We start from the raw sequence: 143,792 nt of genomic DNA, 5'->3' as shown, positions 1-143,792 counted from the left end.
TGCTTATTTGTTAAGTAAGATGTGTGGGATAACGTTAGCACTTCATTTGAATTTAAAAAAGAACAAAATAATAATGAAAATATATTTAATTTAATTTGACTTGAACTTATTTTTTGTTATATGTTGTTATAAAAGTTATCATCGTGGTGGTAACGTTAAATATTAAATAATACGTGACTTACAAGTCCCAAAAGGCTGTGCGACTTGCGAGGGGATTTTGGTAGTTGTAGTTCCAAGAGGAGGTTCGCTTCCGTTTAGCCTAGGTGGAGGAATCTGCTCACTAAAGACTAACACATGTGGATTTATTGATCAGGTAAGGCAAACAGCTTCTTATCGTGGCTCTCGACAATTGAACTTTTCGATAATATTACAAACACTAATTTGTCTATTTTGGATGTTCCTTATTTGTCTGTTATTCTAATAGCTGTAACAAGGCTGTAAAACCAGCGCTTACATGGCGATGCATTTCCTTTTGTTCGGCTAGCCTATGTGTAGAAATGCAAAAGGCAATATTTCTGGAATGTTTCTCGTCTTGAAGTAAACTGCGACGGAATTGATTTCTCGACGTCAGCCACCTAACTTGTTCGTTTTTTACACATAGTGTGGCTTTATACATTTTTATTTATGTATATTTTTCGACGGCAGTGAACCCGCTAGTGTTTACAGGTCTGGCTTTGGTTAAGTTACACATTTATTAGCCATATAGTTAGCTGTATAAATATGTAACCTGTAGTCGTATTAGCACTGAGCTAACTTCGTTAGCATTATCGCTCGCCACAATGAGCTTGTTGTTTACATCCGGTAATGAGGGTTTGTTAGCTAGTTTGTATGGTTGTGGTTGATTTAGCTGAGGGCAGCAGATCAGAAGTGTTACATGCTTAACTGCTCTTTACCAACCATTGTTTTAATTACTCAGAATGGATGTGTCTCATGAGTAACACTGTATCGTGTTTCCTCTGTACTAACTGACCTGACCTGTATTGTGTTTCGCAGGGTTGTGTGAATTTATGGAAGCATGTCAAAGAAACGGGGCAGGTAGGCCCAGACATATTTTTAAACTTTTTTTTTCTTCTTTTTAACAACTAAATCCAGTGTCTTTAAATGTCTAAAGGATACATTTATTTTCTAGAAAAGCTAAAAATAAAAATAAAGAGGTGGCACTAAGCTGAATGTGAATTGTGCATATCCGCTGAGAGCTTCTAACTAAGTTATTGGTGGTTTCAGTTCTCTTGTGTTTGCAACATTTTGTCAGTCATCACTGCACCGTTGATGATTCATGCTTATGTTATTACAGGAAGCGTAGTAGTGGAGAGCTGAGTGAAAGCTCAGCATCAACCCTGAGCCCGGACCCTGACAACCTTCTGGGCCGTAGGATTCAGCATACCTGGAGGGAGAAGGGTAACGTGACCAAGTGGAAGGGCACTGTCCTGGAGCGTTTAACTGTCAACAGTTCCCTCTACATGGTCAAATATGACGGCTTTGATTGTGTCTATGGCATCGAGCTATTCAAAGATAGTCGGGTGTCCAACCTGCAGGTTTTGGCAGAGAAAGTTGGTGAGTGTGATGACATTGTGGAAATTTATTTATTTATTTGGTCTGCATGTTATAAACAGCAAAGTGTTAAAAGTGCTTATTTTCATCATTTTCATGGACAAGATTATGCTTTAAGTATGTTAATCTGCACTTCAAATTGACAACAAACATTCACGTGCCATGGTTGTTTATAGCATTTCCTCATGAGTAGACCACCTGCAGATTTACATTATGTGAAATGACTATAAAAATGCGTTGCATGTAATGGCAAAGATGACAAAGGTGATTTAAATGTTTGACTCATTTTTGCAGTCCTGTAATGGGGATGAAGTAAGATACAATTTAGGAAAAAGTAAAAAGCTAAATATATGTATACATTTAATATAACGTGTAATTTCCAGGGATGTAACAGTATGCAAAAATCACGGTTTGGTACGTACCTACAGTTTGGTTCTTTTCAGTACAGTAAGGGCACAAATGAAAACATAAAACTGTTTAACTGTGGTGTAAATAGGAACATGTTTAACAACATTTAAAATTGAAACTAAAAACAATAAAGAAAACTTCTTGCAGTAAATTCTACAATAAATAATTCTTGGAAAAAATAAAGATAATTAACGTAAACTTGTACAAATATTAAATTAATTTCCAAGATGGTAGGGCGGGCACACACAGCGGCTCCAGGATCTCGGCTATTTACGTTTGTTTTATTGTTTTTGTTCGTGTTTTCACTTGCATTTTTACTACTGGAAGTCTTAATCAGGTACGGAAGGGCTGACCTGCTGGGGCTGAGGAAAAACTACAGTTTTTCTGCATCTCCAAAGCCAGATTTTACTCTGCCTGAACTGCAGTGGATCACAGAGCCCCTCACTGTCTCCCCCTCTGTGACCCAGGAGATGGAGGAGAGAACATAAACAAAAGCTGGGCAAGCAGAGCAGGTTGCGTGCTAGGGTACAAGCTAACCCACACCGACCGGCTCTGCCCAGTCTCCTCCTCGCCAACGCCAGAGCTCTCACCAACAAACTGGAAAAAATTCACCAATAGGCCCCAGGTGGAGAGGATAGGGAAGTCAACATCTTCACCACTGATCCTCTACATTGGAACACCGCAGGGTTGTGTGCCCTCTTCACACAGAACTGCTCTACCATCCACCCACACACGTGGTTGTGAAGTTTGCGGACCATACCACAGTGGTGGGTCTCATATCTAACAATGATGAGACCCACTACAGAGAAGAGGTCCAGAGTCTTACTAAATGGTGTTCCAAGAACAAACTGGTTCTTAACATCAACAAGACAATGGAGGTCATAGTAGATTACAGGAGGTCCAGGAAAACTGAGCACGCTCCTCTCTGCATACATGTAGAGGCAGTGGAGCATGTAGACAGCATTAAGTTCCTGGACATCCACATTTCCTCTGACCTCTCCTGGACTGCAGCCAACCCCACCTACCCTGGCAATACACCGCTACCATCAGGAAAGCAGTACAGGAACCATAAAACCACCACAAAAAGACTCAGAAACAGCTTTTTCCACAGAGCTGTAAAAGCAGAGTTAATCCAGAACAAGTTTTCAGCGAGAGCATGCTTCCATTCACATGTGGAGGGGGCGGGGCTACAGAGAGGAATAGATTTTAAGCACGGCTCGACACAAGGACAGCAGACTGCTTTTTCTTATCCACTTGTCTTTGTCCTTTTACATACTTTACTTGGAAGCCTAAATGCTCCCAAACAGGAGATTTTAACAATGGAAGAGGGTCTTCAAGCTCTGGTTTCTCCTAAAAACTGTTGCTAGCTGTAATGTCTGCTAACATAGTGCAAGGCGGTTAAGGCTTGGTTATACTCATGCGGCGTCTGCGTCACATTGGTTGCGCTGTCACTGTTGTAGGCTCTGCGTGGGTCCACAGAGGCTCAACGCGTCCTTCTCCCAACCAGATGTGCAATCCGGTTACGCGGACACGGTAGTTATCCATTGTTATTAAGTGTTTCCAAATTTTTGGGTCTTTTTGCTGAACGACTGCAGAAACCACCATTTTTAAAAAGAACTCACAATGGACCAGAGAGATGAGCATAAAATCTTCAAAAGATGGAAAATTTCTTCATTTGCTTCCACAATCTCTCCAAGACACTGCACGATGTTGGTCGCTAATGTTGTTCTAAAACAGGAAATACTTGCTGGAACTGAAGCGAAGCATAGAAGCAACTTCGCCCTGTGGATTTACCAGCCGATACCAGCTTTACTGCCACCTGCAGATCCAGAAATGAAACTGTAACATGACGCTGTTACCCTACACTCGAGTATATACGCATTATTCATCTGCATCAGCCAAGCAGACTTAACCTGACAGACGAGTATAACTCCAGCTTTACTCTTCCGTGTAGGAACTCGACACGCCTCTGTTCCGAACCGAACGTTTCGTACTGAAAAATCCGAATACGAATAAATGTACCATTACATATAATATAAAACATCTATTCTCATAAAACATACTAGACCGTTGATGTGTCTTTTTCTTTCTGCAGTAAACAATAAGATCAAGGTGCCTCCCGGAGCTGAGGAGCTGGTGGGTCGAGCTGTGGAGCATTTATTTGAGAAAGAGGATGGGGAGAAAAACGAGTGGCGAGGCATGGTGCTGTCCCGAGCCCCCATTATGACCCACTGGTATTACATTACCTATGAGAAGGACCCCGTGTTGTATATGTACCAGCTGTGGGACGACTATAAAGATGGGGACCTACGTGTCCTGCCTGAATCAGGTACAGTACAGTAATGAGATCTTTGGTGTCAGTATGCAATAAACAGCCAATGTCTTATTTTTCAGATAAAAGAACAGGACAAATTTACATAGTCAGCATTGCCAAACACTCCCGTGTCGCAGCCTTGCTCTTTTTTTCTTTAACATTTTGTGCAGAATTTCTATTTGGATGAATAATAGGAGAATATGCTCTGTTATGTCATCTATGTCCTGTCATTAAAAGACAGCATGTTCTCAAAGGTTTTGAAGGGGGCAGTTTACAACACATAAACAAAGTGAAGCAAGCATGTTTGGAGGTGATAAAAGTTCACCTTGAAACTGCAGATAATTTAGCTTAAATGTGAAGTTTGTTGCAAAAATGTAATTAAAGCTGTTGAAAATCTTTGTTTCTGTTACACTGTCTTTATCTTGTTATTTGGTTTCTGTTGATTATGCAGAGAACAAACATCTGCTGCCAGCAGACAGGAAGCCAGGCGAGGAGCCAGAGAGTCTTGTGGGTAAACAGGTAGAGTACGTCACAGATAACGGCCTGAAGAGGACGGGCTTGGTCATCTACCAGGTCCCTGCAAAGCCCACCGTATACTACATAAAATACGATGACGATGTCCACATTCACGTCTACGATCTGGTGAAGACAACTTAGTATTGACTGTCCAGTTTCAACTTCAGCTGATGGCCTATATTTGGTCTGACCAGTCGTTACCTGTTAAGTGTTGTTAATTTTCCTCCAGTGGGAGGTAACATTCCCACCACCATGAGCCCTGGGTTTTATTCTAATCATTTTGGTTTGTTTTATCTTCTTGCCTCCAATGACCTCCGTCACTCTGGCATTACAAGACATCTCCGTTTTTGATTCTCAATTTTAAGTTGAACTTAATAAGTGACTATAAAATCCCATTCAGTGTAAATAAAGCAGGTCTGAGACTAGCTGTATAGCCCAGCAGATGAAATGGAGCTAGACATTTGCTTTGGTTAAATCACACATTTATAGTGCACCTTTCAAATTCCAAATTCACACATATCAAATTAAAGTCGTTTTCGCACATGTACAACAGATTTTCAGTAGAAAGTCCGGACAGTTTGGGCCGGTTTTTTTCTGCAGTTGCTGTTCGCAAATGTTTCACAGCAGGAGGCTTTCTGCTGGAGATGCGCTCTCCCGGATGGAAATCAGGAGGAGGAGGTGTGGGGAAACAGTTGTCTGGAGCACACAGGAGGAAGCATGTGATGCAGAAATTGTGCTGTGGAAATCGCTGTTTTCTAGTAGATGAGGTTCATTGTGTTGATTTGAGTACTGCATGTATCTCAAATCCACAGTATTACAGAGCGAATGGAGAGCAGCATACAGATCAGCAGACCAAACAAATTCTTGCCAGTGAACACACGTTCATGCACACAGTAGCTGCAAATGGTCCACAGTAACATTTAACATTATGTTTATGCATTGTCACCCACTGATGGTCAAGAGATTTGACCACAGGTCTGTGTGGATAATTAGGACTACAGTGCATGGGTAAAAACGGCATAAGAGCTTTTTTTTTTTCTTTTGTTGCTTCTATGTGGTTTTCTCTTAATTTCGTTTGTCTATTTATTTCATCTGGAGTATATAGCTGTGCTGCTGAAAAGAAAACAAATTATCTGCTGTGCTTTATGTCTGTCTCTGAGGAGGCCACAGTTTGTTGACTATAGAAATAACATTGATTAGTGTGCTGATTGTCCCATCACAGTGAACTCCGTTTCAGTTAAAGTGTAAAGGCATTCATGAGACAGTGTCTCACATTGTGGATAGAAAACAGAGAAAAACCTTAAAAATCATGTTATAGCTCTATTCTGTTCCATCATGTAAGCTGTAAGTTTTCTACATTATGATAATGTATCAGAAATATCGGTGTTCACGTCAGGTTCTTTCAAACAGTGTTTGTGCTACACACTATTTATGTGGTTGAAATTGGCTACCAACATTGTTTAGTATTTTCAACTGACTTCTTTATTATTTGCCAAAAAAAAAGAATGAAATATTGTTCATTGTAACCCTAAATATGTTTTGTTATGTAAATATGACACATTTTTATGAACATAAAACAAAGCTGCTTGAACATGTTTTCCAGCCCAGTCATTGTTACACGCAGTGGATGTTAGGTTATTTTATGTATGTGTGTTTCATTGTATATGTAAGCTTGGTAAACGTCCCGATAAAACAGCCATCAAATTTAAAGCTGTTCTAGTATGTCTAAAATAGAATTAAGCTCTATTCTAAAAAGCCCTTTTCATGTGGTCTGTGATCCTCTAAATTTCCAGTTTCAGCTGAATATTGCTGATACAGGAGAACAAAATTTAACATTAGAAATTGAACATTTTTTTTACTAATGCAGACTCACTTGCATATTAGCTTAACAAAACGTAAAACTCCTCTCTTTTTACATTAGATGATCTCTCCTTGACTTTCATTGAGGACTTAAAGAAATTGAATCAATCACAGAAATTTTGCTTCTATTTAAACTATTTATTGAAAAAGACCAAATTTAATTTTTCCTCTGAAGTTGTAAGATAAGTTGAATACTTTTATATAATATTGTTTAGAATTCAACAGATTCTGTCACCAATCTCCCACATTCCTGTTTGGTTATATATAATGTACAGCTGCCCATAAAAGAGAGAGAAAATAGTTGAGGAGAAATAATTTTTCTTAGTTGACTTAAATTGATCTAAGGCACAGGACAAAGAGGGAAAGGCCCTTAAGCGGAACAAAAACATGTAATTGTTTGGAAATAGCTAATTTAGCTGGCCTCTGCAAATATAAGGAAAATGGAAGCTAGAGAGGAGCAAACTTCAAGGATGTATCATCTATATTTTATATTGTACTATATTCTGCAGATCTGCACTGTGTCAGAATTGTGGCTAAGCCGTTTTCTGTCATGGCATATATATATATATATATATATATATATACATACACACACATATATATGCATGCATTTCTACCATGACTTCCACTTGAGGGCGCTGTCATTACTTTGCATGCAACCTTTGTGTGTTAGTTAAGGGAAAGTTTATCATGTCATTAAATAGAGTATTAGATAAAAAGATTACTGTTAATGTCAATATTTTGAGAAACGCTTGATTTTCCAACAAGCACACTAGAATTCACTAGAAACCCTGACAAAAGACCTTGTGGTAGTTCCAGTGTTCTGTCTGAGTCAGTGGTTGACTTAGAATTACTTCTTTTTATCTCAGCATCCAACCAGAACCAGCTCCTTTCCAGAAAACGGCTGCTAGAGTTACATCAACTCTTGGCTGGTATAGAACAAAAAACCACATATCAAGGGAAGGAGGCATGATTATGGTGACTAACTGGACATAATTGTTAGTTTTTGGTGTTCAAGTTTTCTTAAAACTAGAATCTATTTTGCTTAATCTGAAGAAAAACACTTAAAAACTCATTTTAAAAATGGAGATACCTTTTTAATGCTTATATTAATCACCTAATTAACTTCTGCATTTAACAGCCAGTGAAATCAGAGAATTGCCAGTTCATTGTACAGCTGTTGACACTGTAGAAGCAAAATATATTCTTAATCCATAGTTGTAACCCACAAGGTGAACAATTCCAATGGCAGCAGCTATTGATCTTCCTGTTTGTCTCTAGTCTATTTAATAATTATAATCAATTACAAGAGCATATGAAATAGTTATGACTGTTTAAAATTTCTTACTGAAATTTAATCTAATATTTATCACTAACATGACCTCACTCAGATATTTATTTAATGCTGTGCAGTCTGTCATTAAGTAGAGCTTGTGTTTGTTAACAGTGTTGTTCCGTGCCTCCTGATCAAATGTCAGTGCTGCTTTAATGTCGACATGTTCTCGCCTGATTCCTGATCTTCCAGATCACACATGTAGCCACATGCTGACTGCTGACTGCCTATCCCACCCCCGGAGTCTCTCTGAGGTGCCAGGGCTGTGGTGACGGGTGCCAGTACAGACATCGGGGAACAGTTGACATACCATCAGGCATGGCTGGGTGCCCAGATAGTAATAACAGCTAGAAGAGCGTGCATGCATCACACAAGGTCTACACTCTCGAGAATGTGTCCGAGGCAATTTTGTCACCTGTTGTGCACTTTCTTTTAAACATCCATCAAAATGTTCCACTGTTGTCTTTCTTTGTGACACCATCTGCCTGAGCTCTTGGCAACAGCTTTTATTACTCAGACATCATAATTACACACTGAAGTATCTTTGACTGTGGCTCTGCCTTCTGTCTCTTTTAGTATGAAAACTAAACAGGACAAAGGAATAAACATATGTAGCTGGTTATGACTGTGATGTGTGACTCAACTCTTTGGGTGTAAAAGAGAGGACACAGAAAGTCATTTAAAAAAAAAAACTGGGGTTTTATTGACCCAAAATTCCAAAAATGAATACAAAAAGAAAAAAGAATAAATAAAATCAGCTGTCCTATAAAACCAGAGTGGAGATGTTTGCTCATCAAACACACTGTGATGTGGAGAAAACCAAACACAGTACATCAGCACAAAAAGTGGTGAGGGCGGATGATTTGGAATTGTTTTGCAGCACAGGATCCGGGCGAGAGCGTCGGTCTGACAGCCAAAGCTTGACCCAAACCGGGTCATGCAACAGGACAATGATTCCAAGCACAGGAGCAAATTCCCATCAGAATGACTGAAAAGAAAAGAATCAAGACACTACAATGACCCAATCAGAGTCCAGACTTCAGCTTGATTGAAATGCTGTAGTTTAAGTGAGCTATGCATAAAAAATGCTTGCAAACCGCAATACACTAAAGCAACATTGTAATGAAGAATGGGCTGAAATTCTTTCAAAATGAAATAAGAGGCTTATTAAATCATAACGAAAAGGACGAATCATGAGGTGTATTTAGGTTTTCTGCATTTTGTCTTAGTTTTTGCTAAATAAATAGTACAGTGTAAAATGTTTTGTTGACATCTGAAGTTGTATTTGGCTAATTTGAAGATATGTTAAGGACCAGATTCCTAAAATCCTGGCAATGTGACACCCTAAACTATAAGAGACTGTTCTTTCTCTTTTACATCCTTGTACATGAAATCTGCTCATGAGAGATTTATCTTCATTTTTTTTATGTTATCATTATTACAGGACCTTCCTCAAAAACCTTGAAACTTTGTCTGCATTCTTATTGGGCAATAAACAAATGCACTTGACTCTTTTGTGTTGCTTAGCAACACAAGCCAGTCCCTGGGTTTTATATATGAAAAACCAGGATGCTGCCAATCTGGAGACTTACAGAGTGCAGTGTGAAGGAGATGCAGCCACGATGCATTTTTGAATTAAAACCTTTTAAAAGCTTTTATGAGCAAAAAAAGGGCAGAGAGAACTAACTGTGGCAAATATTACCAAGAGCCTGATTTTAGCCTTTAGTGTTAGTGGTGATGATAAGCACTCCTCCTTCCAATTTTAACCTGCTTGTTGGTTTCGTGTCAGTTTTGAACTTAAATAAAATAATCATTACTTTACAATGATTTCATTTGATATAAATACACAACCTTTTGTCATCAGAGTTGGGCTTGGTGCCATGTTCATTATGCATAACAAAGATGGGGCTACTGTCAGGTAAATCATGCATGTATCCTGGTAACAAGAACAAAGGTAAGCTTATGTGGTATGTTTTCAAATTATTGTGTGCAGCTTCAAGCATTATTATATATAATGATTTCTCATAACTAAATGTTGCTGTGCTGCCCTCTTTCTGCTTTCCCTCAGCAACTGTTGCTTTAAGATAGAATTTTTTAAAATGCAGTTTAGTAATATTTCCTACTGTATTTTCCTTTTAATCAATAAATTTATTGCTTATTATAAACATGACAATAGGTGCAATACTAAGTTGTGCAGTATACAAGCAAGCAGGAATTGTGTCTTGCTATGGATATAAGCCCACCCCTCAGTCTTCTTAGTGACAGTAGATATCTTCTATTTACTCAGGTCTGTTTGCTAACATTAATCAAGGCTTAGAATAGACTGTTGACCTCAAACGCAGACCTGCCCGAGTAATGTACTGCAGGCTAAAAATTGTACAAAAATACATGGTTCCATTACTATTTCTAAGAAAACCATACCATTGCTTGTAAAATCATGTTTAATCATTTAAATCAGCCTCCCAAAACCTTTTAACTTTTAAAGCATGATTGCCCACACACGCTGGCTTGCACATGTATGTGTGTGTGTGTTCGCCTGGTGGTTGCACTTCTGCTTGCCAAATCTGTGGAAAGTGGCTCCCTTTATACCTGGCTGCTCACTACTCTGATAGCCTCTGCAGAAACTACAGGAGGCAGTTGACTGAGGGTGTGTATTCACCTTAGAGGGAAAAAGAGCCCCCGTATTGATTGTTGATTCATAGTTATTCTTCTAAGTGTGGCAGAAGTGAAGCTTTGAGCAAAATCTTCTTGCAGGGAGCCATCCCATGATACCACAGAATGTAAAACATAACTATTTTTTCTTTTCTTTTAGTGGGATCGCTTCTTATTTCAGTGCTTCGACCTCGTCATGATCGTCACTGATGTACAACAATGTGAAAATACACGACATTTAGGTTTTAGTTTTATTAAAATAATATCAACAACATACATTTCAATACAGATTGATTCATAATTAAGAAAAAATTGACAAACAATATCCAGCCTACCTGCATGTAAAATCTAAAAAGAGACTAAAAATGACTATACAAGGCTGTTTCAGCCTGTTTTTGCACAGAGCACTTCATGGCATAATTACAGTGTTTTCCAGAGCAGCATGATTCAGTACCTTGCTTAAATTATGCTTTTGATTGCAATTTTGTCTGTAATTAACATGACTGAACACTCATTCATACAGGGACTGAATCAAAACATTTAAGTGTTTATTTTTTTCTTTTTTTTAAAGGGCAGGTTTCATATGGGTGGTTCTGAATAAATCAGAAACCTCACTATTAATGGCAACATTGTTGAGCTGTGGAGGTTAAAGCTGGTGTGTACAGAAGGATACTGCTTGTGCTGAGAGGTAGACTGGGACTTGTTGTTCTTTGATCAGCATCACAACAAAATCACTAGTCTTCCACTCAGCACTACCAACACATTCCCCTCATCTCCAGTTGCATCCATATCCTCTGCTTCAGTCTGTGATAAAAGAAAAAGAAACAGGATTGTAACACTTTTGTCTGAGCCATCCCTTCAGTGTGCTAGTGCACAACATTATGTATTGATTCTGCAGCAGTATCAATGTGGACTTCAGAATGAGAGGTGATGGTAGCAGAATAGGGGCTAGTAGTGCGTTGATAAGTTGTGAACTTTTGTCTGAGATAGAAACAGTACATGCAGTCCCCATCTCTCTGTTTCCCTCAGCCCATTTCTCTCTGAAGCCTGTTGACATTCCATCCTTCCTTTGTTGTTGTAATGCCAACCTTTCAGCTTCTCTCAAAAGAGAGAGACAGGAGGGGTGGTGGTGGCGGGGGGACGGTAGAGACAGCACAACACTTACACAAAACATATGCAGTAGACCAGAAACCTCAAACAGTGATTGAGTAAACTGAAAATCCTGACTAAATTGCAAGGTGAACCATCAGCTCATCAAGTGATTCAGTTTTCTGTTCAATAAGTCACATTTGAAATAAAATGGAGAGGGTCGAGAGAAAAGACATAAGGTTTGTCCTGCATCCCCAGTATGTGTTTGAGCTGGTAGCTATGCAACAAGACTGGGAGTCAGTGGAAGAGGGGGATGGGAAGAAGGGGACAGTTTGTGAGGAAAAAGAGAACGTGTGTGTGTGTGTGTGTGTGTGTGTGTGTGTGTGTGTGTGTGTGTGTTTGTCAATGTGTATCAATAATTTTCACCAAACTTAGGTAAGCAAATTTAGGTTACCTTCTTTGCCATGGCTCTGGACTTCTAACGTCTGCACGTGAAAAAGCCCTCCATTTATTTTTGCTAATGGTGACAGAATCTAATGCTGAATATCAAACTGTGAATGTGTCAGCATGATTAAAAATAAGCTACAGATCAACCTGTTATTCCCACCAGATCGCAGCTAAACGGAAATGGTTAGCCCTCGACGTGGGAGCTGTCCAGTGTCTCGGTGCTGAATGACGCCCTACTTTTTTTTCCCACGTCCATCTCCATCTCAGCATCTCGCCTCGATTCCGGCCCGGAAAAAAAAGAAGAAAGAAAGAAACATGCCACCTGTTGCTGCACCAAAGTTTTCTCTCACGAGGTTAAAAAAAACGAACGACATCTAAGATTTAATATTTAATCTTCCGCGATCCCGGTTTTGAGGTCAGTTACCGTTTTATCCCTGAAATCACGCTACATGACGACATGTTAAACATTTTCCTTCAGGCGAGGCAGGAAGAGGAGGAAGAGGCTGCCGCTTCATTTCCCTTAGACGCATTCAGGATTTTAAATCAGTCACTTTTTGCTTCATAGCTTTTGTTTTTAGATTCTAAATCATTTGGAAAAAAAATGGAGAGGCAGCCGCTTTGAAGTAAAACAGTACGAACACCAACATCCCGCAAATAAGCAACCTAGACTCGACATTCTGAGAAATCAACCAGGATAAATGCTGTAAACAATGCACTCACCATTTATCGACGGGAGGAACAGGTGATGCTGAGATAACGTTATGCAGCATGTACAGGCTCAGGATGAGTAGCCGAGGCTTCACCTCTTTCACTGTTGATTAAAAAAAAAAAATAGAAATCAGCCACAGTCTGAGCTTGTGCGCCCTCTCATCTCAGCTCCACGTAACGGTTATCGTGATGTTACCGGGTAGGCTGAAGGAAGATGGATCAGTGTGTTTATATACGTCTGCTGCCCGGAGGATACAAGGAGGAGGTGGGTCAATGTGGAATGACGACTGCCAGAGGAGACCAATTGACGCGGATTTTTAAAATGTATTTATTTTTTTTCAGACCTTGTTATGGGTGCGGCCCGAACCAGGAACCTAATTGCATTATGTGAAGGTTAAAGGAGCATGTGATTAAAACATATGCAGGTTAAGTCTGTCACTGCCACAATTTTTATCGAAGAAAAAACATGTTGAATGTAGTGTTACTATAATATAGCTTACACGTGCGATTTTATATGCTATAATCGTGAATTTTAACCTGATAAAGAAAAACGGCTATTTTAAAATCGTGCCTCCCAGAGTAAATAAGTCTAAGTCTGTACCTGTCTGTGGGACACAGATGTAATTTAATTCAAAATGCACTGTGAGATCAAGCTTAAACATCAATTTAATTTTGAGTGGGAAGAAAAGTAAACCTAGAAGTTGAGTAGCTGCATAGCTTCAATAGCAACATATGTTTAAGAGCACAACTTGATACAATTTTAATAAACCACATAGCAGATAGTTTTATGTTTAGAGTTCACATAAAACAAACAAGCAAACAAAAAATACTTTAAAACCCAGTAACTACTCTCAGATAATAAATAAGTGCAAAAACATGCAAGCACCACAGCCAGCAGTAGAGCCTTGTGCATAAAAGCATATAATTACAGTGGAGCAAAGGACAGAATTGCTGTCTTATGAATGTTATTGCAACATCTTCATTCCTTTAAAGCAATGCTACTCAATTCAGCCCTATGACAACTGCAGTCCTGCAGGTTTTCAATGTGTCCCTGCTCCAACACGCTCTTTTTGGACTGAATTGAGTAGCCCTGCTTTAAAGGAATTGAATTGAAGCAGTTAAGGCTGACTGAGGAGAAAAGCTTCTCGTGTCTCTTTTTGAGAGCAGAAACATTTGTTCCCCATTGCACAAGGGTCTAAAATCTAGGTCACCAGCATTTACTGTACACATCAGAACACGCCAGCAACCCACCTTAAAATATCATCTGAGAGAAAGGGTGTCTTTTTGACATGGCCCAAAACCAAACATTAGGTTCAGTCATTTCTGTATTATTTTATTTTAAAATGGCAAAATACTCATGTTGTATTCACAGTATATTATTAATATTTTTATTTTTAATCTCCAAATTTTATTGGTTGGCTTATTGGGGATTTAACTTTGCAGTCATTATAGATTTAACACTCTTGAGTTTGGATTTAACATTGCTAGGTTTGGTGCCAGTACATTAATTATGTAACACTGAGCGGTATTGCCACAGTCAACAGAGGTGTAATTTGTCCTGTTTCCCCTCATACCTATGCCTGCTAAACACTCACCCAACTGGACCAGAGGGAAAACTAAAAAATGCCATTAGAAAGAATTGAAGAGGGTATATTATGCTTTTCAGTATTTTTAATTTCTTTCAATGAGTCACAAAGCTTTTTGTGTATGTAAAAGATGATCCCACAGACTTGTAAATGGGACCTGTAAATGCTTCCACAACAATGGAAATGTAATTACTGTGCTCGTCAAACCAAAACTTGACTTTTAAAATACATGTAAATGTTTTGGTAAGACTGAAATCATACAAAAATCCAAGTTATCAAAGCCACACATATAATGTGATCGAGGGTTTTACTCCTGCATGTAAATGCTTAACAAGGCTCAAACAGGATTAGCTGTTCTGTGCCTGCTCCACAGGTCATGTCCTGACCTGGAAATGACAGAAGAGAGTGAAATACATTGAAAAAAGAAGCTTATAACAACAAACAATAACCACAATAACCACATAACCACAGCAGATAAAATGCAAATTCATTAAAAAAATTAAAAAGCAATGCATACAGTATTCATGAAACATAAAAAGCTGTAAAGCTTTTTAATCAATTGCTCGACATAGCAACAATGGCCACTAGTTGCTTTTCTAGTTCCTGTTTTAACTTGAAACATCAGTCAGTTGTTTTTAGTTTAACTCAATAGTTCAACCAGAATAGCTCAATATGAATAAGCTGGGATTGAAACACAGCACTGTGTTAAGGAAGGGCACTGTCTACATAAGGCACCTGCTCCACCAGCTGAGCTACATCGTATCCTGTCCCATATGTCTTGACTGATCATTTGTGATCAAACGTCACTATTTTCAAGCCGATAAATATGTAAGCTACTCCCACATTCAGATGTGGTGGGCAACAGTCAGGGCATTGCTGGTAATGCTTCTGTGAGATTCAGGATTAATTTTACTGGCTTAAACCACATTACACATTCAGACATTATCACAGTTTAAGTATCCTGAGAAATGTGTCATTTGGCTGTACCCTGCTTCTCCATGATATAAGCTGAAATGGGCTCTAGCTTCCCTGCAACCCTGAATTAGATCAAGCAGATAAAGAAAGGGGGTGGATGTCCAGTAAGGTAAACAATTTGGTCAAGAAGTAAAAGGCAGCTCCCGGAATCTACAAAACAGATCCGAAGCTTTTGGGTCGTATTGCAACTTGTCTCTGTAGAAATTTACATTTGGACCCATACCACAGATTGCATATTGAAAAAAGAACTTAGTCATTCGGTGTCAGATATAAAACCAATGTGAAAATATCACTGACGGTCATTTAAGATAAGTTCCAAAATATATCTGGTTCAAATAGACTTCTAAAATTAGGCAAAAATATTTTTCCAAATGTTGTAATAATGTTACACCATCAAGAACAATCAAAGCCTCAAAGATACTTTTATCAAATCAGGTTTCAAATATACTCTAGTTCCAATAAGGTCACTTTTTTCATCCCCAAAACATCAAAATGCCAATGGGCAAATGTTGAGGCTTCAAAACTAGAGCTAGATAATATCTTCATATTCTTCTCATCATTACTAGGAGTATGGTAGTGTTTACACTGTTTTAAGATAGAGGCCACTAATATCCAGAACAAGCTCAGATTTTCATGATTGAATTTGAATGAATCCTCAGTCCATCATGAGTGCATTTACAACAATACTTGAGCTGATAACGTTTTGATCAGATAGCTCAGGACAAATCTCAAAACCAGGTGTAAAAAGGCTCATTTCAACTATTTTTACCAGCTGCACAAAAAGATCTGACTGGACCTTAAAGCAGTCAGGAGCACTATGAGGAAAAACTGCATTAAAGTTTAAAAACTAATATAAATTAGTTTATAATGAGCTCTTTAATGAAGGGAATTGAAAGTTAGAATATTGGCTTGATGGTAGGCTTGGATCATGTACCCTTTATGCATCATAATTCAAAGTTGCTGTAACTACACATCAGGATATTATTAAGCTTTTTCATGAATCAAATACTTGGGGCCTTTCAAAATATAGACCAATACAACAAATAATAAAATAAAACTATAACTATGCATAGAGATTTATTTTTGCATGTGGTTTCATTTGGTAATATACTTTTGTGCTAAATCAAGTTTATGTTAAAAGCTCCATCTAACATCTATTTCTCCTTTCTGTGTATAAAATGTCACAAGTGAATACAAGTTCACCTGGGACAAACCCTACAGTGTCAAAAACACAGGATATTCACCTTATTGTAACAATGCAGATTTGTACACACATTCATCCATTTTCTGTACCGCTCAGTCCAATTCAGGGTTGTGGGGAAGCTGGAGCCTATCCCAGCAATCAGCAGGCAAGAAGCAGGGTACATCCTGGACAGGTCGCCAGTCTGTTGCAGGGCCAACACAGAGAGTCAAACAACCATTCAATTTAGAGTGATCAATTAACCTAACATGCATGTCTTTGTACAGTGGGAGACAGCCAGACCATGCAAACCCCACACAAGACCACTATTCAAACCTCTCCCCAACCAAGGCTTGAACCAATGATCCACTTGCTGTGAGGCAACAGTGCCAACCACCACTCCACCGTGCAGACTGCACACATGAACTTGTTGGGACTAAAAATGTTGAATAGCTAGTAACAAGTAAATAGGTAACAGTAGTTATTGTAGATTAGGCAGTTTATACTATAGATAAACTGCAGTTACTTTGTCATGGCTTAACATGATGGCAACCCAGCTTTATTTTTTCACCTAAGGAACATGCTGAGGGTCCATAACAGTGATGCATCCTTGTTGAAGTTGAAAATCTTCTCCATCACCTACCTGTTACAGTTTACAGGCTGTGGAAAAACACCTTGCCCACCGTGCATTTATTTGAATGTAAAGGTGTTACTACAAGGAGTAACTCCTAACATGTAAATGAGGTCCTTTCTGTGCTCTGTTCATCCTGACAAAATAACCAAAAGAAACCTGGGCACTGCAGCAAAATTATCACAAAAGCCTTTTTTCCTTTGATATCTCAAGAGTCAGGCTTAGAGGGAGAACCCAGGGAAGATCCTGTTCACTGTGTTGTGAGGCTTTACTGGTATAATGCATATCACACTCTGTGTCTCTAGATGGAAACATCAGGCGGTAGGATTATGCATATTAGCAATCTCCCTGTGTTTTCCCCACTGCTTTCAGAGTACAATGTTAACATCTGCCCACCAAGAGTTGCAGATGAGCTTGTAGACTGTGTTGAAAGTCCTCTATTCAGGTGATTTATCTGATCATTATAATGGACCATGGATGTTATTCCGAGGACATTATAATGGAGCCCATTGGGAAGAAAGGCTGATGCTCTTTGGTGTTGATAGAAACCGAGTCACTGATCCTTACAAAAACCAGATAAACCCAGTTCATAAAGAAAGATTTTTCATTTTTGAAGTAGTAGTGATATTTATCTTTGTTTCTTTTTAAACTTGCTAGATTCGGCTTCTGTAGTCATCTTTCTAGCAGTGTATCTGCTAACTATTTGTGATTTCTAAAATATAACCAAAACAAAAGGAGCATAATTATTCACCCATCACTCTGCTTCTTGCATTTGGACCCTCGAGCTGTTGTTGATAACATCCATTTGCTGTTTAAATGTGTAAGAGTGCGTTTGGATCAGCTACAGGGCACAGGCAGAGGTGTATGAGCTTTTGGAGGCTTTGAACATTCATTATTTTTCATACTCAATATGAAAAATAAATAGCAACAAAAAACATGCGTGTGTGGGCTAGCCTGGAAATATAATGGAAATTTACAAACTCCCAGAGATCATGGTAAAGCCAGAGGATGTTTAGCAACTGTTGGTTGCTCTGATTCTCACAAATGTGAATCTATACTATATAATAAAAATTAAGCAAGATACCTAAAAGGGATGAAGGCTGTGTGTTCAGATGTTTATCCATTTTTATGGTCTGTTACATAGACAATCATCCTTAAAGCTAGGATAGACTTAAATATGAATCCCACCTCCAAGGTAAGAGGTTGATTGTATGGGTGTGGTAGCAGTAGTGTAGTGCTGAATCACACAATATGGATCAGTTCATATGATGGCTCCCTCTGGTGTTCACTCTGAATTTGGGAAACAATCCACTGGAAAAAGTTCAGATGGGAGCCAAATAACTGCAAATACATAAAAAAAAAAAAGAGTGTGATGAAAACTCAATAAACACGTTATTTTGATAATACACAAGTTGCTGAGTCCAAATTCTTTTACCATTGCAATCAACCCACTTGATAACCTACAGCTGAACTCTATTACGTTTTCTCATGTTACTCTACTGTAGCTTATTTGCTCAATATTGGTTTGCACCAAAAATAAAAAAAATAAAAATTTTTGGCTAGTTTGAACAGTTTTAACAAAAAGTCTGAGCTCACACTGATTTCAGTATTTGAACAATAAATGAGCAGCTAGGATAAATCAATCCTAAATTGGAGTAAGCAGTATTGAAAATGGATGTGTGGATAAAAATAAATGCAGCATTGTCAGGCGAGCCTATGTCAGACATTCGTTTTTCATCCCAATTTTGTCCTCATCCACCCTCTGGAAACATCCAGTTACACTGAATCTGTGGGTCACCAGGATCCAAAGCATTGGTGTTACAGGTGTGTGAAGAATACAAATCCTTGAAGAAAGTTGGCAACATTATAAAATTCCTCCTCACTTTTTTTAAGATGCTTATTTTGTCCAGTTAATCCTAATTTTAATGTTAAGTATGGGGTAAAAAAAATTTGAAAGATAAATCATGTTGCCTTAAGATGCCATTTTAATTAGGCCTTAACAACCAATTAGAAATAAATAAGCTTGTTAGAAATAAACAAGTTTTAAAAAGAGTGGGTGGAACCAGATTTAACCTTGAAGGCTTTTTCAATCAACCCATCAGTGCTTTAATTTTGTATAATTTGTGTAGTTATCAAAATCATCTAGGACTCCTCTTGGTCACCACGTTTGATCTGTTACGTCAGGCAGGCGGTAAAAATCAGTCACTGCACAGACAAACCAGTTCAGGGACAGTTTTTACCCGATAGCATAAGAACCCTGAACAAATGGTTGAGTAGTTGATAATTCCACCTCATGTGCCTTAATAAGCTACCTCATGTGTCTTTATTTTGCACTTAACACCTGTGCCTTATTTAAAGTAGGAAGACGTTAACTATATTTTACATGTTATAGTTTTACTTTTTCACTCTTTTATTTCCTATACGTGTCATTTTGTCTTATGATTGTTGCAATTATTCTATTTTCTTCAGTTTTGCACTTATTGGAAGGCTTTGTAATTTCGTTGCACTTGTTGCAATGACAATAAAGTTCTATTCTATTTTTCTATTCTAGTTTTGTGCCAAGATTGGGTGAATCTTGACACAGTTAATGTTTAACAAATTAACCAGCATGACTGGTGTGTTTCCTTATATAGATGGACTTATCAAACAGAATTCATTCAAAGAAAGAATATAGAGGAACTGTAGCGGGTGATATGAAATCTTCATTTTTCCTTTTTTAAAAAAAAAAGAAAATAAACATAAACACAGAAACCGTTTGAGTGCTCTGAGTTTGGATATGTGAAAAGACAAAGCAGAATTTCTGTACACAAGTGTTTCACTGTCTGGTTTAATCACGTTTTCTTACTACACGCTCAAGTTGTGGTTACAAACTCCACTGATGTGGCCAAACAGTTCTGATTTATTTTTTTAGCCTGATTTTGCAATTGACAGAGATGGAAAAAAAAGGTAAGTGAACAACTTCCACATAAGTCACAAAAAATGTGACTTATTTCAGAAACTTATTCTGATATACAAAAAGTCGTTTTCTTCTTTATCTTGAGACTTTGAAACAATAATGTGTTCATTCATTGGACTAAAATAAAATTGTTTGATTTTTTTTAAAAAAAAGGAGATCAGGCTCTTTTCATGGAATCCAGTGTCCACAAGATATTATTTCCTTTAAAGAAAACAGCAACAAAAAAAAGAAATTAATCTTTGTCCATGACCTTGAACAAAAGTTACTCCAGAGATTAATCTGAAAACTGCAGTTATGGACATGAAAGTAAAACTACCAGCCATTCACACAAACACACTTGGAAGAATATGTTTAAAAAAAAAAGAAGAGCAAAAAAATAAATAGACAATCAAAAGGACAAACTCAATTTTGGCAGGTATGCACAATTTCACTTTGTAAACAAAACAAACAGCCCTGAAACTTCCAATCATTTGTGATCACAGGTCTGTTGGAGGAGGCAGTGACTCCATCGTTCAGGAGGAAGAGTTTTACTGTGTGAGCTGTGAGCATCTCTTCAGCCCTCGACAGTCAGGCCGTGCATCTCTTCACCTCCTGCCACCTTCAGCTACAACCTGGCTAAATAAAACTAAGGGCAGTTGAGGGGGCTCTCTGAAGATTCCCTTCCTTTCTTTGTTCCCTCCGTTTCAGACTACCGGATCCTGGTGAATAGGTTTAACACTGAGACAGATTCCTAAAGGAGGCAAGACAAAGATACGTGCAGATAATTTTACAAACAGGTAATAAAGCTGAGAAATACTGTGGATTCAAAATAAAGACAAATACCTTAGTGGATCTCATTTTACTGAAAACATTCCAAAACCTAAGCGTTTCATCTCCAGCCCCGGTCACAATGGCTTCTCCATCAGGTGACATGGCCTGCACATAACTCATTGTTACACACCAAGTATACAGCGTTGCAATAATAAATCATTGGATTAAATCTAAATTAAATCTTTTTTTTTAAACACACTTTTCATTGATACATTCAGTTTTAGTTCAGCTTCAACAGATGAAAGCATAGAAAGTTACGCAGAAGATACTAACCAGGTAGAGCACTCTGTAAGAATGTCCTGTGAGTTTTGCCACTTGAGTTAGAGAGGGATACTTCCACACCAGGATCTGATTCTGGGAATAACCATGTGTGCTGACCTACAGAAAACAAACAGTTTCCCACACAGTTACCTCACAAGGCTTGAAGCTTTGTGATTAGTTTGGAAAATGACAAACGGTAATACAATACCACCACTTCATGCACACAACAAAGAGAGAGGCAGGTTTAGCCGTGCGGAGTTTAAATACTGGAGCAAGTGGAGGGAAATGCTCCAATCAAAACCTCAGTTTTGCCACACATCTATAGGGGAAACAATCATTCCAGCTCACATCAGTGCTATTTTTTTTTAAAGACTCACCAGCTCATTAGTGTGCTTGGACCAGGCCAGGTTGCAGACTTGAGAGCCGGTGTCGGTGCACTGCAGGGGCTGGCCTGTCAGAGTGTTCCAGAAACGGATGCAGCGGTCGGCTGTGCCACCTCCAGAGGCCAACAGGCCGTGCTGATGAGGCGACCAGGCAATCGCCTTCACCGCTGCCAAGTGCTCTGTGTACTGCTGAACGGGCAGGACGCTCGAGTGGTTCCACACAAGTAGCTGCAGACAGTAGAATGAGAGATAAGAGGTGTAGAAATGTACAGATGTGTAGCTGACAGAAGAACAGGTGAGAACTGTCTGTATACCTTATTATCATTTCCACCTGAGGCCAGCAACTGGTGGTCTGTGCTCCATTTGAGCCCACAGACTTCCTGTCTGTGCCCTTGAAGACGGCGTTCTGACTGGAGAGGGGGAGCTCTGATGTCCCGCTGCAGGATCACACGATCACGGCTCCCAGACGACAACTGGTCTGCGTTCCATGCTAATGCACCTATCAGCAAAGAATGACAGATAGACTTAACTAACTTTAATTAACTAACTGGAAATGATGAAGGCTGCAATAATTGAATCCCGTAACCTTCTCCATCTCCACTGATTCTCAACTCACCCACTCTGGCCGTGTGTCCCTCTAGTACAGAGAGCTTCTTTCCTGCTGCAGCATCCCAGATCTGGACATAGCCTTTATGAGTACCTACCGCTACCAGGTTACCCTAATAATAGAAAACACACTTAATACACTGACATATGTAGGAGTCTGTCCTCACAAAACAAGAAGCCTTAAACTGAATTCTGAAATCCAAAGAATTATAAAAGGTAAAAATCTTTGAGCTTATGTTTCTATGAAATATCAAACTGCTGCATTCTTCTACTGTGGATGTAAAATGGTTAAACTGAGAGACTCTACTGTTATTTACAATGAATAATAGTAAAAATAAACTAAAAGTAAAACAAAAAAAAAACAAAAAACAACAATGGATGTTAGAAAATCCCACCCTCTCTGACCATCCCACTGATGTCACAGAGTCTCCCTCTACAGAGAGGTCACAAAGCCGTGTCACCTTAGAAACACATTAAGAGAGAGAAAAACGATGGATTAACACAAACATCCAGATAGGGAGTAATTAAATTCTGTGAATCATTTCATCATCATCAAGTCTTCTATGATTAGCGACTTAATTTAACTGAGAAATGTATTTGGATTTCTCAATTAACACAACACACCTGGCTGGTACAGGCACTCCACAGGTAAACACAGGTACCCAGTCCAACACTGAGTACATTCAGAGAGGACCAGTCCACCAGGTTGAGGTAAAAGTCATCTTGAAGCTCTGGAGCATCCAGAACTTTAAAAGGAATTTTGGAAATCTTGCGTGTAGGTTTTCTTGGAGAACGTAACAATTTCTGGCTGCAATACACAATGTAATGAGAAAAATTATCATAATACTAAGATACTATTTAATCAGTCTCAGGAGAAATATACATTACCTGTTGCTACTGACAGGTGACAAAGAATATGGAGAAACTGTGTTTCCATCTTCTTCTGGCAGAGCCCTCTTAGTACTAACAGAATACTACAGAACAAAACAAATGATTACTCATCCACAGGAAAACACCACCATGGAAAGAACAGCATACATATTAGAGCTATGTCATTTGTTTTACACTAAAAAGGCTCCTCTTTGCAGGTGTAGATGGCTGCAAACGGCGGTCCTCTGACTGGGGGTCCTGGACTTTCTCAATTCCTGCTCCCAGCAGCTCATTCTTCAGCAAAGCTGAGTAAGCCAGACCATCCGCTGTAGACAGGGAAACATAAAAGGAGAAAAATCAAACCATGCTGCTACAATAATTCAAAAGCTATATTCCTTGTGCAATTTTTTAGTGCTTTCACATCTCTAAAGACCAGGGAGATTTTTTTTCTTAGCCTTTTTTAGTCCATATTGTCTGTTTCACTCAGACTTTCCAGGCTTAGTGAAAACTGACTTATTAATAAAATTGACAGGAGCAGACGTAGAAACCTGATGAAACAAGCAAAGAAACAGGTGAAATTCACACTTAAAATTATAGCTGGAACAGAGCAGAGAATCTGTTTTGTGGGATGAGAATCACACAGTAACTAATGAAATATCATTATTATGGTAAGTGAAGAAAGTATCATAATACATGTATTATGATACTTTCTAATAAAGCCTCTAGTGTGTCTAAACTATATGGTTAATTTTCATTTTCCTTTGGAGGAGGGTGAAGGTTGGTCCTCTGTGCTGACTTACTCCAAGTATTATCCCAAAAGTTTCAACACAGAAAGGTAGTTTACATGAACTGCTAATTCAGTCTATGCAAGAACCACATTTCGTGTAAATCCTCTGAAATAAAAACATCCTGTTAGTTTACTGAGGATGCAACTGCAGGAAATCTAAAGCTGGATTTATCCTTGCGCAGCTTCTGTGTACGATAGGGTCAGCAAAGCTGACGTCGGTGAAATGTGCTCTTACACTCGAGCTTATGGTTACGACGTTGTGTTGCAGTTTCTCTTCAGCGGTAACCACACAAATTGAGCGTACTTCCGTGTGACTGCACTGCATGCAGGGGTGCACGTCAGGTCTGGAAGAAGTGTGCATTGAGCCTCCGCAGACCTACACGACTGTGAAGCCGTAACTGACCTTATGCAGACGCCATGTGAGTATAAATCCAGTTTAAGTGTGAAAACAGGGTGAGTCAAGAACACCTCAATCAATCTTAGACCAATTGGTATTCATTTAAAACTACTGAATGGTGGTCTAAAATAGACAAATGCTGCGGTCACATCTCTTAATAATAATAATAATAATAATAATAATAATAATAATAATAATAATAATAATAATAATAATAGACTAGATTTATTTAGTGCTTTTCAAGGCACCCAAAAGGCAGCTTTACATTATATTAATTATTCACTCCTCATTCATGCTTGGTGATGGTAAGCTACATGTGTAGCTACAGCTGACTGATGGAAACGTAGCAGCCAAACCGAACCTATGGCCTTTCCGACCCCCACCGAACATTCATCCACATTCATACCGATGCTGACACTAGAGGCAAGGAGAGTAAAGTATCTTGTCCAAAGACACAACAGATTGACTGGGGGAGCAGGAATCCGTCGTCCAATGATTGGAAGCCAACCTTCCGATCAGTGGACGACACCTGAGCCACTGCCACCCTCTTCACATTATATGTGCTAGAGAAACCTAATATCCAGGTCAAATCCCCTAAAAAGAAAAAAAAGATCAATCACAAAGATTTCTCTAATCTCCAGCACTGTAAATGCAATTTACTGTAATGCTACAATGAAGCTCAGGGCAACTTTTCCCTTCTGTGAGGTTGTGGTGAAAAGGCATGCCATCATTATTTGGGGTGGCACGACATGGCAAAAGTGAGCCCTGGGTAGTGAAAAAATTAACACGAGGCAGATGGATTACCTTTGTTGCTGTCAGTAGTGCCATCTTTGGTTTTCCTGTTTTGATTGTGTGACTTTTCAATTTCCTGGGTAACAAAAAGCAGAATCATTTAAATAACCATCCATCCATTTCCTCTTCCGCTTAGTCCAATTCAGGGTTGGGGGGGGAAGAGGGAATCTATCCCAACAATTAGCCAGCGAGAGGCAGGGCACATCCTGGACAGGTCGCCAGTCTATCGCAGATGAATTAACCAAATCTTTATAAATAATGTGTGAAAGAATTTGCAGTCAAGAAAGAGAAAAAGACTGAATAAAACAAAGAAAATTAAATATGTTTGCTTGGGGGCTAAAACCAACACTTTGATCTTGAGAGCATTGTGCTTTTGGTTGGACAGAAAGTGAAATCCTGGGTGCATTGCAGCAGACTCACATTAATGCGATGGAAGTTGACACTCCAGTTGGCTCCAGCCCGGGAGGGAATGAAGCGATCACCATGCTTGCTAGGCGAGGACAGGGGGGAGCTGGTGGGTGTCAGAGATCGCACTGCTCCCACCGCCTTCTTCATGAGGGAAGAGAACAGAGAGCATTTTCTGACTGGCGGCCAAACACAGACAGGCCTTGGATAATGAATATAAATCTTAATAACAAAACAGGAGGATGATTTAGGTGGCAGATGGTGCATTCATTTGAGGTGTGAACAACAGGAGGCAGCATTCACAAAAGCCAGTCATTTGGCTGGTAAGGTCTTGTTTTTGCTCAACACTAGTGACACTGTCAAATCACTGGTCTGTTAAACTATTTTCTTTTCCAACACAAGGAGAGTACCTCCCTTTTCATCCATCTAAAGTGCTATGCTACTTACCAACCCTCTTTGGGAGGAGCTATAAAGCATAATATTCATTAAATCATCTACATTGCTTAGTCCAATTCAGGACTGCAGGGAAGTTGGAGCATATCCCAGCAATTAGCAGGCGAGAGGCAAGGTACACCCTGGACAGGTCGCCAGTTAACGTAGGGCCAACACAAAGAGACAAACAACCATTCACGTCACACTCACTTCTAGGAAGAATTTAGTGACTAGTTAACCTAACATGCATGTCTTTGGACGGTGGGAGGAAGCCTGGAGTATACGGAGAGAACTCACGCATCCACGGAGAGAACATGCACACTCCACACATAAAGGCCGCTGTTCAAGCCTCCCGCAGCCAAAGCTCGAACCAGCGACCTTCCTTAAAGATTTCATCATTATTAAACATAATATTTCCTTGGAGTTATTACAACAGCAACACTCAAATAAACTGATGCTCCAGCATGTCAACAATGGTCAAGAAAGCTATAACACAACTAAATTCATTAAAGACAATTTAGAAAGTTTAACTGCTATGCCATATACTTAGAGAGCAGTAGAAAACATTGTATGCAGAAAGATTAGAAAGAAGCAAGCAAGAACGCAAGAAGACTCTTGATTCAAATCTCTACTGTGTTGAGTTTGCATGTTCTTCCTGTGCATATGTGGGGTCACTCAAAGGACCCCAACCTCCTTCCTCAGTCCCAAAGACCATTAAATTAATGATCTAGACTCAAAAACCAAATGGACAGCTACATTAATGACTAATCTTGATTCTAAATAGTTTTGATTTACCTTAACAATGTGGCAATTTATCTTTTATTTAAGAATTGGTTCAATAAGAAACAGCTAATTACATAAAAGAACATGAACATGGCCTAAAGTAAAATCCTAGTGTGTGTGTGTTGTATACTTACAACGGGGCTTGCATTCTCATTTTGGATATTAATCTGTCTGAGCAGCCTGCACTCATAGTCCTGATCCATGATGCCTTTAGACAGGAAAAGGTCACAAACAAAATCATACATGCGTTAAAACAATAAACAAAAGCAAACTGTCATAACAATGTTATTGTTTTTTTTAGATTATTTAATTAAAGACTGAAATAATGAGTTCAAGCGATTCCCTAAGAAAACTCATAATCTTCGACATATATAATGAATTTTACATTTGGTACAAGTCACTCGGTTGATTTGCTTTAGTCTTAGGTGGATGTAGTCAATAATAATAAAATAATAATAAAGCTTTCCAGACACAAAATGGAGATCCGTATACAAACAATATATAAACAAAAAAGCAGGAGGGATCCAATCAATCACGTATATAAAGCGACTGATTCTTGGAGCAATCGCTCTGAAGAGATATAAGACAAGTAAGCTGTAAACAAGTTTAGCGTTTAAAAGCACAATCTGAACCACTTCAACAATCGACAGTTAAACCGAATGGACTTATTTCATTCCCATCCCAACAAGCAATATAGGATTAAGTGACAATGGCATTTATTACAGTACACCTACGGCTCAGATCAGTCCTAAGATGCTAATAACAGCAGCCCAATTACCTCCGACAGAACTAGCAACTTGAAGCTTTATTTCAACAGCCGACTCTTACTTGGAAGTACCATGTCCCAAAACAACTCAGATGGTTTTGGCTGATTTGTAGCTATTGCACTAAATAAACAAACAAAAAAGACAAACAATTCTCTCAATTAACATAAGCAGCTAGGATAAGGCTAACGCTAGCTCAGCTGGCTCCTCTAACGTAAGTTACGCTAGGCTAACACTTTGTCAACATTGTTCATAATCCACACTTCTATCATTGCCTACCTTGCTCCAGCAGTCTCTCTCCCTTTGTGTGCTGTTAAATCGTTCTGTTCAGTTGTGTTGGGCCCGATTCAAATGTCTTGTTTTGTGCTTTTTACGCTTGAAAAGCACATTTACAGAATACAACTGTTTTCTTTTGCCGAGCATTCAATTTGGGTTCGCAAAGCACCACGGGAAAATGTGTCGTCACTGTTTTTGAATCGCACATTTCTGTTACTAAGGAAACGCTGTCTTAATATAGTCTCTTCCATATATATATATATATATATATATATATATATATATATATATATATATATATATATACATTATTATATATAGCTATTGCTTCTTGTCCTCTTCCACAACTGGCACAGAGCAGTGAATTCATATATCATATTATAATGTGTCTGGGTCATCGTATACTTCAGGTAAAGTAGCCGTTTCTGAACGTGTTAAGAGTTTGATGCCTGTCACGGAGAAAAACAAAACCCCTGTATTAATAATGAAACAATAACTACAACTTTTGTAATTGATCATCAACAACAACAGGAGTCAGGACAGGTGGCCAATAAAAATGTTTTAGTGAACTAGAGATCATCATTTTACTTTACTATACAAAATCATATGTAACTATGTATTTTCCCCATGGCCACCCCCAACTACAGCTCTCTGACCACACATCTTTTCCCTAGCTTAACCCACTGCTTGCTCTAGACAAACATTTTCAGATTTTATACTGAATTTTCTTGTAAGTAAACCTGCCTGAGCTATCTCTACTACATGGTTGGATATGTAATACAAAAATGATTTGTTATCCCATAACTGTTTCAAGTGTTAACCATTTAAATATTGTTCCTATACTGCTGTTATCTCAACCATTTGTTGAAAACATATTTACACCCCCCAAAATAAAAAAAAATCACTTTTTTTTTCTTTGTAGTGCAGGCATTGTGGTGTAAATCAAACATGACATAAAATAATGCAAATGACAGGACTGCTGCTCTTGAACAGCATCAATGAAATGGCCAAGATTGAAGTGGCATAACTAAAAGTAAACTCTCTGTGGCATGAGTTTTAATTCCCCATGAATTTAGAATAAAATTTAAATCCTCTTTAAAACAAAAAAAAAGTCAGCATGTTTTAATTTTAAAAACACTGAATGACTTTCACAGTATCTTTTAAATGCTTTATTAGTATAAAAAAAGGAGATGCCAGTGAAACAATTCTGCTAACTAAAACAGACTAAATACATTGCATGTGCAAAAACTTTCAAATGAAGACACATTCAAAGACATATGTTCCACATTTCCAATTTGTAAGATACAGCAAAGCCCTTATAGGGAAATATGGCTGAGAGCAAAATTTCTTATGATTTGTTGAAACTTAGCAAATGTCGGTGTGTTGGTGTGATATTTAAAGAATCAAGTCAAAAGTGTAGTTTCCCGACAGGTTCAACAGCTTGCTGAAAATAATCTGATTCACAGTGACAAAAAGCTAGAATAGCTTCAAGTAAAGAATTCTAAAGAAAATAAATCCTCGACATCCAGTTATATGTGCAAAAAGATTGTTTGTTTTTTTTTCTTTTTAACTAAGGTGCCTAACCGGGCTGTGTGGTGAAAACATACACTGATAGTTAAAACCATCTTTCTCACAAAATTAAGCAAAACATGTAGCTCAGCTCAGTAGATCAAAGGACTTATGCATTTAAAATCAGGACAATTATACAGAGGTTTTCTAAATAAAGCAGGACATTGATGGGAAATTTTCCAAAGTGCTATACATTTTTTAAAGTTCTAAAGATTAGTTGGATTACACCAATGAATGATGATTTTTCTGGACTCACTCTTATTAAACACATTTATGCTTGCAGATTGTATTCCACACCCTTCTGTTTCAGGACTAACAGACCAGCTTCTCAAAATCACATTCTCTGCATGTACAGCATATCCAGTGGAAAGCACATACACATACATCTGATCAACTTAAAATTAGACAGTAAATGGCATTTAAATCCCCTAAACCAACAATTAAACAGTACTGCGTTTTCCAAAGACCTACATTGCCTGTAATGACTGACAATAACACAGACGAAATACTTTAACTTTGCATAACTGAGACAAACCTTACTATGACATGTGTATGAAGTCGAACCAACACCAAATAATGCAGAGCAGTGTACATGTAACAAGTTGGAGTGTAGGCAATATTGCTGTGATTTTCAAACCAATATAAAGTGAACTTTGGAATGGCAATGAACTAAATTGAAAATGATTTGAACAGTCTGCGGGTCTACAGGGAGGAGGTATCTCTAGGCATAAGCTGCAGACCATTGCTGATCTGGAACCGAGTTTCATCAGATATACCATATTGCTCCAATGGGTCCTGTGGAGAAAGCAGGTGGTGAGTAGAGTATAAGAAATGTACAGAGCCAGAGTTATTTAACCAGAATCAAACTTCATACGAAACAGTTAATGAAAATCCCACACAAAGACAAAAACAAACATAAGAAGTACTTTCTTGTGTAACCTCAGTGATGTTGATTCAAACAGCTAGTCTGGGCTTTACTTATTGAAATTAAAGAACTCCACTTTTAAGACTTTTGCCTCAAAATCAACACAGAGGGGGGGGATGTCAGTAATTGCGAACTCTGTTGTAATGACATTTATCACAGCTTCTTCCTGAAAGCCTTATGAAAGGATTGTCTTCAGAGGACTATTAAAACCTGTGGATTATCCTGAACATCCAGGAGATTTTTTCCAGACAGAAGCAGCAATAACTGAACTTTTGAGCTTGTACTTTGAGACAGAAAAAAAAAAATTAAACCAAGATGACTGAAGGAATCATTTGGCAACATCGTCACACAAAATCCAGCCATCCAAAGTAATTTAAATCAACCCATATATCCTAGACTTATATTGATGTAATTTAGCATTTATGTGGTACACATGATGCCTGTAAACATCTTTATGGTATGAAACTGAAAACTAGAGGTAACATCTGTGTGGCATTTAGGTGGAGTGAGGAGTCTCACCTTCCCAGTGAGCCTGTGGATTTCAGTTCGATAGAATATAAGGTTCCGCCTCATAAACTCATAACTGCAAGAGATGAGACAGTAAATTATTTTGACATGGGGGACGTGAATATTCAAACACACACAGCAAGAGTTAGGACTACAACAAGACTTGTTACAGACAACATATTCATGATACATATATTTTTGGTTTAATCAGAGCACATAATACCAAGTCATAGGAACTAAATTAGTCTGTTTTAATACAAAACGTATTTGCATATGATAAACAAAAGCAGTAGTTATTCCCTCAGTGTAACCTGGAAGCTTTTGTGTGTGAGTTATTAAGTGTAGACTGAACTAGAATATCTAGCTTATATAGGTACAATGTGAATTTTGCCATCGCTGTCAAAATGATAATAAACTCTGATTCACCAGAAAGAAAATACAAGTGGGAAGCTGGAGCTCTAGAACCTTCTGATTTTGTCTCCTCATTGGGAGCTTTGTGGTGTTCCAGGGGTGATGATGTAGGGTTCACATGACCACAAGGACTCACAGTAACAGCCAAATGATTACTTCTTATTCAAAATGTATTAAAGCAAATATCAATGAAACAGGTAAATATTTTGAAATAACACATAATCTAGTATTTGATGTATATTATGCATTATGCCAAGAACTAAATGTTTATTTAAAATTGTCTATGTGAACAGTTTCAAATGTTTCCAACCCTATTAACAGAGGTGGAGAATAATTTGCCTCATTATTCTGGTACAGGAAAAAAATGTTCAAGGGGTGTTCTTGTTGCATGTCCTACTAGCAACTCGGAAAATCCAACTTCTGAAATTGATTTGGGAAAATAAGTGGCCAAATATCTCTGCAGTGTTGTAAGAATAAATTTTCATGGATCTGTACAACTGTTGTCTAGACAAGCTTGTTGGATTGCCTGGAATCCAACAGATCTTTGTCTAAACTTGCAATTAGCCTTTCATAGGTTGATGCTCAGAGGCTGTTGTTCCCTAAGGAGAGGAAGATTTGGATAACACTAAAACACAGTTAAAGACAAGAGAATTTAACTTGCCATGCAAAGTCAGATTCCAGGTTGTGCATAACCATTATATGATTGCATTGTATTTCATTTTTTTCTGTGGCCCTTTTTTTCAGTTTGCAATAATAGTGGATCTGACGTATCCTCACATTTCTGCTCACATCACTTCTAGCTGGTTTGTGCACCAACATAAGAACAAGGAGCACACCACTATATCAAACAAATGTCTCAAATAAAAAAAATATAATTTGGGTTTCCAATTAAAACAGTCTTTATTTCTGAATTTGGCTTTCACTAGGTCTCCAAACATGTGTCCTTTTTGTTTGCTGTGAAATAAAAATAACAAATACCTTACCTAGCTTTAATTATAGCGTCTATCCATTTCCCACACTGCTCTTCAGTGTCACATTCAAACAGATACTTCCGCTCTGCTTCATCTAGAAATACTAAAGAGAAATACTTGGCATTAACTCGTATGACACACAAAAAAGTACAATAATTTGCGGTTCAAGTAATACAGCCTGAACAAGTGCCAGCAGGGTAACGTAAACTCTTTTATCTTACTTGAGCTAGATTAGTTGAAACCTGTCCTTAAGTGTGAAAGTGTGAGTTATTAGTCATTGTGAAAGTAAGTCTGCGGACGCCGAGGCTCACCTATAGAGAAGGTCTGACTGTCCTCCTTCTCAACCCGACACTGCTCCAACAGCAAAGCTCCAACCGGCTGAAAAATAAACACTGACTTCAGCATTGACAAGAAGCTGTTTCTGCTCATTGCGAGTTGAGAAAAATGAAACTGAGAATAAATAGCAGTAATATCAGTTCAACTGACCTCCTCTTCATCAGTCCGGAAGTAAAAGAGGAAGTTAACAACGAGTTTCACCAGTCGTCTTTTGACAACTATACCATCCCAAAAAGAAGCAGATTCAGTCTTGTCTACATTGTAAAACATATAGTGCAGCTTTGACCGGAGTTAATGAATGACACAAACATTATCCATCTGTTTTGCTGATGTTAACATGAGCTGATGCACGAAATACAACAAACGAAAGTGAGCGATAATCTGACCGTAACAAACCGTATTACCGTCTCCTTTTTTGGGACCTCGCATCCCCACTTCAGCTGCCATCTCCGAAGGCTGGCGGCTCAGAGAGACCAGCTCCTTCTCGTTAAAACGCATAGCGGTCGCTGACGCAGATACATTCAGGTTTCACACACAGACACGAGACCCTGTGGCTACAACTGGCCCGTTTTCCCCACCGACATCATCAAACACTAATACGACGTAGCAGTTTTGTTGTTTATCTAGTCGACTTCGCTGCTTTGTTATCTGATGTCCTCGAAATGTGACGGGGCGTTTTTGGTCATTTCTGCTGTAGTCGCTTATACAGCGGTGTCAGACTTCGCCTTACTACACACCGGACACACACACGCACACTCTTCTCAGCTGGGACACGCCCATACGTACTAGGCTAACCGTTAAGATACTGCCCACTAGTAGAGTTGTACGGTAATCAGAAAGAGTAAAAAAAAAAAGGCGAGAAGTGTCGTGAGTAAAATTATGAAGAATGCAACAAATATAGTTAGTTTAAATATCTTTCATACAAAAAGTAATTATTAAAAGACATAAAAAAACAACAAAAAAACTGCCGGCTAACTTACCCTCCAACCCGATAGGTGGCGGTACTTCGCTTGCAGCAAAAACCTAAAGAAAGAAAAATATGAACGCATGCGCAAAGTAGATATTCATTGGCGTGATCCTGTCGTTGTGGAGTTGGTAAGTTAGGATAAAGTAAACTGATTACAATATCCCGTGTTGTACATGTGTAACTAACCAACGTTTGATTGCATATATATATATTTTTTAAACTGTAGTTTGATAATTTAGGTTTTATTCAAAATATATTATAGGCTGCTAACACCGTGAGCTTTCCATTAGCATCGTCAATGCATTCAGCAGCTAGCGGTAATGTATGCTAACTTACAGCTAAAGGAATCGTTTGTTTTTGCTTTTAGAATATTTGGACCTCTGTGCTGTAGTAAATCATCATAAGTAGATACGGGATATTAATGAAAATAGTTTTGCTTTCAGTTTTTAGGTTTCTTCTTAGCATTGCTGATGTAGATAGATCACAAGGGAAGGTGGGATGAAGAATCCTCAAGGGAATTTGTTGTACAGCAAAGCTCAATCCTGACTCATAATTTCATTATTTTGTTGCTGTGAGGAAATAACGGCTACAAATCCATGAACGATGTGTTGTGTTTGAGCTATAAATTAATTTCAGCATATGCTTAGTTATTGTCATTGATTATACCCATGTGGTAGTACATTTCCACACATTATGCTGTGCACATTGTAATTATAACGAATATTGTCTTTTTCATTCTTGACATTTGTCTTTTTTTTATCATAGATATTCAAGAGGAATCCATCAGGAGTCCAGATTTGACTGAATATTCGAGTCTTAGCCTGGTCACGTAATTAAGTCCAGCACTTTGTAAAGATGGATTTCCAGCATCGAGCTGGAGGGAAGACGGGGAGTGGCGGGGTGGCTTCTGCCTCAGAGAGTAACCGTGACAGACGGGAACGGTTACGTCAGCTGGCCCTGGAGACCATCGACATCAACAAAGACCCCTACTTCATGAAGAATCACTTGGGATCATATGAGTGCAAACTTTGTCTGACACTTCATAACAATGAGGTGAGAAGACACCTTATTGATAATTCTTGGACATTGTTTGAACTTTGTCATCTCCAAGAAAATATTTTTTGGACTCCCTTGCTGAAAGCAAAACATACAAACTTCTTTCCTCTGTCTTACAGGGTAGCTACTTGGCTCACACACAAGGAAAGAAACATCAGACTAACTTGTAAGTCCACTTCATCAACACGTCAGCACATGTTGTAACATAATTTTTTGTAGAGTCCAGTTTTATCTTGTGCAGTTTCCTTTTCATGGCACCTTTTGACAGATTTGGCTATTTAGAATTAAATACAGCCCTTCATTTTTTATTTTAGAGCACGGAGAGCAGCCAAAGAGGCGAAAGAAGCTCCTGCTCAACCAGCTCCAGCAAAAGTGAAAGTTGAGGTCAAGAAGTTTGTCAAAATTGGTAGACCGGGTTACAAAGGTCAGCTAACTTTGTCGTAATATATCACCACAGTCATTTTGTGTTTTCTGTAGACTCTTAGCAAATATGTATTATTCATTTGGTTTTATGGTCCGTCTTTCTCTTCTTTTTTTTGCACAGTAACCAAACAGAGAGACCCAGAGACGGGACAGCAATCTTTACTTTTCCAGGTTAGACTCCTGATATGAAGTCTGAGTGACATTTTTCAAACCATTAAGAGCTGAGGAAGCTTAACAATTTTACCCTCATGTATTCAAACTGCATTTAAAATCTAATACTTAGCGATACTCAGTGAGCTACCTGATCTTTGTTGAGGCTTTATGTGCTACACTGTAAAACAAATCTAAATACCTCACTGATTGTTTTCTCCTGTATATTTTCCTGAAAAAATGTTACAGATTTTTTTCTTGTTATTGAAATGGAGATAGCAGGAGTTATCACGTTATTTCTGGCCACTGACATCTCACTGTTTAGCTGATTTTGTAAACTACAGTTTGTTGTGTTTTGTTTTTTTCCCCCTCTTTGTTGATCAGATTGACTATCCAGAGATTGCTGAAGGAATTGGTCCCAGGCATCGTTTCATGTCTGCTTACGAACAGCGAATTGAGCCCCCTGATCGTCGCTGGCAGTATTTGCTGTTTGCTGCTGAACCTTATGAAACCATTGCTTTCAAGGTGAGTGGGACCTGGTCTTCTTTCATGTCATTAATATGCCTATGTCTTAATGTAATATAACATCCAGATGTTTGCTTTTTTAGGTCCCCAGCAGGGAAATTGATAAAGCAGAAAATCGCTTCTGGACCCACTGGAATAAAGAAACAAAACAGGTACTCGTAAGCTGATCATTATTAGCAATCAAGCCTACCAGGCTGTTTTACACCAGAGGGAACACTTTTATTATTTTCACGTCTTCATGTTAATTCTCTGTCCAGTTCTTCCTTCAATTCCACTTCAAAATGGAGAAGACTATTCTGCAGTCTGGCGGTCCAGCACCTCCTGCCAGTGTAAAGCACCCGCCACCACTCATGACTGGAGGTCCTCGCCCACCTAATGACAGTCTGCCTCCTCCCCCACCTGGAGGGATGCCCATCCCTCCTCTTCCACCTGGGGCACCAGGTACACCCCAGATGCCCCCTCAGATGGCCATGCCCCCAATGCCAATGAGGCCTCCCCCTCCAGAAGGCCTCACAATCCCGAATAACTGATCTGCTACCATTGATTTATGATGACTGTCTGTCACAGTAATCAGTCACTCTGCCCTGACTGTCCACAAGGTCCATCTAACTTTAAAAATATCTTCAGTAGATATTTATACATTTGTGTGGTCAAGGTAAATAAGACAAGTCAGTAATAAAAACATTGTCTTTATTTTCTTTTTTTTAGTTTTTTATTATTGTGTGGATACAGAGCTATGATGGATAGTTCATCTTTTGAAATTGTGATTTTGTAATTAAATGCAGACGTTAAACTGTACACATTTAAGTCTCAGTCTGTTCTTCTACAAAGACATTTCACTAAAAGATTTATTGACAGTACCAAATATCCTTTAAAGTTAAAGGTCAGGATAAAAGATTGAATTTACTGAGAAGTAACCTTATAACTTATGTCTGAAGCAACTTGTAGACAACATAACTCCAGTTTTGGCCAAATATACATATTTTTAATTACTTATTGTTAGGTTTTTTGTTTTTTCATAATGTCTTGCTACATACTGTACTGTCATCGTTTAACCAAACTTGACTGCGTTTATTACAAGTAACAAACCAAATTTAACCAACCGATCACATGTTTTTAAAATAAAAACCACACCCATCCAGGAGAGCAACACTAAGCTGTAACACGAACTGCTGATGCTGAGCCTGTTCTGCAGTTTGTCTAGTATTTTTTGTACAAAATACATTTCTGTAACATCTGCCACAATCAACCTTTTTTAATCTTTTTCTTGTCTTTCTTTTCTTCCAACTTAATTTTCTTGGGAGCCATCTGCTCGTCTTCTTCATCCTTCTCATCTTCAGCCTCCTCGGGGTCTTCTTTTTCCACTCTGCCTTTCTTGTCTTTGACTTCTTCGTCCCCGGCTTTTCTGGCCCTCTTGTCCTTTAACTTCTCATCTTTTTGCTTTAAGATTTTTTTGTCTGGTAGCCGCCTGTTTCTGAGACCTCTCAGTTCTCGTGTTGTCACTTTTCTCTTTGATTTCCCTTTCTTGATCTTTTCATCGTCATCCTCATCATCATCTTCATCATCAAGGTTAGGCAGCCAAGAAAACATGACTTCCCACAGTGATGTCTCTGGCTGAAGGGAGAATGGTAATATCAGCTGTTCATCCCAGAATTGGATCACTGAAGTCTTGAATCACGAAACAAGCCAGTAGTTAAGATGTTAGTAACAGACTCCAGTTTACCTCTGGCAGCTGGCCTCTGTGTCGTAATATTCCTGAACGTCTTGTTAGTGCAGCTTCTTCTTCCTTCTCTTTTCCCTCACCACAAAAGGCTTCTATGGGTTTGGTTTAAAAATACAGTTTTAAGTGCAGCACTCAGTCATATTTGTCACGCCATTTTTATAGCTCTTATGTCACATTTGTGTGCTAGTGTACTTGCCATGAAGCCTCTGACAACCTGAGGTGAGCACCAAAATGGTAATGGCCACGAAGAGACAACGATTGAGGGTAACATTCTCCCATGGTGTTTCTATCTGAGTCAGGTTCTGGATGGAGAAGGATTTGCGCAAGGATGCTGAACAGAATACAAGAAATAAAGGTTAAATTTGTCTGTCTTTTGCTTAAATGTTCAAAACTAATGAGGGTTAAGGAAATGACGCACGGGTTTTGGCAAAGCTGGGCTCTCTAGGTAAAGTCTTGTGTTCAGATCTCGGTTGCTGTTGAACTGAAATCCCTTCCTGTAGTAGAACAACATATAGCTTAAAGGCTTATATACTGTATATACATTGGATATAAGATCATTTAAATGAGTTTATTTTGGTTTGTGTCTAACCTCCATGACTGTCCTTGAAGCGTGCATTTCTGAAACAGATCATTTACTGAAGGTTAATACAAGGTATATTTAAAAAGTACAAGATCTATTAATTGAAAACAGGTTAATAAGACAAAAATCTGTTTATTTATAGGAAAAAAATCAATATGTATCAGCAAGTATTGTCTGGTCTGGTGTGATTCTTCTTTAAAGGAAAAGCTGCATCTACACATTGATGACATCAGCTCTTGGAAAGAAGTCAGGACTTTAACTTGACCTATAAAAAATGCTCACTGTTTCTTGACTCATTCTGCGTTAGCACAAGTTGAGTGCTTATACTTTTTATCTTGCTTCAAGACTCGCATTCTCTCATGGTGTGGATTATGGATAGATGGTTTGACCTTTTGCTATGAATTCTGCTATAAATATGAAGCCAAAGTTTAGTAAATTCCAACAAGCTGTCCTGGCCCAGATACGAACAGGCCCATACCATGATACTGCCTCACAGATGGGATAAGGTTTTTGTACCTGAATGCAACTAATCTAAACAAAACAAAAAAGCATTTTTTTTGGACTGCTGTGCAAAGATTAATACCAAAGAAACTGTCTAAATATGAAAAAAAGTCCTGCCATGCTAGAAATTTAGTGAGGCAAAACCATTGTATGGCTTTTTACTAAATGCTAACATTAGCATGCTAAAATAAAAGACATGTTAATATTTAGTAGGTAGTCTGTTTATTATTATTATTATTATTATTATTATTATTATTATTATTATTATTATTATTATTATAAATTTTCATCATGTATATTAGAGTGGTTCCATCTCAGTGAGAAGATTAGTAGTTTGATCCCTTCATATGGAGGGCAAAAATTTACCCCCACATGGTTCAATGTTTGTTTAATCATTAAAATTAATACAGTTCATTCTGAGAGGGTCGTGAACGACTTCTATCCGCTTTGTAAAACTGGAGACATTTCTATTAAAACTGTAATGGACATCTCTATGATGGGACCAGATGAAAAGTCACCAGCATATTTAGTATCCATCCTTTGGGGACTGCAGCACATGAGTCCACTGGAATATTTCTGTATAGATCACGGTGGTGGAAAATGAAAACACATTTCCTACATAGTCTTTTCCTTTAGACTTTTAAGATCTCTGCCTCATCTTGTGGGTTTGAAAATGATCTTATTTCACTCCATTTCACTGAGAAATGATCCATCCATACAGGCCTAGGTTTATTATCACTGCGTTTCCTGTGAGTCATGTTTTAGTAACTCATGCTAATCCTCCCACGTATTTATAGAGTTGTATGGTATGCTTTTACAATATATGCACAAGGCATCACAAATTCAATGCATGTGGCGGCTACAACCTGATCTGCGGATCTGTCGAACAGGCTTCTCTGGAGGAGGTTCTGCACTTGGTGGCCATAACTCCTCCTCAAATGTCTCATAGCTTTCTTCCATTCCTCCTCTGAGAGAGAAAAAAGGAAGGGAAGAGAATGACAGCAGCTCAAAATGAGTTTGTTTTTTAATGATCAGATTTTAATTGTGTAATTAAAGGTCACTTCTTGCTAGATGTTAACTTCTTAAAAACAAGCTGATTCAGTGAATCGCCTTGTCAGTACAGTTGTCTTTTTTTACTGGCAACCTTTACACTGAACCACAGAAAAAAGTTTTTTTTCCAACTTATCATCAGTATTCAGTTCAGTTATACAGAATGATTCAAGTAAAAGGTCAACTTCTCCACTCTATGAATGACATTGAAGCTGTTTCCTGACCTTCACATTTACAGATGAATCCTGTTAGGCCCTTATGTCTTACATGACATTTCAAAATGGACATTGAGCTAATGTCCTTGCAGGCCCATAAATAGATGGAGCAAAGCCACAGGAGAGACAAATGGATACAAGCTATATAAACCCACTAAAAGAAGAGGCCTGATGTTATTGTTAAGTGCAGCTGAATAACCTGTTCTGCTATCAAGCCTAACCTTCAACCCTGATAGAAATGAGCACCTACCTGCCTCGACATTTGGGCTCCCTAGAGCAGCGCCAGGGAACCTTTGTCACAGAGTCGTTGTTCCCCCCCAGAGATGGCAGCACAGTCACGCATGGACTGTCTGACAGCCAAGCACAGGTGCTAGAGAATGAAAAAACAAAAAGCCATTCAGTGTTAGTAAGAAAGACTGAAGCAGAGTTGACATTATAACATCTCATACAGCTGTCAGTTCTCAAAACACAGAGGTACAAATAGGCCACATATTATAACCAGTTTTGGTAAACCTTCTTTTATTTAGAACCCTATCTAACATTGCATATATTGCAACAGTTTGGAACAACTTAAGCAGTACCCTTTAAACAGCTGTTTTAGTCTCCTTTCTTTTTGTTATTTACAGGCATGGGCAAAACAGGCTACAAATAAAAAAATTGGATTGCATTTTTAATTTGAGATTCCTTGAATGTTTTCCTATGCTTTGGCTTTTGTTTTGATGTCATGTAGATAACCCACCAGCAGAGGGCGCTGCTGTTCTTGGGAGCCCGTGTGAGGCTGCTCTGCTTTACAGATTATGTCTGCTGTCTGTCAGACAGACTAGCCATCACATAAATTAACTGAGGGGATGACACATTTTTTTATATGAGCTACTATATTGAGCACACTAGACACATACTGACTCCATGTCTTATCAGATTATATTTCTATACAGGCTTCAGTGCATCTTTCTTCATTCTCCATTGTTTGCTAAAAGATTGGATATTGTCATATTGTATGTATTCTGAAGCCTTGAGGCAAACATAATATGAAGGCCACTAACAAGAGGCTACATAAGCAGATGTAACAATGACTGGGTTATTTCAGGGTTAGCTGGTTGCAGGCCACCTTTACGTGGGAGGGGAGAGGAAGTGTTGATAAACAGACTTGTGGCCACGTCAGTGACTCATGCATCTGCTGATACTCTGCCCAGTTCAAACTGAATCACATATTACTATAACCATCAGTAATCACAACCAGTGGACAGCTTTTCCTTTGAAGTGGGGAGACTGATCAAAAGAAGGCAGGGATGTACCCAGACCTGTTACATGAGGCATAATGTTTAATAACTGGCACAAGTGGCCCATTGTACAATATCTGTCTCCCCTGGTGTCTGACTTTATATTCAAGGTTTTTCTAGTTCTTTATAAGCAAATCCCTTTGTTTTGTGTTAATAGAAGGTAAACATTTTACGTGCTGAAAGATAAACATGTTTCTCTTGTTACAGTGTGATTGTTAGCTCACCTTTATGCTGAAGTACTGCCTTATTATAAGCCTTATCATATTAAAATGACTTTTCCTGCAGTAAGAAATGTATTGTTGTAAAAACAAAGAAACATTGCAACCTTATTTTAATACTTGTGTTATCATATCCATCATTTAACAAGATTGAATATCCATTGTCAATATAAAGTAGCTGATCTGATACTCTTGACTTGATTTTTTAAATGATAATTTCCTAAAGACAGTTTATTAATCTCTCTACCTTTTTGTTACATTGCACATAACAAAAAATGAGTCTATCTTATAGTACAAGTTCATATTGTTCTTAAACAAAGTCCATTGTCTTAAATAATGCTAAACTTAACTAACCATGTGCACATCTTTTATGAGTGTTCAGCTTATTGTGTATCAAATATCTTATAGCACTGTACGATCTACAGCGGCAATGTGTCTTCTTTTGTATTATCCTTAATGAGCTTTTCTGCACACTTAATTGACCAATGCACACTCTCACCCCACTCATTTGTCAGTCCTTATTAGTCCCAAGGATGCTGCTTAACTTCTTGTTAGATTGTATCATCTGTATGAACAGTTCTTTCAATTACCTCTGATTGAAAAACTCTTAAAGTTTAGATAAATTAATTCATCCTGCATATGGATGACTTACTTCTTAATGTCAAGTAATCTTAGCTCCAGGTGTTTTATTCTCAGTGCATGTTGAAGTTAAACAAAAAAGTTAAACTAGCTACTTTGGGCCAAAGTCTTAAGGAATTCTTGAAGGTTAGTGTAAGCCCCTTGTGGACACATGAGGCGCATTCGGACAGAGAAGTTCTAAGAACTTTCAGCTAATCACTACACACCTCTTCATAATAAGCATCATGTTCTGGAAGTTTGACAGACAGAACATACATGTATACATGATGTACACATTTAAAGAGAAAATGTTCTATAGAAAATGCATCATTTCTTCTTTTTTTTTTTTGTTATGTGCAAAATAAAGATCTCATCATCTGCTATTAAGCTTTGTGTGCTTTATGGGATCATCAGTAGCAAAGGTGAAGGAGTAATCTGTTACTGAAGGGTTGGTTGTGACTGACTTATGGTTTAGAATTATGAGGACATAGTCACACAGACTTAGCTGTATATGAAGGTAAAAATGTAGAAAGGGGTGGTGAAATGTTTACAGGTGTGTAATTTGTGTCCACAAGTATTTGATGCCAGATCTTGGTTAAACATGATAAACTTCGTTCTGTGATATGGAGCATATTATAAAGTTGATAAACTAATGTAATTTACACCCGGGGATAAGACTTAAAATGCAACCAAAGATGGATTATTTAATATTTCATAGCTGTGATAAGTTAATAACTACGCTAATATTTTATAGATGTGGCCAAAGCACATCTAACGGACACAAACTGAATACTTCAGACTCTTTACAAAGTCATTTTTTTATAGTGAATACAGCAGTGCAAAAATAACTATTTACATGTGCGTTTATGATTCTGCATATCACACTGGCTTTTCCTGCCATCCAGTCCAGTACACCCAGAGACCCTCCAGCACAGATCTCCGCTGGCTTCACCTCCGCCTGTCAAGCTGCTCGCTCTTCTGCCTCATTTGTGCCTGTTCCTGAAAGACTTCAGGATGCTGGAGTGTGGATGGCTTTGCCTCTGCTGTTCAGCATCTAACAGCTTGTCCTGCACAGCAGCCAGAACAGTGTCGGCCCTTTTCCTATTTCATGGAAAAAACAGGGAGGGCGGAGACAGATACTTAACACACAGCAACTATAATAAGATTTGTTGAGTTGTAATAGTGACACTCAACAAGATGCATGTACAATGCAATAGGATGTTTTTACCTGGCAGCTGGCTGGTGCTGGCTGATGGTTGACGCTGGCTCTGGTAGTTGCTGAATGGCTAAACATTTTAGAGTTAAAATACAAGTTATAAACATTAAGGATGGCTAATAAAACCGACCTTTCATTATAATATATAGTGTAAAATTCTCAATTGTCCAGGAGTGCACAAGTTGTAATAGCAGTCATTTAAACTGGAATTAAACATAAAAAAAAAAGTTTAAGTCCAGTTGAAATGACTGAGTCTGTTGTTACAACCAGTTCTGTGTGGCTCCATCAGCATGAGCATACATGTTTACATTTAACTTTGTTAACTCCATTAAATCAAGAGCAGAGATTTTTATGTGCATTAAATCTATTTTCTTTACATGATCTATGCGGCAAGGGCTGCTGGTGGCAGCAGGAGCATCCAGGATGCTGTTCGGCTCCATCTCTGATGAAGTAAACATGAACCATATACAAAAAAGATGGAAAACATGTTAAGTAGATCAGCTCAGCTATCTGGGTGGTATCTGATAACAACTCATAGGTCTATACAGAAGCTTTAATGCTTCTTGTCCTGTTTACTAACCTTCAAACTCCTCTGGGTTTGCAGTGTTTTCACTGCAGATGATCAACTCCAGAAACCGCACGCAGGGGTCATTTACTGCAGCGTTGCCTGAGTAGGCAGGTCGGTGGTCCAAGCTGTCTGAGGGGAACTGAGGGCTTTGGCCCCTAGTTCCTATATGTCCGAATGTGTGAAAAAAAACGGCCTGGTTCCAGAAAAGGTTATAAGAACTGCAAAAGGTTCCTACAGTCAGAAAGGGGCTATGGTTGCAAATAAAGTGTGCAAACATTGCTCGCGGACATGGATGTTCCAGTTGAAAGCACCAGAGAGATCTGAGATGGAGAACGGTTTGTTTTTTTTAAATCCCCTTTTGTCCTTACATAATGGGGACTGTGGTTAGAGGACAGACTGACTACCCAGCGCCCACTGGGAGCTGCTCTTTGCCCTCACTCACTGAACAGTATACCGAGGCATGAAGGAGTGTTAACTGTGGTCTGTTTCAACAAGGCTTATGGGGACTTGAAGTCATATCCAAGTTGATTGTTTGCATTTGATATAAATGGTTTGAAGAAACTGTGAAAAACAACATGGAGACTCAGTCTATTAAAAAGATTATCAGACTTGCAATTGAATGCTCAGAGACTTGGTAGTTCTTCTGCTTCTGTTCTTTTTTTATGTTTTCGCCGTTGTTACTCTGTCTGTTAGCAACATAACTTAAAACGTTATGGACAGATTTTGATTAAATTTTGAGGAAATGTCAGAAATGGAATAAGGAAGAAGTGATTACAATTTGAGGGTAATCAGGATCACCATCTGGATCAAGGATTTTTTAAGGATTCTTTACTATTGGGAGTTTGGGATAATTTTGCTATTACAGCTTTTAAACTTATCAGAAAACACCGAGAATTATTAGCCAAAAAAAAAATAAAATAAAATAAAATAAAATAAAAAAATTACAAGGTGACATCATGGTAGATGTTATAATTCGACATTGTTTGAGCATGTTGATATTCTAGATCAGGGGATCCAGAAGGTTAGAAACATAGGGGTAACTGGGCCTTTTGGAGATTTTTCTCAGGTGAGTGACTCTATGGCTTAACAGAGGTCTGCGATCTCTGAGTGTTTCTAGTTTTGAAAAAATGTAATTCTATCTGTTAGTAATTACCTAACTTTGGTTTTATCAAAGGAAAGGATTCAGCCAGAATGTATATTTTATGGTGAGAAGCAGCTAAAGAAAGCATAAAACCAAGCATGGCTTCAACACGCGGCGTTTCCACAGCTTTTTACATGAAGCGGATCTTCAGGGAAAATAGGCTGTGAACCACTGATCTAATGTGCAAATGTTAAATAAAGACAACTTGTTTTTCAACTTAAAGTATGTAACCCATTACTACCCCAATAAGTTTACTCCATGCACTCAAACGTTTTTTCCTTATTTTTTCCTTCTCTTTATCATAGTATTGAATGTGTTGAATTTTCCTAAAAGCATGTTGAAATCAAAAACTGAGAAACTCCAGTGTGTTACAAACCAAGAAAAATGTCAGTAACAAAAAAAAAACAATGATGCATACATACATACAAGAAAAATGTAAAGAGTCAGCCGCTTCAGTTTCACTGATTTCTGGCTCTTCAAAAGCTTTTAATTTGGTGGCTTTGCTGTATTTCCTGTCACAATAAATTGTTTTGTAAAGCAAATGAAAACATGCAAATGAGTTAGTTAGTGAAATGCAATGGCTGTTAAATGATAGAAAGGGTTTGTAGCCACTTTACATAGAAAAAAAATTATCAAACTACTGACAGGTGAAAAAAAAAAAACTCATTAAACTCATCAAACTGTTTAACACATTTAATTAAAATGAGGACCTTTCAGAGATTTTCAGAAAAGGAACCAAAACAGGTTTGATTAAAAAAGTTTATACAAATAAGCTGCACACCAGACTATCAGGCTTTGTGCAGATTTTATTGTGGTTTGAACAAAATCTTACATTCACTTGTTGCCCTTCCAGTTTATTCAGTTCCTAAACAAAAACATGAAGATTTGACGAGAGGAATTCAACCCCTGAACACCTTAACAAAGATTAACAATAAATAAATAATATAGAAATAATAAATTAATAAAAGTAAATAAAAGAAAATAAATACAATAGAATAACTAAATATAAATAATTTAAATAAATAAAAACATTTTGATGCAAATTTGCAACACTTGGTGTTATAGGGTTAATTTAGTCTTTTTCTGTAAAACGCGTGTTCACAATATCAGGCAACTGTTAAGTATAAAGAATTAATATGCAGCTAAATAGCTGAAAAGAACAACTGACATTTATTCACAACAAATGAGTGACACAAAATGAAAACATAGTATAGTTTTTGTCTTTCAGAAATACCGTGACCACCATGCTCCTTCACAGCTGCCATTCATGAATTGTGTCAGTCTTTCCTTCTGTGTAGTTCATATTTAAATCTTCAACCACAGCTTAACTGCTGCTCAGAAAGGTGTGTGGTTTACTGTAAAGCTCATATTTACTGTAAATAGGGAGACTCGCCTCCTCCCTGATATACCTGCACTGGATGTATGCTCATGCAGACAAATATCAATCTCTAATTATGTTTGGGGATAATGTTGTTTGGTGTTCATTAAGATTACTCCAACCCTGAGTAATGACTTTAGATAGATGGAAACATCCACATGGGTGGTATTTTCCACCTGCCTCGTTTAGGGGTACTTGACTGGACACCACTATTGGCTGTATTTAGTGGTATCATAACATACTGAAGGTCACAAAACCATATATAAAGGAAGGACAGAGAAAGAGAGAGAGATGCATATGGAGAGCTGGTTCAGAGTTGCTAGTGGCTAGCTGCCTGAGGTTAGTTCCTTTAAATGGGTTATGGCCCACAGTAGCATGCGTATTCCAGTTAATAAAGAAAAGTAAACAATCTCTTAGGAAGAGGAAACTACACTATGAAAGCAAACAGAAACTGACTGGCTTTGGATTTAAGATGAGAGTGAGGTAATAACGATGGCAATGATGATCTAAGTGACTTGGTGAAACACAAGGTTAACCTAATCAGCAAATTTTAAGCTAAATTATGAAGGACTTTGAGGAAAGTCCTTCTTCAAAGAATGTGAGGAAACAAATATTGTATTTTTAGGATCAGTCCTTTCTTTTAGTAACCAGTGCAGCTCAGCCAGAACTGGAGTGATGTGATCCCTTTTCTTTATGACAGTTAGATGTCTAGTGGCTTGACTTGCTGTAGCTTGGAAAAACTGGACCATGTCAGTCTCCACATAGTCCAATCAAGAGGAAATGTGAACATTGATCACTCTCACCAACAACTGCTTTGCCACTCTATTACTTGATATTACTGCTTGAATATGGTTTCTTTTGTGAATTTTTGGTAGTTTTAGATTAATTTGTTGTCAAGTCATTCAAAGGTAATTTGCACCATTTTCCTCCATCTTCTTTTTGCAACTGTGTTGACTGCTTTCAAGTCAAGTGGTAGTTTGTTTGTAGGTGTTTCTGCCTTCAGAAAGGCTTTTTAATAATTTCTGTCTTTACTGTCAGTTAAAATCTATTTGTTTGGCTAATTATACTACATCCTTTTAAGCTCAGTCAGTCCTTATAAGGCTTGAAAAAAATTACAGACATGATCAAAACCAGGAAAACAATTATTTTCAATTGTTGCTCCAAGTTTAGACAATATTATTGCAATATAAGAGCAAAAGTGTATTTTTTAGTGTAAAAATAAATCAACAATTAGGTTGATCAGTGAGATCTGTGTGCATGGAATTATTGTTAGCATGGTGTTATCTCCAGTCAAATAGGGGGAAAAACATGCAATAATAGATATGTCACATTTCTCCAGCTGTTTTATTGAAATTTACTCAGGCATAGTAACTAATACTTAATTTTCAACATTAGTTGGAACACATTTTCTGTGTTCCTTAACATTCACTTTAGGTGTGTATTCCTAAGAGTTTTTTTCTGAAAATATGGCCATGACTTAACAGGTAATAATAATAATACACAGCTTAATATACAGATGAAACTAAAAAAAATTAGAATATTGCACAAAACTTAACGTATTTCAGCAATTAAACTTAAAAATCCTCAGGACTCCTTTGCAGTTGTTTTGGATTAATTAGCTGATTAGAGACAACATTGAACCTTTTTCACACTATTCTAATTATCTGAGATATTGATTTTTGGATTTTCATAAGCTGTAACCCATAACCATCAAAATAATAAATACATGCTTGAAATATCTGACTTTGCAAATAATGAGTCTATATAATATATTAGTTTCCTCTTTTAAGTTGAATTACAAATTAGGTTTTGCATGATATTCTAATTCTTTGAGTTTCACCTGTAAGACATTAGTGTCTTAAACCCATCCAAACTGTATGCAACATAAAGTAGAGAATGTGTTTTCTTTATTGTTAAAACCTGGAACAATATTTCTGTGATTTTCCCTGCCAAACCTTATAAGATGTAAGCATTGCATCAATGGATTAGATTGTCATGATTTTGAAGACACAAATAATTATATTTATGATAAAATTGGAAAGTTTAACCTCCTAAAAGGTTCTTTGTTCATATACATTTATAATTTTTAACAGAGCTTTATTTGTTATTGTTATTTATTTAGAGATTATACAAAAACTCTTCAGGTTTTAGAAGGCTCCAACTTTGCTGAGGATTTGCTAAGTTAAGCAGTCTTAAAATGATTAAATTCAATGAGCATTCAGGTTTACTTGGTTTGGGATTTGAATATGTGCATACAGTGAAAGTGTATACAATGTGCATGCAAGATACTAGATACTGGCCTAAATAAAAAGCCTTTGACATTAATGGTTGCTTTGCTTTGTGACTGTTGTGACACTAAATCATTCTGCTTAATTGCACTTGTAAGAGAACTGTACTTGTTATATGATAATGATGCAGCAGTACAATTCCCCTTCGAGACTTTGCAATGTTTGTGAGGTCGGCCAATATCTTTTGCTTATTTTATCAAACTAAGAATGAAGAATGTTTCTGCGTTCTGTATTTGATTGTCATTTTAATTAATTTTCATAAAATTCCTCACAACACTAACTGCTGTTTTTCTGAGGCCAAGTAAGCAGGACTTATACCAGACAGCCTCACGGGGCAACCTGCCTGCTTTCCAGCATCTCAATCTGGCTGTGTATTTAACATCCTCCTTCTCAGTTGTGCTGACAGTGTAAAACTTGCATTTGAAGAGGAATGACATTGGATCCACAAAGATTCAGTCATAGTCTCTGTGCTGCCTGCCTTTTACTTTAGATACAAAACAAAAACCTTCATGTTCTCCTGGAGCTACTATGAGACTTGCATGTTTTTCTGACACACCGTATCTCTTCAAGCTGCTCACCAAAATGTTGATCTCTCAGAGACCACAACATGTAACTGTCCGGCTCATGGCTGAGTCCTGCTGGTTTGAATGGGGCATACTCTTCTGTTTTCCAGCTGATGCCCTCAAGCACATATATGTTCAAATGTCCAAACAATGTGATAATCTGTCTATCCATCATTTTTCCCATCGTTGGAGATGAAAGGTGTAACATTCAGGGAGATACTGAAAGAAGGAAGGTGCTGGAGGACCCAAAGGTATACATGGACATGCTGGTGGATGAGTGATTTGATGAAAGATGAAAGATTTTCTTCTTGAGCAGACTGCTGTTGCTTTCCATTGATCCCTTCCAAAAATATTTTAAAGCCTATTGTCATCATTATGTGAAGAAGAGCACACAGGAGACTGAAGGAAGATGAGAGAGCTGAAAAGAGTAGAGAGTGCAGTAACTTTTTGGAGAATCAGAGTTCTTAAAAAGCAATGGAAATCCCACTGATGGGGTTTGATCATGAAAATTAAGGCCAGATTCATCATTATTGTTTCATTTGAATGTAACATTGATGTTAAGCTGTGATAATACTGATTCCCTTTGTTTAACCATTCATAATGTTTCTTCACTCTTTTTTAATTTTTCAAAACTGGTAAAAGCACTTACTCTTTCACTGTGGTTTTCGAGGGGAGCACGACTGAGTGATTGGCCCTTTTTTCAGTCTCCTCCACACCTCTCCCTGTCTCTCTTTGTGTCTGTAGGCCATTTTATTGACAGAGTAATTTGCTGTGATATTGTACCTCAGTCTCTTGGGTACTATGCGTATTAATTACCATCTATTCATCCAAGGCTTTTCATCTTTTCAGCTCACTCAAAAGTAGCAGTTCCGGGCTGGCTCTTCACAGCTCCTATCACAGCCCTAATGCTCCAGCAGAGATGTGTGAGCCTGTGGGAGAAAAGTAATGCCAGTAATCCTTGTGTACTAAGGAAGCCAGCAATTTATTGCCATGGAACACTGATAAAGAGATAGACTTTTGGAAGAGATGTAACATAAACATCAGGCTGGATCTTCATATTGTTGATAAAAATAAATAATTGTGCAGCAGTTTATGTCTTCATATCACTCATCCATGCACATACAAACATGTAGTGAAAATTGAATGCATTTTCACAAAAATTAAAAAAAGGAAACAAGAGCTTTGTATCATGCATGTTCTTATGAAAGACAAGCTTAATATGAATCCTATTCAAAAGGGCCACCTTGAATCCAACTTTATCTAAATCTGAAATGACTAGTTCAGCCAGTTTTGTGATACTTTGTGACTTTAAGGACAAATTTTTGTAAGTGCAAAAGAGGCAAGTGTGGAAAAACTTGTAAATGTAGCAGTCAGGCTTAACATCTAGTCTCAACAATAAAAACACCCCGTATAAAAGATGGAAGCATGGCGTGGATGAGGTGAGGACTCGAGTGCAGGCAGATGAGGCAGGAGTTTAATTAACAAGAGCTAGGGGTAACGCATTGGTTAAATGACAAGAACAAAACAGGACATGAAGATTACAAAAACCTAAATCAAAACCCACATCAAATACGTTTCAGTTGGACATGTGATGTGGAATTTTTGTAAATATTTCTTAGATCTAAACGTTAATATGTTAATGCTCTCTAAACCTTAACCCCAGCAGTTTACGCCATGTAAATGTCTTTCTGCTTTATTTAAATCTACATTTCTATTTTTCTGTCTTTTTAAGTGGGGTTGTTTGCATAATGAGTAATCAGTGTTTTACCTGCAATAGTTAAAGAATAGTTAAATCACTGGGTCAGATAAAAAGGATGTAGTGTATGCAGCTGCTGTATATAACACACTATCCCAAAAGGCTTTTTAATTTTATTTATTCATTTATTTATTTTTAGAGAAGCATGTAGTTATGTAGGAGGCAGAAGGTTTTGGAAACAGTTATCATCTCCACTGTTGACATTTCCTTTTCTGATTTGCATTCACATCCGCTGGAGCTCTTCTCATGATCTTTTTGAAAAGAACATCACTGCCATTTTCCTTGTCTTTCTCTGAGATATTTTCCTCTTTGCGTCCCTCTCTTCCTCCACCATGTTGGTGTGAGCAGCCTTTCAGCCGGCCCCTGGTTGTCAACTGATTGCAGATAATTACAGCTATTTGAGTGCAGCTTTCACAGCAAGTCCTTTCTGGAGGCACTTACAGAAGCAGAACATGCCAAGCAGAGACCCTTAACTGCCTCTGTGGGTAACTACAGACACAATGGTGCAGTGAATGTGACAGAATAAAAATCATACATCTGACTGCCTGAGGTAGTTGTACATAATGCTGCAGATAATCTTAATTTCAATGGCCCTTGTTTGACAATGAAATATCTTCCATTAGGGGCTGCAACAACTGCAAATTGTAAAATGATTAATTTGCTTCTTTCCTTACACAGAAAGTCATGGAAATGTGTTACACTAAAACAAGTGAATGTCAAGATTTAATACTGAGGATTTAAGTAAGTTCAAGCTCAACATAATTTGGTGACAGTCTCAGAAGAAACTGAGTTCTCTCTAGTTTTATAGAGACCAATGTGTTCTCTCACACATTATGAATCTAATCCTGGTTTGAAGGAATGTAATTGTTTCTGAGCTGTCGTACATTAGCTACATGCCTTTCAGCTCACTGCTATATCCAGCACAGTAGGAATGACTCAGAGTCTTTATGATGACAGCTCCCCTTCGTCTTTCTCCCTCTTTCTCCCTCATTGCCTGTCACACTTTTTTCTCTTCCCATTCTTTTAATCTCTGTTTGTTGTCTTCTGTATCCTTCTTTCTGCCCTCCCTTCCTCGTTTGTCTCCTGCTTGCATAAGTTGTGTTGTGTGCACTGACAGAGGAGACTTGAGGGCCATCACCATCTTCACTCAGCAGGAACACCCCTTCTGTTTGTCTTCTTGTTTCATGGGGAGCCGTGACAGCTGCACACTTGACCGCAGGCAAAAGTAGATAATAGCAAGAGATCAGAGCAGAAGAGGTAACACAAACACATGCAATTTTTCTCTTTCAATTTCTCTGTATGTCTCTTTTGCATGTATGTTTCCTTTCCTTTATCTTGACATTTATTAGTTTACAAAGTTCAAAGCAGTAACTTGTTTTTCTTATATTTTTAATTGTCGTCAGAGATTGCCCCGATAAAAGATGGCAGGAGAGAAAAGAAGAAAAGAAGAAGGAGGATGAATCTGGAATGATTAATTATTAGTTACAAAACAGTGTTATCATGACTATGATTTTATCTGAGGTTTGCAAAAGTTTTTCTTAATCTGCTTTAGCAGCATTAAAAGAACAGCCATGTGGACAACTTATGAGGAGCGTCTTACCTTATTATCATTTAGTAACTGTGTTCCTGAAACTCAGAAGTCAAAGTTTCAAGCCACACAAAATACCATCCATAATAAGATCTAAGACAAATGTCTAAAAGCATGTTTGTTGCTATTTAACAGGTTCAAGATGGTTTAATTTCCTGTTAAAATCCATGTATGGGCTAGCCAGTGGAGTGGTGGTTAGCAACGTCACCTCACAGAAGAGGGTTTTTAGTTTGATTCTCTTTGGGAGATTTCATGTGTTCTCCCCAAACATGCAAAGCATGCATGTTTTTGGACTCCTGCAGTACAAAAACATGTGTGACATGACTCAGTCCAACAAATACGAGCAGAGAGGTAGCATCCAAAATCAGTTTTTAATCCTAAGAAACATTCACTAGCCCTGGTGCTGTCTCTGGATACTCTGCAAAAAAAGAGACAAAAAGGTTAAAAAGAAATAAAATATATATATACATACATATATATATATATATATGTATGTATATATATATGCTGCTGGTGGGGAGTGAGCCCTATTGTAAACTTAAAACCAAAAGAAAACCATCACTCCCCCCACTCAAACACGCATACACAAACCCCAAAGTGATAATAAAAGAAAGTAATCACAAATAAATGAAGGGCCAGATCCCCAGCAGAAGCCCACAATTAATTAAAAAATTATTAACCAAAACTTCACCAGAGGCAGCACCACAGTTAGTTCTAAAATATGGAGGGGGGAGAGAAGCCCAAAAGCTAAAAAAAAAAGTAATGGGAAATTATCTAAAAACCAACAAAAATAGTAGCAGGCTGACCAGTTCCACTCAGATTCCAATCCCCTCCTAGTCACCTTTCCAAGAATTGTGCTTGCTGAATCCAAAGTTACCCTGTATGTGCTGCAGGCTTGGTAGTCTCTGGTCCCTTTTTATAGTAGACTACCAGGCCAAGTGAAGGTAATCATTTAATTACAAGTACCAAGCAAACTTAAGAGGCCAACCTGAAAAGCTGGTACTATTACACGTGCTTGTTAAGTTGACTAGTGAAATTGACTCTAGGAGTGAGTGTGAGCATGCTTGTTTGTCTTGTTTATGTTTGTGTTGGCCCTCTTGTGGACCATCAACCTGTCCAGGATGTACTCTGTTTCTCGGTCAAATAGCAGCTGGGATTGGGTCCATCCTCCCCATGGCCCTGAATAATATGAAGTGAGTATAGAAAATAGATGGATGTTGCATGCTGTAAGTGTTTTAACTTATAACATGCAACCTAATGTTGCATTCAGATTCAAGAGATGAAGGTTCAACTGGTTCCATTCTGCTTTCAGAAGTGATTTAAACCAAAAAATCATTTTAATCTTTGCAATGTATCTTTCTGGACATTACTAATACGAGTTTTCTCATTCTTTAGTTAAAAAATTGCAGCTCACTCCTGTTTTTTTGCTTAATACTTGTCCAGGATGTTCATAAACTAAACCATGCTCTTTCCCTAACCTTAATCAAGTCCATTTGGTGAACCATTTGCTTCAAATAAACTAAAAATAAGTGACAAAAACCAAGAAAAAAGGAAGTAAAAGGGGTAGAGAAACTCTTGTTGTGTTGGTAGCCTGTTTATTTTACAGATGTCCCACTTCTCCAGTTTTCACAGTTTTTAATCAACGTCTGTCAATATGTACTTTAAAAGAGTTGTGACATCCCATCCATACTGGCAGTTTAAAGACTGTTTTGTGGTCTTTTTAGGCTCCTTGACAAAATGTAATTTGTCTACTGGCCAAATTGAAGAAGACAAATAATTATCACAGCCAAAAATGGTTTAAAATGTAATGGTCAACCTGTCAGTCTGTAATGGTAGCAATTTTAGGATTTCTCTTCTATGATATCTGTGCCTTTGTATGAAACCTATGAAAATCAATAAAGTGTAATCAAAACACTTGCTGTGCACCATCCCTGTCAGTTTGTAGTTATTTAGCACTTACTCTATGAGACCAGAACACAAAAAAGATGCTGTTTGTTGAGCCCTGATAATGTGTTTTTCCTCCTTGCTTCTCTGTCACTGGTCTCAATTTGCACGTAATGGCTGTGAAATGAGACAGCCAAGGGAAAAGCAAGAGATAGCAGGGCTGTGGAGGGAAAGATGGCAGTAAGTATATGATTATTGAACTGAAATGTGCCCCTCATCTCCTTCAGGCTTCTATTGTCCTGGAAGCTAAACACTGAGATGCACACAGAAACACACACACACACACTGACAAATGGGCAAGCGTTGTTGTTTTGTTTATCTTGACAATGCAGGCTCTCAGACAGACCCTTCTGATTTCTCATGCAGGCTCACATGTGTGATTGTTATACCCACTGAGTGTTAGTTGGCACCTGACAGCAAATTTCTTATGGTCTGCTTGGTGACTATATGTGCAAATTTTACACGCTGTTTCATAAATGCAAAAATAATCTGAACACAGGACATGGCATGGATTTTTCATCGTACAGGTAAAAGTAATGCTTTCACCCAAATTATATCCCATAACCAGAGCAGTCTTTTTGTTTGCATCTACGAATGGTTGTATGGATAAAAGGGGTTTGCTTTTGCCTTCTTTCATTCATCTGCCTTGTGCTGTTTGCATGATAGTGGCCCCGCAATGCTGTGACAGATCATCTAGAAATCTTTCTCATCATGCGTCATTTGATGGCTGCTTAATTGTATCGTGTATTTCTTTTTGTGACCCAAAGCTGATGAAAGACAAGAACATGATCAATAAGGGTGATCAAAATAACATTGTCATTTATTATTAAGCACAGTTAGGATGAAATTAATAATGTAAACCATAATTATAGCCATAATACATTGAGGGTTAATTTATAAATATACTTAATAAAAATATTGATTGGTGTCCAATGTGAAATGGAGGCCAGAAATGCCACAATGTGTGCCAGACTTCATCGGTTATTGTTGAGATGTAATTCATTGCCACACAAAAAGGAACTGAACCTTTTCATTACTTTTCCCAAGACCTGTGCTGAGGTTATCTTTCCAGGATATGTGCTCTCTGTAACAATGCAGCTCGTATCAGATCAGCTGTGATTGGCTGTGTTGCCTTGGTCCTGGTCTCAGGTGTTAGGTAGTCATGCCAGGCAGAAAGCAGCCCAGTCTGCATCAGCACACATCATCTATCCCTCTCAGTCTAGTTTTCCGTTGAGAAATGGAGCTCTCATCACTCATCCCACCCCATCAGCCCAAGTGATTGGCTTATCATCACATGTCCTGCACAGAGGACGAATGAGCCATGCATCATTGCGCAGGCTGCTGCTGCTTCCACTCCTGTACAGACACACACGGACTTACATGCACACCGAGGAGCCCAGAAGGATGTCGCCTTTTTTTGGTCCTTGTCAGTGATAACAGTCTGGTAGGACTACATGGTAATAAACCTGACCACCGCTTTGGATAAGATACAAGAATCTCACTGGAAAATGAAACAACACCTGTGCTCCAAATTTCTCTGTCGTCATAGTTACAATACCTCCACAACACATCATGTTAAAGGGATATTCTACCAAAAACTGATGAGCTAATTGGTCCCTGTATGATAATAGTTGTACATGGGCTTAATATATTTAATAACTCACTCATGTGAAAGCTGCTTTAAGTCACGGGTGAGTTACTGAATGAACATACCTTGTTTGCTCAGGTTCTTGCTCAGATCATTTATTGTGTCTGCCTGAAGGCCAAGATTGCTATGGCAAAATGCTGAAATCAAAGTTTCAAAACAGCAGTCCACAAACCTGTGGGTGAAATCCTAATTGTTTCCCAGATGGAGGACCTAAAATGTGTGCGAGACCAAAGAAAGCAGTATATTGTAATGCCTTTACCTAGAAATACAGCACACAAAATATTGGGGTCGTTATTTTTAACTTCCAAGTTTCGTATTGTAATTTTGTCAGATAACATTATAAATGTATAAGTCTGAAGAATTTAAGCTTTTAAATACCTTTGAAACAAATTTGGCTAAACATGATATGTACTCACAAGCTCCCCATCAGCTTCCTGAGTTATGGAAAAGGGCCTTGCTGGTAATAAGGTCTCCTACACAATGTGTGATGTAATTTCCTCCCAGTTGCCACAGTTCCACTTGGTGTAGAAGTGTATAATAGACAGAAAAGTGTGTCTGCCTACCACTCACTCTCATGACAACGTTTATTGGTCCACAGAACAAAAGTTTCTCAGAAACATACTAATTTTCTTTTGTCTATACAGAAATGCAGATTAAGTGATCACATCTCTTTCTAAATACTTCCATAATACATTTTACATACTATTGTTTTTGTCTCCTACATAGGGAAGGAGGTGGATGGTATTAGTCTGGGGAAGGTCATGCTAATGTTTACTAGTTTGAGACAAACATCCTACTCAACATTTTTTTTTATAGTCCATTAATTTTTCTCCTTGTAGTCCCAATCATAATGACCTTACTTTTCCAGTTTACTGTTATCTGGAGATGGTTAGGATTAAAACTTAAAAGTAAATGGTTATTTTTATATATAAGGTAGTAATGTCTATGGCTGGGTAAACATATGTTTATATATTAACAGGCCACTTTTTTCTGTCATCTGATGCTGCCATACACTAAACAAAACAACAACCTGGTGATGTGTCTCCATCTCATTATTTCTAACCTTTGATAGATGTTATATTAAACTTTTGACTTTTGGTTATGAATCCTGATTTCATTTTATCCAGTTAGACACGTGGGAAATTTAAACTTCATCAATCAAGTTATGGCTTAAAAAACATGTGATGTGAGGTTACAGTGACGTTTGACCAAGAAATTCTAAATTTATACCAAGTGGAAATTTGTGTGCTAATTTTAAAAAATCCCCTGAAGGCATTCCTGAGATTCTGCATTAAAAAAAAAGGGACAGACAACCTGATAACATAATGCCTGGAGCCTCAGCTGCCGCCTGTACTGAACCATGAAATAACTGTAATGATGTCATCAGCGTAAGCTCATCCTCAGCTCTGCGACTATACATCTGTGACAAAAATTCTGCATTACAATAAGAAACAGAAAATGTTCTCAGTAGGACGTTTGTGGAGCTTGCCCTGTAAGGACTAAGAGTCAGCGGCTTCTCCTGCTTCAGTTTACTGTGATTTTTATTAATTTTTAATAATAATTATTATTCCTCTTCTCAGATGTTAAGAACCACTAAAGTGACTTGTTATAGTCATTGTCTTTGCATGTTATTTTGGAGCTAATCCATATCGTATGTCAACACTGCATTGCAGCAACAAACTATAATTCCACATTACATCACATCAGTTACATGTAAAAAATGCCAGCTGCTACCACCTGCCCACTTATGGAAAAGTATGCTCCCCATAGGCTTAGTGTCTCTTCACTTGGTGGGCCCCAACCATTTAAGATTAGAATTGAAACCTTCATATAAAATCATTACTAAACAATGATGCAAGTGGTAAGGGCCTGTGAAGTGTACTTAATGAACTATTCATTGAATGTGTCTGCAGCAGAGAGTGGCTGTGGTGTAATAAACTTCACTGTGCTGGAATAATCTCTACTTTACAGGCCTGAGTTCACTTCAACTAAAGACACAGGACTGGGATAGTTTAAGATGGAGAGAGAAAGCCTGGTAGCACAGGCTCCATGCTGGAGTCAGAGCTTTGAGGATCAACACCGTTACTTCTGTATCTGTCTGTGACAAAGTCAACGTGAAAGAAAGAAACAGAGAGCAAGTTTGTGGGAGTATTGGCTAGGCTATAGCCAAGTCTATATTTTTCACTCTGGGGTGAACAAAGGTAAAGACCCAGTCTCCCACCTTTCTTCTCCCTTATCCTCTTTCCACAGCCCTTTCATCATTTGGCCTCTTCAATATCATATCTCCAGATTCCCTTAAAATTCTGCAAGCAATTTCATACTGGATCTCTGCCAAAAGCCTCCATTTTCCCATGACTGCTACCCACTCACTTGTCAATCTTCCTCTACTTCTCATTTAATATGTTTTCATTTAAACCTCTTTTTTTCAGACTGGTTAATCTCCCCCTTTGCTGTTTAAATCCAGCATTTTACTTTCTTCCTCACCAGAATCTTTCCCTCTTTCTCCTCTTCATCTCTCCTTGCCCTTTTCCCTGACCACTCTGAACTTGCCTCAAAGCCTTCCTTCTGTAAACCTTTTTAGTTGCCCCAACTGTGCAGCTTTACAGAAGGCTAACAGAGCTTCAGGGTGCATGCAGCTTAGTATTCTAATTTTGTGTGTTTCAGATCCTATCAGGGGAAGTTGTGAGTGGAACTGATCATAGTTTATATTCTCTTGAAAAAGGCAGCACAAAAATGGGAAGGAGGAATTAAGTCTATGAAAAAAATGTGTTTTTTGCATCTTTAAGCCTTAACAAACTGGTTTATAACAAACCATTCTATTCTATTCTATTCTATTCTATTCTATTCTAGTCTATTCTACAGTCAATTAGCAGATGCTTTTATCCAAAGCAACTTACGTTTGAGAGTTAGAACAACACAAGCACGAATTCAAACAAGATGGGACGTCATCATTAAGTGGTAGTCAGACTGCTGTGAGTCCAGTTGGGCCCAGGTGCTGTCATGTAGTGCTAGAGGCAGTGCATATAATTTTTAACTTTTTAAGTTTTTTAACTAAAAAAAAAAAAAAAGTCTTGCAACAGATGTCACTACTTCCACAAGATTATTTTAATGGATAGAAGACACTGAGGCATCAGTGGTCTGCTTTAATCAGACCACCACATTTTGCCAAGCTTTAACAAAATACAATTTCCACGTATCAAATATCAGCAAAACTCAATACCAGAAGCGTTGTGTTACAAATGAGTATCAATTTTAAGATGAGTGAATAAACGAAGGAAAAAAGTTTCTGTCTTGGTTTCTGTCTCAATCTGTTTGTTAACATAAAGAAATTGAAGTCAACACTGCTTGCCACAAACGGCTGTTGAGAGAAGATGAGAATATGTGCCAGACTAAATTCTACGAGTGACACTGCAACCAGTTCATGTGGATTTTTACAAATCCAAATTGTGGTAATTAAATACCCTTGACCTAGAAACAACTCATTCTGTCAAAACTAACTGCTGTCACAGCAGTAGATTGTTTTATCAGACCATTCTCCAAAATACATTCATACAACTATGCATACATAAATACATACATACATTTTTCTGCCACTCATGTTTGTTCCAAGGGGCAATCTGAGCAAAGATCCCAGACCTCCCTCTCCTTACTCATCTTCAGCTCCTCAGGGTCTTCCCAAGCCAGATGAGAGATGTAATCTCTCCAGTGAGTCCATGGTCTGCCCCTAAGGCCTCTTCCCAGTGGGATACATCACCTTTCCTGGGAGACACCCAGAGGACATCCTTACCAGATGATTGAACTACCAAAACTGATTCCTTTTGAATGTGGAAGAGCTGCAACTCCATTCTGAGCTCTTCCCAGATGAAAGAACTCTTTATGCTATCCCTTAAAATGAGCTCACACATCCTTTGAAAGAAGCTTGTACCTGCTGCTTATATATGCAATCTAATTCTTTCAGTCACCACCCACAGTGGCCATGAGTGAGGGTGGGAGTGTATATCAACTGTTAAATCATCAGTTTTCTCTTCACCACAAGTACAATCATGCTGCTCCAATCTGCCTGTCAATTTCCTGCTACGTTTAATCTGCCGCCACTCATAAATTAGACCCTCAGACTCTTAAACCCATCTATCTGAGGCAAGAATTTATTTATTACATATCCGGGTGAGAAACTTTAATGCTCATCTCATCTGATTCACACTCAGCAAAACCACCTCAGTTCCTGCAGAAGGTCGCACACAGGACCATATCTACAATAAGCAAAGATACAATCCGAAGCTGACCAAACTGGACACTGCTCCTTGGCATCTGTGGAAAATTCTGTCCATTACCGAAGACAAAAGCCGTTTGTGCTGGTGTTCAGCATCCATCCATTTTGAGTAGGTTAGACTGGAGGAACACCAAACTACAAGTTTAACTTGTACCTTGTACGCAACTTAATGGGCTAAAACAGATTAAGTCCTTTATCCTGCCACCAGAGCTGTGCTTTTGGTTAAAGGAAAATTTTACCATATGCTGAGGTGCGAATATTTTTACTTGTGGAAGTTGAAGATGGTGGTTTAACTGAAAAAAAAAAAAAACATATCAGCTCAGCCATTCATTTCAGGAAAATACTTTAAAAGAAGGAACCTGGGTGGATGGATGTGGTTTTGAGGTGTGATAAGGGCGTTAAAGAAATAATTGCATTTTTCCCATCATGGAGGCTCAGGCTTTACTTCGGGTTACATTCTGTTTGCCAGTATTGCAAGTAGTGGATAGTGGATAGAGAGAGATATAGACATGGAAATTAATTAAAATTCTCCCTCTCCTCTCCTCTCCTCTCCTCTCCTCTCCTCTCCTCTCCTCTCCTCTCCTCTGACTTTGTGAGGCACAAAACTGGAAGGAAGACAGAGTATGAAAGGTTAGAGCAGGGGGAGGGAGATACTGAGAGAGCAGATAGAGGGGTGGAGAGTTATGGAATATTAGGAGTGCCACAAAAGTTAATAAATCAACAAAAGAATAAGGAAATAAATTAGAAAATATATAGGTAAATAAATAAAAACAGGCTTTGCCCTTTTATGCTTCACCCTCTATACCGCAGACTTCAGACATAGCATGTACAGCTGTGTTCTGCATAAGTTCTCAAATAACTCTGTGATAGTCGGACTGATCCCTGAGGATGACAATATGGAGTACAGAGGACTGATGCAGAACTTTGTGGACTGGTGTCAGCAAAACCACCTCCTGATCAATGCAGAGAAAACCAAGGAGATGGTGGTGGATTTTTGCAGATGCCAATCTGTTGTCTCCTCACAGGTTAGCATCCAGGACAATGAGAGAATGGACTTCACCTAAACAATAAACTGGACTGGACTCGCAACACGGACACACTGTACAGAAAGGGTCAGAGCAGGCTCTACCTTCTGAGGAGACTGTGGTCTTTTTGGGTAAGGGAGGCACTCCTGAGGACCTTCTACAACTCTGTGGTGGCATCAGCCGTCCTGTATGGTGTGGTGTGCTGGACCAGCAGCATCACAGAGAGGGAGAGGAAGAAACTGGACAAAGTCATCAGGAAGTCCAGACAAAAGGGTCCTGGCTAAACTGACAACGATGCTGGACCATAAGTCCCACCCCCTGCAGGATGCCCTGTCTGCTCTGGAGAGCAGCTTCGGTGACAGACTGATCCATCCTCGCCGTGCGAAGGAGAGATACCACAAGTCTTTCCTCCCTGCTGCTGTCAGAATTTACAATGGACACATGTAAACTGTTTACATATTTATTTACTGTACATATTTACCCTGTCAGACCATATACTGTACATATAATTATTTATTATTAGTGTGTGTTCGTATGTTTGTTCTTGTTTGAAATCACTTGTTTGCTTCTGCTTACTGCACCTGTACTGTTGCAACAAAGCAATTTCCCTACTGGACTAATAAAGGTTTTCCTATTCTTTTTCTTTAATCTGGAAAAGAATGAAGAAATTTATAGGGAAAAGTAAAGAGAAAATAATCATGAAATAATGGTAAATGGTCTGTATTTATATAGCGCTTTACTGTACCTGGAATGATACCCAAAGCACTTTACATTATACATCACATTCACCCATTCACATACACATTCACGCACTGATGGCGGAAACTGTGATGCAAGGCGTTCAACCACAACCCATCAGGAGCAATTAGGGGTTCGGTGTCTTGTCCAAGGACACCTTGACATGAACCAGTCCAGAGGATCAAACGGGCAACCCTCAGGCTACAAAACGACCGCTCTATCTTGCTGAGCTACGCCGCCCCATAAACAAACATGTAAAATAATACTTAAAAATATAGGAATAAGGAAATATATATGGGAAGGAATACATAAAAGAATGGGGAAAATAAATGAAGAAAAATCGAAGTGATTTTTTTTTTATTATTTTTTATTAGTCTATATATTTCCTTATTTATTTCCCTAGCCTTTGCCAGATTTATTCTTTTTTTTTCAGGCACTCCTGTCATTTCATAGAGAATTAGCTGAGTGATGAAGGGTAAACATTTAGAGCAACCTAGTCCTTTTGTAAACGGTTTCATTATATGTAGCTGTAATTATGTGTGTATACAGTATAAAAGCACTAAGTGTACTTCAGGAAGTTTCCTTCCTCTTCAAGCACACTTTCTCTGAAAAAGCCATGTCTTATTCTTTAGGCTTGGGTCTTTATTTGCAGCTAAATTACATGAATTATGAGGTTTGATAATTAGCAAATCTTTGGTGGTAAATGTAATTATCCATGCCCCCCCCCACACACACACATACACACTGCTGTGATCTGTCAGCTGTGGCACAGCATCTCTTTCTCTACTCTGGCACTGTGTCCATGCAAGCAGGTTAATAACCATAGAGGGTCCATACAATCTAAACTTGCAACCAGAAGGAAAAGGAGGAGAAAATTTGGACAATTCCTCCTTTAAAAGTCCTAAAACCAAATAAGTTGTAAACCACAAGGTGATGTATTTTAGCATTACATTTAGGAGTGTTAAAGAAAAAGCTGGTGTTTTCAGAATACATATGGATAGCACATGAGTATCTGTGTGTCTGTGTGTGTGCATACAAGAGCACTTTTATTGGGTTTTTAATCAGGGCGTCACGCTCTCGGTTCTGATTAGGTACAGCAGGCAAGGCTCTCCAGCTGGCTGCTTCCAAACAACAACACCCTCTAAAAAGCAGATAATGCTTCCACACTCAAAGGCTCAAAGAAAATGAACAACTCTGAGACTTTCATTCTCTCTTTCTCCTGCGCATCAACTGTCCAAATGAGATCGATGCCGAGAGAAAATGAAACTCTAAAATAAGAGGAAGGTGAAAGGAGCCTCAGGTATGAGATGTGTCTTGTCATGTGAAAAAAGAAAACAAGATCATCTAATGTGAGGAGCAACCAATATGATTCAGTGTTGTGTCCTCTGGGCCTTGACTTGTCACAAACCATTTTTAAAGATCATCAGACAGCCAAACACACACACACAAACACTCACAGATGCACTCAAACTATAGAATATGTAAGGAACTGTTTTGTTTATGCATCTGCAGTGACAATATGTGATCCTCACACTTCATTCCACATGTCAAAAGACATTACTCTTGTTTCTTTCCATTAATCGACTCATCTTTTATTTCATCTCTAGCCAGCGAGCACAGACTCATCTGCAGGCTCTGTTCCCATCTATTGGGGACATTATGAGAAACAGAAAAATGGAAGTAATGAGGATGAATATGTGCATAAATTATTGTTCCTTATGTGCATCTTTTATATAAATAGGATAATAAAGTGAGAGTTAAGCTCTTTGTGCCAACAGCTCTTTACCCAAAAATCACTCACTTGACATGTAAGAATAGCTTTTATAATTGAATGGAGAGGGTGTCTGTTCTACAGGTGCTTCATGGTCTTGACAATATGATGATATTCATAAATACAATGTAGCACCAGACAATAGATGTACTGAGCACCTGGGCACACACACAGTATCACACAAGACAAACAGACCTGCTTGAAATGAGTAATGAGAGTGTAGATTGCTGCAGGACTGGTGCAACTGCAATAATAAACTTCTTTTCTGGCTAAGGACTAGCTCATTACACACTTTATTTTGTGTATGTGCATTGTTTCCTCAGTAAACAGTAAACAGATTAATCATGGGAACTCTTTTCATTAATCCTATTAATAGTCTTTAGCAATGCTAAATATACAGTAATTATTTTAAATTTGGGTATAGCAATCCTTTACATCAAATTTATGCATCAGCTTAGTAACATGTTCCCACTGGCAATGCTAAGCAAGCTAATGGTTGCTAATTAGTATCTGATGGTAAACCAAGGTGCAGGACAAGTGAATAACTTCACTATATGGTAGAAGGAGATTTACTGCCAGTTCATCCTATTGAGGACCAGTTGCATAGCTGCTAGTTGTAAGTAGATTTAATTAAAAACCACATACATTAACCTCTTTGTGCATCATGGGAGACATCAGGAAAGCAGTGAAGAGTGTAGATTCATACTCTGGATGAATCTTGATGGCAAATGTCTCTGTACCTAATACACAGCAGTCCATCCAGTTGCTGCTGGGATTAACCAAAATAGATAACCTTCAGTTGTGTAAATCTATGTAAGTAAATGGACAAGTTGTCCAAATATGATGTTTGTATAAATGAAACCAGCTGAGGATGAATTCCACCTCCCACTGACTGTAAGCTAATCATTGTGAAAGTTACAGCTTCACATTAGATTTAAAGGTATGTATAACAACAAGCTGTTATAAAAGGTGCTTGGTGACTGATGTCCTGATTTTGGCTTTGAAAGGAAACTACCAAATCACTGTGAGGATGCTTTTTGCATTCTGTTTATGCCTAACCCATTTTTAAGGTAATAGGAATGAGCAATATCAGGCAATCAGCTGCAACTTTCCCACTTGCTTCAAAACAACCCTTGCTTACATGCATACGCACATTTTAGGCATTAGTGAGGTCATCTCAAGCTCAAGAATTTGGTTTGTTGATGCAAATACTGTCCTATAGGTCCAAAAGGCTCCCACTGAATTAATCTGCATATCATATAGCAATTTTTTCTACAGTGACCTCAAGAGATTTTCAGATTTTACAGTCTAGTTTTAATCATCCCACAAAATCCTCAGTGAGTCCAGGGGCTGTCTCAATTTCCAAGCTGCTGTTTCCTTGTCGGTTCTTAGCAGAACTCCTCAGCAAACCAGTCAACAGATAATTCATATGATGGTCAGACCTTTCCGTTCTTGTCTGAAACTAATAGTGGCTTTAAATTTCTCACAAAATTACTGCATTAAACTACAGGGGTCTCTTAAACCTGTATTATGTCTTTCCATTTATCATTCCTGAAATAGATGTGTAAAAACTGCTGTATTTTATTAAAATATTGAATCATGCTTAATAGCATTTGTAGACTACTCCTGAGTGAAACATTATATAAAATGGCCAAGCAATAACTTTCCATTGGGTCAATTTCATGTTTGCTATCATGCTTACAGAGCTGAAAGAATGTCAGTACATTTTCAGTCTAGTTTAAATTTCAGTTAAAGTAGATTTGTGTTTATCTTTATCAGCTATTGGAATGGTTCTGAGACAAAGTCAATCAGCGGTGACAGTCAGCTGATTATATTTCTGGAAATAGCAACCAGTGTTTCAGGGCTTCATGCAAAGTCATGTATTCCGAATTTGGCTCATTAGTCTGCTTTACACGTTTTCCTGCTCCAACACATTTCTACAGAACAGAAGCCTGTTGATGACCTATAATTTGAGCCAGGTCTGTATCTAAAGCATTCGTAGCAGCCTGAGATCAGGAAACACAATTTTAATACAGCAAATGTTAATGAATATCTAGGTCAAAACATCCTGTTCTATGTGCTGCTAATGATTTAACTCAGTGGTTCCCAACCTATTTTCCCTAAGGACCCCTGGCTGACTGCTTTCCTTTGAAAAAACCCCAAGTTAAGGTAATTAAATAAATAAAAAATATATTTAATGAAACAGGGAGATTACTTAAACTTGCTGTGTGAAGCAACAGGTCTGTTTTATTTCTCAATAATCTGAATGTCTGTGGGTCAGAGGAAAAACGGGTGGGGTAATTGGTATTTAGGACAATCAAGGTCCAGTTTAGCCCAGTCTGTGGGTGAAACAGATGCAAATGAGCTTTTAAGCTGCAGCTAGTGAAGCAGCATTCTCTGGAGCTACCTCATTTATCCCCCTCATCCTGTCCTAAGCTGGAGATCCATACAGCTGCTGGTGGCTCGTGCCTATGTTCTTTTTTTTTTTTTTAAAGTAAGGGAGTCATTTAAATCCATGACCCAGATGCCCTGATCTTCTGTCCATTACGCCTCTCTTTCAGGCTTGAAATAAACGCTCATCTCCCAGATGCCATGCCCATCACCGTCTAAGCTCCTGTCAGGAATTTTCTGACTAAGAGCCCTGCGGTCTGCAGTGGCACGATTACAAAAACATTACCCTGTTAGGCTACAAGCTCTTTCCTCCCCTAATGGTAAAAATAACATCAGCTGTGGATTATTGAAGGCAATTTCTTTATTTTAAAAAAGAGATCTGTAATTGAACTGCCACACCTGATGTTGTGTTCTCTGTGTGACAAGCAAGTGGTTGTTACGGATTACAGTTGCCATGGTTTCATCTGGTTTGATCATTCTTATATAATATTATTGGTGACTGGTTGCTGTGAGAAATGTGCACACACACTCACAGTTTGTGTCAGTAAATGTTGCTAACCACCCCCACGTTCTTGTCCTTCCTCGAAGAGAGCAGCCTAAGGACAAACAACAGCTCCTCTCACATCATTTCTCACACACTCTCTCCCTCTCTCCTTATCACTCTTTCTTTCTCCCTTTTGCCCTTCCTGCAGCTTTTTTGTCACTGTGCTCTCTTCTCTCCTGTCCCAGTTCTCCTCCATACACTTTATCTCTCACCAGTCTGAGCTGTATTGATTTTCACGAGGCCTCCCCTGTCATATCTCCACATCTCTTAATTCACACACACTCCATATCTCTTGCACTTTGCACAATTTTTTTCATTTTTTGCTCACATACATGCATACAATTTCCTCTCTTCTTGGCTGTCTTCAACAATCTCAGGCAGGCACACTATCTGCACTTCCCTTCCAGATATGATTATTATTAATCTCTCTTTTTACTTTGCTGTCACTTCTCCAAAACTCGGTCTGTGGTAAATCCATCCCACTAAGCTGTGACCCTTCTCACCTCTGAACATTTTCTGACACTGCTTTTCATCTCCCCTCTCCTTGCTTCACTTTTTATGTCAGAGCTTCTGTTATGACTTTCTGTTTGAAGATGCATATACCGTCTCTGACGGTCTGCTGCGTCTTCTGAGCGAGACAATGTGTGCTTGCAGTGCCTTCAGGGCTCTACACAACTGCAGAGTGATTGTTGAGCAAATCGCTGATAATGCCCTTTTCTCCACGATAGTATCACTGAGAAAGAAACAATGTGTCAGGGCTGTAGATTTATATCCATTTGCTCATTGCTGCTGCTTGGTATAACAGAGCTGTTACTGTGTAGGCAAGTCATAGAGACACCACATAGAGACAGCATGTGCACCCACATTTCTGTCTGTGCTAAAGCTCTGGAAAAGCCTGTGAGATATACCTGTCCAACATTTTATTATTGAAGCACAACAGAAAGGTTGTGGATAGTTATAGATCAATGTTTTGCAGAGCAGTGCCTTTGTTGTATTTGTTGGTGTGTCAAATACAACCTTTCTGACCCTGAAAGGATGGCAGCCAGAGAGGGGTCAAAGGGGCGGCCTATAGGGGTCATGGACAATACCTCAAACTTGATTGACCTCCTAGGTGTACAGCACAAGGAGACAATTATATACTAACAAATATTCCATATAAACTGGCTTTAACTTGGTAAACCAAGTACAAGTGAAAGCAGCATGTATTTCATTGTTGTTGTTCTAGAACAACAATTACTATTTTCTTGATTATAATGCAGCATTCAAAGAGCATCATCTTGCCATCTGCCTACGTGGGTGATTTATCTGTCCAAATTGTTTATATTTTAATAAAAGCATGTAAAAGTAAAAAAAAAAAAAAAAACTCCCTGATGTGATCACTGTGCACAGATAGATGGCCAAGAATTATAAAGAAACACTGACAAAAAACCTGTCTCAAAGCACGTTTTTCTCATTATCAATGAAATATAAGTGTTTGTGCAGCATTGATTAAAGCCATACAATGCAGGATCATCCTAAGAGAACACCTGTTGATAAACAAAAATTATCCCTGACTGTTTGCTTTAACAACATTACATTAGATGACAACTTTAATTGTGATAACCGGTTTATTATTTCTAAAAACAATAGTTTCTAAAACTGTAGATGGTGTACATTGCTTCAGCACTTCTTAGCTTAAGGAATTTCACTTTGTCTTCTCATCTTTATGATATAAAGGGTTTTTCTTCTATTCAAACAAACTAAAAGGATGTTGTAGCATACCTTGACATGTTTCAGCTGTCACCTGCTGACGCATTGCTGACGTGTTATCACATATCTTTTTCTGAGGAAGGCTGCAGGTGACAGCCGAAACATGTATGTTACAACATCCTTTTATTTTGTCTGAATAGAAGAAAAACCCATAATAGCATTTAACACTTATTATTTTCTATCTAAAATGCTCTGTTTTAGCTCTTGTTAGCTCTTGAAAGTCTTTCCTGACTGGTTAATTGATCTGTTAAAAATAGTGTAGCTTCTTATTCTTTAGTTTTAACAACACGTTACTTTTTGTAATTTGTAATTGTAATTTTTGTAATTTTATAATGTTTTGAAGTTCCATGCTAGCATCACAGAAAAAATGTAACTGGCCAGTTACCAGGTTTATTATGACACTGATTTCCTTACTCAGTTGAGAAAGATTGTAGTCCTCCAAAACATACCCCTGGCAGAAAAACAAAGAGACCAGTGGCTAAATAGAATGACAGCCTAAATTTTAAGAAAGGGATCATCATTTGACTCCTGGGAGAAAACTTGTCTATATTTTTTTAATTCTTCAGGTTTTGGGCTATTTTTACTCTTCCTTTTCAATTTGGCAACATTAAGGAAAAAAATACTTATAATAACTTAGTCAAAAATGACTTAGTCAGCAAAATATTTTGGTTTTGAAATGATTACCATTATACAGCAATGTAAGTAGAATGTTCTGCCTGCGTTTAAATGACCAAATCTCCACCCATTCAAATCTGACACAGGCAGATCCTGTTGCCCTGGTAACCAAGCAGTCTGGTCTGTCAGACAATTAAGAAATTATATATGAAGTTTTACTTGCTTCCAGACTGTGCTTGTTTCATGTGTTTTTGCTCAACCAGTCTGATGCAAATATGATTCAAATTGATCTTGGTTTGTAAAGGAAGATAATTCTGAACTGGTAACGCTGCTTTTAAGCCAATTGAAGTGCAACGTCTTCAGTGGGAGAAAAAAACATCCTTTGTTATGGACTTTAAAGCCTTACAATCTCTGCTGACATTACAGATGCAAATCCAAAAGGGATAGCACCCTGGAAGATATAACATAAAAAGCATAACATGTTCTTCCCAGAAAAATAATAATATACTTTACTTGGACTGGACTTTTTACATATGTAGTGTTTTTATGCTTAACATGAAATTAATGTTTAATCAAAAATGTAATAATATAATGTATAAATGTAGATTGCATATTACAGAGGTGCCAATAATGGAAATTTTCCCTTTTTCACATATAACTGATAAGTGAACAAACTTAATCTACTGGTCCAGAATAAGTTAGTTACCAGACCTGTGTTTACTGCTATGAACATAGTCTAGAAAATATGAGACTAAGCCTTTTAGCACATCAAATTGGTATGTCTAATTCTATTTAATAGTTTTCTGTAAATTAGATTGTGATTAGATCCCTGACGTAGGTCCTCGTGTGCACTCATCTTGTAACATGGTACATCAGTGCTGTTAGACTGTAACTTCCACAGCACATCGCTACAACACGTCACTTTGCTATCAAAATATGATGAAATGAAGCACAGCCGTAAACACCCTGGAGGTGTACATGCTCATTTTATGTTTATTCGTGTTGGAGTTAGCAATTCAGACATGATGCACATTCTTCAGCATTCATAATTAGTAGTGCATGCAACTGGTATTGGAGTGTACAAATGCCCATGCAGAACCTCATGCACATCCCTTAAAGACAAAATGAATTTCACCTCGGCGACCCTTTCACACTCATAGATATGGAAAGTACAGCATAACCTTGCTATTAGATAGCATTATGCTGAACTTTAAACTCTCACACAACAAGGAGCAAAACAAATCTAAAACCTGTACATTACTTGTGGAGCCCTACAATCAAACAAAGTGAGCAAACTTAGCTTTTAAAGAGCTATTTTCTTGATAAATATGTATGAATGAACTCAGTGTTGCCTTTTGCTAGCTTAAGGTGTAAACACACTCATTAAGACCCCTTAACAATATGAAAATATATCACTGCACTTCTGCCAAGTGACCGAAGCAATTTACAGAAGTGCTTTGGTCACTTTGCAGGGGCTAAATGGCCTAAGTGTGAAGCATTACCCTGCAAATGCCAAAGAGACTAAATCTATCGTAGGAATTGGGACCACATCACGCTTTTTATACACTCAGAGTTTATACAAATGAGAAATAGAAAAGTATTATATAGCTAACTGGGAGTAGGACATAGCTTCATGAGTCTAGATGATGTGCGGCCATATCAAAACTTGTTGTCTATGACCTTTATGATGTGCAGGCCAATCTCAAGTTAGATGGCAAAACTCTGGACTAGAGCCAGCAGGGAGAGCTGGGGCATCTGGCCTTCTTCACAGAACCTGCGGTGAAGATCAGTCCATTAAAAAACCTAATTTCGGAAGCCTGTCTCTTCTCACCTGCCCCATCATCCTTTTCACCTTTAAGCATGTTTTCCGTTAACCAATCTCTGTCTTTTTCTTTCCTTTTCTCTTCAGTCCCTCCCTCTGCTTCCACTTTCCTCCCAGATCACATCTCATTTGCTTCATTTTTCTCTCCCAGCCTTTACCTTTTTTGTTTTTTATCCCACATTCTTAACTCGTTATCCCTTTTTGATAACTTTCATCTCAATCATTCATCTCTCCATTTCTCCCTTCTTCCTATTTATATTCTTATCCTTCAATTTCACTGTTGCTCTCCTACACTACCCCTCTTCCAAGCCCTTTCTACATCCTTCCCCTGCTCACCACCCTGCTCACGTCTAAGTCTGTTTCCACTGATAAGACACACACACACACACACACACACACACACACACACACACACACACACACACACACACACACACACACACACACACACACACACACACACACACACACATTGCTGCACCGCCATCCTGCTGTAGTTATCATCCCAGCTAAATGCTATTTCTCTCTTCCCTCATATTCTTTCTAATGGATGTGTCATCAGCCATCTTTCTCTCCCAGCAAAACAACAGAGGTAAGTACACAAGAAAGATGAAGACATGGAGAAGCTGAACAAGAGAGGACAAAAAGTTCCTTCCTTTTGTCAATCCATTTAATTTGGGGCTGAACTGAAAACAAAGCTGTTACCAGATGCGTCGTGGTCAGCTCACTGAGCAAGCTGCTCTCTGAGACGCAACAATAGCCACAGGTCAGACAGGTTATTATGTCAGACAGAAAAAACCTTTGCCTCAGAAACACAAAAATAGACTCAGTTAACCACTGACAAGCACAATATTGAGGCCATATCATCTTGCTGTTGGTAAAATACTTCAAACAAATTTTTTAACTAATAATTTTCATGCTATAGTACACGTGTTTGGGTTACTTTAAAATTCTGCCAAGTATGAAATGATTAAGTTATCCAAAGAGACTTGATACTTTACATGAAAAGAAATTGAAAAATATCAGGGATCACATAATAGATGCATACATAAAGCTCTTGTCAATATAGTTTGTATTTCCATACTGCCTCAAATATTTTTAATTTTAGATCATTTTAGATTTTGAAAGCACTAACCCAGCCGTAGTGATTAGACTACAAAAATACTATCCAAATACTAAACCAAATTTGGTTTACAATCCATGGTTGAACTTCCATTTTGGATTTCAGTGTCTAAAAAATGTTAAAATCTGTCTTAAGTAAAAGTTTTCCAAATATTTGCTTCCTACTTTCAGGTTATTATACAGTCAGATCACAATGTAAACAGAAAATCTGTCAAATGGATCCAAAGCCTACAAGGGAACATAGACTGCAGTTTAACACAGTACAGAACAAACCGTTCTATACTGTGCACATGCTCATTTGATGTATTTTCCAAATTAGTCTCACAACCATAGTTTTGAATATGAATTTGAATTAATTTATTTTACATTGACACTGACAACAATATGTTTACCTCAAAGGGAAACATGTTTGGTGCCAGTCTTTAGCAAAGTTGCTATTTCCACCTGCAGTCCCTGGACAAGCGTTAAAACATGCCCTTAATTTAAAAATAAAATAAATAAAAATAAAATAAATATAACCATTAAAATTTCAAAATTCACCTGCATACAGACCACACATTAAACTCATAAATATCCATTAGAGTCATTACAGAATGTAGTCAGCATGAACCATGCTGTTTTAGGCAATTTTGTACTCACTTCCTGCAATGGAGTATTTTTTTTTGTAAGATGCCTAGTTATAAATACTGTGATGACACTGGTTTATCATTATTGCATTAAAAAGATTTCAGTATTTGTCTTTTTGATTCATATGAGATCTGGTCCATATAATGGCTACATGCTTCTTTACGATTTTATCATGGTATAAAGATGATCACTCAGAAAAAACTCAGTATACCAAGTACCATTTCTAATATATGACAGCATTCTGTGTCACAGTCTGGCCGCAACATTCCAGTATACAGTTACATGCTGGGAAATAACTCAGGCTATGTGAGAAGTATGAGGTATTTTTGTGTGTGCAAGCAAACGCAGATGTAAGTCTCTTGGCTTTAGACCCCCCCCGTCCCCCTTCCCCCTTTTTTAGCAGGCTGAAATGTAGGGAAGCTGCCAAACACAACAGTCATGAACAAGTCTGTGATTAGTTTCATGACACAGCTGCTGATAGGGAGCAGGGTGGGTGAAACAAAAGATAACCATCTTGGATTCATGTATGATTCACATTTTAGAGGGATCGCTCCTTTGTGGATTTAATTTGCATATCTTAATACTTAGGCATTAGGTGGCAAGAAGAGATAAATGTGATAGTGAATTATTCTTAAGCATTAAATGAAAAATGGTTAAAGTTTCGATTTATTATATACATTTACTAGTATTTTGCTCTGTAATTAGTCAAGCAGATCATTCTGAGAAGTTACTCTACAATAAACTTTTTTAAACAGGTCTCTCCCAGCTGTTATATTCTAGCCACGTCATCCGATACACTGATGTCTGACCCATGTCCCACACACACTCAGAACTCAATCACATTCAGAACTCAAATGCCATCCTATTCTGTCCTAAATGTCAGTGCAACCAAAGTCCCCCCCAAAAAGTAGAGGTTCTGAGAAAGCAGACTGTCACTTATGTGACCCATAGCTCTTACATTTGTCTACATAAACATAACTCTCTGTGCCTGCTGTGAGGACATGCACATAGTAACTGCACACATTTATGAATATGTCTGAAGAATCTTAGGAAGTGTCAAATAGATTTTCATATATATATATATATATATATATATATATATATTGTACTTGGCATGTCATAAACTGACATTTGAATATGATAATGTATTCATGCTTCTACAAGGAATAGAAATAATGTGGTCTTGTGTGTGTGTGTGTGTGTGTGTCTGTGTGTGTGTGTGTGTGTGTGTGTGTGTGTGTGTGTGTGTGTGTGTGTGTGTGTGTGTGTGTGTGTGTGTGTGTGGGATGGGAGGTCAGCTTGGCTCAGAGGTTTGAGTGGTAGGTGTTTGCTGGACTTGGCCTTCACCAGGCACCATGGCTGGGTTGACCTCTGGCCTCAGGCTTGCAGGACAGACCTCTCCCTTCCTGCAATGAGCTGTTACTGAGCTCAGGGGCAATCAGTAAAGCTAGAGGAGCATGTTTGTATGTGTGTGTGTTTCAACCTCAGCACTCTGTGATTTAATCTGCACTGACAAGGCAACAGGACTGAACAATAAAAATGTCTATTTTTTTTCACTCTAATTCGTTTCCTCTCTGTGTATGCTTCGGGCCAAAAGGGGGCAGGTGATTAAACAGAGCAACTCCACTGGAGGAATGACATTCTCAGATTAAATTTTGCAATCAAAAATCTCCTTTTCTGTGTTATACTTTTAATTCAACTGATCACAAAGTGTTTGGTGGTATTTGGCTCAGAATACTGCAGCACAGTACAACAGATGAATTTAACCCCAAATGTAATGCCCCTGCATCAGCTGCCTTTAAATGTTAGAATGGATTTGGGATTTAAATGTCACATCTAAAGGTCTCACGTTCTGACAAGCTGAATTGTAGTAGTTTTAGGGTAAATACAAAAAACAGAGGGAATAGGGTTTTTGTATTTACAGTCATTTAACTCTTAATATTTAGAACCTTTAAGCCAGGAAAAACTGCCTTCTCTCTTTGTTTATATCTCACTTACTCCAATACAAAGAGGACATTTCAGAGTTCAGAGTCCTCTCAGGTAGAAAGAATATCACTAAATTGATCTGTTCTTTGTTTAGGTTTTAGGAATTTAAGATAAGAATGGTTCATTATGTTATTCAATATTTTAATTGTTTTTTATTTTTAATTGCTGGTTTTGATGCCACATTTGTACATTCAACCAATCACATCAGGGCTAGAAAAAACAGCCATGAATGGCTGCATTTGTGATTCATCAAGCATTTAATTGCTTTATTTTTCAATTATTATTACTATGTTGTTATTATTAGTATCCCTTTCCTGGTTTTCCATACACTAATCTCTGCTCTCATTCCCTCTATTTTCTTCCCACCTGATTGTTTAGAGTGACTCCCTCCACCATACGCTCGGCAGCACACTGAATTGTAGAGCCCACAGCAAGAGCAGGAACAGCTAGACAGTGACTGAGAAAAGCGAGGGTGGGGGAGGTGAGAGATTAGAGCAAGCGAGAGAGAGATGAAAAGCATGCAAAGCGAGAGAGAGCGCTCATACTGAAGGAGGCAGAGGCAACAGCTACAGCAACGACACGCTCCTTCCCCATCCATCCTCACTTCTCCCACAGTCCTACATCCATACCCGGGGGGAGATGAAGGGCACCCTGAACCGCTGAGGAGCACGGACTCCAGGAGAGGGAAAGTCTCATTTGAGCCACCTTCTGTGAAGGTCTGCATCTTTTTTTGTGGGGGTGAAATAACCAACAAGGAGTAGAAGGAGGTGTGTACTGTACACACGAGGCTGCCAGTTGGAGGGAGGACAGGAGGGAGAAGGGAAGCGAAGAGGGGGATGAAAGGTTGGCTTGGTACAGCTGTTGATGCCAAGGTGTGACAGTGAGACAAACTGAGGAAGCTCAGAAGATTAGAGGACACAAGTGCGAGGAGCCGTGGCAGCCACTTGTAGGCCAAGAGAAGAGGAAAACAGATTCAAATACGTACACAGCTGGACAGATGAGGAGGCATCAGGGACCACGCTTTAGTCCTGGGTATGTTCACTTATACTTCACACACTCACCTACACAGCAATGTACATTTTACCCTGAATTCTTGCTGTGTTTTTACAAATGGAGTGCAGAGACACTTGAAAACACAGCAGCGTGTTTGCTGATCTTCCGGGCTGACGACTACCCACACTGACAAGACTCCTTACTTGCCCTCAGATACATGCAGCAAATGAAAAGAGGATGAGGGGGAGAGATTATGTGTATGTCTGTGAGTGGTCATGCCTTCTTACTATACATGTCTTGTTATTAAGTTATTGTTTTGCAACCAGAGGCACTCTGTAATGTGATCGCAAGCTGTCTGAGTGATGCATGTAAATAAGCCACTGGTGGAATGCTGTCATGTTTCACATCACTGGACAAAAGTCTTTTTCTAGATCATTACATTATTACATGCACAGCTCTACTTATTCATGCTAAACTGCAAGATACCGTATGTAGTAACACGATAAGAATAGCTGTGTATTATATCACATACTGTAGTGGCAGTGGTCATATGGCCTATGACAACAAGTCTGCATGATGTGTTTCAGGCAATACTCTCCATTTCTCCTCATCTTACCCCCACAATTTCTCTTTCTTATTCCTTTTCTACAGCATTATTTCTTTTTCCATTTCCAATTATAGACTGTCACTTCTCTCACTTTCCCACTGATCCTATCTCCTGTTGCATTCAATGGCTAAGCAATTACCTACACCCGAATCTCCCCCTCTAGACAACATGCTTGGCTAGTTTCCTGTCTGCCTTCTCAACAATGAAAGTGAGAGATGGGGGGTGATTTCATGGTCATTTCTTATGGTTGTCTGAACTTGAGCAAAGAGCATCCTCAGTGCAGCCTGAACACAGAACTCATTTTATACTATTGCTGTTTGCATAGATCCAAAACAGTCATGAAAATGTAAAATACCTGTGGGAACTCCGGAGTCAACGGAAATCTTTAACTTGTTTGGGTTTCTAACTTTATTGCTAATATTCTCTTCTTGTTGACAATACTAACGCAAAGGACACTTCTTGTTGATTTTGAGGCTTGATGGGCTTAAATCAAAACTGTCTTTCCTCACTGGTGATACACACTACTTTGTGCATCCCTGTATCCAGCTTTATCGACCTTTCTTCTTTTTACCTTCTTATCATATACCTCACTAGTGATCAAACCTTATGAATCCCTCACTACAACAGTACAAGTTCATACATGCACGTACTCCTAACATAAGTCTTACCCCTTTAGTCATAGTAAATGGAAGCATGTTAACTCTGTCCTTTCTGTTGTCCAGTCAGTATAATGACCGGAAATTCAGCATGTTGGAAAACTAAAAAGAGAGAGAGAGAGATAAGAGAAAGAGACACGATTAATAGAAAGAGACATGAATTGGGACATAAAATCAAATAAAATATGATAAAAATCAATGAGATGGTTGAAGGCGATGAGCCAAATACAGGAAGAGTTAGGAGGCTGACAGAAAACTAACGAGAATGTGGGTCAAACACTTTGGCGTCATGTTGACAGGTGTTGATTGCAGATGTCTCTTTTCAGTGAGTGAACAGGGTGGAAAAGGGGTGGTTTTCAGCCACTCATGGGGAAAGATGTTGAAGAAAAAGGGAGAGACACATATCAGCGGAAGTGTGTTTGATTTTTAGTTTTTTTTAATAATAATAAAAGAAATTGTCCTGGAGCTTCGTGAAGCAGAATCAGGTGTTTTGGCTTTTGTTCCAAACTATAATATTAGAGTAATGCAGAATGGTAAGACAGAAACACAAGTTTTAAACAAGACAACACCTTATTACAACCAAATTATTTGGTGAAGGAACAAGTGAGCCTTTTTAAAATGTTGGTGATAATGCAAGATAAAACATGAATACTCCACACACCTAGAGCTACATTGAGTACATCAGAAAGGACCACACATTGTATAAGTGAAGTCAAACAGCAGCATTAGAAACTGAGATAGCCTTTTTTTTCTCCTAATTACATCCTTTACAATACTTATGTGGATTGTTGACCATGAGAGTTAAACATAAGCATTCAATACAAACTTCCTTTTAAATGAACTCCAAGCTCTTATCTCAACACAATGGGACATTTGCTGTTGATAGTGGCTAATTAATAACCTCAGTGGTGTGGACATTCCAGCAGCTTCAGCAGCTTCTGTGAGTTACTGGTGATTAACATCTCAGACTGACTAGCATGTAGCAGTCAAGCCTAACATAGCATGACAGGTAATGCTTGCTATGGTAGCTAATGTCACAGGACTGAGCTCTCCAGTGGCTGTGCTGGCTGTATATAATAAACTAATAGACAACCAATGACCACAAAGTAAACATCATTCAGTCAGTGCCCCAAATCAAGCACAAACAAAGATGTCCAGAACCCTTGCATTTAGTGGGCATGGAGCTTAGCTGTCATGAGTATTTTATGGCAAATTGCAAATTGACAGTTTTAGCAAAATTATATGCTACTTATTCAACTTCATCATTAACTGAGGACCACTACATAACATTACATGCAATGGTAATTTTTCAAAATTACCATTGCTTACAGCTTGGTGTACAAGACAATGAAGGTACAAAACTGAGGACAGTCTCTTGTCCATTTAAAAACTCAATTAATTATAACAGTTATCTAATTCCTTTGTGTTGCTCTGCTAATTACATTAAAGCTTGTGGCAAGTTTGTAGTAAGACAGTTTCCCATGGGTCCATCAGATGTATTGTTTGCTGTCCAATATTAGACATGAATACCAAGTCTCTGCACAGTGTGTAGATGCAAATGATTTAACCTCCTAAAAAATGACAGCCTTCAACTCCAACTACTACGGCTAAATGTATGAAAAGCTGTGACATCATCTTAAATGGTTAAACAGTCATGTCAAGTTCTGAAGCATTTAAATGGAAGAAAGTCAGTTTAATTGATGTACAGATGTGAATCACCTCATGCAATACTTAACTTAGACCTGAAATAAATACTATTTTATGAGCATGACTTAAAAATAGCAAAAGGCTTGTTTAATCAATGCAAAACCTTAAAAGACCCACTATTCACACATAATCAACTAGAAAACAAGCATAGTCTCTTGTATTTGAACATGACTGAATCAGTTAACACGTCTCTCAGGTGTTACTAGAGACAAAAATGAAGGTAATAGGATATTATGGGACTAGCATTTGTCAGGTGCCTGAAAACTTGGCTCCATTTTAATAGTTGTGTTACTCTAGCACCACTGTGCATTTAAATATGAAGATATGAATATCACATTGATTATGTTAACTTCATTAGGTGATAATATCTCATTGTTGTGCTGCCACCACTCATTAGGTAAATTGTCCAACTTGTTCTTAGTGGTGTCAAAGCTTTCCAAGGCTAATTAAATAAATTTCAACATTATTTATCATTATTTATATTGCATTATTCATCATTATAGTATGAAGAATGATGAAGTGGATAGCCTGATTGGTATGGTATATCACTGTAAGGTTTAAACCCAGTGCGGGGTTAGGGATTTAGGAAATATAGAAGGTTAAGACTTCTGGAAGGTAAATGTGGGGATCATCTTTTACCCGAGGGAGTGAGTGAAAAGAGAAAACAATCCATGGTGGGCTGCACTGAAAGGATTTGATTGGGAAGGTGACCGGGGGTATGTGAGCGCACTGAAGGAGCTTTTGATCTTTTGAACAACTCTATGTGTGCATGTGTGTGTATGTGTGCTTTGAGGATGATGGCAAACCTTGAGAAATGCATCAAGGGTCTTAAGGATGTCCTGCATGGAGGATTGCTTCTATTAGATTGCTGGACCGTGATTGAGGTGATTGCACTGACAAGGGCAAAGTCTTACATCCTCAAGGCCTGTGGCTAGCCACACACTATACACCCTTCATGTTAATCCACACACAAAAAATACACAATTAAACGCTAGTCTTTATTAATGGGTGGAATTACAGTACAGAGCCTTGTGTTGCATCAGAAGTGGACCTGAATTTAATGGTCTTGCTTCCAGCATCATTCACCTTGAGTATGTGTGTTACCACCTTTGAGTGTGCATGTGGAAACGTGTGTGTATCCAGAAAGGTTGTGATGATTTTCAGGTGCTAGCTGCCACTATTGTTGCGCATATAGGGTTTAAAATAAAGGGCATGATCCTAGTCAGTAATAAGCAGTCTTCTACCTCAGGTTAAATAACACACAGGTGGAATGTATTTCCCCATAGGCCCAACCTCCTTCATCACTCTGTTACAAGCCTCCTGGCCTTCAGCATCTCCTCCTCTGTCTGTCTGCTCTACTGTCTGTTTCTTTTTCTTTCACTACTTCCTTCATGATAAATCATTCCCTCTTACTCGCTGTCTTTTCCACTTGAGGCCCTTGCGCTTTCCATTTCGCTTACTTTAATTTACTTTCCTGGCTGAATTTTTTCAGATATGACCCTGGGGCAGATTCTGTTGTTCATTTTTACCACTCACGGTTTCTGTCTGTCCATCTCCTACACTTTCTCTGTCTTTCTCAGCTGTTTGGGTCTAATAGGAAAGTTTTAAGGTCACCTGCACTCACAATTAATTAGTATTTGGCTCTTAGTCTGACACAAACATCCCTTTAGTCCTGCTCAATGTCTCTGACATAAATGCTTAAATTAAATTAAGATGATTGAGCCTGTCCTTTCTAATTACAGAAATCTTGCCCTCTGAGAGATGCAAAGCCCTAGAAGAGGTGTTCCTCTACCGTGAGAGCCAGCATTAATCATGTTTTTCAGACATTTAGTTGCTGTATTTATCTAATGCTTATATTGGTCATTCAATAAATCTCTTTGTCTCATTGAGAAGCTCTGTACTTGTATTAAACATTACTCTGAGACCCCTTAATGACCTTTCTTGTTTAATCTTAGAAAAAAGAGGAATTCATAGAGCCCTTTGAAAAACCATCACATAACTGCAGTTAATGTTGCTCTCTGCCTAACATAATTTTTAACTTCACTGATATAACAAAGTAAAAGATGTTATAAGAACTGTTGTAAGTGGACCGCCCAGAAAGAGGAGCGGGTGGTGGAGCTTTTGGCAGATCAGCCCCGCCTGTTTGATATCAACTGTCCAATATATCACAAAAAATGCTAAAAGAATCTAGTTGTAGTCTTGCAAATAGTGACATCAAAAGATTCACAATCTTTGTATAATCTCAGTCTGAGACTAGGCACTTGTCTTTAGTTGTGAGCAGATGTGAGCTGATTTTCTAGTCTTTTCAAAGTCTTCTGATGTAAGCCAAACATAAGAGTGGGGTCACAATGTTTGCCTATATGCACAGTCTCCCTGAATTACGAATTTGTGATTTTAGACCTGTTCTAACAATCCTGAGCTGAAAACCAATTAAAAAAAAATTAAAGGTTATTTAGTACACTTCTCAGCCGGGCCTGAGCAATCTGACCAGGGAGCTGCATCTTGTCTCACAATCTCAGGTGAGGTTGTGGGTGGGTTTATTGTTACATTTTCCTCATGTAATTGATCACAAATGTGAAGTCAGATGACAGCTGTGGTGCACTAATCAAAATAATTAATTAATGTAATTGTCTACAAAAATCTGTTACGATTTAATATTGATGAATAATGAATAGTGTTTAAGGGGCCAAATTACACAAAATTCCCTTTATAAGGGTTTTCTAACCATATGTGTCCTCGTAGCCTGTATATGAGAAAATTCTGTCTCTTCTCGCTTGCTTGCTCCACTTCTTAGCAAATGTGTGCTCAAACAGGTGAGTCTGAGACCTTTCCCTTTGTGACCTCACAAAGGGAAATAACCACTGCTGCTGGTAGTGGATACTGCCCCCCGGCTAGCTGAGCCTGCCCTCTAAAATCACAGAGTGGGCACCAGCGAAAGCCAAACCCTCTCCCAGAGAGGGGCATAGACAGACACCACTTATAAACATTTAAAGGTTCAAACACAGAAACAGCCATTTCTCATTAGAGTTCACTAGAGCCACTTTTGGAATGGCTGAAATTAAGGACCAAGACTGAATTTGGGGTAATACACTTAGAAAACAATGTTATTGGACCTCTGAGACCCATATGAAGTTGTTGAAAAAATGTATAATACAGAAGCTTTAATTAAAATTTCTTAATTAAATTTACCAATTTGGTTGTTGACTGTTGTTGCTGAAACTTTGAAGCATCCCTGACAGACATGCCAAGGACATAAAAAATAACGACACCGAACAGTCTGTAGCAAAGTCACAAACTGCTTTCTGAGTTAACATTTCTCATCATCACAGAAAATCCTCTTTGTGTGTGCGCTCACTTGTGTGCAGCACACCTGCCATCACTTGCCCTCCTTGAATTAAGGACTAGTGTTTCTCAGACTTCATTAAATGTTTATGTGGGTCATGAAGTATGTGGTTCTGTTCACCTGCACTTCCTGTCCCTCAACAAATGTTAATTAATGCAGGTCAATGAGATCGCATTTATGTGTGTGTGCTCAAGAACGTGCACCCATTTCTGCTGTTGTTAATTGAATGTTAATGCAGGTTAAATAGTATCACCTTACCTTTAATAATGCAGCTCAATTAATGACCACCCACAAGACTTCAGAACTCCCTGCCTTCACCCCACCGGTCCTCGTCTTGTGTGTGTGTGTGTGTGCGTGCGTGTGTGTGTGTGTGTGTGTGTGTGTGTGTGTGTGTGTGTGTGTGTGTGTGTGTGTGTGTGTGTGTGTGTGTGTGCAATAGAAAGACAGAAAAAAGGAAATTGACAATGAAGGTGTGTTAGTTAATTTTATACTGCTGTAATTTGTACTGTATTTATGTGATAACCCTCAGTCATCTATTATTCAAAATATTGGCCTCATTTGCCTTGTAATGTGTGCATGTCCATGTGTGTGTGTACTTGCATGCATGTACATGTGCGTGTATGTTACCATCTAATGCCATCTGTAGATACAACCTTTGGGGCAGGGGGTGTGTTATTCATTAACTTCAACAGCATGATTTCAAGGCAAGATCACTACCGAAGTGTGTGTGTGAATGTGTGTATATGTGTGTGGATGCGTGAAGGATGGTTGCTACACGCATAAGGTCATAAGAGTCTCGTATGCTTCACTCATCTTCTCTCTCTTTCTCTTTATTCTGGCACCCTTCATCTGTGAACCTCAGTAGATCAACAACTCTCTGATCCATAAGATCTCTGTTAAAGAACGCTGTATTACAATCGATTCCTCTGATCCCTCAGTTTGTCCAGGCGCAACACAAACCATTTCCTGTTGAGAGGAGGGCTCAGCTGATAGCTGTGATAGTGTTGTGCCCTGGTCCTGCAAATTGGATTTTCATGATTCAAGTGTCATTCCTTGAGCACTGCTCTCTGCTCCCTACAGAAACTACTACAGTACTTTCTTTCAGTTTCTCCCACAGAAAGAGAAAAGCTCAGTTTTGTGGTGCTAAATTACCTAAAAGCATATTCTATAATCATCTGAGTTAAAGTTAAAGTAAATACTGAGATCTATAGCCACTAAGACAACAATCAGCTTTTCGAGTCGATGTACTTAAAAGAGCATAATCTGGCTTCAAAAGGATCTGGGCAGTTTTGCAAAGGACTAAACTGTGATGTGTAGATGAGTGAATCAGTTGATCTATAAAGCAGAAGATCTTGTAAGATGTTTTCTGGTTGGCAGTTTCTAGCATCTAACAAATGGGGTCCAAGGAAGGACAACTGGGATTCAGTAATGCACATGGGGAGTGAGGGTGGGCCTATGGTGTACCATCTTACCGAACAGCTGGAGGAGCAAAACCTGCTGAAAACCAAATGCTGGCTATAGTATCTGAATGTGGCTACTAAGCAGGAGACTGTCCAGAGCACCGATGGTGACTTCATCTTATTGCCGAGAGCACCTATGACAGGCACGTGAGTGTAAAGTAGCAATGTTAAATGGTGGCCTAGTTGATAAATCACATTCTTTTACATCAGGTCATGTGGATGCTATTTTGCCATGTATAGTGTGAAGTATTTAAATGCTGAAGCAGACTATATACTTATAATAATTTCCCCAAATATCCTAACATCTGTGGAATGTGCCAGAGCAATGGAGTCTCCATTTTATAAGTTCCAGGACTCCATGCATTGGTGTAGGACACCACAGGAAAGTCAATTTTACAGCGTGATCACACTCATCATTAATATTCTCCTGGAGGAGAGCAGATTCCTGATTCACAGTGTTAAAACTAGTAATAGGCTACAGTATGATAAAAATAATAAATACAATTGCATAAATTACAACTATACTCACCAGCAAGATCCTTTAAAGCCCATAGCAATGGATTCCCAGTAATAATTTCGACAAGGAGCTGACATTGTTTGTTGCTGATTTTGGCAAATAGCGTCCAGATATAATAAGTTAATAGTTTAACGTTATGTATAAGATCTTGACACTAGGACTACCCATTGCTTTGAGTTTTGGTTGACCCACCATTAATCTTTCTTCCTAATCCCAGATACACGACTCATGCTCCCCCCTGTTCCTGAGTACTCAATCAGTCCCCAGGTATTTATACCTGCTTTTGTTCTTATCAGCCTTTTGAAGCTTGGATTTACCTTGTTCTGCTTCGATATCAAGTCTTTGTTTTTTTTTTTTTCTTTTGTGCTTGCCTGTTTGTAAGCTAAATTTGCCCTTTAGGAAACCACTAATATTGTTTCTCCCTGCATTGGTCATGTTGTCGTAAAACGAAGACGAAAACATGCTCATGTAAAAAAGATATTTGAATGTATGGAAAGAGTCACGCTTCCTTGTTATTTCTTATCCAGACTGACAAAATAATGACAGATTGTAAAGCTCCTTGAGGCAACTTTATGATTTAAGAAATTGGATCATATAATTAAAACAGATTTTTCTCCAGTGTTAGCTAGCTGCTAATGAAAAATATTCACCTATATTATATGTTTTAATTTCTCATTTTAAGATTTATTTCTTTTCTTTGGGTAGCTAATGCCAAGATTCATCCTTTGCACTGCTGTGAGAGTACTTTATTTGGGTGAGTGTAAACAGACAAATTTTCTGTATCGTTCTTTAGCGGTGACCCCATGTTCTTCACACACACACACATGCACATATATTTCGCTCTGAGGGACCACAGATTCAGACATTACTTCTGCCTCACTGCTACACAAACAGGCATGCAGAAGCCTGAGGACTATTCACCATTGATGCATACATACACATCCGCACAGGCACGTGCACACACATGAAATCTCCCTTCCTCCTCCAGGACTGGAGGCATGTGGACGTCACTTGAGGATGCCAGCACATATGTGTCACTTTGTGCTTAATATGTGTCATTTATAGCAAAGAGGCCAAGAGTTGATTTAGTGTATATATGTACACAATACATGTTAGATTCTTGTAGAGCTTAAAGGTTAGCTGCCTCCTCAAAATGAAATGCCTCTGTGCTTGGCTTCTCCTCACTTTCATACAGCAAAATCGCCTCAAATCATGTGCTCCATTGCGTGCTGAACTCTGTGTTTTTCACCAGCTTTAAATTGGTCTGAGACTTGTTGCCTTGAAGCAAGACAGTCAGGGTATTTTTACATCATTTGAACACAAACACCAAACATGAAAAACTGCATCAACCGAGAATATCCAGCTCCAATCGAGATAAAACCAAGACTGAACAGGCTCAGTTATTGTGGCGTTCGTTTACATTCAGTGATATAAAGAGAGTGAATCCAGATGGACATATAGATGCTCTTCATCAGCTTGTGTTTTGGCATGACAGACTGTGTGGTACAGTGTTGCCCCTGACTCACTCTGCTTCAGTGGGCTGTTTAAGTGGCTAGTCTGTTTAGAGAGGACACAAGCCTGTGGTGAGCTGCTTCTCTTCTTCGCCTGTCTGTTTTTTCGTCTGTACATTATCTTTTTTTTTTTTTTAATTAGCACTACTGTTTTGGTTTGTAGATTAAACAACCATATTTTTCAACAACCATTTTCAAGGGAAAAGGAAATAAAAACAAGTTTTGTTAAAGTTGTCATACTCTCACACAGATTCTATTTTATTCTGTCATTTATAAACTGATTTACATGAATGGAGAATTTCATCCTTTACCCTTTCTCCTTGTGGGTGTTGCACAATAGCACAGAAACTATCAGAGACATGCCAAACATAAAGTTAAGATACGCTTTTTTGTTCGAATATAGTGATGCAATCAGGAGGGAATAATAGCACAAAAGCCCTCGTGATTTATTTGAATAATCCCCTTTTGTACTTTTAAATGGAAACTTTGAAATACATATTCAAAAATGACATGCTGAAATAACTTTCCTTACCTTTCAGGTACTAACTTCACAGTTCACATTGTTGGTAAATGCCTACATTTTAACATGAACAGAGAGTTTGCAGCAGGTGCAAAGCCATTATTGTAGCTTTACCAATAAGCTGGAGAGTCTCATGATCATGACTCCACAAATGTTGCTTGGCAATTTTTTTTACTTGACAGAAAACTCAGTCCAGTTGAATTTCTGCTCTGAAAACACAAGAGAAATGGTTTTAACTTGTTTTCACTTGCCAAGAATGCATGGTACAAGTCACTGACAACTCTTCAAACAACCTTTTTGTTGGTGTGATTTATTGTTAAACATCTGTGGAAAATCCAGCATTTAAATATAGCACAACCCTCTTTGTGTAGTCCTCCTAGCCAAATAATATTGTTTAACATTTGAGCTAATGTGGAAGTCAGACCTCCTCTTTTTCTGCCTTTCAGTTGAGCCTGGGTTTTTAGTCTGTGTCTGCTCTGCCACCATGCAAATGGATCTTTACAGAAAAATTGCTTTAATGTATTTATCTCCAAATGCTTTACATCTTTTTCTATTTTTAAGTCTTTCCCTCCCTCTAATGCTCCTTATTCCCTTCGTGTTTTACACGTTATGGCTGTCCTGAACCCTGAACTGTCTCCACCCCACCTTCTACCCCTGCCTCCCTCTTTTTCCTTTTAAACATCCAGTCATGAATTTATTATGTGAATCAAAATAGAGCAATGACTCTTCGTCCCCATCCCTACATGTCATTGGTCTAGAATGAATAATTCAGGCGCTGTGGTTGAAATTAGGATCAGAGAGGAAAAATGGAATCATTTTGAAGCAGCTCTGTTCAGGCTATTTTCGAATGGCGAGTTGTCAGCGCCTCTCCTGCAGTGCTCGCACTTTCTTCTCTCTCTCTCTTCTTGCTGCCTCCCATTCCTCCCACCAGTTCACTCACTATCGCATGAAGACAGAACAGATTCTTCTCTGTCTTCTTTGTCCTTGGGAACGAGTGCATACTAAGCTGACAGGATGTATTTGGTGTTTGGGTTTGTGCACATTGCCATGTCTTGGTGGCTGTTTGTACAATGTGCCTGTGTATCTTCCAGTACTAATCCTGAGGGCTATTTGTCAGGGTAAAAATGATGATCATGAATGTTTTGCAGAGCTGTGCTGCATAGCTCTGATGGCATAACTGCAACAGTTTTTTCCTAGCTTTTACCTTAATTGGTGTCATTATGGCACACTTACATCTCATATTTGGTGTTCAAGGTGACAGTTATTGAATGCACTGAAGCAAGTCCCAAGCTCTCATTTTGAATTTAACTATACTGTATGGAGAGGAATTCACTGGGGAGAGGCTAAAACGTTCATCTCCTCACATCAGACGACCTGCTTCATTTGCCACATAGTGCTGCAAGCACCCAACAGATGATCTTATAACCCTTTGAGGCCATTAGGTGGTCAACTACCTCCACATCCATACATAACTCTCACATGGACAAACTCATGGCTTTGTATGCACATAAGGCCCATCATTCGCTCGAATACACACTTAGATGCAGACACACACATGGGTGATTATTCTCAACCTCCTGGGGCACCAGTGAAACTTTTCAACCATGACCTCGCTAAGAGGCAAAGAGGGTGCAAGATGAACATTAAAGGAGCAAAAATGGGAGATGGAGTGAGTTCTTGAATTAAATGGATGCTCCATGGGGAGGACTCCAATCATCTCTGTGTGCCTTCAGAGCCAGAAGCCCATCACTTCCTTTAGGAGCTAAAGGACCCTGATGGCTCCAATATTCTCTCAGGGAAGCTTTCTCATCATTCACTCTACAGCTGCTTTTTGGGAGGAAAATCATTTAATTAATCGGCAGTAAAGGGCTTCTCTTATCTGTTTTCAGCATTGGATAATGACATTCCTCCAGCAATGGCCAAGTCTTCAGAGCAGAAGATGTACCAGAGGATAAATGTCACTGTCGGTTAACAGTAATGTGATCAGTGCTTCTAGAACATAATTTTCCTAGTAATGGGTGTTTAACAGAAAATTTCCTGCAACATGGATCTTCGCACTGGACAGATAAATGCAGTAAATGCATTTAATACAAAAAAAAAAAAGAACCAGAGCCACATAATGGGGACTTGGTAAAAGCTTGTCACTTGCTCAAAATCCGTTAAAACTGATAATACAGTAATTACCATTGACTAGTGGACTTATCAGTGACAACAGTCAAAATTCTCAGGCATGTTAGCAAGAAAATAGAAGCAGCTAAGCTAGGTGATATTTGGACTGAAATATTCAATGGTTAGATTTGTCCCAACCCCTCAGCTGTCCCTTCCTTCTTAGAAAATGCAACACAAAGAGGTTAAAGGTTCATTGAGCTCTGATCTATTTCAGTGAACTAGTTAATCATCTAACTCTACACACAATCCTCTTCAGTATATCAGTTAAAATTCTACCTGAAATTAGTATTAGTGCATTATTAAAATACACATTACCAAAAGAAAGACTAACAGAGAAGTGTATATATATATATATATATATATATTTATATATATATATATATATATAATGCTCACAGATTATGAAAACTGGGTCAGCTGTTTTGCATATAAAGATTTGAGGGAAAGTCTGCTGAGAATCAGAAAAACATGTTGATTTAATTGTCACACTGTAATAATGTAGGCAATTTGTCCAAAAGAAGAAAATTATACTTTTACTCTGACTTATGTTCACAAAGACTATATGAGGTTAAACAAGTAGTTTAGAGAATTTCATTTCTTATCTGCAAAATGTACCAAAACCGCTGGGAAAAACCGTAATTAAATATGGATGGGAAGCACTTAAAATGATGCAAAGAATGGAAATTTGATTTAGTGCAATTTCATCATAACAAGGCAACTTCTTCTTCTTCTGAGGAAGATTACACCAGCTATTAATGGATTTTTTTGTTGGCTATGACAGTATGTCATATTGTCAGTTTAACTCAACGTAAAGATGACAAACCAGAGACATAAGAGTTTAGTTGTGTCCATTGCCTCTGTCACTGATCATTTCGGCATCTTCATTAGTGGTGTATCATGACAGTTTTTGTTTTTAACCTGCACCTGGCCCCAAGGTACAAAACCTCAACATGATGGGACCAAAATGAGGCAACAAAACCACAGTATTGTATAAAATACAAAAAAATATATATAAAACAACCATTTCAACAAAACAAACCAAACAGACGAATAAAGAAACCATGCCAAATATGCAACCCTCTTGCTGGATAAATAAATACCTATAATATATACATATATTTTGACATGTCCCTGTGTTTGCTTGTTTGTTTGTTTGTTTGTTTGTTTGTTTGTTTGTTTTTTATAGTGTTGGTGAAATGATGTTGTGTTTTCAGTTTCATCATTCTGATCCAAGGACAGAATGTGAATAGCTGAATCCATCCACAGCACAAAACGTTGCAGTGTTACAATAAAAGCTCAAACATTATAGCTACAACATTTCACATACAGCTCAAGTTTCTATTTGTCCGCATGGTATGTTCTTTGTCAACACAGTCACATCCTACATCTTCATGTTAGTTTTCTTTTGTTTAATTTTCTCTTTTGAAGTTTGTGTTTTTGGTTCTGTTTATAATTTTCACACTTCAGGGTCACTGTAATAACTGTTCCACAATCTGAGCTATTAATTATTTATGAGTTTAATGTAATGTTATATGTTACAGTTTTACAATAAATTGGTATGCTTTCCTCACCCATACCTTTCTACAATGCCGCTTTGGTCATGTCATGTGATATTTTTTGTTATGTAATGACTTTGACAAACACATGCAAGCTAAGTTAAATGCTGACTTAGACAAAACACCTTGGGGAAGAAACGGTTCAATGGCTGCCATCAGTCTATTCACCCTTTTAATTAATAAATCACTAGATGAACTGACAAATGTGGTTATGAGTTTTAATGGTTAGGTTTAGATATTAAAGATACATGGTTAAGGTTACAAAACTGTATTAAGTTTACACATTCTAGGCATATGGATGAGTAAACTCCCACCTGCCTAGTACAGGTTGGATCCCGTTTTGCCTTCAGAACTTCCTTAGTTCTTTGTGGCATAGATTCAACAAGGTATTGGAAACATTCCTCATAGATTTTGGTTTGGGTCATGCCATCATGTTGAATTTATCGACATGACAGCATCACACAGTTGTTGCATATTTTTTAGATTTGCCCATCCATGATGTAAATCTCGTTCCACCACATCTCAAAGGTGCTCTATCATGTTGAGAACTAGTGACTGTGGAGGCCATTGGAGTACAGCCACACCGCTGTGATGTTTAGAAAGTAGTTTGAGAGGATTTCAGCTTTGGACATGGTGTATTATCTTGCTGGAAGTAGCCATCAGAAGATGGGCGCCTGTTGGTCATAAAGGGATGGTAATGGTCAGCAGCAGTACTCAGGTAGGCTATGGTGTTTAATGCATAATTTATGCCAAAGTGTGCCAAGAAAATATCCCACACACTATTACACCAACCACCAGCCTGAACTGTTGATACAAGACAGGATGGATCCATGCTTCTGTGTTGTTTACGTCAAATTCTGACCCTACCATCTGAATGTGGCAGTTGCCGAGACTGTGCCTCTTCAACCATAATCCCCATTCTTTTCTGTCCATTGACATCAACAAGGGGGTGGTTTATCTTCCTTTGGGATCTCCGGTGAGAACAGAGTCCAGGAACTGTGATGATCACCTAATGTTCTGTGAAGCACCACAGCTCGATAAACACAAAACTGCTGTGTACAAACACACGTGCATCTCTGTCTCTCTCTCTCTCTCTTCCTCTCTCTCTCTCTCTCTCTCTCTCTCTCTCTCTCTCTCTCTCTCTCTCTCACCATCTCTCTCACAGACAAACACATGTGCTCTGTTGTGGTTGTACAACCACAAGCTGAATAGCTTTGTCAGAGCTCAGGGATTGTCGCCCTTTTTTCGTCAGTGCAGAGGATTCAGCTCGCCTCCACATCCCCTGCTTTCTTTTATCCCACATCTCCATCGCTGTCACTCTTCATTTTCTCTCTCCCCCCCACACCATCTATTCCTGTTTTTCTTTAACCTTCACCTTTGTCTCACCGTCTTCCTCGCCCCCCTTCTGTCTGTTCTTTCATCCCTACATCTGAAGCAGTGGTGACGGCTCCTATTGGTTGCACTGGCAGAATCAGGGAAACGGGCAGCCAATAAGCTTTTGGGCTAACAGGGTCACTGTTATCCATGAAGCAGTGCAATTACACTGCCGTCTACAACCCTGCCATGTATGCGTATGCAATGCTTTTCCCATCGTTGCACATTTCCACTGGGCATGAAGATCCTTCTTGGATTTATGGTTTATTTACAGCACCCTGACTGTTTTTTTTTATTCTTATTATTTTTAAGACATTCAGGGCTCTTGAGTTAATTAATTTTTCATCTTTACTTTGTGCATCATTTTTCTAAGATACATTTTAGAAACAGAGTGAGGAATGTGTACAATTTGAATGAAACTGAACATGCATTTGCGATCAGTTTATGCATTCAGGTCAAAGCTACGAATATATTCATCATAGATTCTCCCCATGCGAATCCAGCACCATGCTGCTCTTCAAAGACTGCGGAAAGAAAGCTGTCACATTCCTCCCCTCCCCCGTCTTTCTCCTTCCAACTTGTTCCTTTTCTTGCTGTTTACTTGTCACACAGACTGTTAAATACTTATGCCACATAGCAGTCAGTCATGCTGTTTGGCTCCACAAATTACACGTTTTCTTCATTTCCTCTGTGACAACGACTGGCCTTTTCACTTGACATTGAGATGTTTAAAATACCAAATTGCTCTCCGCATTATGAAGCAACATCATGATTTCTGGGCATCTCCTGTGGCATTCGACTGAGCGTCAGCCCTAATTTACATCATTATATTCTCTCAGCTGTGGAATCAGGTTGACCTTCCTCCATCATTAATGGCAGAGTGAGACAGTGTCCCTCATGCCTCCCTCCCACCTGCTCTTTTCCTCCTCTTTTATCCATCACCTCTTTCCTGTCCTCCATGTCCATGATTCCAAAACCTATCCTCCATCCATGTTGTGGCCATATTCTGCAGTTGTTCGCTTAACTTTTTCAATGTTTTCCCTTTAGTTAGGTTTCACAGCACCTCTTCTTGTCCCGGTCAAATTTGCAGAGGCATATCAAGGAAAAGTTGGTTATCTTTGTTTTATATTCCCTGTCTGTATTTAGTCTATTTAACAAGCTGAAGGATTGAATTAATTTCCCTTTTTCTGGCACCAAAGGGATATATAATAACACACTCTCTTTAACATGCAAACAAACACACTGAGCTGAACAGAGCGGAAATGGGGTTGCTGCCTTTCAGGTGAGATGTCTCCAGGGAAATGCTTTCCTCTACATAAGTTGTCCGGCTATCATCACAATCTTCCGCTGCTTCGTTGGTACTGAGAAGGAGACGTGATTTCTCTTCTCAATGACCAGCCCTTGGGATCGTCCCACCATTTTCTTATCTGGATGCTCATTAGCCTTTAGAAAGGAAATGACACCAGAAATGAACTCCCTTCATATCCGGTCCAGAGCCCAGTAATCAAAGCTGTGATGACAGCACCTCCTGTTTGCATAAAAGGAGTTTTCACCTCCTTTGCATTAGAAAAATCGAAACCACATTTATATGGGGGAGTCAAATACACTGCACTGGAAGATGAGTATTTTGTGTAAACGTGAGGAAATTTGTCAAATAAGGTTGACGGTGGTGACCAAGCTTTTTGGAAGCTTTTTTGGGATAATGAATGAGTTGTTTCAATCCACACCAGTAATGAAAGCCTCAGATCCCCAAAGGGAAAGGCTAATTCAAGGCTGTTCGGTCACTTGTCAAAGTGGGTGTCACTCAAAATGAATGGTGTTTGCAAGTGAGGTCAAATTTGATTAAATGACTTTATCTCCTTGCAATTCTTAAGCCTTTATCTTGAAGTTGCTCTTTTGCTAATAGTGTGATGATCTCTGCACTTGCTGGTTAATTACACCCCAGGATAAACAACTGCCAGACTAAATGCCTTTCTTCAATACACTTAAAAAAACAAAAAAAAAGCAAAAAAACAAACAAACATATACACACAGGCTTATTCGCGTGTGCACAGCCACAAATTATGCAGCTCTGTGTAGTTCCAGCAGTGCACATACCAGACTTAATGACTTGTGTTTGGCATGTATCCAAACCTCTGATCTGCAGAGAGAGCAGATCCTCATTGTTTCTGAAAAAAAAAAAAAAAAAAGACATAATGGTTCACATGCAGCACTGTATCACACAGACCAGCAAATGCACCTTTATCAACACATCACAATGATTCCTCTCAGATCAGATCCTGGAAGAAACAGGTGATTTCATGCATCTGCCTGCACAAAGAAGTGGGCTATAGCTGAGCTCCAACCTGCTCAATAATGAGGAAACATCCCATCCTAGATAACAGAACCACATTTAGTAACATAACTGCGATGTTGCGCTTTTTACTGAACAGGCAAGAAAAATCTCATACTTTTGCACCTGAACTTATTTCACAAGGGAAGGTAAGTTTCTTGATTAGTTTAGCAAAAGTGAAAGAGATTTTATTGACTTTCATATTTAGAAAAACTTGTGTATATGTATATATATATATATATATATATATATATATATATATATATATATATATATATATATATAATTTACACAAAATACTTATCTTTATACTTATCAGTGTATTTGACTCCCCCATATAAATGTGATTTTATATATGTATACATATTAAATGAAAAAAGTGTGTCCAAACTTTTGACTGGTAGTGTAAATGTTTGCAGTTAAAGCAGACTGTCAAACCAATCTTGCGCCTCTTATAGCCCTGGCATGCTACTAATGCCTGTCTAAGGAGCTGAAATGCCCTCAAGATTTATGATGACATTGTGACCCCTAAACTTCCACATGATATGACTTCATCAGCTGGAGCTGGAGGAGAGGAAGTAAGGTGAGGTGGCATGTTAAGTCATACAGTAAAAATAGTGTATATGAGTTTATAATGACTGGACCTAGGTCGACTAAAAACTTGAAGACGATAACGCCTGAGCGGAGATCATATGGTTGTAGGCAAGGCTACAATCTAACAAGACAGACTCCTCGGGCTGCCCTCTGTTGTTTGTTTGCTTCACAACACTGTACAGTACGTATCTGCCTGCATGTCTGTTTGCGTGTGTGCTTGCATATGCATGAGAGCATGCTGTGTGTGTTATTTCATGTGTCTGTGCTCTCAGTATCCTGAAGCGTGCACTCATGTTTGGGCCAGAAAAAAGCAGGTCAAAACACCATGGGGTGGAAGAATCATCAGAGAAGCTACAGCTAATTAAATGTACCATAGCTTTGAGTAAAACAAAAAGATCCATGTTCACAAGAAGTGAGTACTAACACAAATTTGCTTTGTTTTCAAAACCAGAATAACTATTAATCCCTTTCATCTCTGCATCCACTTGAATAGATATTAAATATTTACTGGTCTCAGACATCAACAATGCATCTAAATGTTCAATTTTGTCTTTGGCCTTATTTTTCCAATATGTTTGTAGGTCAAAGCGCCAAACTCCATTTCCCACAAAAAAAGCTAAGCATTCCCCACATTTTAATCTTTACATTTTCCATTGATGGGTTGGCATTCAGTACATGGATCTGACTCAAACTAAACCACAATAATAATTGTTTTGCTTGTCTGACTAAACCCAGATTTAAAAAAAAAAAAAAAAAAACTTTAAAGCCTGGCCCCTAAAATGTGGAGAAGTCTTTATTTTAAAGAATTAACAAAACATTTTTTTTTTTTTTTTTTTTTTTTTTTTTTTTTTGTATATTTACCATTTATTACCATGTGATGTGTCAAAATCATTGTAGAGTATTATTGTATCCATCGGGGGCAGGAAACAAGTATGAGATTGTGTACTACAGGGTTTTAAGCTAAGTTTTTACCATAAAATGATGCAAAAGGTCTTGGAAACTGTATGTATCACATACTGCATTATATGGTTAAATGCTTGTAAAGATCTTAGGCTGAGAATAGACTTGCTTTAATTACGTATACATTTGATTATCATGGCAAACATTGTTTCTGCGTGTGCTCAAAAATTAATGTTTTGCATTCTCAGGCTGCTTTGGAGGCGGCACAGCTCAGTGGGTAGAGTGGCCGTCATGTAGCCTGACGGTTGCCGGTTCGATCCTCGCCCTGTTGAGCTCATGTTGAGGTGTCCCTAAGCAAGATACCAAACCCCAAATTGCTCCTGATAGGTAGTGACTGATCGCCTTACATGGTACTGTGTGAATGGGTGAATGTGATGTATACTATAAAGCTATATAAATACAGACGCTAGGTGCATGTAGGGACCAATTTGATGAGATGTAAAGTCACATGATCAACAGTGACAAAAAGAAGTTTTCTAACAAATCAAATGCTAACCTACTTGCCACGTTTATTGTGTACATCTTACATTTGGCAACTTTATTCTGTCTGGTTTCTCTAATGTACCTCCTAGTGGAATCCTCTGGTAACAAGCACAGCACACAAACACGTGAACAATTTCAATTATAACGGACTGGATGCTTTCCCAGACACGCAGTTAAAAAGCAACTATATTATTGATCTTAGGGCTAATTTATTCCCCCTTTATGTATGTAAGTGGGTATGTCTGTAGCCATGTCTACAAGCTATCTAAAAAGTCACTGAAATCCACATAAAATGAATGCAGAAGGCTCTGTCCATATAGGTATGCGTATTTAGTGCAGAGCATTAATGAAGCTTTAGTCTGACCAAAATTACTCCAACTTCTAGCTCTTGTAACTAGACCAATACAGCCAACTTGATTTCCTGAAGTCTTATTGAAATGTCTGACATTCCTTGGACAAAATATCACAGAGATCCAGGTCATCAGCTCCTCTTTAAACCATGAATATTTACCTCTATTCACACTATCCTGCTTTACGGTGTAGCGTGACCCACTCAGTCCCCTTCACTTCCTTCTTCCTCAGGATCTACCTCTGTTAAGAATGGTAATATTATAAACTTTGAAGTATAATATTCCTGTTTGAAATAGCAAACAGCATTAGTAGACTCCCAACCATCAAACGGATAGAAAAATGCTTGAATGACTCATTTTTTTCTCTCTCTTTCAAATTCTAACCCTCATCTGGAGTTTGAGGACAGCTGGTACTGATGCCTCTGTTTTAGGCATGGTTACATCCTGAGTCTTGTCTTGAAGTGGATGTTAGAATGTTGCTTTACTAAATCCAACAACCAGGTGGCAGGTTAATTCTCTCGTATAAAAAAATAAAAATAAATAAAAAATAAAAAATGTCATATGTCTTCAGCTGCATAAACCCTGGGCATCAGTACCTGTGCTTCCATTAAAGTATTTCGCCAAATTAAAGTAATATTACTAAAGTTCTGACAAAGTGCAATTGCGGTTTGCAGGCGTTTCCATTGAATGGTGTTTAGCTCGTTAGCCATTATTCTCGTAAAATCTCGTTCCACGAGACTCCACTTTGAGGAGAGAGATTTCTAATTTTTTGTAAAACTCTTGCATTTTACTGTTTTTTGCTATCAAGGATTGCAGTTATATTTTTTCTTTAATTGTTTGTAAAAAGGTTTACATCTCTTCCTGCGTCTACTCAGCCTGCGCCATCTCTATTTGAAAATAACTGGTCAAATGACCCCTTACATCACGTCTGGGGATGCGTAAATGCAAAATGAGTGTTTCATACACTTTTGCTAGATACTTTTATATCAACGCATCTGAAAAACCACCTCATGCGAGTAAAAACTTTTTAGCAATATTTGAGAGGTTTTTCAAAATGTAGATATTTCCATTACCAGTTTTTTATTGCGATATTTAGGTTTTGTGCAAATTTAGGGGTAATGGAAACGCACCTAGTGTTGCTCCATTACCTTAAATTTTCAGACTGTAACATCAAGAACTGTAGTTTTTATCCATGTTACAAGTTTATTTTTGAACAGGCAGGTTCCCCATAATGATTCATTCAATGGCAAATGAATTTAAAAAATTCTAAACCTGACTTTGTTTAATCCTGATCTCTATTAAACAGTGATAAAGTATCTACAGCTAATTTCTCAGTTAAGTTTAGAGATCAATATACATACTGAGGAGATTTTGATATTAAAAGCAAAGCAATAAGAAAAATACAAATAGTTTCAAACTCCCTCTTTCAGCCTGCATCAAATGCAGATTTTAAGTGGAAGTTGTGTGAAGACAAAAAAGTTTCTTTTCTGTACTGTTAATGTGATGCAGGAAATTGCCACCTCTTCAGTACAAGCCCTGGGGGTGTTTGCTCAAACGTTATAAAACAACTTATGTACAAAGAGTATGTAACATCCTGTGGTCATTAATGCAACCACTTGGGAATGTTTTAAAATCCATGAAGGTAATTGTTGCATTGCCCTGAGCATGATCTTTTTCTTTTCCAAGCCACATAGTTTTGAATCCTAATTCTAAGAGATTTATTTGTCTAAACCCATCTAGCAAGAAAGTGTTATTTCATTGAGTGACTGTTGATCAGAAGGGAAAAGACAGTAAATAAATGAAAAAAAGACAGTTGTTTTATATGAAACAATACCTTCTTTTTATGATTCAGTGGTTTGTTAAAGGAAACGCTTAAGAATGCTGTTTCATGGATCGTATTTTCCTTCAGCTGTTGTAGGGCTGGTATTTTAGGCCATGTACACACAAATATAAGTTTAGGTGTATCTGTTAAGTATTTTATTGTTAAGACATTTCGTCCACGTGTAGCCAGTGCTTTTGAGCAGGTCCCAAAGTAAATAGCTCTTAAAACATGAAACCATTAGCCCCACCTCCTGCATGCGCATACACGCCAACAGCTACAGCCATGGCAGACTGCAGTGTTCTGTTCTTGCTGCAGTGGCTACTTAGCATAATATATCTTGTTTTGTAGTCAAGTGTGACCAGACAAATGTTCACTTTTCACCTGAATTTTCCGCCATCTTCTTCTTCATCTATTCTATTTAAAATGTTGTCATGGAAATCTACTACAAATCTAGCCATATTATAGAAATTATTAAGTAAATTGTTCCTTCAGACTAAATGAATATTTATCATTGTCGACCAAGGGTTTTCAGCTTCCTTTAAATCAAATATCTGCAAACACAGAGTTCTTTACTTTGAGGGTAAGAGATGAATTGTGTCAAAAGATTCCTTTTAACATTTTTAAACATTTGGAGTTTGTTTTACAGCTAAATAAATTGTAGTTTGAGTCTGAAGGTATTAAAGATGCATTACAGAACTTTTGCAATTTTCTCAGTGATGCACTCCTGGCAACGTATTTGGCATCCATCTTGCATTCTCCCTGTGATCTGAGCTCTCTCCACACAGAAAAAGACAGTCCTATCTTGACTCTTGTCTCTTGTTCTTCCTCATTCTATCTTTCTTTTCCTCTCTTCCTCCTATAATGTCTTCTTGTGTTTCTTTGCTTAATCAGTTCATAATGGCCGGTGTGTTTATATTTGCTTGCTAGCATGTGACGCAGCACGTAACACAAAACTCAGCTGAAACGTCACACGGCGTCCTGGATGAAAAATATAGTGTATAGTGCAGTTGCTCAGCTTTGGGACTCTCCTGGGCAGTGACGGCTCCAGAAATGCACATAACAGATGTCACTGTGTCATCAAACGAGTCCAGAACGCTGAGTTTTAAGGTTGGAAATTTATGTAATGCCTCTTTGAATTAAAGCCAAACATCTTAACTATTTCTGTAGGTTCATGTTTGTACTCGCAGTATATTCAGACGGATCAGTTTTATACAAGGTTGTTGCAAAAGGCAACTGAGCAACAGATAGGACACAACAGGTTTTATTAGATGTTTGTTCCACTTCAGAAAAAAAACAAACAGCATTTGAAGTGACTCACTGAATGCTGCAATGTTTTGTTTTTCTCTTTAATCCCACCATCCCTCTGTGTATATTTATCAGAACTGTCAGACAGGACTGTCTTCAGCTGTCAGATTAGAGCCAAAGAGAAATAGAGGAAACAAAGACAGAGGCAGAAATGAGATGGAAAGTGTGTGTGTGTGTGTGTGTGTGTGTGTGTGTGTGTGTGTGTGTGTGTGTGTGTGTGTGTGTGCGTGTGTGTGTGTGTGTGTGTGTGTGTGTTTTACATGTAGGATTCTAGTTTAAGCTATTTTAGGTGCACGCCCAGGGAATTTCATATAAAGACTGCTATGAAAGCTGAGACACTAAAAGCTATTTATGAGGCTATGAATACTTCCAACTCATTTCCATTGTTTACATCTGCCAGTTAGTAGTGTAATCTGACTTGATGTAACGTAATGGATGGTTGTTGGTGTCATCAGGTGGATGGCTTGTAGAAGCATTTGCAACCTTTGTCTTTCAGGTTGTGTTTGCAGAGAGCACAGAGCAAATAATTACAGGAGAAAAAAATTATGCATAGATGCAATCGCTTCAGATTGAAACATGCCCACACACCATGCACACAAACACACACAAACCACTTCATTGATGTTTGTCATGGATTTTCTTATCTGGACAGCACTGCACTGTTTCTCATTATGACAAAGTGGAAAACAACAAAGCGAGTGGGAGCAAAATGAAACATGGAACAAAATAACATAAGACATCAAAGAACTGGAGCATAAAGTCTTATGTGTTTTTTGTCACACAAACGCTGGACAGAAAAGAGCTACAGATGCATTAGAAACCACTGAGAAAGTTAACTTTGGTTTCAGCTTAGGTTCATATTGAGAAAGTTTTCCTTAAGACTCTTTACTTTTGCAGGTTTTATCAAAGCTTAAACTTTAGAAAATGTCAGATTATTCTTAGCACCTATATGAAATTCAAGTTGTGATTGAAATTATGACATGTTTCCAACTTTTAAACTCTAAGCTTCTGACTTTTTTGATGGTGCACTGACATTCATTAAGTACATTGCTGGAGCACATTTTAACCCTGCAGCAACTTCGGGTTAAAAATAAAAACACACTTCATAACTTTGTGTTTCAGTCAAAGGCATCACGTGGCAGCTGCATTTTGCTTTAAACCACCACATCACTCGCCCGGTACTGGATATCAACATACTGGTTGTTTCAGACATGTAGCATGGCTGATTCAGCAAAGAAACACAGAGGAAGCAAGGAAAAGAAAAAGAAAGGGATAGGGCAAGAAATAAGTCAAGAATCAACACTGGACTGACTTTAGAAGAAGATGAAGAAGAAAGAGAAGAAGATGAAAAGACAGAATGGTGAATTAGCCTTTGAAAGAAGTCAGAATATCACATAAAAGGATTAAAGATTGATGTGCAAGTGAAAGCTAAATGCGACAGCACTAATTCCAAAAAGTGTTGTGGAGGAATGCAATGATCTGAAAATCATCTTCAAAAATAGATTTACATCAAACTGATATAACTTTTTAATAAATGTATTAAACGATACAATGACATTAATCTAAAACCAGGTCTGGCCAAAACCTCACTTTGCTCCACTTTCTGCCTTCAAACACAACTTCTGGACATTATCAGCACAGCAGACAAATCCTACCTCCTTCACAAAGCTGTCAGGCTGTTTCACCCGTTCATTCCCTTGCAGACATGAGTGGGACATCTACCATATGCAATTCTGTGGCTGTTCATTGCCCTTATGTCAGTATATTTTATGGATTAGCTGCATGTGACTAATAACTTTGAGTACCTTCTGCTGCACTGAGTGAAACTGATACAGATTAAAGCTATCAGTGTCACTGTCAGGATTTGTCAGTCCAGCTCCCTGATGAGCCGACGCCCCTCACAGAGGACTCAATGTCGGTAAAGTTCAAAGTGAAAGCATAATGTACGCTCATGTACGCACACACATATATGCAGATAAAACCTTCTGGACTCATCTCCTTTCTAATCCACTTAACATTGTCAACCTTGCACCCACACACCAGCAAAGACATCCTCTGTCTGAACTCAGGGACATTTATTATGTGGGCACAGCTTTTTGTTTTAGTCTCTCTCATGAACAAATGCTTCCAATATATATTTCTCTTCTTTTTATTTAGGGTAGTTAATGTTTACTGGCATGTGTGTTTTTTTAAGAAGAAGAAGAAGAAGTCATTTTAGGGTTGACTATCTCTCCTCCATTAACAATCTCCAAATGTATTTTATTTATTTATTATCTTGTGGGGGTTTTATTTTAAGCTTGTGCTAGTTGTTTGCTTTGTTGCTGTTGCTCTGTGGCTTTCAGGTATTGCTTTTAATGCACTTTACATGTTCAGTTTCAATGTGATTTTTGAAGACTTTGATGCAGTTAAACAACTGAAGCCAGAGCTTGCCTTACGAATTTATGCCACTTTTTTGTTGTGCTTCTTCGTAAAAGATACATACATCAGCTCAAAGAAATCCTAAAGTTCAGTGATTTGTTTTGGGTTCACCTGATTAAAGGGGAAACAGAACAGTATGATGCGATCTGAGTCAGAAAGTATCTTTAGTTATGTGAAACAACAGCTCCTGTACCAAGAAAATAGATAGCCTTCAGCAGTGGGGTCATACTTCCCCCAAAGGATGATAAGCGCTTTGTTGGATGTGTGAGTGTGCATGAGCTCACTGTGCTGCAGTATAACATTGTCAGGAATATATGACACTGACAGTTTAGATATGTTACCTTGCATCCTCAGCTCAGCATTTCATCAACTCAGAGTGCATGAACACAGTAAGCAGGAAAGTGCTTATGGAGGAAGAGTCACAAACTAATCAGACAGCTTACAATGGCTTACAGGAAACTGTCAGAGGTTTTAGTTGAAAACTAACCCTAACCCTAACACCAGGACTCCATCTGACATCACAGGATAACATAACAAGAGAGCATTTTTCTAACTGGGTATTAACATGTGTGGTCCAATGACAAGTGCTGTGATTTGTGACTGCATTATGCATCTGATCCAACAGGCCACATTCAGAGGTAGTCTGAGCTTGCATGGCAGGAAATCTTTGCAGTGTGAATAGAAATGTGTCCTGTCCACCCTAAAGGTATGCCTACTCAACCAACAAGCCTCCTGCTGAAGACTAACAACAAAGCATTTGACTAAAGTCGTGCATCGGATCAGGAACCCACGGCTGTTATTAGAGTCCTCAGTCATTCGTTTTGCTTCTTTGAAGAACAAGTGAAAAAATTCGAAGTTCATGGAATAATTTACTATTGTATTCAGCTTTTTGAGTTTCCTTTGAAGATGGTCTTACACTCATTAACAAGCTTGTTGTGGTTTTGTGGAGATCCCCACCTGCCAGGGGTGGGGGGGTTGAGGAAAATGTTAGAACTATGAAACCATAATTACCTATAGATAGTTCAAACAAGGTTGAAATAAGCCAGTTTCCCTTTGATAGTAGAAAAACAAAAAGGGAATTTTTACTTTTAACACATTCCTAAAAATAGGCTCTGGTGTGCATTTGCTTTAAGACTGCAAACTCCACCAAAATCTACACTTCGTCTGTGACTAAAGAATGTGGCCAGCTACCTCATCCCATGATTATACTGTATTTTCTCCATTAATTTACTTCTTTTTGGAATGCAGTAAATTCCTTTTTGCAAATAAGCTTTTTCTGCTCAAACTTCAGACGTGTGTGTATGGACGATTCTCAAAAGTGATTTCATCCTGATATCAGAATATGACCTTAAGTACTATATTTAGCGGCATGTTGTCCAGCAAAACATTATGGCAGCAGTCAAGTCCAAGGTTGGTGTTTTGGCTCAAACCAAGCTGAAGGACAAACCAGGCAGCATGTCAGTCTTTATCAGTCCACTCTCACCGCCTCGGTGATTCAGAGAAGGAAGAGGATGCTGCCATAGTAGGACTTCATGTCACCAAATGTCGTCAAGAGTATCATCTCTCTGTGCCAGCTCAAATGACGGCAGTGTCCCTCACATTGCACGCTGCAGCCAGCTGAACTGATGTCAGCTTGAAAAATGGGGTTTCATTTCATAGTTGTAGTCTGTCACTGAGTGTTGCTATAATGACTAACATGAAGAAGACAAATGACAGAAACCTTTTGGATGTTGACTGAGTGTTCTTGTTCGCTTCTTCTTCCTCCTGTGTTCTGGTGTTCTCATTTTAATATTTTGATTTTAGCTGTGCTTCCCTGCGGGCGTGATGTCGCTTGTCACTGTAGGGATCCTGCTCTATCAGCCTCCTGCAGCAGTATCCTCCATATTTTTAATCCTAATTACACTGTAATGACAGGTTTACTTAGTTATAATCACTAGTTTAAGTTTGGGTGTTGCTTTTGTTTCCATTAACTTTTGTTCACTTATAGTTTAAAGTAAATAAATAAATTAAACTTAAGATTAAAAGAAATCTCTAAAGTGACCGTTCACTTCTTTTCCCCTCAACCACTCGGCACACCAGAGAGCTGTTAAGCTGTATTCCACACTTAAATTGGGCTTAAAAGGCAGTGACTAAGCACAGATTTAATATTGGACCTAAAGCTACTTAGCAAAGGAAAGTACAAACTGTCAGCTTTCCTGTGAAAACTAAAAACTTCCCAGGTTTGCTCTTTGAAATATTTGCAACAATAAAAAAAGCTCTCTGTAATAACCTGCTGACTGCTCGTACGTCACATGCAAAACAGTGATTTCTTGAGAGGTTTTTATTGAGTGTGTGTCTGTGTGTTCCTGTGAAGCAGGCAGAAAGAAAGGCAGAGAAGAGCTGAGGAAGAGGGGACACTGAAGTATGGGGTATTGGATTGAGGAGATCTACGCTCTGCTGGTCAAATATAATGGCTTATAAAGCCTACCAGTCAATATGCATGACCCATTTACGGCCAGTCACACTGCCACAGTCATACACAACAAAGTGTGTCTTATTTTTTCCTCTCTTGTATTTAGTCCTCTCTTGTAACATTGTGTTTTTAATCAGGCTAGCCTGACTGTAGCAGGTTAAACAACCAGTGAGTGAAACATCTGGCCGTGGTCATCAATGTTGGGCTTGTGCAGACTGCTGATGTTTAATTTGACAAGGCTGTTGCTCCACAACATCTGCTCATTAAGTCAGCTAACAAAAACGCAACTATATTTAGCTTTTGAACTCATTTCTCTTCTATTCTTCTTCGTCTTTCCCCCCTGGACAGCTGGCCTCTGGTAGACTCTGCTTTCTTTGCTGTCTGGATAGTTGTTGGATTTGCCCCTGATGTTGCCATAACATCTGCCAGATGCTAATTTCCAGTTTGTAGTGCAGATGTGGTGCTGCTATTGTGAAAAATATTTAAGACTGACCCTGCATTATTTAACACTGGTCCACGCAAGGAAACAGGCTGTTGATTTAACAACCTGCTGCAACAATTGTAAGAGAAAGAGAGTGTATTTGATCACTTGCTCAATAGATGGTGCATAGACTTCTCTGTGTTCATGTGTTGGATGCAGTCTGTGTGTGTCTTAAGGATGCCTCCCTGTCCTTGAGTCAAGCAGTGAGGATCTTTTCTGCCTTGATGATGTCAGTTCATTGATTCATGCTGTGGCTCTGCCACTGACCCGTAGGATGACTCTCCGGGGGGGTGTGGGGACAGGTTGCATCCATCACACTAGCTTAGAGTAGGTCAGTGATACAAAACCGACACACACAGACCTTACATATACACTGTTCAGCCACAACATTATAACCACTGACAGCTTAAGTATGTAATACTGATTATCTCAAGAAATCTTGGGGACTGGTAGGCATGTGGATGCTGCCAACTATTGCAGCAGATTAAATATCTAGTCTGAGTGCTCTCATCTTTTTTAAACTAAATATTAAGTGTTTAAAAGCAGGTTAAATAAATGGTTATATGTTCTACAGCAAAATCTACATATAATACAGAGTTTTTAAGATTTTAGAATAGAATAGAAATACTTTATTAATCCCTTTGGAGAGTCCTCAGGGAAATTTGTCATGCAACATTGTGAAAGCTCTCACACAGAAACCAGTACTGTCCATGAACAGGAAAATGTCAGCAGATTGTCCTTTTCACTACTAATGGCAATATTGGAAGAATCCATAGAGCCCAGCATTCTACTATACTGTCATTTTTAATTACAGAACAATGTATAAGTAAGGCTGATACAACTGGTATTATCTTTTCTTTTTTTTAAAAGAAAAAGCAGGCTTCTTGAACTGAAATGAAGGAAGCTAAAGTAAATAGAAAATAAAGACCCACATGGGAGAATAAATGCACCAAATACTAGCACTCAATTTACTATAAAAATAAACATTTAAATTAGCCATTTAATTCATTCAAGTCAAGAGAATTTTGACAATTAAGTTACTCATGCGACTTGGTGCAATGGGAATAGACACTCTACCAAAGTCAGTGTATTTCTCAAAAAAATATATATATATAAGTAAAACAAAGTAAAGGTATGTAAAGGAGAAAATATGTTGCTACCATGAAATAATCAGAAGACGTACTCCAGGTAACCTGCTGCTGATGCTGTTTGTTTTCAGCCATAAAATGGCTCATTATCTAAGAACATCTGTACACAGGTGTTAGTTTTTTAAAATCACTTTATTCCTCTTCTGGGCCTTATTCCAACAAGACTAAGGCTAACCGCTTTGTTGTTGTGCTCATGGTGAGTTGCTGACAGTTGCCAGTGCATAGCTGAGTTGCTGCTTAAGTGGGTCAGTTTGTGCAGCAGTCTGCACAGCAGCCTCTGTGTCTGAGAATTGTCTCCAAGCAAAAGGAAAGATTGTGCCAGATTTCAATCGGATCTTACAGAAAGGGGATCTGTAAACAGATTGCTTTCAGTTCTACAAAAAATTGAGGGACATATCCACCCTTTAGGAGATGAAACCAAATCTCCAGAGAGGTTGCTGCAGTTGACTTATCTGTGATCGGGTGGGAAAATATGTGACAGATATGCATATGTGTCCAGAATTTGCTTGCAATCATTTAAATTCAGCTAAAATCCTGCTTCATCCGCTTTGAGCCCACTGATGCTAACGCACCAAAACAGTTGGATGTGATTAGGCACTCAAAAGGCTTTTTTTTCTGACTCTAACTTGATGGAGAAAGGGACTTGGAACAGCAGGAAGAGAGATTGCTGACTTTTGGCTTTTTTAACTTTGTGACCAAACCTCTGAATGCTGCCCATTCAGAACCAACTAACTCATATATTATTAATCTGTTTGGCTTTGCCTTCCTCCACTGCCAGCATCAGAGTGTATCTTAACATGATATTCCCTTGTGGTGATAAAATATTCTCCCTCATTTCCAGTCTGAAAAATAAATTAACAAGTCAATTGTTGGGAGTTTAACATGTAGGACTCCTGCTGTGCAATTAGTGTTTGAAAGCAAAAAACTTTCTTCCATTCCTCTTTACTTACAAGTGTTTTCCTTAAATATGAAGTATTCTTACCATTTCCTTCTACCTGCATGGGTTATATTCCAGATATGCTGCCAGGTGCTCTTTGACTGTTTCCATGTTCAAAACAGTGCGTGGGAAAGATGACCGGTTGCTTGAAGGAATGTTAAAGCACAAGTGATTCATCTCATCTTCATGCTGTGAGCAACAGAATGATTTTTAATTCATACCCAGCAAACTGCCAAACCTACGCAAGCATTTATCAACACAGACCTTATCAAACACATAATATGATTTTTCAGTGATATTTTGCTCCTCACATCTTAAAGGTATGGTGTGAAAGGCTGGGAGGCATAACGTGCTTGTTGAGGAGCTCAGAATATATATATGAGTGGTGATAATAAATTCATTGTGTTTGTCAAAATGGAGCAGACTGTCTCTGCTGCAAGGAGAGCAGAGGAGATGCAAGATGCATGAATTCAGCTGAAGTAAGACGCTCGCTCACGTTCGGCTCTCAGCCATCAGCTCTTCAACTTAAGCCATAGATAAATTACTGACTAGACAAATTATCTGAAATATATTACAGCAATCAGTGTTACTGTAGTGAGGTCTCACCAACCGTATTTTAATTTTATGCCATGATATGTCTCACATCGTCCCAGCTTTCACTGAAATATTACTGCAAGAGAGCTTGTGCACTGTGACGTGGATCATTTAACAGCTTACTTTTTTTTTTAGCTCAAGAGATGATAGGCTGTTTTTCATTTCCTCTTCATGCATTTATTCTCATCTTTTCACAGTTTTTTTTTTCTTCCCTCTGTCATGTGTTGCAGGTATCTGGTGAACTGACCCTGCCTGCAACAGGCGAGGAGTCAGAGGACCAGGGCCATGACTGTCCCTTCTGGCCCTGGTGGGCGTGCCTTAGTGCCATGGCCAAGGTTGTGTCAATGGATCCTGGCTGCCTCTCTGGTCGCTATGATAACCACGACTATGCCAGGGATCAGCCAGGCCTGTCCGCCACGATGCGAGTGCTCAGCTCAGCTGAGGTCAGTGTCATGTCAGCGGCGGCGGCTTACCAACATCCCAGAAGGTATTCCCACAGAGACAAGGCTCCTGGACCTCAGCAAGAACCGGCTCCGCTGGGTGCAGGCGGGTGATTTGACACCGTACCCAAGGCTGGAGGAAGTGGACCTCAGTGAGAATCTCATCGCAACATTAGAGCCTAATGCCTTCTCAACCCTTCAAAATCTTAAAGTGCTAAAGTTAAGGGGTAACCAACTAAAGTTAGTGCCCATGGGAGCCTTTGCCAAGTTGGGCAATCTGACCAACCTGGATCTGAGTGAGAACAAGATGGTGATTTTACTGGATTACACCTTCCAGGATCTGAGGAATCTGAAACATCTGGAGGTTGGCGACAATGACCTGGTTTATATATCCCACAAGGTAAGCTCACAACAAGAAGTAACAACAAACCTGACCACTGTTCCTCTTTCTTATGCTTGTTGTCTCATCATCACACTGTATGTTCATTGCTGACCATCATGCATTATATAAAGCAATGCTTTCCTGATCCCCAGGCATTCTCAGGGCTGCTTGGGCTGGAGGATCTTACTGTAGAGCGCTGTAACCTTACATCCATCTCTGGCCAGACACTGTCCTACCTTCGCAGCCTGATCACTCTTCGCCTTCGCCACCTCAGCATTACTGCCCTGGAGGACCAGAACTTCCGCAAGCTCTCCAACTTACGGGGTCTGGAAATTGATCACTGGCCATACCTTGAATACATCTCCCCTCTTAGTTTTCAGGGCTTGGATCTCCACTGGCTTTCCATAACTAACACCAACATCACCTCTGTCCCCTCCACCTCCTTCAAGAACCTAGTGCACCTTACCCACCTCAACCTGTCCTTTAATCCCATCACCACACTAGAGCCTTGGGCCTTTAAGGATCTGCTGAGGTTGAAGGAGCTCATCATGGTGAGCACTGGGTTGATGACAGTGGAGCCCCATGCCTTTGGAGGCCTCAGACAGATTCGGGTCCTCAACTTCTCCTCCAACGATCTACAGACTCTGGAAGAGGGCTCCTTCCACTCTGTTAACAGTCTGGAGACTCTCAGAGTGGACGGAAACCCCCTGTTGTGTGACTGCCGTCTGTTGTGGATCCTGCAAAGGCGCAAGACCCTCAACTTTGACGGCAGAGTGCCAGTGTGTGCGGGGCCGATGGAGGTGCAAGGGGTCAGCCTCAGCGCCTTCACCGATTCTGCACTCTTCGATCATTTTACATGCCAGAAACCTAAGATACGCAACCGTAAGATGCAGCAGGTAATAAGGATGATAAAATTTACATTTAATAATTAACACATTGTAATTGTTTAATAGCTTCTACAGCCATAAGAAGTATTCTGTAACATTGCCAGATTTTTCTGCTTCATATGTTAATCTTTCACATTTATTCATTCTTACACATCTGTCCACCACCTTGCCCAGGTGGTTGTTCGAGAAGGCCAACCAGTGAGTTTTCTGTGTCGGGCTGATGGAGAACCTGCACCTTCTATTGTCTGGATTTCACCACAGCGCAGACGGATCACAGCCAAGAGTTCAGGACGCATCACTGTTCTCTCTAGTGGTACCCTTGAGATTCGCTACGCCCAGCTTACTGACAGTGGAACATACATCTGCATCGCCAGTAACGCCGGAGGCAATGACACCTACTTTGCCACACTCACAGTGCGAGGCCAGCCGCTGGATGCCGCCTCAGCCTTTTTTCTTAACCGTTCACTGTACAGCAACGAGTTCTTCAACGACACCAATCTTAACAGCACACGCGTTTTTCTCAAGTTCACTTTGGACTTGACAACCATCTTGGTCTCGACGGCGATGGGCTGCATCACCTTTCTGGGGGTTGTCCTCTTCTGTTTTCTACTGTTGTTCGTGTGGAGTCGGGGGCGTGGCCAGCGCAGGAACAACTTCACAGTAGAGTACTCTTTCCGGAAATCTGAGCCCGCCACTGGGAGCTCTTCAGGAGGGACCAGAAAGTTCAATATGAAAATGATATGAAACAACGCAGCCAGGGGTCCCTCGGGGGAGGCATGAGCACGTCCCAGAAACGTGTCTGACACACGCAAACACACACAGCATCTGACTCACAAAGAAGTTTGAAAGCTCAATATAAGTTCTTGTCTGTGGCTCTACCTAAAATTGAACACCCACATCAATACTGGAGCCATGACTCAATTTGGCTTGTGAAAACAAAATTACCCTGGTCTATCGACCCCACTGTGGTCTTATTTAGTTTGTGGCTGAAACATGTTAGCACAAGACAGTAAGAAGCAATAATAGTAAAAGGCTACTTGTATATTATTGTCTATAAGGATAAAGTAAAAAAATATAGGTGATAAGTTTTAAACTGGCACTGGAACATGAGTGGATCTGTCTATTTTGATAAGAAATCAAGATTTAGCTTTTCATTTAAATGTCCCTTTTTTGTAGTTTGTGTCATCACAGATTTAAAAAGAAATGTCTTACAGATAATCAGTTAAGAGAATTTATAGTCAAGTCTTGTTACAGTTCATGCATGCAGAGTTACAGGTCAGAGTTTGTTCAGCTAAATAAAACATTTATTCTAAAGAAAAAAAACACATAAATTGTTTAAAATACAGTTAATGATAGCATTCATTACTTATTTTGACTACACCTGAGTAGTGGGGACTACATAGGGTCAAACAGCTCATTACAATGATTATGTCTTCTTTCAGTAATCAAAGGATCCATTGACAATCACAGGCTTTATATGACGAATAGACAAAAGAAACAAAATTTGGCCTTTTCTTCTTTGTGAGAAGTTACCACAAAATGAGCTGTGTGAGTTTGGGACGAGCGCACTGACCGAGAACTATCATGGCTGCCTGTGGCCTGGAGGGCTTTGCTTTGAAGATAAAACCTCTGGGTACAGGCTGCTAAGATAACCACAGTAACCAATTCAAAAGAGAGCTCTGGGTTGCAGGTGCACAAGGGTTGCTGGTAGAAAGGAAGGGAAGGTATAAGGCAAGCTGACCTGTGCTTTCTCTTTCCTACGTTCCAAGCCCCTCTGATGCGCCTTCCCTGAAAGGGAGAGCGTGGAAGGTGGCGACCTCCACTGCCCCCTCATTTCTGCTCTCTGTTGTATTGGTGGTCACCCGACTTTACTGATGCTGCCCGGGGGGAGCAGCCTGGATAGTTGGGTCATGCTCAGAGGCAGATGGAGGACATTCAGACTCACAAGAAGGTGTTTGCATTACAAACAAAATCAATCCGACAGTGTATGACACAACAGCACATTTAGCGCCTTTTCTCAGGAAGTGAAATAAATAACCTACGAAGTGAAAGTGGTACACATGTTTACTGTGCTAATATATAACATTCCAGCAATACTGTATGTATAGCCATAAATTTACCACTCATTTTCCAAGAGAGAACTACTGAAAAGTTGTGCGTGAAGAAACAAAGCCATAGTTTGCGTAGGTTGAATTTTTATACAGTAGTGTGTGCATGATTCGGTTATATTATTATCACCCCTGCCATCCTACAAGCTGCCTCGTTGATCATGAGACCATCTGCTGTCACGGGGTTTCACCTCAAAACACACACACACAGAACCACATTGCAGTCATCGTACAAGGTAACAAAGCAGCACAAAAATCTCAAGATGTGATGCCGACTGCTCTCTATCTGCCTCTGCGACGGCCGGTGTGCGAATGTCTCTGCCCCCCTAGCCCAGTGCATCCCCCCTTCACCCCCACCCCCCCATACACCCCCACTGGGTCCTCCTTTTGGGAGGGGTCCCTGGCTGGAGACCGAGGATTCAAATGTAAATGAAATCGTGTTAACCCTACCCACACCATGTGCATCGTATAGTGGAGAGTAGTACTGTGGTTTTAATGAAAAAAAAAATTATAAGAAAAAACCTTATTTGAAGTGTTTTGTTGCTCTTTGTTTGTCCCTTAATTAGTTTCTTCAGTTGTCGTTCTCTATGACCTTTTTGGCCGTTTACTGTTTTATACTTCCTTGTCTTCCACATGGGGCGGCTCTGTTCTCAACACCTCGTGAAGTAAACTAAATGGAGCCTGTGTAAATCTCAAAAGTCAGGCTGAGCAATATGGTCATCAAGAAAAGTATCATAAAGCACTAGATCATGCGAGTGTATGAGAAAACAGTAGCTCAAATAAACAAAACAAAATATTTCAATTGCTTATTAACTTTAGTTGTTGGCTCAAATGTCAGTACAAGAACATCTGTAACTCCTTAGCTGGTGGCTTCTGAAGCCACTCTGACGGTGGACAAAAAAACCCAACTAACATCATTGCCTTGTGTTGGAAACGGTGCTATTGAGCATTTTCCCACCCTCCAGTTTAAGTGACTCTGATGTAGTCATGGGTATTAATCCCCAGCACATTTATTTTTTGTCCCTTTTCTGGTGCAGTGCTTCTATCAACAATATTTATCATGGAGGCAGTGACAGTTTGTCATCTCTGCAGGCAACTTCTGTGACTTTTTGTCACAGATTCCATCTATCTCTGTTAAAAGAGGCCTTGAACATTGTTCCAGCTGAGTTGAGTTAAAAAGACTGAAGATAAAGATCTAAAATAGAAGCCACTGTGTAACTCCTCTACGCTTTGCAGTCATACTGATTACTAACTCCATTTACCAAGACCATTTTCTGGCATGTTTTTGATGTTGAATATGGTGGAGTAAAAGTAAAACAAAACTGAAAGAAAACTCATTTGCTGGCAATAGATAAAAGAAAGTCTCCTATTTTTAGATGGTTTATCAGTATAGAAAGAAAGCACACAGGCTACATGCTCATTTAGTGTGAAAATATTACAACAATATTACATTCTTACACTGACCATGTTATACTCCTGTTTGTATTCTTACCTGTAAATTTAATCAACCACAGAGCACTAAAAATTTAATTTGTGAGCTTAGGATAATAGCACGGCAAGTTGTGCTTCCAGGTTTTTCAGTCGAAGGTTTCAAACATTTCTGAATGCAAAAATTAATTATTACAAATATTAGCATCACAAGTAGGGTACAGAGTGTTCTACAAAAGACAATATACAGAAAACACAACCCCACTTGAAGGCATGCTAGACCAATATGCATTTAATAGACAGGTAGAATTTATCTAACTAAACTTTAAAAGAGTTCTGAACCTCTGATCTAAACCTATATTTTATTACAAATTAATGATTGGAGATTAATTTTCAGCAGGTGACAAAAAACTCAAATTCTACCTAAATGAATCATGCAAAACTTCATTTTTGTCCCTTGTCAGAGATGATGAAACCACAGCTTCTGTGTCAGGGTGAATAACTGAACAGCTGTTAAACATTCATAAGACAAAATGAGAATAGATGAAGAAACTGTCCTGGTTTTTAAACTCTGTCCGCTGCCATTTTGGCTCTCATGGTGTTGAGAACAGGATGTTGCCTTTATGGATGTCTTTTCACCCACAAGCCAACCCTTCTGTGTTTCCATTCCCAGGTATTTCTCAGTGTAAACTAGGTTTAGAAGACAATGAGAATGTCTGTAGTGATTGTTGATGGTGTTATTGTGTAAACATCAATCACAAATGTAAGCGTAGTCGAGGGTGTTTCATTTTATTTTCTTCTTCTCCTTCTCCCCTTTTTGCCTGTCCTCTTTCCCACGTCATCTCCCCTGTCTTTTTAGCATTTCCTTCCCTTGTTGTCCCTGTTCACAGTATTAGGCTGGAGTATGGTTGTGTGGTAGTAGACACGTGTTGTGTGTGGTTGGTGAGTTGGTGTTGTAGTGATTAGTCGCTCCTCGTGATGCCACCAGACACGGAGCGGTGACTGGATCATTGGGGTTAAAAGATGAAAGGGGTGACCCAGGTTCCCTGAAAAAAAATAAAAGAAGAAAAAAAAATAAATAAAAACACTAATTCCCATTTCACAACTTACTCATTCCTTAAAAACCATGTCTTGAACTTTGCGACTCTGGGATCTTTCTCTAGATATGAAAACCCATGCTGTATGCATTTTCACTTGATGATATCTTGATACATTTACAAGTGTAGAAAGGGGTTGTTAGTTGTCAAAGCTTGCACTCATGCTCTGCCTGAGTTAAGGCTTTCATTCACTGAAAAATGACAAAGGTCATCAGAGTTGAAAGGAAATTTGTGTTTTTATTCAGACTGCAGAAGTCCTTCAAAGCTAAAGAATCTCAAGCTAAATTCTGTTTGAAAAGAAAGCTCTAAGATGGACTTTTTACCTTTAATTTCTTGCAGTGGTTCATTTTCAAAAGTTTCTTTGGATCCTTAAAGATTTGAACTAATATTGACTCTTGTCCAAACAATTCTTTTAATAGCTCTCCTCAGAAAAATTGTACACAGCGTCGCAGCCCAGTCATTGCTTCACTCTGCCTGGCAGACTCATGCGTTTATAGTTGCTGTTGGAGGACACGTTGATTCATCTTACCTGAATTTTAAGAAAGTAGGCTGAGCAATCCCTTACTCCCTTCTCTGGTTTGTCCTTGCTTGGGGTTGGTATTGCTGTTGTTTAGACGCCCCATTTACATCAGCAGAAACTTCACTGCAAATTCTCCAAAGATGCAGACCCAAATCAGAAAACCCTCAGACACCATAATCATGCCATCATCACCAGCCAAGCCTGATTTATTAATGTTTTTTGGGGGGCTTGGGAGATTATTTCTATTCCAGCTCTAAGTTTAAGACATCTTTGCTTTCATAAGCCATGCACTCATTTTTTGGGGATAAAAAGACACTATTTTAATCTCACCCTTAAAACTGCGATTCCGCTGCTTTTGTCTCTTGTCATTTCTGATTCTGTGTTAGCTCAAAATAAATCCATCTCTCACTCCACATCCTACAGTTACTGTTTTGATTGGATTAGACTTGAGCTGAATTATCAGAGCTGAGATGAGCAGTAATGGAATGGCGGAGAAGTGAGCTTGGCTGATTGGGTGATTATTAGCTTATTAGTTCCATTTCCATAACAGACCTCTAAGAACAGACTGTCATAAAAACACTGGATCTGCTCCTTTTTATATACATGCATATAACTTTTCATAGTATCTGTCAGACAAAAATAATATTTATACTCAAGATTTTCCCGCAGTTAGACAGAAAGATGGTGATGGAAACTGTCACTGCTAGCTAAAATACAGGTATAATTGGGCACGTCACAGAGCTTTACTGAAAGATTGTTTGAAGCACCTTGGACAAGATCATTGCTCATCTAACCTTGAGCAGAATCCTGCTAGTTACCCCAGTTTTATATGACAATACTGTCACCTAGTGGCCATTATGTGCAGCAGCAACATATGGGACCTTACTCATGCATCAATATTGTTTTTTTTTTTGGAGGTGAATTAAACTGCAGCTCAATAGAAACACTCAACAGATTGAATTAACTGTTAGCTTCATGACTCTGATTTTTATATAGCCATGGAATGATCTCCTCCTGGCTTTAATCTGATCAAAAGCAACAGTTCTGATCCTAATTGGATGGGAATCAGTCAGCAGATTAGATTAATAACATAAACCACAAGTCATCACAGTGCTATACTTTCTCTGTATATGAGTGAGAGCTGATCAGCAAATGATCAGCCACTCTTTAAAAAAAAAAGACAACTTTCTTTCTTTTGGTCTTAGCAGGTTGAATCTATGCATGCCTTTTTGTAAACAGTGATTGGTATTGCCAAACTCTCACCTGCACTTGTATGGAGAGCCAAGGGTGCTATAGCTGCTGGCCATGGGACTGGTCGAAACAGAGCAAGTAAGACGCTTAAAATGTGTTCAGTCCAATCAAAGCCAGAGACAATGAATCACTCAAATTCCCAGTACAAAAAAGAAGTTAGCATCTAACAACGGAAACCTGTTTACTTGGGATGATTGTACTTTTGCACATATCTATCCACAAACAGATGCTCTGATGTATAAGCTGTAGATAACAGGATTGATATTCCAAGCAGGATGGTGGGACTGATCAATGCAGTACGGGGATAGGATTATTAATGCAATACTTTCATTGATTTCTCTAGAACATTGTCAATCTCATAAAATCCCTCTGGTGTAGGAGGGGGCATACAGAGTTCCTGGAGACCTGACTGGCACTCATTCCTTGGTTTCCTCATTAGCTTTAATGAAGATTTTGCATTTTTAAGAATGAGAAGGTGCCAGGTTTGTACTTGATTTTCTCCAGGTCTGAGCTAATATTACGCTCTGTCACCTCCTCCACTCTTTAGAGGAAGCTCTGTATTTGTTGAAGCACTCCAATTCGTAGAGACAAATCTTTAAAAGACATCAGTTGTATTTCTCAAATTTGACTCACTCATCTTCTTCTTTCTATCTCTTTCTCTGTATCAACCTGGCACCAACCTCGTTTATAGAGTTTCGATCGATTACTTAATTTTAGATTTGTGTATTAATGCATAAAAATTTTTCTCTGACATGGTTGTTACTGACTTGTGAAACCTGGGAATAAGTGCTGAGTGCTCACACGTAATACAGAGCTTATATAAAGACTTGTAGTTCAGCTTGTCAGACTGACTGGTGTCAAATGGTCAATCATAATCAGATGTGAGTGGCATATCAAAAAGACTGTTACACAGTAGAGACCAAATTTGGACTCCTCTCTGGTTGCATCACCGTCTGATGGCACCAGAGAGGTTTTTTTAACATGTATTTTGTGCTGTAATGTGCTGATCCTTGGGCGTAAAGAACAGAAAGTGTACATATTAGAGATATTAGCCATATCATGTCATGAAATCTGTAGACCTCCTTGCCATGTCTGACAGAGGAAAATGACTGTTTAACTGTAAATAGTGTAGGTATAGTAACAAAGGATTTAACTGCTGCTTCTTTTTTCCAGGGATCACTCCGGTTTTGTTCAGTCCCATGGCTGCTTGGTCTCAAAAGAAAGGATAATAATGTACTTGTCTATAAAACACAAGTTTTTTTTTTATTTCACTGTATGTTTTATATGCTGTCTGTCTTGTAAATTAACTCCTTTTTGTCATAAAAGCATGATGTGACTCTGTTGACTGAGTTCTGTGTCTCTTCTTCTTATGTGTAAGACAATGTCATATTGGTTTAGGTAACAATAAATATGCAAACACATACACTTATTTAAAAATAAGTATACTACCTATTGGTTCTAAAATTTTACACCTCAATAAATAATAAACAAAGTCATCTAACCCTGAAGTCCTGGGTAGGCTAAATAAATCCTCAGATCATCAACAAAATATACCATATTGAACTATTTCATTATTTACTGAGAGGGTTTGTACAGAAGCCACAGCTTCTCCACACGGCTTGCACGGAGTTGGTTCTCGCCTTGTGGCCCTTTGCTGCATGTCACTAAAACATTTTACTGTGTGTGCAGAATTATTAGGCAAATGAGTATTTTGATCACATCATCCTCTTTATGCATGTTGTTCTACTCCAACCGGTACAGGCTTGAAAGCCTACTACCAATTAAGCATATTAAGTGATGTGCATCTCTGTAATGAGAAGGGGTGTGGTCTAATGACATCAACACCCTATATCAGGTGTGCATAATTATTAGGCAACTTCCATTCTTTTGGCAAAATGGGTCAGAAGAGGGGTTTGACGGACCAAAGTCAAAAATAGTGAGATGTCTTGCAGAGGGATGCAGCACTCTTAAAATTGCCAAGCTTTTGAGGCGTGATCATCGAACAATCAAGCGTTTCATTCAAAATAGTCAACAGGGTTGCAAGACGCATGTTGAAAAAACAAGGAGCAAAATAACTGCCCATGAACTGAGGAAAATCAAGCATGAAGCTGCCAAGATGTCATTGGCCACCAGTTTTGCCATATTTCAGAGCTGCAACATCACTGGAGTGCCAAGTAGCACAAGGTGTGCAATACTCAGGGACATGGCCAAGGTAAGGAAGGCTGAAAAACGACCACCACTGAACAAGACACACAAGATAAAACATCAAGACTGGGCCAAGAAATATCATAAGACTGATTTTTCTAAGGTTTTATGGACTGATGAAATGAGAGTGAGTCTTGATGGGCCCGTGGCTGGATCAGTACAGGGCAGAGAGCTCCACTCCGATTCAGACGTCAGCAAGGTGGAGGTGGGGTACTGGTATGGGCTGGTATCATCAAAGATGAGCTTGTGGGACCTTTTCGGGTTGAGGATGGACACACGCTCAACTCCCAGTCCTACTGCCAGTTAGTTAGTTAAGTTACATGCTGACGTTTACAGTTGCTAAAATGTAGAGATAAATATGGTTTTAAGAAACCTGCAGTTTTGTTTGTTGCTAGCATCTGCACCAGAATCATTTCCCCAGATAAATAATATTGTTAATTAATAATAATAATAATAATAATAATAATAATAATAACTTTATTTGTATAGCACTTTTTGAAACAAAGTTACAAAGTGCTTCACAGCATTTAAGAACACATACACAAAGGTAAAACAATAAAACATGAATTCAAAAGAGACAATAAAATTAATTAATAAAACAAATTCACAATAAGAAAGCCGTTCTATAAAAGTAAGTTTTTAATTAAGTTTTAAAAGTGCTTACAGTGTTGGCTGCCCTTAGCTCCTCAGGCAGAGAGTTCCAACGTTTAGGAGCTCTGAATGAGAAGGCCTGATCTCCTCTAGTGAGGAGAAGGGAGGGGGGCACAGTCAGGAGGCTCTGACCTGAGGAGCGCAGGCACCGACCTGGGACATAGGGGGACAGCATGTTACAAATATAGGTGGGGGCTACACCATGGAGGGCTTTAAAAGTAATTAATAAGATTTTAAAATCAATTCTAAAATTGACTGGTAACCAGTGTAGGGAAGCTAAGATAGGGGTGATGTGTTCATGTTTTTTAGTGCCTGTTAAAAGTCTTGCTGCAGAGTTTTGGACCAGCTGGAGACGACTGAGGAACTTCAGACCTAAACCTGAGTATAGCGCATTACAATAGTCCAACCGGGAGAAAACTAGTGCTTGTATCACCTTTTCCAGGTCAGACTGGGAAATAAAATGTTTGATCTTGGCTATATTACGAATCTGATAAAAACAAGATTGGACAACCTTTGTAATCTGAGGGCTAAAATCAAATTGTGAATCTAAAATAACCCCCAGGTTACGGGCAGATGGTTTTACCAGATTGGATAAACCACCAACAGAAGTGAGATTTTGAGTGACTTGAGATGGACCGAATAGAATTATTTCTGTTTTTGATTCATTGAGTTCTAAAAAATTTTGGGACATCCAGACCTTTATGTCGGAAAGACAGTTAAAAATGCAAGTGAATGTGTTGTGTTTCCGGGTAACATCAGAATAACACTCTTCAACGTCCAATGAGGGTTTCTTTTAATGAACACTTTCACCGTCCTTATCAGTCCACCATCTTACACACTTCTTCTCCGTTCTAGTTCTCTCGACACCACCTAGTGGTACGGAGTAGCACATATTACTAGACACAACATCTCCTCTCTCTTTAAGAATAACCTTCCTTAAAAGAATTAGCAGAACAGTAGAATAAGTAATTAGCCCGTAAACTAAACAGTTCTGAAACACATATTTTAAACAACTTAGCAACTGAAATACATTATACTTATCTCCTTAAGCAGTACGAAATAATGCAACTGAAGACTTAGGCAAAATATGTAAGTTTACCGGCATATACTAAATTAAGTCTTATGTACTTATAACACTTACACATAACTTAAGTAACCCAAGGTATAGTACAATCTTGATTCCAAAATACCGTATACACCGTTAATACATTTATGGCATCACATAGTCCTTGTGCCAACCAGGCTTATATCTGGTACGCGGCAGTTTCTTGGGAGCAGATGTAGCATCCCTAGTGTGTGAAAACCTGGAAGTACCAGAGTTTTGTTCAGTCATTGTAGGGAAGTGGGCAAGGTGTGAAGCATTCCAAATCCTGCCATCACTGAGCAAGAAGGAGAGTTTGCCTTTGGTCTCCCTTACGATTTCAGGAGGTGTGAACCTGGGATGGCCTTTAGCCACATGATGTGGTTTTCTTATCCTCACCCTCTCTCCTGACCGGAAAAGCGGCTTTCTTGCGGAACGTTTGGTGTCAGTGTAGGCTTTCATGTTTTGCTGACGTTCACGAACTCTGCGGCGTGCAAAGTCATGTAGAGCAGAATCAGCTGGAGGCAAGGAAAGAATGTTCAGTTTAGTGCGCATTTTCCAACCATACAAGAGTTCATGCGGAGAAGTAGATGTTGTTGCATGTGGTGTTGCACGGTAGGCGTGAAGCCAATCCATAACTGTCTCTTGCCATGGCATGGAGTGTTGTATTGCAGTTTTGTGCGGACAATCCCCTGGTGACTCTCATGAGCAAGCGTGATGAGTGCAGCTCTTACTGAAAGTGGTGCAATAAGTCTGGAACCCCTGAGAATGTAGTTATCCACTGTAGAGAGCTCATCTCTAATTTTGTGGTAAGGGGCAAGAATGTCAGAAGCAGATTTAGTGGATGGCGGCCAGCCATTTCCAATCTGGGCACGAAGAGCAGACAGTTCAGGGCAAGAAGAACATGCCGAGTCAAAGTCAGTCACAGAAAGTGCAGATAAAGTAGCAGAAATGTGTGCTACCATTTCAGGTTCTGGGTCCAGAGTAGAGTCAGTAGACACAGGTAAGGGAAGACGTGAGAGACAGTCAGCTGTGTAGTTCTGGGAACCTGGGCGGTAGATGACGTCATAGTCGAAACACAGCAATCGCGTTGACCAGCGAGCGATACGCATTCCAGCTCGACCGATTCCCTTTGTACTCAGGAGCGTTGTTAGCGCCTGATGATCTGTGCGCAGAGTGAAGCGGCGTCCCCACAAATATGTACGCCATTTCTCTGTAGCCCATACACAAGCAAGGGCTTCTTTCTCGACAGTTGAGTACTTACGTTCAGTCATAGTGAGCGTGCGGGAGGCAAAAGCTACTGGCTTTTCTGTACCGTCCTGTTGTATTTGAGCCATGACAGCTCCAAGGCCGTAGTCACTGGCGTCTGTGGAGATGACAACAGGCAGGGAAGAGTCAAAAAGTGAAAGTGCTGTACTATTCACAAGGAGTTGCTTAACTTCCTCAAAACTAGACTGTGCTGCAGGAGTCCATGTAAAACTGTCCTTGTTGTTGGCACATGCGCGCATAGGGGCCACAACCGTGGCAAAGTTTGGCAGGAACTTAGAGTACCAAGAAACAAGGCCCAGGAAAGATCTTAGGGCAGCAGCGTCTGAGGGTGAAGGAGCTTTAAGAACAGCGTCAATATGGTCCTGATCCGGAAGGATACCATCAGCTGTAATGACATGTCCTAGAAAACGCAGTGATGTTTTCCTGAAGTGACATTTTCCCTCATTGAGCACTAATCCAGCTTCTCTGAGCCTGTGGAGGACAGCACTGAGGTTTTGATTATGTTCTGAAGTAGTTTTCCCGAACACGATGAGGTCATCCAGGTAACTTTGGACACCTGGGAGATCTTTGAGGATTTCTGCCATCATTTTCTGGAAGGCAGAAGGGGCAGAAGCTAGACCATATGGGACTCTACAGAATCGAAATAGGCCCTCGTGTGTGATAAAAGCTGTAAGGTCTCTGCTCTCCTCATGTAGGGGCAGCTGGTAGTATGCATTGGCCAAGTCAATTGAGGAGAACATTTTTGCACCTTGTAGGTTTGTGAAGATTTCCTCCATATGAGGCAAGGGGTAGCAATCGGTGATGATGGCTTTGTTTGGTTCTCGCATATCTGCACACATTCGTATGCCACCATTTTTACGTCCTGTCACCACAATGGGTGAAACCCAGGGTGAAGCATCAGTCCTTTCAATGACATTTGCCTTTTCTAAGCGGGCTAGTTCTGCGGACACAGAAGCTCTCACAGCAAATGGCAGACGTCGTAGTTTCTGGCGAACAGGTCTGACTGAAGGGTCAATTTTCACTTTGTGCACCAAGGCAAGCGCGCAGCCAATGTCAGGCACAACCGGAATGCAAGGTGAAGGTGATGAGTCTGTGGTCATCACAGGTACAGGAGGAACTGCTTGCGGAGAGAGAACAGTGTTGCCTTTAATGCAGATGTTTAAGGCTTCCATCAGGTCTCGTCCGAGCAAAGGTGTACCCTGTTTCACGACAAAGAATGTAGCTGGGGTAGTTACAGTACCTCTAGTCACTTTGACACATAAACAGCCTGTTACAGGAATTTTTCCTCTGGTGTATGTTACCAACTTAAGTTCTGGAGGCTGCAGTGGTACGTCGATAAAATATTTCGAGTAGATGTGCTGGGGCAGGATAGATACTGCAGAGCCTGTATCTATGATCAGTTCAATGTCTTTAGTGGGGCAAGCAGGTGTACTGATTTTAATCCCACATTGTAGTTTCTTAGGTGCATGCAAGGAATTTCTCAGATATAGCACAGTAAGGTCAGGTAAATGTACTTCACGGACCTCTCCGGACTTGGATGAACGGCAAACACGAGCAAAGTGTCCAATTTTGTAGCATGATTTACATGTGACCTTAGCAGCAGGACATTTGGCAAAGTTAGCAAGATGTTTACTTGAGCCACACCTAAAGCAGATCTGGGCAGGCTTGGAAGAAGCAGGAGAGCCAGGCTGACTAGTATTTCGTTTGTACTTGTTTCTTTTAGAGTGTAACTGGGGCTGTACAGCTTGGACTGGAGCACTGTCATCTGCAGCTATTGTTTTAGCTTGATGGGCTGCTGATTCCATGTGTATTGCGAGTGTAATAGCTTTATCTAGCGTCAGCTCTGGTTCAAGTAAAAGTCTTTCTCTTATGCTAGAGGTAATGACATGTTCGACTAACTGGTCGCGGATCATTTAATCCGTTTTATCGTCGAATCCACATTTGGAAGCAAGGTCGCGTAATGCGGCAACATACTGTGCAACAGTCTCGTGTAGTGCCTGCTTCCGCTTCCTGAAAGCATGTCGTTCCACAACCACGTTAACTCTCGGTGAAAAGTGCTTCTCTAGAGCAGTAACAGCTGAAGTAAAAGTGTCCCCCGTATTTGGTAAAGAGTAGAAAATCCGTTGTCCCTCAGTTCCTAAGCAGTGAAGTAAGGTTGCTCTCCGTCTGGCGTCAGGCCAGGCATTTCCTGATGCATTAATAACAAGCAAGTAATTGTTGAACATACGCATCCACGTGTCGAAGGGCAGCGCTGGTTCTCCGGGACACGGTAAAAACATTGTAGGCGGATGGACGTTTGCAGCCATGTTCCGTCAGTAGCAGGACGACGTTGAAAAAAAAAGGGGCAGAAACGTTGGTTCTCTCGTCGCCAATTTTGTTGTGTTTCCGGGTAACATCAGAATAACACTCTTCAACGTCCAATGAGGGTTTCTTTTAATGAACACTTTCACCGTCCTTATCAGTCCACCATCTTACACACTTCTTCTCCATTCTAGTTCTCTCGACACCACCTAGTGGTACGGAGTAGCACATATTACAAGACACAACAGAATGATTCAGGATCGTTCATAGCCAGCAGGACGTATAGTTGTGTGTCGTCTGCATATGGGTGGAAATTTATATTGTGGTTTTGAATGATTTGACCTATGGGAAGCATGTAAATGGAAAATAAAATAGGCCCAAGGATGGAACCTTGTGGAACACCGTATGATAGGGGGGCCGAGGAAGATGAAAACTCTCCAAGTACTACAGAGAATGACCGGGATGAAAGGTAAGAGGAAAACCAAGATAAAGCAGAGTCAGTAATGCCAATAAAATTTCTGAGACGCTTTAACAGAGTGGCGTGGTCAGCTGTATCAAATGCTGAACTTAAATCAAGTAAAATTAAAATTGAACATAGACCAGAATCAGCGGCTAAGAGCAGGTCATTTGTGACTTTTATAAGGGCAGTTTCGGTACTGTGGTGTGAGCGAAAAAAGCCGGATTGAAACTTTTCAAACATGTTGTTATTGTTCATGTGCTCAGTCAGCTGGGTGGCAACAGTCTTTTCTAAAAATTTGGCTAAAAAAGGCAAATTTGATATAGGTCTGAAATTGTTCAGGTCCAGAGGATTAAGTGAGGGCTTTTTTAGAATCGGTCGAACTACGGCACTCTTTAGACCAGGGGAGACACAACCAGACGACAATGAACTGTTAATAATAGAGAGGATGTGGGGACCCACGTGTCGAAGATGCCCCTCAAAAATCTAGTGGGCAGAATGTCTAACTTGCAGGTAGTAGGATTTGCATGCTGAATAAGATCAGTGTCAGTGAGGACCCAGGTTGGTTCAGGGCATCAAAGTTGCCAGGGGCAGGTGGAATGTTATTCCTAATGTTGGCAATTTTATTAACAAAAGGAGTGAGAAACTGCTCACATTTTGCAGCAGAAGCATGATAGGAGGGGTAGGAGGGCAAGTAACTAAGATTATTGTTTTAAACAATATTCTAGAGTTGTTGCTGTTTGAGATTAACTCTGAGAAATACAATTTGCGTGCTTCTTCCACTGCCAATTGGTAGGCAAGCATATGGTTTTCTAAAGATACCACAAGTTTATCTTTTTTCCATTTGCGTTCTTCTTTACTTCATTGTTGTTTTAACTGCCTAGTATGATGATTAATTAATTAATTAATTAATTTATCAAATAATTCTGAAATGTTATTGGTAATTGATATTTTAATTGACCAAGCTTATCAGAGCCAAAAGAAGAAGCTGATTCTTGAAATGTTGGGGTTAGTGGCAGCATGACTTCTTTTTCTAAATGAATATTCTGAATGATGAGTGACGTGTAACCACCTGCAAGTATTGCTTGTAGTGACTTTACATCACTGGGAGAAACACACAGTCTGAGACATTTAAGATAGTGTGACATAAAAGGCCAAACTGACAAGCTGGGGATAAACACAATCCATGAGGGGGAGAAAGAGGCTTTTTTTTTTTTTTTTTTTTTTTTTTTTTTTTTGCACACAGCAAATCAAAACTGTCCATAGTGCAGATGATTCAACACCTAAAGAAAACAAGAAAATGCTAAGCTTTTCTGACTTCAGCTAGATATGTAAACACTTCTCTGATGAGGTCAACTGTTGGCTAATCCCAACAGTGCCAAGAAAACATTCTGTGACCAAACATCTCCACCACACTGAGAAAGAGATCTTAAAGAAGCTTACTTCAAAGCAGATACAAGGAAAAGAATCGACATGTTACATAAGAGCTTTATTAAAAATTAAACACGTACGCTGCAGATTTTCTTTACAAATAGATCTACAGACAGAAACAGGGCTGAAAAATTACTTGAACGTGTTATGCAGATGGAGATTCAAACATTTATCTAGTGAGTTATAAGCTGTAAGCATTATTTTTAAAGATAGATGTTTACATTTTGGAATACAAGAGGGACTATATGACACATATTTTTAAAATAGCTGTTCCTTAAGGTTTTGGTTTGGCCCTGGACATGCCATGAACCATCATCCCTGTGCAAAGGGATCTGCTGGTACTGCTAAGATTTAAGCATTTTTCAAATTGACTCAACCTTTGATGAATGATGACAATGTTCTCATTCATGGGGAATTGGGGCACACTAACCATTTTGACCAGTATGAAAATGATTTGAATTATTTTCTATAATTTTCAGTCATCATGATGATAACTTAATTTAGTTAGTGTTACGTCTGTCATTGAAGACCAAAGATGATTCATTTTGATAATAAAAGGTTTTTAATTTAGTCTTTCATTTAAGAAAAATCCAAAGAATATCCCATAAATGAAATTGCCCGACTTGTTATTTTGATCAATTCCACCTAAAGGTTGCAGGATGCATTTTAGACCCATTTTTTTAAAAGCAGATGCACTTTAACAAGGAAGTTTTAAGAAGTGAACCGAATAAATAGATTGTGATACTTCTATATGATCGAGGATTCCTATGTACTTCCTCTTTTTACCACTAGATGGCCATATAATACCATAATTTAAAAAAAGAAAAAGAAAAGAAAAGAAGAAAAGACAGTTGCTTGTTTCTTTATTTGTTTTGGTCAGAACACAGAATTGATTCACACTGGTTTTCACTTGGTGTATTATTTGTCCCAGTTTTAACTCGATTCTTCCTCGACAGGCTGAAGGCATAGCAACATGACCAACAGACTCTGAAGAAGGGCTCTCTGCATTATGGCTAAATGTGTGTTTGAGTGTTTGAGTGTGTTTGTGTGAAGGCATTTGATCAACGTCTTCGATTAAGTGTCCACTTAACAAGTCAGATCCCCAGCACCACCCATCTTGTAACCGGGGGAGGGTCCTGAATATCTCAGCCCCCTCCGTAAAGGTCACGCTGCAGAGGTTAAAGGTGATCACACACACACACACATCGACTAAATACACATACACAGACACAGTGAGAGCCATTCTCCCCCATTCCTTGCATCTCTTCTGTCCAGTTCCTTAACCATCCTCTCTTTCTCTCTCCCTCCTATTTTAGCCTGCTCTGTTTAAAATTGATTGTCTCTACCATCACAAAGACACTTGGTTCTGATTGATTGATTGTTTGGTAAGGGAAGAAGAAGAGAACATCGACACTGGGAGGGGGCTTCTGAAGGAAAAAGCAAATGACGCCATTCTGCTGCACTGGCAGGACTTTCAGCCGCCTGGCCGTCCATTTGTTTAAGCAGAAAAACACCCAAGCCGATCAGATTTTGATGAAATGAAACGCACATGTAAAACTCACACATGAAACAAATACAGAGACAACAGTGTGGCGACAGTTGCACACACAGAGAAGAAAAGACACAGATATGAATCTGAAACACACATAAATACACATATTTTATACAAATGCACAAACAGCACATAAAAGACCTAGAGCTAACAAAGAATGCAAAGATAACCAAATGCATTTGTGTTTTTCTCCCAGTTTCTCCTCCACCTGTAGAGGTACAGTTCATCTTGCTGTTTGTGTACACTTACATAGAAGCCATGCATAAAAGAATCGCTTATTCCACCCCTAATGACAGAGGTGTATCGGTTGGTTCTCTTTTTTTAATATGGAAATCACTTTAACACACATAGGAGACAATCTTCAAACACATAAGCCAACAAATTGATGCAAAACTGAAATGACTGTGTCCTTGATATGTTGTTTGTACATTGATCTTCAATTTCTTGCGTCTGTCTAAATTCCGATTCCTTCCTTAGTTTTATTTCCAACCTTTTTAGTTATTCCTTATTTTTGTCCATGTCTTTTTCTTTCTTTTGGTATTGTCTAAGCTTCAGCAAGGACACGGTGCAAATCTACAAACAACAAATAAAACTCAAAATGTGTCAAACCATACAACGGCTTACATTTCACACGCTCCTTTCAGAGAATGTTTTTTAAAAAAAAACAGAACAATCATTTTGCTGTGACTTTTTTGTCGCTCCCAATGCTAAACATTATTATTTTCACTACATGAACCTTTACAGTAAAGATTTGAGGTATATCAAGATGAATTGTCTAAATGCCTGCCTTGCTGTAATGCTACCCTGGATGGAGGGACCAGCAAAGAGTGTTTGGATGGGCGGGGGTTAACCAGCGGACATCATGTGAAGAAAATAACTTGTCCATTGTTTTTTCTCTTTGGTTACACTTGTTGATTTTAAGGGGGCAGCAGGTGAGAGAGAGTAATGGTCGGGTGCTTGTAAACAGTCAGACACACACACACACCTACACTCGGACTATAAATTACACAAAAATATCTCTGGCTGGAGTGTGTGTGCATGTGTGTATGTGGAGAGAACTTGGTGAGATGGGATTATCTCACCAGCAACATAAGGAAAAAATAAAAATTTGCAGTAAACAATGTCATGCCTTCAATGTGAAAAAGTGCTTTTGAATCAGAGCAAAATGGGCTTTTTAATATCATAAGAACCCCATCAAGTTTAACTATATGTGTGTTTGAAAGTGTGTGTGTGTGTGTGTGTGTGTGTGTGAGAGAGAGAGAGAGAGAGAGAGAGAGAGAGATCAGAGCAGTCCAACCCCTGGTTGAAGGAAAAGGCACTCAACTCTTCCTACATAACAAATACCTCTTTGTGTTTGCCATGTAGCATGACTGCTCTGTGAAACACACACTTCTGCATGTCTGTCACTCTGCATGAGTGGTATGGTTGTGTGTATGCGTGTGCATGTCCCAGGCCCAGTGTGAACACAACAAGCTTGAAGCATCTTTGGTACTGATGGCTGTGTCACAGTGTGCTTGATACTGTGAGATAGCCACATGCAAATGTTTCCATCACTACCCCTCTGCTTTGGGTCTGAACTTGAAACATCAGCACTTAAAACCTACAATAAAAAACCAGTCTTTAAAGAACTCATTAGTGACACCTCCAACAGAAAATCTGATATAGTGCACTACATAATGACCAGAAGTCAGCTTATGGAGGAATGTCACTCAAATGTTTCCTTGCAGCTTTGTGGTGGGTCTCTGATGCTGCTGCCTCCCCTGCCGCACCCTTGTCCTCCTCTCTGCACCTCCTCTCTAGTATGATTATCTCCCGCTAGAAGATGCTACACAACAACGGCTTTGCCCACATTAAAAAGAAAAAAAGTAAAGGGACACTAAGAAATGAGGCGGTTCTCATGGTAACCACAGAACACCATTAGCAGAGGAATGCAGCGACAGTCCAGTTCAAAGAAGAATAGAGATCAAGGAAGAGGTCCTTCACGTCCGGACAGTCTATTTGTTCCATCACACAGATATTCACAAATATGCACAGTTCGTCACTTGTGGTATCCCTTCCTTGTCTGTGCATAGGATCAGTCTATGACATATTGATTTGTCTTTTTTTTCTAACCTAAAGTTTTTTTTTACATTTTGTCAAGAAGGTGCTTCTTATATAGTTTCAGCACAACATAGCACAATAGTCACAAGAGAGAAACCATGTGTCTATGGTACTATTATTACCCGCATCAATAGTTAAAGGAGGGATAAAAAAAAGAAAGATGTATCAGTGGGGAGAAGCAAGAGAGTAGATAAATAGAGAATAGATAAGAGAGGGAGAGGGAGAGAGATTAAATAAAAGATTATTTACAGTCGTCGTGTTTTATGTTGATCACACAATGTTTTTTCTGAGGTATGGAATGGGCAACGTGCCCGTGTAGTGCTCACACTTTGAAGGTTGTAATGAGTCTGACGCAGAGCAGACACAGCGGGACGCATGGCGACGGAGCAGGTTGCTTCTGTTCTCTGATTATCATGAAGAGGCAAACATCATTGGCACTCAGAATCCTATATTGTGATGTTTGACCTCTCTGTTTGGCCACTTGAACAGAGCAGACCCCCTCCTCTCTCGGTCCCCTTGCTCCCTACTTCTGAGACGACACCTTTTTTTTTTTTTTTTTTTTTTTTTTTTTTTACATGTCGTCCCTGTTTGATTGTTCTCCTTTTGTAACCTGAAAATAACCTCTCATGAGGCTATGCAGTCAATCGCCATGTAGCCATACAATGAGTAAGAAAGAAACATTCAAATACGTATCAAAGGGTGTTTTAATAAAAATCATAATAATCACGCTTTGTTGTTTTTGTCAAAGTGTGTATGGTGTTTACAGGACTAAACTGTATTTTGTATCCTAAAAGAAAGTTACGGTGCCGGGCTGTAATAGTTTTTCTGTAGACTTGCTGGAAGTATGAGCTTTGGCTAGGCCTGCATCAGTGGTTCCCAAACATTTTTCTGATGGGCCCATTTTCATTGACAACACTAATGTTAAGCGCCCCCTTGACTTTCAATGAGACAGATGCTGCTTTAGTAAAACAACAACAGCTATATTCAACAGTTGAGTAGTTTATTTTTAAAGCATGAAACTTTTAGATGCGTCCCTTCTCCAACACACCTGAATCAAATTAATGTCTTGTTACCAGGCCTCTGCAAAGCTGAATAGCATGATGATGGAATTCAACCATTTGATTCAGGTGTGTTGGAGAAGGGATGCATATAAAAGTTGCGGGATAGTAGATCTCAAGGACCAGTCCCCCCCTGTTCTATAATAATCAACAGGATGAGGAGTCACCAGATGGCGTCATGCTGTCAGATGCTAATATTTTAAGACATGCTACCCAATGTGGTCTCTTTTCATTACCCACCATTGACCATTACCATTACCTGACCATTACCTAGTCAAGCCTAGGGCAAGATGTAACCCTGGGGCACGCCCCCCAGTTTGGGAACCACTGGCCTATATCAACATGCTCATGACGCCTTCCCATGTGTGTTGAATGGACAGCAGGTGGTGCTGTAAGTCTGATTTGGAGTTGGCTGAGTGACTGCAGAGGAACTGCACTCCTGTAAGACCATTAGACCTTTATACACACACGTAGTGCTGTGGGTAGTATTGGCTAGCAGGTCAAAGGGTCTGAGAAGAACTTTTCACAAAGACCTGACACCCACAAATGGAATTTCAATCAGCATTAGTATGTTTTGCTAAATGAGAAAATCTATTCCAAGGTAGTATATTTGGTTTGACCCCCTAAAAGCCCATAGGTTGTAGAAATAACCCCCCAGAACTGTACAAAATATGGGTGCTGAAACTGAGTCAGTTATCTTTCTTAAGAGGGTCTTTTGTTGGACTAGATATTGTTGAATGTGTTAGTTCTCACCCCAAATTTGGCCATTATACCTTCACCTAAAACCCGACCTCATTAAGCAACTTTTTCTGGAGCAGAGCTGGCCTATAAAAAGTGAACCGATACCAGAGCACAGTCGATTGTGCAGACACTAAAGCCTGGTTCACCTGGCAATCTGGCTGCCCAGCAGATACACCTGCTGTCTGATTTCTGGCTGAGCGAAGGCAAAGTCTCCTGTCTTAAAGCTACTAGTTCCCTGAAACAAATCCTTGCTTTTCAAGACTTCCATACAAGCCCATAATTAACTGGGGATCTTTGGTTTGAGGTGGATATAGAGAGAAACTCTCATAAAGCTATTGGATCTTTGGTTTGAGAAACTTCATTTCAAATGCAAGTTAGCCCACTTCGAGATTCAGATGAGCACTGAGCATTATGAACATCGGATTCAGCTGGACACGTGTAGCACATGGAGCAGATGAATCAGATGAAAGTGGTCTGGGACTACACACACCGTCGATGTGCAGAATAGCAGTTAGAGTTTATCATTAAAACATTAATACAGTTGAAATAAAAAGAAAATAAAAGAACATCTCGTCCGCGCATCCGTCACCGTCAGGCCTTAGAGAATGTGTTAGCAGAGGAGGTACCGGGTTGGATCGGTGACGCGCTGTTGTTGCTGCTGTTTTCATGAGGAGTGTGCACGTGGCCGTGCACTCCGTGACTATGCTCCTCTGTGTCCCAGCGCTCCGGACAGCGGCGGCGTGAGTTCATAAAGAAGTTGGAGACGGTGGAAAGCTCCAGGCCCAGCTGCTGGGAGATGGTGATCTGCATCTCCTTGGAGGGGCGGCGGTTCTCTCTGAAGATGGCTACCAGGGTGCGACGCTGCAGGTCGGTGAAGACCAGTCGCTGCTTCTTTGGCACCTGGTTGCGTTCTCGTCCCCTATCCTCCTCCTTACGTTTACATGCTGGAGAGAGGGAAAGAGTTGTTAAAGGAAAAAAGACATAAAAAAGAGAGAAGTTTTAACAGTACAGTACTAACAGTACTGGAGTAAGATGGCATAAAGAAACAAGACAACGACGTGGGATGGGATACTGGGATGTGAAAAATGAACCTAGCTTTTGGATTCGCTGTGTAATTCTAAATGGTGAAGCTTAAGCGTGTTTCTTTCTTTCTTTCTTTCTTTCTTTCTTTCTTTCTTTCTTTCTTTCTTTCTTTCTTTCTTTCTTTCTTGGTATCATTTAATGAACACAATGTTGTGTGTTTTATTTTTATTTCCTTTTTGTATTATATAGATTTTGTATTTTACATAATTGAAGTCTTCCATCATTTGTCTTACAACTTGTGAACTTGCCAGTTTGGTTATTTATTTGTAGAGCGCTTCAAGATGTTTTTTTTTTTCTGCAGAAAGAAAAACGTAAATTAGTTGATTTTTCTTTTCTCCTCGTTACGTCCAGATTTTAAAGTGTCGTTTATATGAAACGATAAGTGGTCCACGACTGCTGCAGTGGGCCTAGTAGAGTAGCCTATAAATAAAAATGCTTAAAAATTATAATAAAATAAAAAATAAATAAAACGAAGTGAAGGTAATTGCAAAGCAGTATCCCAGTGTATGAGAATGTGCACGGGAAAGGAAAAAGAAAAAGAAAGAATATTTGCTTACTTTTTTCTTTACAAATTTAACCCACAATTTGCACTACAGTTTGTGATCACAACACAAATATGATACAACAGAGCTAATTATATATTCTGAATCACTAACAGTGAAGAAGGCGGTGGTGCGTTACACTAGTTTTTGTTTCGAAATGGGACATTATGGCCAATATTGACAATTTTTGACAGTATTGTCTATTTTGTTGGCCTGAACATGTGGACAAATCTTTTTTTCCCCTGATATCGAGCTTGATTTGGGTGAATTCCAATCAAGTTAAAAATTTCTATTGGTTTTCAAAGTGTGTAGAATAAACAAGAAATAACATCTCCAAAAAGGGTGAGAAATCAGTTAGTTAATGTTAATGTTCTAGAAATCCTTTACCTTTAAAGTTAGTTTTATTATGTCGTGTAAGATTAACAACTTTAAACAATTTGGCAAATTGCATTTTGGAAACCAATCACAAATTCTCTAAAGACAGGTTATGCTTGGGTCTAAGGTGTCCTGATTGTAGGTCTGTGTTTCTAGCTGAAACCGGAGAAGCGTGATGTGAAATGCTGACAAAGAAGCGGTCTGCTGTGCTGCCTGGATGCACCGTCAGTACAGGCTCGGCTCTGGCTCTGGAGACTGGAGGGAGTCTGTTCTGTTCTGCTGCCCTAAAAAGCTGCAATGATCGATTTTCCGCGGTTTTCTCCTGAGCACGTGGTCCAGTAATCAGGGCTCCCTTCCCCACCCGATCGATCCCCATCGATCCGCGAGAGCGGGGGTGTGTTACGGGCTACGTGTGTGTGCGCGCGCACCAACTCATGCTGGGGGAGAGTATGTCTCGTGAGCGCGCTTTTGTGACAGACAGAGGAGAATAAATTGTTTATCTGTGGAAGTATAAAAGCAGGGGTGGCGGGAAAAGAGTGACAGACATCCAGTCTGGGAGTGTAGGAGATGGAGTCGGGTGCTTGTGCTTGAAAGAGACGGGCATCAGCCTGGCTTTATAGTTGCCTGTTTGTGTGCGCAGATGAGGACAGGAGAAAATGAGAAAAGGATGAGAGGTAAAGAAGGGGAGAGAAGATAAATAAGGCTGCAGTGTGGAGGTGGTGTATGCAAATGATTGATGACTTTACAGCAGGTTTAGACAACAGCAGTAAACAGATTTGACTGTGAGGTGGAGATCAATATGAATGTGCACATGTGTATGCATGGCCGTGTGTGTATGTGCATGTATGTGTGTGAGCTGCCATCATTTAAACTTTGTTACTGCAAGCAAAGCAGTTACAAAGATATTTTCCCCAGCAGGATGTATGTTTGTCCCCATGTTAGTTCCTCCACAGATGCACCACTCCATTCCTTCTTGACTGTTTTCCTCTTGTTGTTTTTCTCAATTGTTTTAATTTGCTCTCAAATTGATAGCCCCCATATTGATTGATCCGCACTTCAGAACCATTTCATGGAACGTTTATTCAATTGGTTCAGGCCCAGTCATGCCAGAATCTCCTCCAGGCTCTCTAAGTGCTGTCTCAAACCAAACTCAATACTCCCTAATGTAATGACTGAATGCTAGTGCTAATATAGTGATAATTTAATATGTAATGCCTGTTTTCGAACAGCTTGTGCTACCGGCCATTTTACAATGCCAACACCACTCTGTTTCTCCTCTGTCAGCTCAAATGGGAGCAACTCAGGGGGCCTGCATTGGGGCCAAGCATGGCCACAATCATATAACTCAAACCCAGGAGTTAGCGCAAGCCTGGACCTGCTCAGTACCCTCAAAGTATAATTATCATATTTTATAGGGAATGATGCACAAGCAATCAACAATATTAGAAGAGTATACTTAGAAAGATATCACAATTTAGCCAAAATATGACTTGAGCAATTATGCTATGAGGCTAATGATATTTCAGATAATCAATAGGTCCATTTTAAATGAGACTCCTTCAGCCCCATGAGCACCCATCTAGCAGAGCAATAGATAGGACCACAGGGAGAGGGAGCTGCTCATTAAAAGAGACCTGTCTTGAGGCAAGAACCAAACTGTTATGAGCTACCTTTGGCTGCCTTTTTACCAAATGAGCTTCTCTGAACAGACAAGCAGTCTCAAGTGGCTTTTGCTCAAGTTGTTTCATTCATATGTCCTGGTGTCAACAATGCTAATCAGGGAACTGCCACTTACGGTGCATGTTGACCTCTTACTGATCCCCTGGCTGTTGAGCGTGTTAAGATGCACTTGTGACTCATTAATAGCAGTTCTGCTTTATGGCTCACTTTAGGTTGATGCTGTTGTTTGTATTTGCCTTTTCTGTTTGACTGAGTGCACATCTGCAGGAAGATAAGAGTACAGGTGCTGGTGAGCCCTGTTTATGAATGACATTGGAGAACAGGGATTAATATTCAGTAGTTGTTAAAGATTCCCCCTTTACATAAGACACAACAAATACATCAAAAGCAAATGAAAACAACTTCTGCCACTTAGAAAAATTGGAATAGGCTATTTGTAAAAAAAAAAAAAAAAAAAAAAAAAAAATCATTTGATATGAGATGTCCTATATGACTTAGGTTTTGCACATTGGAGGCTATAGGGTATCTGAAGTTGTGTGTGCCTAAACCAGGATCATCATCTAACCATATACTGTGTTAGGAAACATGCTCATGAGTCTGTCTCTTTGAATCACAATTTTCATAAGCCCAGAGGGAATTTATTTTTAATCTTGGATCTTGAAAGTGTCAGATAGTGTAAATATGTAATTACACAGAGAAATTCACATATTTCATTGTGTAGGGGGATAAAAAAAGACGACTTTCCATTCTAATTCAAGTCTTGTTTTGGGGTGTGTTAGAGCTGTAAAAGTTCAGTTATCTGATTGAAATTGAAACTCAGTAAATCTCGATTAATATAAGAAGTTGTCAGTTTAAGACTGACTGACTTTCAGATCTGGTATACTTTAACACTGTCCATTTTTCAAGGGCAGCACATCATTTTATTCTTTCAGCTGGTGAATGTGTGTCTTCAAGTGTCAAACTGCACATATGATTCTGCACAGTGAATGTCATCATGATCACTTAGGAAAAATAACAGTTAAGGAGGATTTAAATTTCTCCCTGATGATGAGCCATTCAAATAATTAATCAAATTTGTGTTACAGGTTGAATTACACAATACAGCAAATGTATGAGAATGGTTGTGTCTGAAGACACTCTGTCTGGTATCTGGAGATGTTGCATGTGCAGAAAGAAACATGATATTCTTAGATAGCAGCTACATGTTGTACTACATATCACAGTGACATTCAGCAGAAATGAAAACCAATAAGTGGAAATATAAGCCACACCTAATAGGCAATCTATATTTTTATCCTCTGTTTTGGTCAAATCAAAAAACAGTAGGCATCATGTTTTAAGAGTTCTTTACTTATCTCTATGTCTAAATGACAACAGTTTCATTAATAAATATCTAAGTGTATATATGAGTGTGTGTGTGGATGTGTGAACAGATGGGCCATGAGGGGCAGACGGTGAACTAACCGCACCGTGCTGCTGCTAGCCGACGCCTGGACGGACGGATGAGATCGGGCTTTGTGTGCGGTGAGACGGGCCCTCTCCCGCCCTGGACGGACTACTGCAGGTGAGAAACAGTTTGGTATCAATCACTTACTGTTACACCTCTCAGATGTGCGATTATTGATTGTATTGATCATGTTATAGGACTATTCATTGCCGGGACGTAAAGTTACTCCCCCCCCACCCCACCCGCTCCCATCACTATATCAACCCCACCCGTAACAACACACAGCACAGCGGCGGTGAAAACCACACCGTTTCTTCATCCTTTAAATACTGCCAATTGATTAGGATTGGCTTATTTGAAAGCTGCTGTTTATTTCTCGATGTTGTCCAGTTGAGGCGCGTAATCGGCAGCTTTACAGCCCATCACATATTGGCTTGTAGTCTGTAAACTGTCATGCGCTACACTTAAACGCTTATTTAACACGTCTCAGTTTTGTTTTGTTTTGTTTTGATTTTTTTTTTTTGTTGTTGTTGTTGTTGTTGTTTGTTTTGTTTTTTGTTTGTTTGTTTTTTGTTTTTTTTGTTTTTTGTAACAAACAGTGTGCTTTTTATTTAAATAAATCTAAATTATATGAGGAAAATGCTCTCTAGAAGGCATGGGGTTCAAACAAATAGCTGATTTTGAATCTCTTGAACAGCAAAAAGTGAAGAGAATAAACTACGAAATAGAAGTAGATTATATACAGTTTTTGTTCGCGCATAAGATTTATTAAGATATAATTTGGTTTGGAGGAATGTGTTTTACTGGGGCATCAAACAAGGCGATTTGCATATGTCTGTTGTTTGAAATGCACTAATCGGAAAATGTCGATTCAGTCTTTCCTTTAACTGAACAAAAACAGAAAAGAAGAACAGCATTTATATCTGGATTATTGAAAAAATAATCATACATTTAACACGAACCACACACTTCGTTATGAGGAAAAAACTTGCATGCACATGTTTGATTGCTTATGTTAACTTCATTATATTTAAAAAACGAAGTCTCTCCTGTAAATGTAATAGTCTAGTGAGACTTTGCTTAACATATTTTGCACAAACTTGCTGTCACTCATACACAGCAGGCTTGTGTCTTGTTTTTTAAGCTTAAAGTTCCACAGCATGCAAAAATAAATGAATAAACAAACAAACAAATAAATAAATCAACCATCGATTTTACAAAAAAGAGCTCGGGTTTTTATGTACGTTAAACTGCACCTCAGGAAGAGCTGTCCTTCCTGCACCAGGAGGCCATATCCCAACCTAACGTGAGCAACTCGGGGCTCGTGGAAAACAAGACTGTGTTGCAAATTATTGACTTAGAAGTGGAATTAAAGGATACATCAAATTATTATTACAATCGCTCTGTTTATGTGAAGGTAATTTATTTGCAAACACAGGTAAAGCAGAAATTTGTTTTTGTCGTTACTGCTAAGTTTTTGCAGGTATCCACTTCTAAACTGAAGATATTCCTATCCACAAGCTTATAGTTGTGTAATCTAGTTTGGTTAAGTAATTGAAATTTAACTTATTTAGATGATGCATACTAAAATAATTTCATTTTTATTATCTATATGGGGATTGTGCTAAGCTGAAGGTTTCACTTACAGCCTTTTCACTGTCTTTCATGCTGAGTGCCTAAATATTTCAAACCACTGTGCCAGTAGAAGCTATGCAAAATGCCTGTTACAGGGAGAGATGACCAGAGAAATGAGATGAATCAGGGCAGGAAGGCAAGGGATCTGGTTTGTTGATGCTGGTACAGAGCCAGAAGAGAAAGATAAAGGAGGAGGCAGGGAGGGAGGAAAGGAAAAGGGGAGCGAATATGAGAGAGCAGAAGAGAGCAGAAGAGAGGAAATCAATACCGATTCAGAGCGAGTCAGATAAGCCTGAACAATGTATAGTGCAGACACACTCTATAACCCAGTCACACACATGCATGTGGAGGCACTCAGAAAGACACACACCCACACATGCACGCTCAGTGAAATGTGCTTCAGGCCTCCATAAAGATGCATTACAAACCCCATAAAGCATAGCAACCTTTAAAATCAAATGACATCACAACCTTGGATTGCTTTGAGGATTCGCTGACATGTGCAGAAAGCACTCATTACTAGGTGTCGATAGGGAGCTTGATGCTCTGATGCCCTTTGTCTACTGTAAGATTCTCTGAGGCTCTATCTTTTAGTGTTTGTTAAAATATCAGCCTTCCTGCCCTGATTTCACATGAAATATTACAGCTCCTATTCAGTCAGAGGAGGCTTCTATTCTGGCCTCATAAATATGTTCTGATGTGAGTTTTCAGCAGTACACCACCCTGGTTGGTGTCAAGTTTGAGTTATTGATATTTTACTGTTTGTTTAGGGTGTAAACAGTGTTTTTCAAAACCACTTACACACCCTCTGTTGGGGTGCGTAGGGAGGAAGACTGGTGTGTGGTCCTCAGCTGTTAACCACAAATTTGACTTTGCTTACCTAGAAGATGCTGTTACAAGCGCTCACACCACCGCTCTGCTTCTTTCTTTCTTCCCCTCTCGCCTTCGTCTCCCTTATACTTATCAATTATTAAGGTCTGTATTGATCCTTTCACTACCCTGCCTCTATCTGACTGTTCGCACAAAGCCCAAACCAGCCCTCTCTCAATCAATGGCATCTCCTGGCTCCTGCAGCTCTTTTTCTACATGTCAGTTTTGCTTTTCTCACTTTTGCACTTAAGCCGGGTTGACTGAAGTTTTGTACATACCAATTTGGTACATTTGGATTCCTTTGAAAATACTGATTTTAATCTTTCATGGGACAAGTAAGTTTGATGGACATTAAAAATGGGTCAGATTAGAGAGAGAACAAGGAGGATTGAGAATGGCTCCACGTTCCATGTTTGGCTCGATGAAACATCTCTTATTCATCCTATTTTCATCCTCCAGGCAGTGTTTTTTTTGTTATGTTTTCTTTTGTGGTGCCAATCTCCTGTAGTCAAAATACCTGCCTGCCTGTTGCTAGGTTAACCAGAGAAAGATTAGTGATATTATTGTCATGAGCTGCAGAGAGGGAGAGCACCAGGGAGTGGGAGAGAAGGGGGTTGGGAAGGGGAAACGGTCTTATTGATCTCCTATGTGCAAAGCCAGGCAAACACTGAAAGGACAGAGCAACACTATTAATGACACTCAAAGCCTCAGCTACTAATCCTATCTATCTATCTATCTATCTATCTATCTATCTATCTATCTATCTGTCTGTCTGTCTGTCTGTCTGTCTGTCTGTCTGTCTGTCTGTCTGTCTGTCCGTCCGTCCGTCCGTCCGTCCGTCCGTCCGTCCGTCCGTCCGTCCGTCCAGGATAGTTTTATCAGTGCTGAATTCAAGCATTGACCTGTTAAATCTCACTAATACATGAGCTGTTGGCTTGAACATCCCTCTCTCTCTCTCTCTCTCTCTCTCTCTCTCTCTCTCTCTCTCTCTCTCTCTCTCTCTCCCTCTGTTCTTAATGTCAAAAGAGGCATAATCATGAATTTTAAGGGAAAATAGGGCAATTTAACTATATGTTTACAGGCCTTTGAGGTTCAGCTTAGAAAGTCTATATTTTCCATATTTTCTTGTTCATAGTGGTCTATGTTACTGATCCCCACCCAAGCTACAATCAATATTTCATCAGAACAGTTTGCGCAACTCAAGGTTGCCTCGAAGTAAATCTGGGAATCACATCATCGAGGTTATGCAGCCGGTGGCTTTTTCTCAGCCATAATATTATGACCCACTTGATATTGTATCCTTCTCATTTTGCCAAAAGAGCCCTGAATAGTCAGGGCATGGATAAAAACATATGATGATAGTCTGGATTATCTGGTTAGGGGGCTTGACAATGGATCATTTGAGCTCATGTGGGTTGTGGATGTTGTGAAAAGGGCTTTCAGGTTCTATCAAAATGGTATTTACAGTTTTTGTTGTTATCTTTAAGGCCCACCATTTTTGTTTGGCCCACTGCTCTCTTAGGAGTGTGCTGTTGCCATAGGGGATGAGATTGGTCTCCACAAATGTCCAGGTTCAAAACTAAAAAATTTTACTCTGGATCATGAGCGGGTCTACTGTGGTGGCATAGGGTGGCATTTACCACTCTGAATCAAAGCCTTGCCACCCCTGCTGCAACCCCAGCTGGCAGCATCAAATTGAAGCATTTATAATTATGGCGAATCTGACATTTACAACCGTGAATCTCTGATGTCCGACTGCACTGAATACAGTACGAAGTAACAGCGGCCCGAACAACTTTGTTTTGAAACTGAGAGGAGAGAGCTGCAAAGACAGAAGGCAACAGCATGGAAAGAAAGATGTAACACTAAATAACTACATCATACTATGAAATGAAATAATAATGAAAGCTCAGTTCTAATATTTGCTAATAGCTGTGATGCAGATTTTAAGTCAACTAAAAAGTTTGGTATTTTGCTTCCTGTGCATGTACCGGTAGCTAAAGTTAGGTCTTAAGTTTGTCTAACTTAGAAAATCTTATTTGGTTTAAAGTTTGTCAAGGAAAACACTGTAAAGTTTCTTCAAATCTTGCATAAATAAAGAGGAAAGGCAGTGTCTCTATTTTTTTTTTTTTTTTTTTTTTTTTTATGAGTAATGTGAGAGAATCAGAGACTAAAACAACTGAGCCAGGTTGCTGGAGGAGACAAAGGAGACAGACAGAAATGTGACAGTGAGATAATGCAAGGCCATTGGGATGAGGAACAGGAGAGGGAAGTGGTGGTGGTAAGAGACAACAGTTGTGAAGAGAAGAGGGAGAGGATCTGCAAGATGAGGAAGGAGAAAGTGAGAGACAGAAAAACATGCAGGGCTCAGACAGTGAATCCATCACCAAATATCCAGTCCAGCTGGTCCACATCATTTAGGAACTAAACACCAAGTTATATCTGAATAAGAACAAAAGAATATAAGAATAGACATTTTGCTGTACAGTTCATTTAAAGGAAAACTGCTTAACCCTCTTCAAATAAATATTTGTATTAATTATTATGTTTGCTTTAATATGAATAATCGGGACATTTTGTTGAGTGAGGAGAGATGTGAAGAGAGTTTTAGTATTTTGTGTGCAATGTATTTTAGACCCATTGTTTAGGTTAAATTCCAAAATTAAACAAGTTTAAGAAAAAAGACTCCCTCGTGGGCCAAATTATGTCTTGCTGTGCATGTTAACAGCCATAACAGTTCCTAATTGTGTTTTAACTTTTTATATTGTATAGCTTAGATTCTTCCCACTCCCTTTGAGCATATTATGTTATGGCTGTGCAGTCATTTTGGACTATTCAACATATTCAAATAAATCACAAATCAGCATTGTATGATTAGTTGTTTTTCAGCTTGTATCTGTCCTACTTTCCATCTTCTAGCATATCCAGCTGAGGGGGGTCACCACTAAAACACAAGAGTTTCCTTAAGACTTTCCATGGAGAGACCAGAAAGAGCTTCTGCAGCAACTGGTACAAATCTGATCCATGGTTGGAGAATGCAATGACAGTTCACTACCCATGCAAAGTTAGGGATATTCTGCTTTTTGTATGATGTCAGAATTAACCTAAAACCCTCCATAACCTTCACAGGTGGACTTTATTAGACTTTCTCTAAACTTTTAAATGCATTTGTCCAACATGCTGTTCTCTAACAAGGGGCTTAACTGCCAAAAAGAGGCATCTGAACCGTGAATGGAGGACTAAATGTTCTGGTTCAACAACAGTTTGTATCTAAACAGTCCTCTTCATCATCCTCTTTGCATTTAGACATCATCAGACCAAGACCACACCTAACACGTGATAGTTATAATGTGGTTTACCCACCACTGTTGTTAGGTTTTATTTCAATGTTTAGTTTTAGATGAAGGAGTTACCATCACATGTTTCAAGTTGATGCTCCACTGAGGAGCATCAACTTTTTACATTCTTTGTAAATTTATCTTATAAGTTGAATACCTCTAACTTTTGGTAAGTCTGTAAGCTGCTGAAATGATGACCTGATAAATACACACGTATAAGTGATGTACAGTCCATTGCTTTCAAGAAATACATGCAATTATTCAAACTACTGAAGAATAAACGGGGGGAACATATTCTGAATAAACAATAAAACCAATGTTTAGTACCTTGTTGAGGTGAAACATTTATTTCCACACAATACATTTATGTTCACCTTAATACATCTGAGTTCATAGAGCTTCACTGGTATGTATTTACTCAATTGTTTACTTTTGCATAAATGCTATATAGATGCTGCAGAAATACTGGAATGCAAATTATATTATTCAGTCGACCTTTTTCATAGGTGTACCCTGTCTCTTGCTTGTTAATTGTTGGGATAGGCTCCAGCTTCCTCCAGCTTGAGTGAATAAATTCATGTTTATATATATATATATATATATATATATATATATATATATATATATATATAATACACACACCTCTGCCATCCCATAAATATTTTTCTAGATCCGCCCCTGCCCTTGGTCTAAATGAAAAGCCGGACAAGCTGTGTGGTTATTACGTCTTTCAACTCCAATACGAGTATTGATCGGTATACCACATTTAAAAAGGAGAGTGAGAACTGGAGTATTGATCAGGCAGCCTGGGGTCACCCCGCTTCTGCCGCGCAACTAGTTGGCCCAGTGGCCCCACCACCACCACTGTGTGTTGTATATAAAAGCGCGTGCACACCCAGAAACAGCTGACGTGGGAGGACATTTATTGCGGTGTTTATTTTGAATCAGCTGGGATTTGATATGTCGATCAAAAATATAGACATGCAGCTGTAGTTTATATCAGCGTGCGTAAAGGTCAATGTCCACAAAGCATTTATTGATATATTAGAATTTAAAACAGGAAGCTGCTGTCATACAATAGCTAAATCCCTGAAATGAATGTTCAGCTAATTTTACAGATGAAGCCGCTGTGCCTCATGTTGTACCCGGTAGAGCTGTCCGTGGTGCTGAATCTTTTTGGCCTTCAAGAGTTTGGGGTATTCCTTCAACAAAACGGTTGGGGGTGACTGTGGCTGTTGTGTTACTTAGGATAAGTTAAAAAAAAAAAAAAAGAGAGAGAGAGAGAGAGAGAGAATTTGAAGACTATCTCACCGGCCAGCCGAAGAGCAGACATTCGTTGAAACTCGGGCTCTTGCAGCCACTTCCACATCCTCCTAAAAGTCTCCCGACCTGACTTGAGCTTACTCCACGGTTTGGGGTTTCGTAGGAGGTCTGAGAGGGTGCCCTGCGACCGGCTTAAGATCCTCTGGGCGAAAATAGCCTGCGGGATAGAGTACCGCTTTAACTCGGCTGTTATCCTCTGAGCCACCTCCTTTGTGTTGATTTCCTCAGCCTGGATGCCTGACCCTGATACTCCTTGGTTGGCCCCATGGCTGTGCCTCTCCCGGTCTCCCAGCATCACCGCACCGTTTGCTTGGGAGTGTAGGTGACTATGTGGATGGTGGTGTATACTGTTGAGGTTGGAAATCATGCCGTGGCCATGCCCTCCTAAACTCCTTGCCAGGTGCTCTTGGTCACTTCGGGACAGCATGGATGCGTGGGACTCAAACCCTGACACCGGAGAAAGCATTTTGGCATCTGTGGAGAGATGCGCACTGGGGCCATAAGCTGAGAGCGATTGCTGGGAGTTGTGCAGAGAGCCCAGCCCGCCTGACAGCGGGGAGAGTGAGCCGTGACCCATAGCGGACACGGACATCTCTTTGGGGTAATGGCTGTACAAATTGCCCATGGACGTAAGCCCCCGGTGGTCGTCTCGCATCAGCGTGAAGCTTCCACTGACGTTCCCGGCGGAGATTCGTTGATGGGCGGCAGGGTGGTGGTGTGGGTGTGGGTGGTGAAACTTATCCGCTACGGTGGATATTGGAGGTAGATGCTGCAGAGGAGTCAGGGTGGTGTACGTGTTGCTAAGGCTCATTCCGGTCTCGCACATGCTGATGGACGGATGGAGGTGTCCGGACAAAGCGGATGGGTCTGTCCGGTAGTCCCCGCTGGACCCCTCAAGAAGGGAGGCCATGCCGGAGACCATGGTTGACCGCGCGCCGGGAGCGTGTGAGACCAGATTCCGGGGTGTCGAACTGGGGGGCGGCGACTGCCGAGCGTGCGGAGAGCTCATGAGGTCCCCCGCCTGGGAATGCGATGCAACGCTGTGCAGGCTGTCCATGGTGAGCTCCATAGCAGAAAGAGTATATGTTCTTTCGTCCCACCCTCCCACCCTCTCCCCCGTTTCTCTTCTTGCAGCTCTCTCACTCAGGAAATCGCACTCTGTCTTACCCCCTAGCCCTCCCGGAGCAATAAAATTACCAGCCAGTTTGAACCCAAATCCATTGATTACAATTATCTGATCAATCCGGTGACGCGAATAGAATCTCTGTTGTTCCGAGGCATGTACAGAACCGACTGGGTCTGCGTTGTCGTGGTGCTGTTCATGTGGAGCTCTCCTGGGCTATATCTCATCTCTGGTCCAACAGCGCTTCCACTAAAAGCAGGTTGAGCCGCGTGTAAGAGAGAAGGGGGCGCGCCTCTGTGTATTTAAAATGTGGGCGGGCACGAGCAGAGTGTCTTAACATCCTTCACTGGGATTACACAATGTCTCATAACTGCTCTCAGATGTAACTTTGTTATGAAAATGTGTATGTATGTCATGCTTTGCCGAACACAACATTTGTATCTGAGCGTGCACACGCAAACCCCCTTCTGTATACTTGTGCAGACTTGACAGAGACAGACAGATAAAATCCTTACGCTGAATGTTAATAAAATACTCTCAGAATCTGTGTTAAAGGACGCAGGAGTTCCTTACACATAAAC

The 143,792-nt window shown here is 39.2% G+C and overlaps 7 protein-coding genes across 11 annotated transcripts; 3 read left to right on the top strand and 4 right to left on the bottom strand.

Annotated features, from left to right (window-relative positions):
- Positions 1 to 236: 236 nt before the first annotated feature.
- Positions 237 to 6,380, top strand: LOC121644625 (spindlin-Z-like). 2 transcript variants are annotated; one of them, XM_041992706.1, is made up of 5 exons: positions 237 to 313; positions 994 to 1,035; positions 1,295 to 1,554; positions 4,055 to 4,288; positions 4,725 to 6,380. In XM_041992706.1, exons 2-5 carry the CDS (start codon positions 1,016 to 1,018, stop codon positions 4,928 to 4,930), a joined length of 720 nt encoding a protein of 239 aa, XP_041848640.1. In that variant the 5' UTR covers positions 237 to 313; positions 994 to 1,015; the 3' UTR covers positions 4,931 to 6,380. The 2 variants fall into 2 exon arrangements, with proteins under 2 accessions (XP_041848640.1, XP_041848641.1); XM_041992707.1 differs by lacking the exon at positions 237 to 313 and adding an exon at positions 376 to 666.
- A 13,681-nt stretch (positions 6,381 to 20,061) lies between these two features.
- LOC121644897 (fizzy-related protein homolog) lies at positions 20,062 to 27,932 on the bottom strand. Its single transcript, XM_041993148.1, has 14 exons — positions 27,776 to 27,932; positions 26,867 to 26,940; positions 25,533 to 25,661; positions 25,125 to 25,188; positions 23,332 to 23,462; positions 23,155 to 23,240; positions 22,891 to 23,074; positions 22,662 to 22,727; positions 22,277 to 22,379; positions 21,975 to 22,159; positions 21,655 to 21,888; positions 21,290 to 21,394; positions 21,029 to 21,121; positions 20,062 to 20,936 (listed from the first exon to the last, which is right to left on the bottom strand). Exons 2-14 carry the CDS (start codon positions 26,933 to 26,935, stop codon positions 20,895 to 20,897), a joined length of 1,491 nt encoding a protein of 496 aa, XP_041849082.1. The 5' UTR covers positions 26,936 to 26,940; positions 27,776 to 27,932; the 3' UTR covers positions 20,062 to 20,894.
- A 994-nt stretch (positions 27,933 to 28,926) lies between these two features.
- Positions 28,927 to 33,401, bottom strand: plekhj1 (pleckstrin homology domain containing, family J member 1). Its single transcript, XM_041992477.1, has 6 exons — positions 32,896 to 33,401; positions 32,642 to 32,709; positions 32,467 to 32,533; positions 32,168 to 32,258; positions 30,786 to 30,849; positions 28,927 to 30,136 (listed from the first exon to the last, which is right to left on the bottom strand). The coding sequence occupies exons 1-6, from the start codon at positions 32,987 to 32,989 to the stop codon at positions 30,044 to 30,046; spliced, it is 477 nt and encodes a 158-aa protein (XP_041848411.1). The 5' UTR covers positions 32,990 to 33,401; the 3' UTR covers positions 28,927 to 30,043.
- On the top strand, positions 32,223 to 36,410 carry sf3a2 (splicing factor 3a, subunit 2). Of its 2 annotated transcripts, none has more exons than XM_041992476.1 (8): positions 32,223 to 32,352; positions 34,224 to 34,511; positions 34,634 to 34,680; positions 34,829 to 34,938; positions 35,059 to 35,108; positions 35,472 to 35,612; positions 35,696 to 35,764; positions 35,870 to 36,410. In XM_041992476.1, exons 2-8 carry the CDS (start codon positions 34,314 to 34,316, stop codon positions 36,140 to 36,142), a joined length of 888 nt encoding a protein of 295 aa, XP_041848410.1. In that variant the 5' UTR covers positions 32,223 to 32,352; positions 34,224 to 34,313; the 3' UTR covers positions 36,143 to 36,410. The 2 variants fall into 2 exon arrangements, with proteins under 2 accessions (XP_041848410.1, XP_041848409.1); XM_041992475.1 differs by lacking the exon at positions 32,223 to 32,352 and adding an exon at positions 33,483 to 33,586.
- Positions 36,411 to 36,503: 93 nt separating this feature from the next.
- LOC121644409 lies at positions 36,504 to 42,784 on the bottom strand. Its single transcript, XM_041992305.1, has 8 exons — positions 42,750 to 42,784; positions 39,932 to 40,051; positions 39,283 to 39,383; positions 37,925 to 37,953; positions 37,754 to 37,829; positions 37,532 to 37,666; positions 37,336 to 37,427; positions 36,504 to 37,226 (listed from the first exon to the last, which is right to left on the bottom strand). Exons 1-8 carry the CDS (start codon positions 42,782 to 42,784, stop codon positions 36,858 to 36,860), a joined length of 957 nt encoding a protein of 318 aa, XP_041848239.1. The 3' UTR covers positions 36,504 to 36,857.
- A 32,460-nt stretch (positions 42,785 to 75,244) lies between these two features.
- LOC121644500 (leucine-rich repeat and immunoglobulin-like domain-containing nogo receptor-interacting protein 3) lies at positions 75,245 to 110,992 on the top strand. Its single transcript, XM_041992474.1, has 4 exons — positions 75,245 to 75,579; positions 107,067 to 107,676; positions 107,811 to 108,554; positions 108,720 to 110,992. Exons 2-4 carry the CDS (start codon positions 107,122 to 107,124, stop codon positions 109,287 to 109,289), a joined length of 1,869 nt encoding a protein of 622 aa, XP_041848408.1. The 5' UTR covers positions 75,245 to 75,579; positions 107,067 to 107,121; the 3' UTR covers positions 109,290 to 110,992.
- Positions 110,993 to 130,386: 19,394 nt separating this feature from the next.
- onecut3b (one cut homeobox 3b) lies at positions 130,387 to 143,157 on the bottom strand. 3 transcript variants are annotated; one of them, XM_041992966.1, is made up of 3 exons: positions 142,077 to 143,157; positions 130,475 to 130,739; positions 130,387 to 130,441 (listed from the first exon to the last, which is right to left on the bottom strand). In XM_041992966.1, exons 1-3 carry the CDS (start codon positions 143,155 to 143,157, stop codon positions 130,387 to 130,389), a joined length of 1,401 nt encoding a protein of 466 aa, XP_041848900.1. The 3 variants fall into 3 exon arrangements, with proteins under 3 accessions (XP_041848900.1, XP_041848901.1, XP_041848899.1); XM_041992967.1 differs by having other exon boundaries at positions 130,387 to 130,450; positions 130,502 to 130,739; XM_041992965.1 differs by having other exon boundaries at positions 130,387 to 130,739.
- Between the last annotated feature and the right edge of the window lie 635 nt (positions 143,158 to 143,792).

The sequence above is a fragment of the Melanotaenia boesemani genome, chromosome 8 (genome assembly GCF_017639745.1).
Source record: "Melanotaenia boesemani isolate fMelBoe1 chromosome 8, fMelBoe1.pri, whole genome shotgun sequence".
Classification (NCBI taxonomy): Eukaryota; Metazoa; Chordata; class Actinopteri; order Atheriniformes; family Melanotaeniidae; genus Melanotaenia; species Melanotaenia boesemani.
This window is presented reverse-complemented; position numbering and strand designations above follow the sequence as displayed.

Excerpts from the sequence above, each read along its gene's own strand:
- plekhj1 (XM_041992477.1), bottom strand. The coding sequence starts at position 32,989 with ATGCGTTTTAACGAGAAGGAGCTGGTCTCTCTGAGCCGCCAGCCTTCG. Across the intron at positions 32,534-32,641 it reads TCCGGACTGATGAAGAGGAG|CCGGTTGGAGCTTTGCTGTT; the intron begins GTCAGTTGAACT and ends TTTATTTTTCAG. Across the intron at positions 30,850-32,167 it reads GACGCTATAATTAAAGCTAG|TTATGAGTTTATGAGGCGGA; the intron begins GTAAGGTATTTG and ends CATCTCTTGCAG.
- LOC121644500 (XM_041992474.1), top strand. The coding sequence starts at position 107,122 with ATGACTGTCCCTTCTGGCCCTGGTGGGCGTGCCTTAGTGCCATGGCCA. Across the intron at positions 107,677-107,810 it reads TGGTTTATATATCCCACAAG|GCATTCTCAGGGCTGCTTGG; the intron begins GTAAGCTCACAA and ends CCTGATCCCCAG. Across the intron at positions 108,555-108,719 it reads GCAACCGTAAGATGCAGCAG|GTGGTTGTTCGAGAAGGCCA; the intron begins GTAATAAGGATG and ends CACCTTGCCCAG.
- sf3a2 (XM_041992476.1), top strand. The coding sequence starts at position 34,314 with ATGGATTTCCAGCATCGAGCTGGAGGGAAGACGGGGAGTGGCGGGGTG. Across the intron at positions 35,109-35,471 it reads AGCAATCTTTACTTTTCCAG|ATTGACTATCCAGAGATTGC; the intron begins GTTAGACTCCTG and ends TTTGTTGATCAG. Across the intron at positions 35,765-35,869 it reads GGAATAAAGAAACAAAACAG|TTCTTCCTTCAATTCCACTT; the intron begins GTACTCGTAAGC and ends TTCTCTGTCCAG.
- onecut3b (XM_041992965.1), bottom strand. The coding sequence starts at position 143,157 with ATGGAGCTCACCATGGACAGCCTGCACAGCGTTGCATCGCATTCCCAG. Across the intron at positions 130,740-142,076 it reads GTCTGCTCTTCGGCTGGCCG|CATGTAAACGTAAGGAGGAG; the intron begins GTGAGATAGTCT and ends CCCTCTCTCCAG.
- LOC121644897 (XM_041993148.1), bottom strand. The coding sequence starts at position 26,935 with ATGGATCAGGACTATGAGTGCAGGCTGCTCAGACAGATTAATATCCAA. Across the intron at positions 25,189-25,532 it reads TCAACTTCCATCGCATTAAT|GAAATTGAAAAGTCACACAA; the intron begins GTGAGTCTGCTG and ends TTTGTTACCCAG. Across the intron at positions 20,937-21,028 it reads GTAAAATGAGATCCACTAAG|GAATCTGTCTCAGTGTTAAA; the intron begins GTATTTGTCTTT and ends TGCCTCCTTTAG.
- LOC121644409 (XM_041992305.1), bottom strand. The coding sequence starts at position 42,784 with ATGAGGCAGAAGAGCGAGCAGCTTGACAGGCGGAG. Across the intron at positions 40,052-42,749 it reads GAGCAGCTTGACAGGCGGAG|CACCTGTGCTTGGCTGTCAG; the intron begins GTGAAGCCAGCG and ends TTCATTCTCTAG. Across the intron at positions 37,227-37,335 it reads ACAGAGGCCAGCTGCCAGAG|CCAGAGACATCACTGTGGGA; the intron begins GTAAACTGGAGT and ends TTCTCCCTTCAG.
- LOC121644625 (XM_041992706.1), top strand. The coding sequence starts at position 1,016 with ATGTCAAAGAAACGGGGCAG. Across the intron at positions 1,036-1,294 it reads ATGTCAAAGAAACGGGGCAG|GAAGCGTAGTAGTGGAGAGC; the intron begins GTAGGCCCAGAC and ends ATGTTATTACAG. Across the intron at positions 4,289-4,724 it reads ACGTGTCCTGCCTGAATCAG|AGAACAAACATCTGCTGCCA; the intron begins GTACAGTACAGT and ends TTGATTATGCAG.